Source organism: Pleurodeles waltl, chromosome 11 (assembly GCF_031143425.1).
Source record: "Pleurodeles waltl isolate 20211129_DDA chromosome 11, aPleWal1.hap1.20221129, whole genome shotgun sequence".
NCBI classification, from domain to species: domain Eukaryota; kingdom Metazoa; phylum Chordata; class Amphibia; order Caudata; family Salamandridae; genus Pleurodeles; species Pleurodeles waltl.
Genome location: NC_090450.1, coordinates 167,092,326 through 167,236,504, shown reverse-complemented (window position 1 = coordinate 167,236,504; position 144,179 = coordinate 167,092,326). Strand labels below are relative to the sequence as shown.

The window sequence follows — 144,179 nt, the reverse complement described above, 5'->3', positions numbered from 1 at the left end:
GCAACGTCCCAAAGTCCAAACAGTGCAGCTCTCACCCTTCCAAGTGGGACGATTTTGAGAGTTAACCAAGCTCTAATGGCCCAAATGTAAAACCGAAACTGGTCCCATTTATTTGTGGTTGAGGTATGGCCATAACCCCACCCTCTTATTTAAAAAAAAATCTTCCCTGGTCTCTGGTGGGCTTTCTGCCTCCGGGGCAGATTGGCCTTCCAAAAATAGGCTGATCTGCCCCCAATGGGGGGGGCAGATATGGCCAATAGTAATGTGCCCCCATGGAGAGCGACTCTTGCCCAAGGGGCTGCCCCCCCAAACAAACACACACAACACACATACACACACACCAATCCCTGGTGCCTGGTTTGTCCCCCCCCCCCCCCGGGCAGATCAGCCCAATACAAATAGGCCAATCTGGGGCAGAAATGGCCTAAAATAAATTTGCCCTCCGAGGAACGACACTTGCCTAAGGAGTTGCTTCCCTTGCGTGAAAATGAAGCAAAAAAATAAAAATCTAGTGGTTTCTGCCCCCAAGGGGGGCCGATTGGGATAATAAAAATAGGCTGATCTGCCCGCAAGGGGGGCAAAAGTGGCCTAAAGAGAATTTGCTCCCCAGGGGAGCGACCCTTGCCTAAGGGGTCGCTCCCCACATATAAAAAAATAAAATAAGCCAAAAAAATAAAAAAATCCTGGTGTCTAGGAGTTTCGGCCTAATTACAATAGGGCAGAAATGGCCTAAAACAAATTTGCTCCCACCAGGATTAGTGATCTTTGCCTAAGGGGTCGCTCCCCACATAATAAAAAAAACACACAAAAAAAGGTCCCTGGTGTCTAGGGGTTTCTGCCCCTCCTGGGGGGCAGATCGGCCTAATTATAATAAGCCACGCTGGCCCTGGTGGGGGGCAGAAAAGGCCTACAAATATTTTGCTCCCCTGGGGAGCGGCCCTTGCCCAAGGGGCCGCTCCTCTTAGGTATGAATATATATATTTTTTAAATCCCTGCTGTCTTGTGGCATTTCTGCTGCCTGATGATGCGCGATTAGGCAGCAGAAATGCTGAGAGAGACATGAAAGGAGAGGAAAGGTCTTTCCTCTCCTTCCATGCCTCTCTCGCCCCCTCCATGTGATCGGAGGAGAAATGCTTTTTCATTTCTCCTCCGATCGAGTAGGCCTCTGATGAAGTCAGCGCGCGATCGAGTGCTGACCTCATCAGATGCCATGGCGGTGTCAGACGGAGTCAGGGTGGAAGGGGAAGCGATTCCCCTTCCATCCCTGCCCAGGGGAGTGGGGGTGAGGCCCCCAGAGGAGCATTAGCTCTTCCTCCAAGAGCCCCTATCTGGACGTAATGGTTAAGTCCTGGGCACCTGAGCGGTGCTGGCCAGGATGTAACTGTTACGTCAAGGGCACCCGAGGGGTTAAGGAGAGTGGTGCTGCACCTAGTGCATCGCAACTATCCTTGCAACCCCTTAGTGCCCGCCTTTCCCCCACATGTGTGCACCGTATATAATATACGGCGCACCACGGAGCAGGTTAGTGGGCAATTGTGTCATTTTATTTGGACACACATGATGAACTCTGCAGGACTAGCACCAAAGTTTTGACGCAACTCCGATTGGAGTACCTAGAGGCCACATCATATTCAATGGTATGCCCCCTTTTAACATGGGCTCTGAGCAGGCGTTGAAAGTGCAGGAAAAATGGCTCAAGGATATATTAAAGGAATTCTCACCCCATTTATTCGCCCCCCTAACAGGGGTAGGCCCCTCTCGCATACATTATGCCCGGCGCAGCCATCATGTTGTGCAAGGCTTAACAAAGTGGTCCTACGCATGCATCGCACCACTTTGTTAATATGGTGCAGGGAAAATTATACTTCAGCACTTCCTTAGTGTCAACTATAAATTAATTTCACAATGGGAGCGCTAAGGTGGCTTTAAGGGCTCTTAAATCAGGCTCAAAACAACCTGTCCTGACCCTTGACAAAACATGCTATATAGTCAACCTTATGTCCGTCTGTCATGCACATGCAAATAAGGATGCTGCTAAGCAAATGGGGTACTTACCGACGGGTCCACCAATCTGAACCCCTAGGTGATCCAGTAGATCTTGCTCACGTGCTATGAGGTCTGCCCAACAATGTTTTAACTGGTTGTCAGTGCACACAACTCCGAATATTCTGCATAGGTGGTGGAGCACCTTGCCCCACCACAGCTACTGTGCCTTTGTGGGGTAGCCATGTATTACCCAGCCACCCAAAATTAGCATCATGGGGAGGTAATGCTGCACCAGCCAGATTAACCCTTCCTGTTCATCTGCCATCATCCTTGTTGCTCTCTCTTTCTCAGTCATTTCAAACTATGAGGACTGCAAATGAAAGGGCCCCAAAAAAATAAGATTTAACTACCCCACCTAATCCCAAATACCCCAACAAACTATGCCACCCCAAGACAAACACCCCACAATACAATGACAAATGCAGGACAAAAACACTACAAAAGACTGAAGAAAAACAAAAAGCACACAACAGCAACAGGATACAGCACAAAAACCTCCTAAAACACCACTCCTCCACCAGCACAAGCTCCCCACACCCTCACACAGTCATATACAAAAAGACTGAAGTGAAACTGAAAGTGAAATCACTGTACCATGCATGCAGCCAGGAAATCCTGTTTCATCACTTACTGGTGTGTGCATCACGTTTTCTGATATGTGTCTCTTTTTTGATGCATGACGGTTGTGCTTCAGTTTTATCCCACTGAGGCCGAAAAGGCCTCAAAACTTGTGATTGATGCACTGGGGCCAGGTGTCATTTTATGATTTGCAATGTACGGTGTATTGGCGTTTGCGTCATAAAATTTGAAGCATGATGGTAATGCGTGGTATTCCTTCCCAGGAAGGCTGGCAAAGCATGTGGGCTTCCGATTGAAGCGCAGGGGCCAGGTGTAATTTTTTGGCATTGCCGAGTATGGAAGGTTGACATTTGCGTAAAAATTTTGGACACATAACAGGAATGCATGGATTTTGTTGGAAAGGCTGACAGCGCACCCAGATTCATGGTATGGCTACCTGTGTGAATGTACGTTCATATTTTAACAGTAACATCGGTATGTGTTACCATTACGTTAATATGTGTATCTGATGCATGCGATGATTGTTACCATTTGCAAATGTGCATGTGTTGCTCAACTTTGTCCACATACGTTACCACATGTACTAGGAGTGTACATATGTGATAAAACACATATATGTGGGTCTACCACATTGTCATTTCTGATTTACAAATGTATTTTTAACAAAAACACAATAGATATGATGGGCTATGTCCAATACATTGTCATGCATGTGATACCTTTGAAAAATCAGACTCAGAGGATAAAGTGAACTATGGATGGTTTGATTTCATATTACCCCTGGCAACGTGAGTGCATGTGTGTCCACACTGTGGTGTGTTGTTAGGTTCAGGGTTCATGATGCTCTGCTACACGTGGAACATATGGTTCCCCATGCATCTATGACGCAGAAGATAGTGTACTCACATGTGTCAATGAAGGCTGGTATGTGCCATGTGTGCCGAAAGACATGTGTAGTGTCGTATGTGTAAAATTTGCTACAGTGGTGTGTTCATGGGATATGAAACCTCAAATATGTATCTTCCTGCATGACTCATGTTGGACATTGTTAAATGACTGTGGAGTCATATCAGTGCCACCTATGTTTCTGTACGTGGGAACACATCTGATGGTCATTTAAGTCTATCAATGATCATGTGATACAAATGCATTTTTGTTAGTGGAATGTTGACTTTTGTGCAGACTCCAATACACAATACCAGGTCTGTGCCATTTAAGTGGTACATGTGTGCAGAGAAATCAGGCATATGTGTGCATGCCACAAACTATGTACTTACAATTGACCATAACATGTTTGTTATGACTTTCATATACAATGGCACTCAACTGTGTAGCAGTCAGGCAATGATGGCAGCCTAGTCATCATTACTACTATGGGACTTTTTATACCCCATGGTTGCATGTTTTGGTGCAGGTTGACTCTGCTCCACTCTACTCAGTCCACTGTGCACATGCATCAGGCCCCTGATTGTGTCAAGAGTCAATGTAGCCTCAGCATTGGGATTAGGGGGTGTTGGGTGGGGATCTAGCCTCATCATGAGAGCTCTTCAGCAGAGCAATGAGCAGTTCCATGCAGACAGACACATGCACATATGTGATCACATGGCCTGGGATTTTCATTTTCCTTTGGGGTACTTGATGTCACGCTTGCCCTATCAAGTACAGAGGATTGGCAACTTGTATGTGTAGGACATGTCTCATCATTGGGCATGGTCTGACAGATATAGTAATACATCCTCAGGTTCCAGGGCTGTGTCAGGACTGGCTGGTGCTATGTGTTGGTAGCTGGGTGGCTCTTTTAGAGACCCTGCAAAGCTGTGTCCTCTCTGCGATTAGCGGTGTTGTCTGGAGGGAACCTAGGTTATCCTGGACAGTCTCTTCATTGATGGTCAGCAGCTGGTCATCCATGTCATCTGTAATTTCCATTTGCAGCTTGGATAGAGCTTGTATCTCTAGTGTAACTTGTACTTTTTGTATGACCGAGGGGACAGATGATGTCAACTGTCACTGCCTTCTGTCAGAATAGCATGCAATGGGCAACTACAACGTTGTTGTAGCAAACATGAGTAGGTCATGTACTGACCCAGGCATCCTCTATGAACATATGATCACATGGTTACATTGTTGTGTTCCACAGTCAGTACTGGTCTAAGTGTGTACCTTCTCCAACATTTATGGCATATCTTGTTTGGAATAGATTTGGTCCTACATTGCTGGCACTCTTTAGGCTGCTTACACTTTGTACACATCTTCATCTGCAACATTGTCCGGTCATACATGGACATGATGCTACATGTGACTTGTGTAATTTGAAGATGTATATATCTTCTACTACTGGCTATATGATAGTTTCTCTCCTATTTCTAGACATAGCAAGATTACATGACTTCCACACACACATGACAGAACACCAGGACCTGTGCAGTCTTCAAGTGACCTGCCCATGTTGTATCTCCAAGTGTCTGTGGGATTCTATCAGCTGTCCTTCCACAACCTTTTGTGTACATGGGTATGGACTCAAATCTGAATTCCACAACCTATGTCACTGTCACCACAAGTGTATCTTGTCAGTGTGTGAAATCATCTCAGCACTGGATTTTTTGATTTGCCACATGCAACACATGTGTCTCCTTCTTCACCCAGACAAGTTAGGATGGGTCTGTGACATGTTTGGGCATTGCTAGACATACTTGCACATCCCAAATCTGATTGGCATGTTGGAGACCTAGGCATTTTAGAGAACGTTGTCACAGTAGGTAACTTTCTCTTGGTCAGGCATGTGAGTGTCAATGAGAGGTGTGTTTTCATATGTGGTGTGTGATGGTATCGTACTGACACATGTCAACCATTGTAGGTAATTGCAACCCCTTTCCTACATAGGCCATACACCAGTACATCAGTCTTCACATGTATATCCTGATTATCTGCAGGCATATGTCAAAACAGCAGATTTGTGTGACAGGTGTGTTAGAATATACATAGGGAGTGCGACAGACTCTGCCTAAATTCCACCTTGACATTCATTTGGTGGTGCATTCACTCATTTTATTGTTAAATCCTGGCTATGGGCCCTATGTATGGAGAGTGGATCAGCACCCATTACTGCTTCACTTGTCTAGCAACCCTTAGTGCACTCCACAGCCAACATGTGTGTGCTATAATTGAGGTACAGCACACCATGTGGCAGGGTTGGACCCAACGGCAGTGCTGGTACGTAACACCATTGATATACGGTGCAGGGTTAGGTTCAAACTTTGGTTCCAAACCATGAACAGTCAATTAAGGTCTACCACTGGTGTCCCCCTGTGTCACACATGCTCAGTTCTGGCATAGCAGTTACCCGCCTAAAATGTGACACAGTTTTAGTTCAATTTTTTCTAATGTACAATTTGGAAACAGCCCTACCGTATGTACGGCCCCCTTGCATACATCTTGCAAGGCGAGGGGATGATGTAGGGAAATGTGTGGGATTTTGCACAATGCCTACTTAATGCAACATATTTTTTATGGTGCATGGATCTAGGCCTTCGAGAGACACATGGTCATGAGTTATGTGACACTGATGTGTGGCATGGAGGCACTAGGCCCTCTTACATCACAAACTATGTTCCAGTCATCTTTGTAACTGTTGCGTTACTTTCCTGCTCTCTGAGGTATGAGCAATATTCCAATGGTATATATAGTGGAAAATAAGTAGACCATGGACATTCTGGTGCAAAGTGATTTATTGGTGATATTTACAAAAGTGATATTGGTTGTACAGAGTCTAGATGTTGAAGTTCTGTACAATTTGTTGTCTCCTGTGAACTCCAGCGGCAGTGCACCATTGACAACCTCCTCCTCATTGGGGACAACTACCAGTTCATCCCAGGGGACATTAGTCCATATACATATGTAATGCAAGATAGCACATACAAATATCATCTTGCATACCACGGGTGGTGCGTACAACAAGCTTCCTCCTCTCAGCGCCAGGCACCTGAACCTTCACTTCAGGAACCCAAATGTCCTCTCCACCACATTTTGTGTTCTTATGTGCCCTTCATTGTATGCCCGCTCTTCCACCGTTGTCGGGTTGCCAAAAGGAGTCATCACCCATGGCTGAATGCCATAACCTTGGTCGGTTGCAAAGGAATGAGAGAACATGTGTCGGTAATGCATATTTGTGGTTTGTATGTTCCATGGCAGATGTTAGTTTTAGGTGGAGTAGTGACTCAGATTTGCTTCTGGTATTGTGTGTGTTCCTGTTTTGTGGAATGGTTCCATTGGTTTGAGTTGATGGACATTACTCTCATCGGTTGTGGCTCAGGGACCTGGTGATTGTCAAAATAAATCTGAACTGACAGTTCAACCATGCCAAATATGTGTTGTGTTGTCCATATCTGAGGCTGTATCCTATTGTTTATTGAACCTACTACCTCCTTGCACCACAATAGTGTCATTTGTATTGACACCATAGTAGTCCTACAAAGCCAAACTCAGGCTTCCATGTTACCATGTGGCCCTACGCCTGCAATGCAACACTTAGTGGACCACGGTGGCAGATTATGCCTGTGCCAGCTATCATGTGTACAAGGGTGTGATTCACACAATCGGAAGAGTAGCAAGGAGTTTGGTTATGGGTGGAATAAATGTTGGAGTTTTCACTCTTGCAATGATGTCTGGCACTATGTGGTGTAGCAGGCGTACAATTGACACCTGGTTCAGCTGGTAGGTTCTGATGACATCTTCTTCCCTGAGCCCAAGGACAGATGTGCGCTGTTGAAATATCCTCTCCCACCTTCTGCGATTCCTTTGTAGCTGCTGTGGTGGTGTTTGGGGCTGCTGTGGTGGTGCTGAACGGGACCTGTTGTTGTTGCTGTCATCTGCAGTGTGTGTCAAGCTGGAACATTAACAGTTCCATGTTGTCCAGGAGGTTGCCAATGCTCTTTCTGAGTGTTTTTCTTAAGTAGTAGTGTGCGGTCCTCATTTTAACGCCTGGTCTGACCATGCGTTAAAATTTTATGCAAATCGTGTTTTGCTTAATTTTGGGGGATTGGTTCCTATGTGCGTTGTTTTAACCTCAGGTGTAAATATGGCGCTGGAGGGCTAGTGTCATTTTTTGGAAGGGAACGCCCATCCTGCATATCATTGTTGCAAAACAACGCAAGGTGGGTTGGCGCTCCTAAAAATGACACTAACTCAGATATTTCGTCACTAGACAGGTTTAGCGACAAGACATAAATATGGTGGTAGGATAGCACTGCTTTTGAGTTGAAAAAAAATGATGCAAAGGCTGCTCAAACGTTTCTTAAATATGGGTCTAACCTTTGCATGGCCTATGCCCGTTGCAAACATTATTCTATCTAAAACAATGGAAGCAGTATTATGTATACTTTTTTGATTGCTAAACTGCTTTTGAATGTGCTGACTTGCACACAATATACACTAAGGGCCATATTTATACTTTTTGTTGCGCAAAAAAGGTATAAATATGGGCTTAAATTCCTTCTTTTATAAATGGACCTACAGTGTGGAAGCTATGGGAAAGGAGGTGATGACTGTATTCATGCCTGTTATTTATTCTTTCAGAAGTAGGCTAAGCATGTGAAACCGTACCGATCTTTCAAGTCATCTCTGAATAGGAACAGAACTATTGTTTTAGAAGTTTTAACATGAAAAGAATGCAATTACATTTATGATTAATTGTTAATGATTGTAGCTTTTATTTGATATAAAAGGTGTCCAAGGGAAAGAGTAGGGGGCACCCAATGCAGAGCAAGATAGGTATGAGAGGGTGCCTCTTGGGTTTATGGCATTTGGACATCTTATTTCATCTCATTCTAATCATTTCTTTTTAGCCGTATTTCTTCTCCATTAAGCATATACCTCACTATTGCTGGAGAGAAGAGGGGAGCTGGATAGACTGTTGCAGAATAAGGTGATAGTAAAGCTTATTGAGTTGACAGCTGTGAGAACTGTGTTAGAGATAGATTAAAGACATACTTTCTAGAAATTCTTAACTCTATTTTTTCAGGCTTCTTCAATGTGACTAAACCAAACTGCAACTGTATTCTGTATGAGCACAGGGGAGCTTTTGCCTAATAGACTGAGACAAATAGAACAGAGACAGATTGAGGACACTCTACATGCAATTGTTTCTGTGAACTATATTGACTAATAAAACCTATTACTCTATTTTTGAAGAAATACTTTAAACTATCTTGAACTCTCATTGTTGTCTTCTAAAGGGTTAACTTGTGATTAACAAAGTTTATGTTGCAGCTTATTTTACACCTAACAGCCACCCCAAAGACCCAAATGCCAATAGTTGGCCAGTAGTAGGGAGGTGCAATTAAATGAGTAGTGTTTAGCTGGGTATGCTGCCCAGGTAATGTGGCAATTAACTTCTTATATAGTCCTTTAGTAATAATTTTAGAGTACCAAATCTTTCAGATTTTCATGGTTCTTTAGGCAGCCCAGTATTAATTTATGAATTTGCCAATGTTTACATTCAATTCTTCTTGCTCACAGTAAACTTAATAAGTGCCATAGTCCCCAGAGATTCCAAAGATATTCCAAATATATTCTTTATATAAATTGATAAAGCTCAGGACACGAATGTGTCCCTGCTTTACACCTGTGGTTTACTATAGGCGATTCATGGCATTCTGGGAGCTGCAACTTCTCAATGTTGTATTCCGTATATTCTGCACTCATGCCAAATATAGGTAGAAGTATTATAGTTATGACTATGATTAACACATTGCTAGACTTAACAGAACTGGGGAAGGACCACAGATATCACCGCTCTCATAAGTTCGGATGCCTTTTTTGATTCACGCAAAAAATGGGCATCATTTCAGTAGTGTGGCCATACTACCAAATGGAAGAGTAGAGTAGGAGAGTTGTAAGGGCAAGATTGCCTGTGTACACAGGAGAGTTAGGTGGCATTTACCATGTTTATCAGGTCATTCTTCCCTACCCCAGTATCGTCCCACGTAACTGCAGTATCACAATACTGCAGTACCACATGTCTCACGTCTTATCGTCTTCTACATTTTCTTATTCAGCTGTGCAACTTCACAGTGCATGAATCTGTTTTTTCTAACCCAACCTTGCTTTACTTTTTCTGCATGCATAATAAATGGCCATGACAATACCAGGGACAGTCGTACAAGGTGAAAATAGCAGAAGGGGCACAGGTATGGCACGCTCAGCTCACATCCTTCTTTAGCCACACCAGACGCTGTTTTTGTGCCTGATGATAGCTTGCGCCACAGCAGCAACCTCAGCGAGGAGCTCACAAGGATCCATATTCAGCCACCAATTAGTGCCCTAATAATGGGGAAGGGAATTCAAAGCTAACAGCACGAGCAGGGTGGAGATAGTAGTGGTAGGGGCAAAGTGGCAGTAACAGCACAAACACAACAATGAAAAAGTGCACAAGAACATCCACCCTTGTCTGTCCCTTTGTAGCTCGTTAGGCCTGTGCACCACCTTTGAGCCGCCGCAGTGATTAGCCTCGGTTTATGGCATAGAAGACGAAGCCAGAGGTATTCCCCGGCTAGAGATTTAACTCCTATCTTTTTGGCTACTGATAACCACACAGCTGATGTCAAAACACTTTGAATTATGGCATTCATGCATGCAACTGGAGATTTATATCTGCTAAGAAGTGTGCTCACACATCTGCCCATGGTTCCACACAAAGTAAAATTGGTTACGTTATTGCAGATCTAGACCTCTGGCATTTGGCAGAGGACTTTGAAATCCTCACACGATCTGATAGCAACCATAATAGACTGAAGCTCATGTTGAGGGGACAATTTCTGACGAATCCTGTGGCCCTGGGGGATAAATCAGAAATAATTGTAACCCTAGATAATAACAGGGAATCAATTAAATGGTCCACATTGAGTGTGGACAGGGAAACCGTAGCTGACATCTATGTAGATATGAATAATAGCCCTCATTCTTTTAACTAATACCGCTGTGACATTTCCTTATTTCCAGAATACCACCTAGCCTTATTCACCTCCTTGAAACTGTGTTGCACTAAGGCTCAAAATGATTTTTTTTTAAATCTCTTGCAGTCCACTAAATGGAATAATAAGGAGTGTCAAAAGACAAAGGGTCAACTCATTAAGGCTGTCAAAAAAAAGTGTTCCCGAAGAAATCTGTGTTACTAGAACAAATTATAAGTGGATAACCTCAAATACCAAACAACGCTGGGTGGACTCCAACTGGCTAGTGCTTGTCGAGGCATCCAATAACAATGACCCCAAAACATTCTGGCATATTTTCACACATGGTTGCCCTAGATCTAATATCCCTGGACAACCATTTAACAAGTTAACAATTCAACCACAACAGTGGGTAGAAAACATTTCTGCAATCTGTGCCCATTCTAGCTTAGGCTGGGATGCTGTGGGAATACAAACTTTAGACCTAGAAACTGCCACTACAAGTAACCCACTTTTCTTCACTTTACAAGATACTCTCCGTGCTATCCAGACCATGCCCCCAGGTAAAACCTCAGGGCCAGATAGTATCCTTGGGGACCTGTTCCGTGTAGAACCTCCTCTATGGGGGCCTTATATAAATTTACTATCAAATGAGATACTGGCAGGAGGGGAAGTTTCGGGATCCTAGAAAAAATGCTGAAATTATCCTAGTCTATAGAAAGGGTGATAGAGGAAACCCTAATAAGTATCAGCCAATCAGATTTCATAAGGATTTCTGTCTCCAGATCTTAGAAAGATTACAGGACTTGATTGACAAAGCTTCAATCCTGTCTCCTTTACCAGTGGGGCTCCGGGCGAAGGTGAACAAAGTAGACTGAGGGGGTCATTCCGCCCGCCAGACTTCCCCCCTCCAAAATACCGCTCCGCGGTCGAAAGACCGCTGAGGGTATTTTGGCTTTTGCACTGGGCTGGCGGGGGACCGCCAAAAGGCCGCCCGCCAGCCCAGTGCAAAAGACCCTTCCCACAGCGGACACCGGCTCAGAATTGAGCCGGCGGAGTGGGAAGGTGCGACGGGTGCAGTGGCACCCGTCGCGTATTTCAGTGTCTGCAATGCAGACACTGAAATACAAAGTGGGGCCCTCTTACGGGGGCCCCTGCAGTGCCCATGCCATTGGCATGGGCACTGCAGGAGCCCCCAGGGGCCCCACGACAACCCATACTGCCATCCTGTTCCTGGCGGGAGAACCGCCAGGAACAGGATGGCGGTATGGGCTGTCAGAATCTCCCATGGGGGATTCCCAGGGCAGCGGAAAACCGTCGGGAGACCGCCGGTTTTCCACTTCTGACCGCGGCAAAACCGCCGCGGTCAGAATGCCCTGCGGGGCACCGCCAGCCTGTTGTCGGTGTTCCCGCCGACCCTGGCCCCGGCGGTAAGGAACCGCCGGGGTCAGAATCAGGCCCTGAATCTTTCGGTTTCATCTTATAGTGTCAAAATATCTTAGGCTGGCAAGGGATCATTTATATCCAGCTATTGTGGACATCCGGGCGGCCATTAATTTGGTCCCCAGGCAGCACCTGTGGTCATCCTTAGCTGCAGTGGGTATGGATTAATACTTGCTGGACATCCTCATAAGACTACTGTAGATTTTGGTTCAATCAATGCACACAAAAACAAGACACCTTTATACACAAATGATACATTTTCAGACACAAAGTAAGTCGCATCACCCATGTTGGATACCCCCATCATGAACTCCCAGTCAATCACAGCACCTAGGTACATGGTCAGGCAGGCTCTGTAACCCAGGCCTGAAGGTTAATGGCTGACAGGTCATTGGTGGGGTGACACTTGGTCCCCAAAGACCGGCCCCAATAAAGCACAAATGGACAGAGGGATGCCAGCATTCCCAAAACACCATAAAGTTAGATGCCACATGAAGTTAGGTACACTTAGCCATTCAGGACACAGGACACATAGCACACGCGGTGACCATGCATCCCTCAGGCCAGACATCTTGACACATACTTGCTGGCCCACATAGAGTCTATGCCAGGTCGAGGCCCACTTGCATTCCTTATCTGAAAATTGTATCTATGACTTCTTGTCGACTGTTCACACTTTTCACCAGGGAAAGAATGCATTATGACTTTAGTGCTTCCAGAGAAATGTCTAAAATGTGCTTCATTTCAAAGTATTACAGGAGACAGTCCTCAGACCTCAGTGCTGTAACTGCTCTCCCGGCCATAATGTTTAATTAAACAAGCCTTTTCTTGTTTTGCCAGACATCTGTTGTCTCTTGTTTTTTTAAGGTAAATCCTCATTCGAGCAACATTTTGGTGAGCCAGCCAGGAGCTGATTGGTTCTTTGAACTCAACTGTGACAAAAGGAAGGGGACCCCACCCGGACGGATTCACATTTGCGCAAACAAGAAAGGTGAGCAGATGCTGCAATTGATTAAAAGTTCTGATGAATCCACAGGGTGGCGGTCCATCCAGAAGCTGTCACCACAAGGCTAAGAGACTACATCAGAGCCTTAGTCCTATCATTTGGCATGTGGCAAACTAGGAAAAAGCATAATCCCCAGAAGTCACTGTTTTGATTTCCAGCATTGGGAAGGGTGATCGCTTGGACCCCTAGGCGTAACACAGATGGTACGCTTGACCCCTGGGTGTAATACAGGGCTTTTGGGTTGCTGGCTGCTTGGAATGCTGGGCGTGACACAGATGATATGCATAAGGCTCTGGGTGTGACATAGGGCCAGCTCTCTGTTTTAAGAGGTGCCTTTGCTTTGACCATTGGGTGTGATGCAGTCGGTACGCATAGGCTCTGTGTGTGATATAGGGCCCACATCTCGTTCTTATTAGGCTTTCCTGGTTTTCTCAGTGGTACAGTTTTCTTAACACTGGTGGTATTTGAAACTAGTGAGAGGTGTGCTATGCTTTGACCAATGGGCTTTACACAGATGGTATGCAGAACCCCTCAGTGTGACATAGGTGAAATTTGGATGTTAGGGTACTAGAGTTATTGGGTTCCCAGAGATTAGGCATTGCTGTATTTTGCCAAGAAGGATCTATGGTCATTGAAGTAATCTCTTTCTTTTTCCGCATAAATTATTGCAATCGTTTCCCTGAGCTGCTATCAACAATATTATCAGGCTTCCCTAGTCTCAAGCAGTGCAGAGGTTCCCTTGGTCACAGGTTAACATGTTTTAGGAGTAGTTAGGGCTAAGGCAATGCACATGGGCCATTCTCCTGATTTTTTTGGGCCTAGTTAGCATCTCCCCTGCCAGTTGAAATGATGTTGTTTTGATATTATGATGCTGGTAGACCAAAGTGAATGTGTTTGTCTTAAATGTTAAATGCTGTGTTTTTTTATAATGTCTAATGTATAAATGAAGATATTGTTGATTCGCAAAAAATGTTGCTTGATGCCAAAGTAAGGCCTGATATTTTGTTACCAGATTGCAGGCTGCTGTGGACTAAGAATTGCACTTTTCCTAGGATCGTGAATCTTCATGCATTTGTTTGTTGAATGTCTATTGTGATGCATCTGTGAATAATCATGCGTATGTGAATCATGTGTATATCCTCCCCAACCAGATTAGATTCGGTAAACCGCTTGTATTTATATATTTCCCCCTACAGGAGTTATCCAGTAGTTCCCTTGCACATACTTTCTGTTACCAGAGTAAACATGTAGACATCTATAAAAACACAAAAGTAACAACTAGAAAAAGAAAACCCTGTAAAAATAGGAAGGTAGAATGTATGCAACATAAAAATCCCGCAAAGGACATAAACCTAGCAGAGTTACTATCGCCTAAACAGACTACCTAAATACCACCTTAAGAGCACATGCAGAGCAAGTTCCTCATTCAGGCTAAAAAGCTTAGCAAGCTCTGCCACGCGCTACACGCACATACCAAGACACACACATTCACCTGGCCAAAAGAGGGATCCTTCGACACTAATATAATTTTACACACAAGGACGTATATACAAACAGAATATACAGGACAAGAAGGAAAAAAAGTAAACATTGCTAGAGCTCTGGACTATTTTTGAGGAAGTCCAGGTGATTACCTTGAACCACCATCAGCAAGCAAGATGTCTGCACCTCCCCAAGCATATGGAGGCACGATGGGGCTCTCCCCGATGCCTCCTATACCCACGTAGGATACACTAACCCATCAGTCGAGGAGCTCAAGGGGCCCTTACCAAGAAGCAGGCAGTTAGGTCTAGGCATGGAGGGCCAATAGCCCAACAGGCCCAACACCCCCTGCACCACTCCAGGCAAACACTGGAGCCCCCAGACGTTCGACCCCCCCGTCTGTCACGGTCGACGGACCGAACCTCCGCAGAACGGCAAACGTGCAACCTTGCTGGTTCGGGGAGTGAATGTGAGTGGAAGGGAGATTTCTAGTGGTCTTGAACAGCAAGACAGCTAGCGAGAGTGAGGGAAGAGGTCCTAGTCTTCTGAGATCTGTTAATGAGGAAGGGGGCCACAGGTACCCTCAGGTAGCCAAGGAAACCAAACTGAGCAAACATAAGAACTGGTCCCTACTTGGGACAGTGCATAGTTATGAGCAAGGGAGATGATCTGGATGGGAGTCAGAGGAAAGGTGCAAACTAAGGAGAGAGAGAGAGAGAGCTCACATACTAGAAGCCCAATAAGAGAACAGATTAACGTGCCCTCACACCTGAGGAAAGGGGGAGTAGGCAAAGAGTCCCAGTCACAGAGAAAACTGAGATAGTATCAGGAGGGATACATTTGAATGGGGTCTGGACATCACTTGGGAACCAGAGAAGGAGGGGGACTGACCAGGCAATTAGCGACCAAAGCAACCTGGTCCAGACTCAGCTTAGACATAGGAGGACCAAAATGGTACCACTGCGTGGGCACGAGGAGAGCAGCAATGAGGATGTCCGCTACTCCCCCTGAATGTGCAGGACTGGTAAACTGACCCCAAGAGACATAGGGGGTCATTCTAAGTCTGGCGGGCGGCGGAGGCCGCCCGCCAGACTTCCCCCTCCAAAATACCGCTCCGCGGTCGAGAGACCGCTGAGGGTATTTTGGGATTTGCCCTGGGCTGGCGGGCGACCGCCAAAAGGCCGCCCGCCAGCCCAGGGCAAATCATCCTTCCCACGAGGACGCCGGCTCAGAATTGAGCCGGCGGAGTGGGAAGGTGCGACGGGTGCAGTGGCACCCGTCGCGTATTTCAGTGTCTGCAAAGCAGACACTGAAATACAAAGTGGGGCCCTCTTACGGGGGCCCCTGCAGTGCCCATGCCATTGGCATGGGCACTGCAGGGGCCCCCAGGGGCCCCGCGGCACCCCATACCGCCATCCTGTTCCTGGCGGGAGACCCGCCAGGAACAGGATGGCGGTATGGGGTGTCTGAATCCCCATGGCGGCGGAGCGCGCTCCGCCGCCATGGAGGATTCACATGGGCAGTGGAAAACCGGCGGGAGACCGCCGGTTTTCCGCATCCGACCGCGGACAAACCACCGCGGTCAGAATGCCCTGCGGGGCACCGCCGGCCTGTCGGCGGTGCTCCCGCCGTCAGAATGACCCCCATAGTAGCTCAGGAGCACGGCAAAATCTTCTCTTGACCCTTTTGCCACCTGCTAGTTCACTGGACTGAGAAAAGACGATAGGCCGAAAGAGGAATCCTTCAAACAAGAGGAAATATTGATTGTAATGATTGAATCAGGCACGAAGGAGAGCCTAAGTGGAACTTCCCTTACTTTCAGGAGTGTCTGAGGAGATGGGAATGCTATGCAGAAGGAAAACTGGTGGAGATGTCCAAAACAAAAATATGCCCACGAATACAGAAAGGCACGTCAAGGACCATCTATGTGCCCTGGGCTCGATGGACAAAGAGGGGCTAAGAGGTAAGCTGCCAACATTATTGGATGGGGCCCGGAAATGGATCACATGCATCAAGTACAGTAACATGACGATCACCCCAGCAATAAGCCATGTCACGAATCTGCTAAATAACACTATTAGTCAGCAGATCAACACAGTGTTCTCCTGTGCCCGCATTCCAGTGGACTGACCAACTTGCAGAAGACCGGGGCCACATTAAATAATACAGGCACAGGAGAGGTAAGAACAGGCCTAGAGGGACAACGCTAAGTTGTTCCAACATAAGCTAAGGAAAACTGCCCTCAAAGGGACCATGTTGGCAACAAGTGGGAAAATGGTACCAGTTATGAAGGGAACACCACCGCAGGACCCACGGGGGGTTCCAAAATAGGTACAGTGATGGAAACCAGGGCCGTTGGCAGCAGCCAAACAACATACAATGCTACTATTGCCATAGAATGGACCACATGGCTGACAGGTGCTGACTAAAGGCACACCATGCACAGAGGTCAATGAACTGAGGCCAGGCCCTGCAGATCTTCCATCTGAAGGATCAGGCCCCTGGAAACCTATTCGCACCTTAGACTCTGCTGCATGGAAATTAGTCCCCTGCCGCACCACTTCAGCAGGGTCCAAGTAATTGGGCCAGCGCATGGCATCAGTAGATTATGAGCAGATCCTAAAAATTCACTGCAGTAGAATTCAAAATAAAAGACAAACGAGAATAACATTAGGGATTTTAACATTCACTCGTACTCGGGAACATGCAGGGTTGTTGCGTGGCTTTCGACCAGGTCTCCTCGCTAGAGTCTGCCATCCCGGGCTGCCGGTCAGGAATCCTCACCGAAGTTTGTGATTTAAGGTGCCCACCAGAGCCTGAGCCCCACACCTCTGCTAGTCCCCCAGAGTGGGGCTAGCCAGCCACACCCCAGAGGGAGAGCAGTCTGACTGAGTTGGGCAACTGCCGCTTAAGAGGCAGGCACCCCAGCTCCTCAAACTCACAACCAAATGGGACAGGTTTCAATTACCAAATTAAAAGGTCCCCATTCTCAGGACCCAGGCAGCATGGAAATGCCTTCAGCGCATAGCCCCAGTAATAATAGTGCCCTCAGTGGCCTCCTAGTCATAAAGGGGCCCCCATTTTTATTCCAAAATAAAGCTGTCCTCCAGTGTCGAGCCATGCTTCTCCATGTGCTTGGGGAACAGAGACCATAACGCTAACAGCTCACAAATGAGTTCCAACGAGTCACCACACGGCATTGAGTCAGTTGATAAGGGGTTCACCACGACATCCACTCACCCCAGTCCATTCCCATAATACCGGTAATACTCTGATGAGTTCCCGGCTTTGCCCCAGACTCTCCACACTGCAATATCTTTTACCTCCTCCTTACCCTTAGGGATCCCCAACAGTAGATGGGAAAAGTAGGCCCAAGAAGACATGAGCCAAGGGAGGGGGGAAAAGAAATGAGTCCAAAACATCCATCAGAGCTTCGAGCAGCTAACCCCCGACAACAGGTCTGTCAATCAGGCATCACAAAAGGCCTCACACACATCGCTTGAAGGGAGCAGCAATTCCAGCATTGAGCTCCACAAATCAAAGACTATACCAGAGCTATACTCCGACCCCTGCCAGTACACGACAATAAAATTCAGAGGTCTGGGGAAATGCCCAAGTGCCAAACAAATTAGCCCATAGGTAGTCCAAAGGAAGCCTAAAAAAACCAGCATAGTTAGGACACATAGGAGCCACTTGGGAGAATCACGGGCGCACCTTGTACTGAGACCAAATGGGTGCACACGTGACCTCAGGGTACGTTGTGTTTGCTGACAAATGTTCAGTGTGAGATGCCTCCTCTCTTTCATCCCCACACACAAGTGGGCTAGAAACACTGCCCCATGCCAATGACGCTGCCCGATACACACAGCAGGGTACCGAAGGGCCAGCAACACTAACAGAGTACCAACTGAGGGTCAAACACTACCTTTGTACATGAGAATCACTGCATAAAGCATACAACTCCAATGCACAGTGAGGGGGGAGACCCGACGATGTGTAAATATTAAATGTTTATAAAAATGACCTATTTCTTCCAGAACCAGGTATCCCGATTAGGGCCCACCCTCCGGTGCCACATCAAAATGAATGAAAACACAGAAACTCTAAGGAGTAATTGGCGACATATAAATATGTAGTGTTTTTCTTTTTAATAACCAAACTTAGCTTTTACCTAACAGGTCTGCAGTCGAGCCATTAAGTGCACTACTTCTACAGTCAACCATCACCTTCTCAGCAGCCACAATAGAATCCCCAGCAGTATCAAGAGCCACAGACTATTCCAAAGATCTCTCGCACCCAACAGGATCAATAGCCACAACACACCCTAAGGACTTTTTCACATCCTCACCCCCAACGGTTACTTGTACCACACCTTGTCCCAAAAACTTTCTCACCTGTTTTTCATGACCCAGAAACTCCTGTCACAGAGGAAATGGTTTACACCTCACTCTGAATCACCTCAATATCAGCAATGATGCCTAAGTTATGTGTTTTAATGCCTTCATACATTCTTTGGTTGCTAGGGATGCACTCATGTATTTCAAAGAAGAGTCTGATGTAATGCATTCCCTTTCGAAAACATCACCACAATTGTGTAGGGACCTCTCACACATGACCTTTAATTACACCACGCCCAACACAGGTATCCCACATGCATTACACATTGCTCTTTTACACAAAACGTGGTATCAGTTCATGACCACTATGGGCTCTAAGGCATCAGCCAGGTCATGTTATATCTGTTCACTGAAACCACACGCAGTAGGCGCAGATAGATTGTACTTATACCAAGAGGTAGTCCATGAGAAAGCAAAATGCCTCCTCCATCTGTACCTGTGTAGAATTAGGCCACATTACAATCTAACAAAGTGGAGCTCCATAGGGTAGTAGTAAATCTGACCCACTATGAGACAAATCCTACAGCACTGTATCTTCTTACTGGCCTAACGACATCCAAACTGAGGTAGACAGGATGTGCAGGAAGGGAGTTATAGGGGAAGGCACTGTTTTGCCCTGAAATTTTCATGAGAAGAGATTTTTGAAGGTAGTTAATCCACCTAATCAGTGTACAAACAGGTCTGATGTCACTTCCATCAGCGGTCCCAGGGTTGCCCTTAGCATGTCTGCAGCTGTGTTTGTTAACAACGAATGGGTCCAAGACATGGAGTTTCAGTGCAGTGTCATTCACCACGATGACATGAAGGGAAATGGGTCTTGCAGGGGAGGGTTAAACAACAACGTAGATCGCCTGTATCAGGACATCTGGGACACTGAGATAGACAGGTACACATGGATGGAGGGGGAAGGGCAATTCCTAACGGTATGGAAACTCATATTGTATTCCTTATTTTTCAGGGGCCAAGGAACTATTCCACTGGGCACGAATGGGAATTGTGGCACATTACTGCACATTCTGAGCATGCAACAGGGCACCATATACCTAGGGCCTGTAAACTAAATGCTACTAGTGGGTCTGCAGCACTGATTGTGCTACCCACTTAAAAAGCCCTGTAAACATGTCTTCGAGCTGCCACTGCAGAGTCTGACTTGACATTTTAAAACTCCTGCCAAGACTTAAATTCACCTTTTCATACATGTAAATCACCCGTGGTGGCCCCTAGGTAGCCCATAAGGCAGGGTGCCAGGTAAGTAAAAGGCAGGCTATACACTTTTACGTTTTACATGTCCTGATAATAGAATACTCCCAATGTCATTTTTCATTACTGTGAGACCTGCTCATCTCATAGACCAGCATTGAGAATTCCTCAGTATAGCTTTAAGCTGTTCTTGATCAGAAAGGAGTAGCTGTATCATGTTTGATATCAATGGAATGGTGAGGATAACTCCTCTTTATGGCAAAGTCCGATTTATTATTATTATTTTAGAAATGCCACTTTTATGAAGTAGGCATTTCTCAGCTCTCACTACCCTGTATGCCTACAACCTGTCTCCAATACATGCCTGACCTGGGTGACAGCTACATTTGTGTATTCCCTTCAGACACCCAACACACAGGATACTTACCTGCTTCTGTATTCATCTGCATATCAGTGGGTCTTCCAGGAGAGGAGGTTGGGGAGGGCTTACACTTACACCTGAAAGGGTAGTGGCCTGAGCCCACACTAAGGGATGATTACTCTCCACTGAAGTCATCCCCCACATCAAAGACATTTTGGGGCATAAGTACTGGGTCTCTGACTCCCTAAAATCCATATACTTCTGGACCAGGATGAACCTCCGCTGGAGTGAAGGCTGTTGTGCTGAAAGGATCACCCCGCCGCTGTGCCTGACTGCTTCTTGAAACTGCTGACCTGTTTTGTTGAGCTTCCCTGATGCCTGCTGACCTCTGCCCTGAAAAAAGGGGCTATACAGTGCACCCAGAGTGACTCCAAGGGCTTGTTGTCTTGCCCGCTGTTCTTCAACAGGTCTCAGGGACACTAAAGTCCTTATTCCCCGCATCTCTTTCATCTCCCCATTGCACTGATCGGTCCTGCAAAATAAGTTCTTAATTGCCAGAGCATTTTGGGCGGATTGATACTCTCATAGAGCGAGTGCGGTGTTTGCTCCTAACTCCGTGCCCCATCTAAATCAAAGGACAACTTCCCTGGTTGATTCCGACCCTTCGGTGTGGTGATTCACACCCGCCCCATAGCGCCATCCATCAAGGACCTGCCTTTCTCAGCCAAGTGCTCCTTGTGAGCTGGGAAACAGTGAGTTTCCCCCTTTCATTTCCCTGACAACCTCTGCACACAGGGCACGCTTGAGTACGGAACTAACAAAGGACTGACAACCACCCCCCACAGCAGCAACAAGTATCCCTGCAGGTACTTTCGGCCCAGGAACCCGATTACCCTTCAAGAAACTTACTCTTTTCCCAAGCCAGTGGTCCCCGCATCCTGTGCAGCAATACTCCCCACCTTGCTTTGGGATTCCACAAAACCACACTACCCGGCTGCTCTCCAGAGAGCAGTGTGGCCAAAAATATTACGGAAACTGTTCTACAAGGAGTGCACTAGTCCCGCCAGAATTCTATTATCCTATATACACTAAGGAAGCTTAAAGCACTGTTCTTCCTCTTATAGTTAATTTGCTAAAAGTGATAACTCAAGATTTATTGATTGGATTTTTATTGTTTTGGTCTTGTGCTATTCACATAGACAAACTATTTTTACTACATACATGTTGAGAATAAATACCTTACACATTGCCGCCTAAGTTAAACCTGACTGGTGTGAGCCATCTCACCAGAGGGTGAGCACAGGTTAATTTTAGAGTGTATATCTGACTTACCCTGACTAGGATTGTGGTCTCTACTTGGACTGGGTGCATACCTCTACCAACAAGAGACCCGATTTCTAACCTTTGTGAGACTGACCCAAATTTGACAGACCATTGTTACTGGACAAGTAGTGCAAATGGTTGCATATGCTAGGATCGGAAGATTATTTGCTGTTGTTAGAATTATTATTCTCGTATCACTATTTAGATTGCCTTATGAGAAAAACCTGGACATGGGTGGGGGAATATTCAGTGATGGCATAGGATTTGGTGCTGGAGCTGCCTGACTGGCTTTCTGCTCTCTTTTATCTAGATTATGTTCATTTTAGGCTCGGAACCACTGATAGATGGCAAATTGTTTTGGAAGATATTCTGCAGACATATGTTTTTTATAGGTTCCACTCGGATCCATAGAGTTTGATGAGGCACCTTTAAGGGCTTGAATTACATTACTGTCTCCCATGGAGGGTGGACAGATACCCTGGTGCTTTTTACAGTAGTGGCCTACCTATGTCATCCGTTAGAGTAATATTTGGTGCACTTCCAATGCGTCTGCTGGTGTGTGGTTCTCTTTAGACTTTTGGAACCTGTAAGTGTTAAACAGGTGATAGAAATAGATGTATTGACATGGGCTTCAGGAGCAGTATTAAAATAATAGTAATGCTTTACATCGCATTTGATTTTAAGTTAGCTTTTAACTTTTTGTCTATGTAAACTTTTAAATATTCAAGAGCTTATTTACAAGCCCTAAGCGCAGCCGGTGCTTCACTTTTTCCCATAGAACAAGTGATGCATAAGTGGCACAAGGGGCTTGTAAACAAGCTGCTCAGTTTGTAATTTATTTTTATTTTACAGTAGTTTTCTATAGTGGCAATTTAATTATGAAAAATAATTAAATATATGTTTAAATATAGTATATTTGTGCTTACGTAAGTAAGATTTCCATTTAGATTATTTTATTTTTTGTTAATATGGACAGATCAGCAGTCGACAGTCTCGAATGGCAGGTGTATAGTAACATTGACTGTTTTGGCAACTCATGTTAATACACTTTTTTTAATTATACTCTCCTATATGTTGACTGTTGCCATTGTGAATGTTATATGTTTAGTACTTTTTTAGGGGTTTCCAATTATTCATTACTTTGTAATCACTACTTCATATTTCATATACGTTTACGGTTTATTTTTTCAAATATAGATATAATGAGGGTGGGTTAAATAATAATACAAATATTGAAATGTTCAATGTTTCTCTTTGCTATTTACTGGATAATATTAATTTGGTCAACATTTATTCATTATTTATTCATCCATAGTTTTGCTTAAAATCGAATTACACTATGTTCAATATTTTTTGTAGTGAATAGTAAGATATGTTAAATGTTTTAAAATGAAATATTTTGTTGCCAATATTATTGTATTTCACATTGGCCATTGAAAAATATGATATTTTTGCAGTTGATGTTTCACAACAATATTTTTGTAGCACAAAATAGTTGCTGTTGATATTGTGACATACAATTTATGCAGTGAATTTTTCAAGACTACATTTTATGTACAGTGTCTTTTTTGGTGAAACACATAGACATATTTTGCAGCTTTCTGCTGTTTCTAGCAGGTGGGAGGCCATGGCATATTTTCATTTAACAATCAGTCTATTTGGTGAGACATGTGCTGCGTTGAGAACTAGTCCTCTAATTTATAGGAGGATAAACCAGTCTCCAAGTCAATATAGCCCTTGGAAAGATCTGGTAAAATTCCATTTTATATAATGCAATAGCGGTCCCAATTTCACACTTTCCCATTTTTCATTTCTTCTCCTTTATTTCTTAGTATAGATAGGCTACCAACTCTGGCAGATCACAGTCAGCACCTGCCTCCACATCCTTGAATCCTACCTTAACGTCCTAATTCTATATTCCATCTCATAGCCAAGTATTACATGTGTTACATGTAAGTCACCCCTAAGGTGTGCCCTATGTGCCCCAGGGCTGGGTGCCACGTAACTATAAGCAGGAACCTTAAAATATAGTTTTATAAGCCCTGATGAGGTAAAACAGCCAAATTTGTTTTCCCTCATTGCAGTGAATTGTAGCCTCCATAGGCTAGACTGGGGAGACTTTATTTTAATTTATAAAGTCCCCTTAAGTGTCAGATACATCACGTTTGGTATCAAATTAATTGTTATAATAAATCACACAACTTACAATTGTTGGATGTAATATAAATTGTTCAGGTAAAGAGTTTTAAACTCTCCCTAAAAAGTTGCCAACTTCAGCCCTGTAGTGCTTTGCTCTGCTTGGCCAGCCTCTGGCAGCCTGGCCAGGCTGCCTTGATGAGGTGTGAAGTAGCTTGGGCTGAACACAAAGAGATGTGCCTTGGAGAGGAGAACTTCGCCCAGCAGATGGAGAAGCAGGAATGGGTAGGGCTGCCAAACTGATCTTCAAGGGCAGGTAAGGACATTTGGAGAAACCCAGCACCTCCCTCAAATCCTGCAAACCCAGACAATTAGGGCCCCCTGATTAGGTTAGGAGAGGGCAGGAGAAGGGTGTGTTTAACATTTTTAGCCTCACCAGAGGGTGGGCTCAGCCAGATGTAACCTCCAAAAATCAGTTTCAGCCATGATGGATTTTTGAGGAATGTTGCTCCCTGGGATTGATTTTACCACACCTCCCACGAAGTGGTCATCATAGGGGGAAGGACCCTGCACCTGATTGGAGAACCAGGACCCCCCTGTTTTTCACCCAGGGGCAAGGATAAATATATCAGCGCTGCACCCACACCTCAGTTCCCTTCTAGATCTCAACAAGGAAGAGCCTCAGAAGAAGGACTGCCCTTTTGGACCCCTGACCTGCACCTGGACACTGCACTCTAAAGGACTGCACCAGCTGCACACTTGGGCTTCACCACTAAAATGACTTCGCCTGGCTTCAACAGGTTCAAGGAGGAACTCCCTATTTGCTACAGGTACAAAAGAGCTTCCCGGGGTCCCCTGCATCAAGTCTTGCAAGCATTGCCTAGCTGACCAGCGTACAGTGGCCATTTGAGGATTCAGACCAGGTGCATTCTGGGAATTGTAGTCCCTTACTCCTAAAGAGCAACTCAGAGCTTCTTGAACCTTGGATCAAGTTTTGGACAATTCAAGTACCCAAACAGGACCTCTGGAAAAAGATACAGAAGTTTGGAGCAACTTCATAAGCTGAAGAGGTGCATTGTGAGAGTTGTATTCCCAGACTCCAGGAGGCAAACCAGAGCCTCTAAACCCTTGGCTGGTGCTGTGGACCAATTTCCTGACCAAGAAACACTTCGGAAAGTAAGTGTGACAGTGTTACCTCGTGGGTAGCCTGAACTCTGGACTTTGTTCCTTTCCAGTGTGACCTTTTTTAACCCTTTGAGCGTTAGCTGCGTCTATGCACTAGAAAACATTAAGGGGCTCATTACAACATTGGCGGTAAAAGCCGCTTTACCGCCGTGCAGAAGACCACCAACACACCTCCCCGGCCGTGGAATTCCGCCACGGTCATTATGACCCACTGCTCGGAATCCACCAAAATTCAGACACCCAGACAAGTCCGCCACACCAAAGGTCAGTGATAAACTGGCGAAAACAAAACCGACACCGTCACGCCAACAGAAATACGCCCACGCTATCACAAGACATGAATCCACGTGCTGCGCTCAAAATACACACACATTAACAAAACACAGCCACATTGGACAATTTGAAATACACACACCTGATACACATACACACACCACTCCCACACACCCAATACAATATAAAACACACACCCACATCACCCACAAACCCCTACAACCAAAATTCATGACCGAAGGCCAGAGAGAGACACCACCATCAACAAACTAGCATCCACAGACACACAACCCCATCACCCACACAACTTCCACGCACCTCACACAACACACCACTACATATCACCACACTTATCACCACACACACCACCCCACACATCACCTACACCACCCCATGGCACGGCAAAGACAGCCCAGGTTCTCAGAGGAGGAGCTCAGGGTCATGGTGGAGGAAATCGTCTGGGTAGAGCCACAGCTATTTGGATCCTAGGTGCAGCACACCTCAATTGCAAGGAAGATGGAGCTATGGCGAAGAATAGTCGATAAGGTCAACGCAGTGGGACAACACCCAAGAAATCGGGAGGACATCAGGAAAAGGTGGAACGACCTACGGGGGAATGTGCGTTCCGTGGTCTCAAGACACCACCAGGCGGTTCAGCGGACTGGCGGCGGACCCCCACCTCCCCACCCACAACTAACAACATGGGAGGAGCAGGTCTTGGCGATTCTGCATCCTGTGGGCCTCGCAGAGTTGGTGGAGGAATGGACTCTGGTAAGTCAAATCTTAACTATTACATCCCACACCCTACCTGCATGCTATCACATAACCCCACCCTCGCCCTCACCCCTATCACTCCAACTCCTCACAAGTGTACCAATATCACAAACCACACATCCCAACACCAAGCCCTGCATGTAACAACAATGCATGGACACCCATCACTAAAGCATGCCCAGTGCACATACCCATACACCCCTCTAAACCATCATCACACAAGCTCACACACAGGAATGCCAGCACTGAGGTACACAGTCACCCACCCATTGCACACCATGCCACACACAGATGCAATAATCATGCTTTTCCACCCCTGCAGGACCACTACCCAACGTCACCAGACAGGAGGGTCCAGACAAGTCCACTCCACCCACAGAAGAGGCCCACAGTGATGACAAAACCTCTGTCCAACTGGATCTAGATGACCAGCCCGGTCCATCGTCGGCCTCGGACAGTCGGTTCCACTCACACAGGCACAGGCCACCACAGACCTTCTCCCGTCTGGAAACACCAGCACAGCACCCACCCAGCGGGCCCATACCTCCATCCCCAGGACACGTCAATCAGCTGTGTGTCAACCACTACAGGGAACCCAGGATAACCCACCACCCCAACAACAACAGGGACCTGGGGTCAGTGGCAGTGGGCACACGGTCCAGGGGACGGAGGTCCAGGAACATAGGGGAACTGGGAGGGCTGCTGTGGGACAGGGGGCGGACAGGCCAAAGGAACCCACTCTCCACGAGGCCCTCTCCTCCATCATGGGAGCATACCACCACTCCCAGGAGACGATGGCAACAGTCCTGGCCAAGTTTCAGGAGACCCAGCGGCTGCAGGAGGAACAGTATTTGGGCTTCAGGGAGGAACTCAGAACCATCAGCTCCACCCTTGGCACCATCGTAGGGGTGCTGAAGGAAGTACTCAACACCAGGAGGGACTCTGTGGCACTCCAAGGGGCCCCTGACACTAGCATGGACGATGAACTGCCCACCACCTCCGCCGGCGCTAGTTGACAGGACGCCCCGCCACAGGACCACCACACCAGCACCCCACTCCCTGCAGACGGAGAACCACCACGCAAACGGTCCCTGAGATCCAGGACAAAGACTGAGAACGATGCCAAGACCCCCGCCAAGAAATGAGACCACCCTGATTGTCATCCCACTGGCCCACTTTGTCACCCTGTCCATATTTAAACTGCCCCAGCTCCACTTCCTATGCCCATATGGGCAATGCACCTGTGAGACTAATAGACTGGACTTTTCCATGGACACTGCTCCGCCATCACCCCTCACCGTTTAACTTCCTCCTCCAATATTTTGCATTTAAATAAACACACCTAAAGCACAAAAAGATCTGGAGTCTTTCTGTGATTTTGAAATAGTGTATTTGCAATTACAGTGACAAAATGTTCATGAAATAGTAATGTCAACATACCTATGTCACACAGCTCGAGTCCATGAGGAATCTAAGCAGATGACACACATTGGGACCCACACCTGTGAAACCGTAAGGGAAAGTGACAACTCAGTGACCATACACTGGGTGAAAACGACTGACAGGATAGAGGTAGTAGTGTAAAAGTACATGCAGTAGGCAGGAATGTATTCTCACCTGTGTTTCACTGGAAATATTGCTGGATCACTGAGTCCCTGTTCTGCATGTCTTCTTCCTCTGCTGCATCCTCATCACTGTCCACAGGCGCCACAGCTGCCACAACACCGCCATCTGGACCATCCTCCTGCAGAAAAGGCACCTGGCATCGCAAAGCCAAGTTGTGAAGCATACAGCAGGCCACGATGATCTGGCACACCTTCTTTGGTGAGTAGAATAGGGATCCACCTGTCATATGCAGGCACCTGAATCTGGCCTTCAGGAGGCCGAAGGTCCGCTCGATCCCCCTCCTAGTTCGCCCATGGGCCTCATTGTAGCATTCCTCTGCCCTGGTCCTGGGATTCCTCACTGGGGTCAGTAGCCATGACAGGTTGGGGTACCCAGAGTCACCTGCACATGGCGAGGGACAACTGTGAGACATGCACTAACCTTTAGGGATAACCCCAGACAACCATTCCCACTGTCTTGCTTCCAGGGGCTCACCTAATAGCCACACACAGAGCCTCTGGAGTTGACCCATCAAATAATGTATACTGCTATTCCGCAGGATGTAGGCATCATGCACTGAGCCAGGGAACATGGCATTCACATGGGAGATGTACTGGTCTGCCAAACATACCATCTGTACATTTTTGGAATGATAACTCTTCCAGTTTCTGTACACCTGTTCACTCCTGTGGGGGGGGACCAAAGCCACATGGGTCCCATCAATGGCACCTATGATGTTGGGGATATATCCAAGGGCATAGAAGTCACCTTTCACTGTAGGCAAATCCTCCACATGAGGGAAAACGATGTAGCTCCACATGTGTTTCAGCAGGGAAGACAACACTCTGGACAATACGTTGGAAAACATAGGCTGGAACATCCCTGATGCCATGGCCACAGTTGTTTGAAATGACCCACTTGCAAGGAAATGGAGCACTGATAGCACCGGCACTTGAGGGGGGATTCCTGTGGGATGGTGGATTGCTGACATCAGGTCTGGCTCCAACTGGGTACACAGTTCCTGGATTGTGGCACGGTCTAACCTGTAGGTGATTATCAAATTTCTTTCCTCCATTGTCGACAGGTCCACCAGCGGTCGGTACACCGGAGGATTCCGCCATCTCCTCACATGTCCCAGCGGACGGTGCCTATGAAGGACAACAGCGACCAGAGTCAAACAACTCAGAGGTATGTACCCACAGTTTACACAGAACACCAATCATACACAAAATGTGGGCTGTATGTGTGTTGAGACTAGGCCTAGGTATGTGTGACGCAGTTGGAAATTAGGCCATGTGGGCCCCTGAAATGGCGGCGGCCTGACCTCTAAAGTGTGACAATGGGATGTGAGGTAACTGCGCTGGCGTTGTACACCATCGCGGTAGGCGGTTGGAGACCGCGGCGTAATGCTGCATTGGTTAACATTGGACACTATGGGTCCCAGGAGCCAAGGACAATGTACGCCGGCGGTGATGGTATGCACCGCTGCGGACGTGACCGCCGCGGACGTGACCGCCATTGTCTATCTCTTTAATCACTCGATACCTGATCTTCGACAGGAGAGGACCTACACTGCAAGTGCTGCTGTGACCTGGGTCTGGAAGAGACAATGGCTTGTGCGTCTGGGGAAAGGGCCCCTGCCTTCACATCGGAGGAGTTGGAGAAGCTCGTCGATGGGGTCCTCCCCCAGTACACGCTACTCTACGGTCCTCCAGACAAACAGGTAAGTACACAGGGAGCATGTTGTATGGGCTATGCCTGTGTGGAGAGGGCTGGTTGTAAGAAGGAAGGGGGCAGAGTTCTGCGTGCATGAAAGACGGTGGGTGCATGTGCCACATGGCAAAGGTAGGGATGGGGGCCACTCACTTTTACGGTGCAGTTGGTAATGACTTCTCTTCTTCCCCTGTACATTTCATGTAGGTCAGCGCCCAACAGAAGAAAGATATTTGGCATGCCATCGCCAAGGACGTCCGGACCCTTGGGGTCTACCACAGACGGAGCACCCACTGCCGGAAAAGATGGGAGGACATTCGCCGCTGGAGCAAGAAGACGGCAGAGGCTCAGCTGGGAATGGCCTCCCAACGTGGGAGGGGTGCCCGTTGAACTATGACCCCCCTGATGTTCAGGATCCTGGAGGTGGCCTACCCGGAGTTGGATGGACGCTTGAGGGCATCACAGCAGACACAAGGGGGTGAGTACACTCTCATTCAGCTGACTTTGCGCGCAGTGGAGTTGTCTGGGTGGGGGAGAAGGGCTATGGGTTTCCCTAGGCCAGGGCGAGTTCCGTAGGCAAGGCCCCTCCGTAAGGCATAGCCCTGTGGCCCCCCAGCCCACCTCTGTAGAGTGCCAAGTACAGCTATTCATACCCCTGTGTCATCTATGTGTGCAGATGTCGTCCATAGCCTTGTAGGCCATTTCCCAGGAATTGCACTGTAGAGCCCAAGAGCGCGGCGTAGTGCAGGGGGCTTCTGTGTCTGTCTTGTCCGCCAACGGTAGCGGTAATCCATGCACTCAACATGTCTTTCTTCTGTTCCCCCTCCCCCTTTTTGTAGTCTCCCTGTTCTTGTGTGCATTAGCATCATCAGGCAGAAGAGCAGTGGCACCGGAGCACGAGGGAGCTGCATCCCACATGGCCATGGAGGGCCCCACTACGGACTCAGAATTCACCAGTGGGACGGAGGGTGAGGGGAGCTCCACGGCGGGGACAGGATCTGACACCAGCGACACGGACTCGTCCTCTGATGGGAGCTCCCTTGTTGTGGCGGCAACATCTGTGCCCCCGCATCTACAGGTAAAGCCGACACCCCCCTACCAGCACTGCCCTCCCAGCAGCCCCTCAGCCTTCGCCCCGTGCCCGCTCACCAAGGAGGGTGGGCATCACCTTCGCCCCAGGCACCTCAGGTCCTGCCCCAGTCACCCCTGCTGCCCTCAGTGAGGAGGCCATTGACCTCCTCAGGTCACTCACTGTTGGGCAGTCTACAATTTTGAATGCCATCCAGGGTGTAGAAAGGCAGTTGCAACAAACAAATGCATTCCTGGAGGGCATTCATTCTGGTCAGGCGGCCCTTCACCGAGCCTTTCAAACTCTGGCCTCAGCACTGATGGCAACCATTGTCCCTGTGTCTAGCCTCCCCCCTCCAACTTCCTCCACCCAGACCCAATCCCCTGTACCTCTGCCTATCCCAAGCACACCATCAGACCAGCCTGCACCCACCTCACCACACAAGGGAAGCTCAGGCAAACATAAGCACCACACATCCCACAGGCACTCACGCAAGCATCACACACATGCAGACACACCAACATCCACTGCCTCCACTGTGTCCCTCTCCTCGTCTCCCTCCTCCCTCCCAGTCTCGTCTACGCACACACCTGCATGCACTACCTCTACAGCCACTACGTCCCTCACCAGCACACCCACCAGCACATCCTGCTCACATGCAGTCACCGCCCCCACTACCATTCACACGTCCCCTATGTCCTCTTCCAGTGTGTCTGAGACGCCCCCTCCGAAGATATACAAACGCAGCCAAACACCTACCCAACAGCCATCCACCTCACGACAGCCTCCAGCACATGCACCTTCACAACAAAACTCATCAAACCTACACCTCCTACTACCACCACCTCTTCCTCCACTCCCAAACCCCCTCCAGCTACCTGTCCCAGTGTGTCCCATAAACTTTTCCTGTCCAGCCTTGACCTATTTCCCACCCCCCGTCCATCTCATAGGTCCCAAACTAGCACCTCAGCCACAACATCTCTGGGACCAGTGGTGCCTGTAGTCACAGGTATGTGGAGTGCACCGGCCACCAGGACAGCCAGTGTGGCACTGAGCCACAGCACAGCCAGTCCCCCCCCTGTGAAGCACCAGAAGTTGGCCAGTGCCCGGTGGGAGAGGAGGAAGACTCCAGCCACCCAAGCCGCTCCCAGGGGTCCCGGTGGGAGTGTGGACTCAGCTGTGACACCTCCAAAGGTGGGGAAGGGCCACAAGAAACCCGCCAGCCCCTTCCTCGCTGCCCAGGAGGCCACCGCCAGCCCCATCCTTGCTGCCCAGGAGGCCACCGCCAGCCCCATCCTCGCTGCCCAGGAGGCCACCGCCAGCCCCATCCTCGCTGCCCAGGAGGGCCCCGCCAGCCCAGCTGCCCAGGAGGGCCCCGCCAGCCACAGCCCAGCTGCCCAGGAGGGCCTGCCAACCACAGCCCAGCTGCCCAGGAGGGCCCGCCAGACACAGCCCAGCTGCCCAATGAAGGACCGCCAGCCACAGCCCAGCTGGGCAATGAAGGACCGCCAACTCAAGCACCGCTGAACAGGGCAAGCACCGCTGAACTGGGCACCGCCAACTCAAGCACTGCTGAACAGGGCAAGCACCGCTGAACTGGGCACCGCCAACTCAAGCACCGCTGAACAGGGCACCACCAACTCAAGCACCGCTGAACAGGGCACCGCCAACTCAAGCCCCGCTGATCAGGGCACCGCCAAATCAATCACCGCTGAACAGGGCACCGCCAACTCAAGCACCGCTGAACAGGGCAAGCACCGCTGAACAGGGCACCGCCAACTCAAGCACCACTGAACAGGGCACCGCCAAATCAAGCACCGCTGAACAGGGCACCGCCAACTCAAACACCGCTGAAACAGGGCAAGCACCGCTGAACAGGGCACCGCCAAATCAAGCACCGCTAGCCCATGAGCGGCAGGGGCACTGACGCAGCTGGGACCGTCATGGTGTGAGTGATGCACTCTGGGCACCAGTCCCCCTCCAGAACCAGTGGAGACATGCACGCACTCTGGGCACCAGTCCCCCTCCAGAACCAGTGGAGACATGCATCCACTACCTCTGTCCTTCACAGGATGAAGCACTCTGGGCACCAGTCCCCCTCCAGGACCAGTGGAGACATGCATCCACTACCTCTGTCCTTCACAGGATGAAGCACTCTGGGCACCAGTCCCCCTCCAGAACCAGTGGAAACTGTTATCCACTTGAGAGATTGTGGCTTTGCACTCCCCAGGATAATGCAGTGGGCAAACCACCCACTGTATAGACTTGAGAGACTGTGGCTTTGCACTCCCAGGATAATGCAGTGGGCAAACCACCCACTGTATAGACTTGAGAGACTGTGGCTTTGCACTCCCCAGGATGCAGCAGTGGGTAAAGCACCCACTTTACAGACTTGAGAGACTGTGGCTTTGCACTCCCTAGGATACATCAATGGGCATGGAGCCCCCTCGTGGATCTGGCGTTGTGAACTCATCCGGCTGAGGTGCCCCCCCCTTTCCTTCCCCCTGAGGTGCCTGTTGTATTTCTATCTGATACCCCTGCAGTGTTCTCTCTGTTTTGATCTGGTATCGAGTGTGGGCCTCGCCCATGCATTTTGGGCCCAGTGGTCCACGGACTATAAATGGTGCGATCCCTGGACTACTATTCTTGGTGTATATTTTGTTAATAGTGTTTATATGTTTTTGGTGTACTGGATTTTAATATATTACAATGGTTACACTCATTTCCTTTTGTCTTTGCATTCTTCCGGGAGGGTTGGGGGGTGTACAATACACAATGAGGGTCCCCTCTTGTAGAACCATGCAAAAAATTAAAAAAATTAATACGAGAGATAGATCATATAGAGCATAATATCATAAAAGTCCATGTCTCATGAAGCAAGTTCTAGAGTCCACTGATAAATCCAAAATTTATTGCGAAAATTCAGAACATCAAAGGTAGATTGTATTTCCAGCCAAAATTTATTGCGAAAATTCAGAACATCAAAGGTAGATTGTATTTCCAGCCAACACGTGTTTCGTCTTGGGAAATATTTACATCCCTTACGACTTCTTCAGGGCTAGAAATCATAAAGATAACACACGAGTTAAGACCAATATGCTCAATCGCCCAATTCACATAAATTGTGACCAAAACCAAAGGGAGGAATAAATAATCCTACTATCACCTCATACAAGTGAGAGAAAAGAGATCAACAAAAACACTACTAAAATACACCTACTAAAACACCTGTGAATGATAAGAAAACACAAGCTTACAGCATGCTCAACTATAAGTGAAAGACCAGAGTCAGAAAACACCAAAGACAATCACGTGCAACCCATAGTGTGTTAAAGTATCCAAAGAGGAATTAATTATAATCAAATACCTTGTAAATCCACCACAATTCAGAAACAAATAGTCATCAAAACGTATCCAAATCAATATGTACTTCAAACGTAACTGCTATCCAATCAATACTTCCAATCTAATGTGAAGAAAAAGGGAGAGTACATACATTTCAACAAACTAATAATTCGTAAAGGCAAAGAATATTTTCCTTAATTATTCAAAATGTGCAATGACAGACATGATCCATATCCATGAGGTTAAATCAGAAATCCATAATTTAACAGCAGAAATACCCCATATATTGTAATAAAAGAGCACAAAAAATTTCCACAAAAGTCCCGATAATATCTCGACTTAGAAAATTAAACTAATGTCTAAATATATATGTGCCTTCCAAGATCATTGCGCCATTATTATTGACTTACCCAGAGCTGTTAAGTCAGCAAATAAGTATTAGGAAAAGCGGCGTCTCCAAATACGGACGCCTAGCGTGTGCGCTGAAAGCGCACACCCGAACCCGGAAGTTAAATACACTTCTGGGTTCGTCATTCAGATTACACGGGGCACCAACATCGAAAACGGCCAGCCAATGCGCCCAACATTGTAGTTCAACCATATTGAGTAATTTGCACTACGGATATTACACTCGATAGACAAAAAAAAGGAGGGGGGGAAAAGGAAAAGGGGTGGTTTATAACTAATAATAAAAAAATAAATACAAATTAAATAATAAAAAAAACAATGAAAAAGCACTTAACGATAAAATGATCAGCTACTATAAAATGACTAAACAACACAAATTAAATTAAATCCAAAATGTAAATCAAATATAGTAAATTGGCTACTACTGGCATTACTACTACAAGCCAGTACTTGATAAAAGGGAACATAATAAGTATACCACCAAATCAAATACACGAGTGAGGCACCCATAACACTAGAACACAGGAAAATAATAACCCTAATAGCAAAAATAATACTAATTAGCCATATCTAAGCTACTAATCACCTCCTACTCAAACAGTCAGTAAGCTGAAAAAGAATAATATCATAAGGGAAATAATTACATCCCCAATAATTGATTGCGAGCTATTGCGCGTTTGAGAACCTTGATTACTAACTCGTGTGTGCACAATTCACACTGTATATCTAAACAGTAGTAGACTAAAGACATATTCTTCCCACACAATATTTGTATGTACAGATAAATTATTACAAACAATAAGAACTAGTATATTATATAACACAGAAGGCAATAATTCAGTCCCCTAAGAAAAATTCCAGTTCTCTATCAGAATTCATTCCTGATTCCACGGCTCTAAGTCTCATAATCCACAGTGCTTCTTGTCTGCGTAGACGTAATTCTCTATTGCCCCCTCTAGGATCACGGGGGACATGCTCCAATCCAAAAAATTCAAAGTATTTTTTGGTTGGTTGTGCATTACAGGTTGTCATATGTGCTACTAAGGGATACCTCACATCCCCATTCTTAAGTACCCGAACGTGTTCTCCTATTCTGATTTTGAGTGATCTTATAGTGCTTCCAACATACATTTTAGTACATTTACAGCGAATTATATATACAACAAAATTAGAGTTGCAGTCCATAGTGGAACAAATTACAAATGTTTTACCATCATGAGAAAATTCTTGCATTTTGTGACAAGCCCAACGACAAACTCCACAAGAGCCACATTTGTAAAAGCCCACCCCTCTCTGGGATAACCATGTTATATTAGAGGAGATGGTGGTGAAGCTAGGACTCAATAAATTTCTCAAGGTTCTGCCTTTACGAAATGATGTGATGACTCCTCCAGCCACCACATCCTTCAATGCCTCTTCCTGCCGAAGTAAATTCCAGTGTTTGTTCATAAATCTCTTCAGGATCAAGTAAGCATCAATGAAATCCGTTATAAACCTCACCAAGTTAGATGTCTCCTTGGTCTCTTTCTGTACTTTAAATTTTAAAGTCTCATTTCTATCTATATGTCTAGCTTTCTGTCGTGCTTTCTTAATGATCTTATTAGAATAACCCCGTACTGAAAACCTCCTTTCCATGTCATTCATCTGGGTAACAAATTCCGCATCTATGCTACAGTTACGTCTTGCCCTCAAAAATTCTCCAAAGGGAATTTATGCCACCTGATGTCTGGGGTGTGCACTTTTAGCATGCAAAATAGAATTACAAGCAGTCGCCTTACGGAAAAGCCTACTCTGAATTCTGTCTTCAGTAATGAAAAGTTCTACATCCAAGAATTCAATCCTGGCAGCACTAAATTGATACGTAAATCTGACATTCATATTGTTGGAGTTTAAGAAACTACAGAATTCCATAAGTTTTACTTCACCGCCTGTCCAAATCATTATACAGTCGTCTATATAGCGACCCCAAAACAATATATGTGTTTGCCAAATAACAGAATCTGGGCCCCATATCCATATGTGTTCAAACCATCCCATGAACAGATTTGCATAGGATGGAGAGAACTTAGAACCCATCGCCACACCACATTTTTGTCGAAACCACATATTGTTGAATAAAAAGAAGTTATTAGTCGTAATCAAGTTAACCATGTCCAATAACATCGTTGTATGGTCCCACAAACTTGCTGATCTTTAGTTTAGGAATAATTTTAAGGCTTCTAAGCCATCATCATGATTAATACAGGTATAAAGAGACACCACGTCTAAAGTCACCAATAACATGTTGCTATCCCACTCCACGTCACTCAAAGTGCTAAGAATATGCGTGGTGTCTCTAATGAGGGGTGTAACTATAATGTATAGATATGTATTAGTGTGTGTGTTGTTGTGGTTGAGGGTGGGGGTGTTGCGTGTGTGTGTCCCTGTTTTTTGCCTCCCCTGTGTCATAGGTGCAGTACTCACCGTGGTCTTCGCCGCCGGCGTTGGTGCTCCTGGTACAGGAGCAGGAAGACTATTGCAGGTAGGATTTGGAGTTCCGGGTCCATGGTGTCCTCCTTCCTCATGGAGTGTGTAGAGGTGAGCGTTTTCCCTTTGAAATTCCTGTTTCCGCCATGTTTTTATCCGCGGTGAATCCGCCCCGGAAAAGGTGGCGGATTGGCCTGTCATAATAGTGTGGGTGGTACATTGTCCTCCGCCTGTCTGTTAGCGGTGACCGCCGCGCTGTTTGTTTGTACCGCCGTGGCGGTCGGAGTGTTGAAGTGGCTGTCTTTGTTGGCGGTTTCCGCCACGGTCGTAATTCCAAATTTTTTACCGCCGGCCTGTTGGCAGTCTTACCGCCGCTTTAACACCGTCCGCCAGGGTTGTAATGACCACCTAATTCTTTAAAAATTCATATCTCAGGTTCCCCTCATCCGATTTTAATCGTTTTGGTGTCATTTTAAAGATATAGGCCCTCATTACGACCCTGGCGGTTTGTAACCGCCAGGGCCGCGGGACGCGGTGGCACCGCCGACAGGCCGGCGGTGCCCGCAGGGCATTCTGACCGCGGCGGCTTAGCCGCGGTCAGAGAAGGGAAACCGGTGGTCTCCCGCCGGTTTCCCGCTGCCCCCAAGGAATCCTCCAAGCCTTGGGGATTCCGACTCCCCCTCCCGCCATCCAGTTCCTGGCGGTTCTCCCGCCGGGAACCGGATGGCGGGAGGGGGAGTCACGGGGCCCCTGTAAGAGGGCCCCAAAATGTATTTCACTGTCTGCCTTGCAGACAGTGAAATACGCGACGGGTGCAACAGCACCCGTCGCACCTTCCCACTCCGCCGGCTCTATTACGAGCCGGCATCCTCGTGGGAAGGGAGTTTTTCCCTGGGCTGGCGGGCGGTCTTTTGGAGACCGCCCGCCAGCCCAGGGAAAAACTCATAATACCCTCCGCGGTCTTCTGACCGCGGAGCGGTATGATGGAGGGCGGAATCGTAATGAGGGCCATAGTCTATTCTTATAAATTTGTGTTGGATATGTATTGTGGTTTGTATTTTACTTATTTACTGTTTTGTGATTTTTAAATGCTTTACACATTTGTCTCGTAAGTTAAGCCTTGTTGCTCGTTGCCAAGCTACCAAGGGTTGAGCTGGGTTTAATTTATTGAGACCTAACTAGACCTAAGTGGAGGTTAGTGGCCTATTGCTAAGTCTAGGTACTCACCTGCCCTTACCAATGACCCATTTTTCAACAATAGGTTACTTTTGTTTAACATGCATTCAAATTAACCTATTACTATTTCTAACATCAGTACATTATCATTTATGAAATACAACAAAACTGTCATCATTGTTAAGATGTTGTAGCACTATTAACTTTTCAACATTATTGTCATGTTGGGACAGTCTGATACTATCCTTTTAAAGAACATTAAGCCTTGCTCAAGGTACATCTGCTATCTCACTCAAATCATTGTAGTCCTGATGGGAAGAACTGATGAGGATCCATTTGAAGTTTAAAAGTAGTGACCAGTCCTGGCATTCACTTTTTGACAGTCCTGTTAAGAGGTGCTAAAATTAATTCATGAGCCTTAGCAGTCATTTTGGCCCTCATTCTGACCCTGGCGGTTTGTAACCGCCAGGGCAGAGGAAGCACCGCCAACAGGCTGGCGGTGCTTCCTGGCCAATTCTGACCGCGGCGGTAAAGCTGCGGTCAGAAAAGGGAAACCGGCGGTTTCCCGACGGTTTTCCCCTAGCCAAAGGAATCCTCTATGGCGGCGCTGCAAGCAGCGCCGCCATGGGGATTCCGACCCCCTTCCCGCCAGGAAAAGGCTGGCGGGAACGGGTGTCGTGGGGCCCCTGCACTGCCCATGCCACTGGCATGGGCAGTGCAGGGGCCCCCTAACAGGGCCCAATTAAGATTTTCAGTGTCTGCTTGGCAGACACTGAAAATCGCGACGGGTGCAACTGCACCCGTCGCACCCCAGCAAATCCGCCGGCTCCATTCGGAGCCGGCTTCATCTTTGCTGGGGCTTTCCCGCTGGGCCGGCGGGCGATCTTTTGAAGATCGCCTGCCGGCCCAGCGGGAAAGTTAGAATGCTCCCCGTGGTCATTTGACCGCGGGGCGGTGTTTGGGCGGTTTCCGCCCAGCGGGCGGCACCCACCGCCTGCCGGGGTCGGAATGACCCCCTTTGTGTATATGGTCAGTTCCATATGATGGAAGCGACTGTAGCCTAATCGTTTTTGTTTTGAAAATCTGTGTCACTATATTGGGGGAAGGATCAAAGGATTGCATAAAAACTATGTGCTACTGGCAGCCAGGTTACTGGGAAGCTCTATCATGGGTGCTGCTATCAAGAACAATGGGCCTCAGTTCTGCTCAGTAAAAGGTGCAGTCACAATGGCCAGAGTCCATGCTGCTCTGTATTCTGGTGCACCAAGTCCACTGGCTTCAGTGCTTGGAGTAGTTTCTGGGTGCAAAATCTCGGCTTGTAGCTAAGAGCTGCGTAGGAGTAGAGAATATAAGGCCTTATTATGTGTCTGGCGGTCTTAAGACAGCCAGACTCATGGTGGCAGTCAGACCGCTGTGCTCCTAGCGGTCCGTCCACCATATTATGACCCTGGTAGTTGGACAGCTAGGGGACCGCCGGCACTGCCAGGAGCATGGTTCCCGACAGGATGGCAGCGGTCAGAGTCGTGGTCAGCCACAGTGGTGCTAGGTTCAGCACCTCAGTGCTGATAACAAGTCCTCTTTCTGTCAGCCTTTTCATGGCTGGGTCCCCGCTATGAAATGGCTGGTCGAAAGGCAGTGCTGAGGGCATGGGCAGTGCAGGGGCACCCCTGCCCAGCACCCTTGGAATGCACACTGTCTGCTACAGCAGACAGTGCACATTTTGATAGGGCTGGAGGCCCTCTCTGTGGGAAGGCATTGGCCTTTGCCCAATTTGGAGCAGAGGCCAATGCTGCAGCACTGGTTCCACTAGGCTGACCAGCGAAACCTCCAAATATGGAGTTTCCACTGGTTAGCCCAGTGGAAACATCATAATAGGTTCAGGGAAACTGCGGTCTCCTCCCTATGGGGCTGGCAGCATGTTGGTCGGCCCGCCAGCCTCGTAATGAGGAACATAGTTTGGGGTGCTGTTTCTCTCTCATGCCCTCAGGTGCAGATGTTAAGTTTACATGATTATCATGGGGATAAGGTTTTGGTTATGATGACGAGGTTTAGTATGTACTGGACAATGTGGTGGGGGTCTCTATTTATGAAAAAAAAAAAATTGACTGGACCCAAAGCCACACTTTGTTGTTGCCTCTGAGACATATTCAGCACAGATCAATGTGATCAGGGATTTCTACTGAAAATTGCAGCATTTTTGAGCAATTTGTTTAAAAATTGTTTTGCACCTTATACTAATAGATTTATTGAGGAACCACCCAAATAGCGGGGAGATGAAACATAAATTTTGCAAAGTTTACATTTTCCCTTTTTTGAAAAAATTCAAACTTTTGCAAACTTCACAAAACATTTTGCTCTGCAAATATCCTGGAAAAGTTGTTTTGGGGTATAATTTTAATGTAAACACTTCAGCGGGGGTCCAGGCAGGACTACAAGCCCCATGGGTCACTTAGGCCAGCACCCTGTACACAATTACACCGCGCCTGGAAGCGCTTACATTAATTGGTTACCGGGCTCCCACTGCGTGGGTGAGTCAAACTGCACCGGGGCTTCAGGCAGGACTACAAGCCCCAGGGGTCACCTGGGTGGGCTCTCCATGTAGAGTTACACAGCACCTGGAGGCGCTTCCATATATTGGTGATTAGGCTCCTGCAGTGTGGGTGATTCACACTGCAGCAGGGCTCCAGGCAGACTACAAGCCCCAGGGAGTACTTGGGCCAGCTCCCTGTACAGCTGTTACACCGCACCTGGAGGCACTTCCATAAATTGTTGACCGGGCTCCCATTTCATGGACATGTGCTGGTCACGCCCGGGTTGAGACCTGGCCCGTCTTTGACCATAATCGACTGGCAGAGGCTGGGCCTACCCTTCTGCATCAGGACTCGGCGTACAACTTTTCAAATGAACATCAAGTAAGTTAGCAAATATCGAAGTTGTCTGATTGTTGGCATGCTCTGAGATAACTATGGGGAAGGACAAAGCGGGGGAGGCTGAGACACCAGAGGGCAGTTCTAAGAAATCAAGTACGCCTACGCAGCCTGGAGTAAATGAGCCAATATTGAGTGACAATACAAGTAAATTTCCTGACATTGACAATCTTATTGAGGAGGTAGAATAATTTTTAAATGGCAAGTCAACTAAAGGGGCAAAGAATGGGGGACTAATTAAAATCTCTGATATTTTCATGAAATCAAGAAATGTATCTATGCACCCCAATTGGGCACTGAAGATTTGCCATCTACTAGTGCCCTACAACCTTGTCAAGAGGAGAAATTAGTTGGACCTCTTATTGACAATGTCGCCCCGACCAGGCAACCTCTTTCACCAACAGCAAATATTAACAGGAATGTACTGTGTACAAACAGGTTTGACCCTTTAGCAACAAAAAAAAATATTGCTCTACCTACTTATGCCTTGGCTGAACCCTGCAGCAAGTCAAGCTAACCGATGGAATATTACCAAGGGAGTGTGCCTCTGATACTGAAGTTATTTACTTTAAACTGGATGAATATAAAGCATTAATTATCGCTTTGGGCACTAAAATGGATTATCTTGTAGCGAAGCTTGAGGAACATAGATGTTTGTTTTCGGGAAGTTGCAAGGGGGATAATAATAAAGTACTAATATCGAAGGGAAGTTTAACCAATTCTGAGATGTCTCAAATGGACACCAGGGCAACAAGAATTGGGGACTTCTAACAAAGGTGTTTCTCATGCAGCTGGGATGGGCTTTGTGGCGATTAATGATCCACCTGTATCAAAGCAATTAATTTGCCCTGATGAGAGGGCTGGACCTGGTTCTAGAATTATTGGCAACCTCCCTGCTTTTAAGGGTCCTAATAGTCATCAAGGGAATTTTAATTTGTGGGACCCTCGAAGCATAGAACCAAACCTCTCCTATCCTTTCCCTCACCAGAATATATTAAGCTTGAGACATCGCATTTTAAGAGATGATTGAGCCCCACAGGAGAGGTTTTACCCATAGCTCAAGAGCGGCACCCCAGATTGTAAGAAGCTGATTTATTTAACGCAGGTTCCCAAACTGAAGGAGGGTTCTCACGAAGACACAGAAGCATTGAATAATAAGGTTAGCGTTTGGCTCAGCATGAAAAATAACTGCCTGTCTGTAGTTAGGTTCGATATCATTCATGCAAAAAGATACTCATCTAATTTATCAGCAAACTATTACATTTCAGTACAGATGAGTTCCAGTATATTGGTTGACAATCGTATAAAATTTGAACTATATACTTGTCACTACAGCGAGGGCCAATCGACTGCAATGAGACCAAAATTATCCGCCCAGGAATTGGTTCAAGTGAAAGATGCACTGGGGTGCCCTGGTGACTATACAGCAGAAGCCATTAAATTACGGGCCAAATGTACACCTGCATGAGCAATCTAATCTTGAAAAAGTGGATTGACTGATTTATGAGGACAACATTGATGCTAACAATTGCTTGCCTAGGATAAAGCAGTTGGACAGTAATTGTGAAGATATGGCTGTGACCATGGCTGATACTGATATACATTTTCTTGATTTCATAGGTATTAATAATGGTGTTACACTTGTAGTGCAGGGGAACTCATTGTGACAAGTAAATGATAATGGCATTGAGGATTGTGTAGGTTTATCACTCACACTACAGGGAGTGGCCCCTTGTAGTGCCACTGTTTTTCCTCCCAGTTTGGGAGGGTTGGCAGTCACTATCCCCAGAGTATGTCGAAAAATGTTGCAGTGGCATGGGTGAGAGAGATAAAGAGAATTCTAATGGCCATCTCATGCTGATGTCATGGAATCTGGCTGGAATCGAGCAAAAATTGTTGGATGCTGAATGGTTGACATATTGGGGAGTGTGATATCTACATGTTTCAAGAAAAATAGGCCACAGAGAAAATGTTTTTAAAAGGTTACACCTCATATAGCATAGAGGCTAAGCCACCAGAGAAACTTGGCAGGGTTAGTGAGGGTTTGTTAACCTTATAGAGGAATGACTTACCTAGCCTCCGTAAGGTCGTGCAAAGAGATTTGCCTGATGTTTTGGGTATCAATATAACATTCCCCTTTAGAGTCCGCATTGCTTTTATTAATATATACGTACAACAGGTTGCTGCAAGTAAAGATTCCCCAACATTATTTTCCTTGGAAGAGGCACTAGAAACTGTTCACTCTGATGTAAACATCATCATAGCAGATGATTTTAATACTTCATTTGAACCCTCCTCATTTTTCAGCAAGGTCACTAATTTAGAGGACGAGCTTTGGAATATTCCTCCTTTAGAGCGAAAAACCATACTACCATTATACAGCTTCTGCCCTTAAAATTGTGTCACAGATGGTTAGTAGAGACTTAGGAGCTTGCAATAGCTGCACAGCATCCAATCCTGAGAGGGCTATCACCTTTAAGAGGGGTAGTCACTCTAGAGTTATTGATAATATCTTATTAGAAGTGAGATTGTTGGTTCTCCTATGTGATATGAAAGTTTAGAACTGCTTGTTTAGCGACCATAATCCCATGATTTTACTCTTATCTGGGGAAGCACTGAGGATGGAGAATAGCACCTATGTGACGCTGGTCCTTGAACCTCTTGTGTCCAATAATGGCCATTAGCTTTCATGGCTGGCAGTGATGTCTAACCAAAATCTGTATTCTAAGATTTACTGCCTTATTTGTCCAGGTATGTTGGTTATTCGCTCACTCATATCCCCATCTTAGATGTGCATAATCAGTTACTTAAAGGCTTGCAGGAACTGTTTCATAAAGAAAATCAAGGTAAGTTGGGAAGGAGTAAAAAAATCAGATGGTATGATGCGGGCTGCAAAGCAGCCAAAGCTCACCTGACAAAGGCCTTTAAGGAGGGTAATAGAGAGGGAATAGTGATAGCTGGGTGGAATTATAACAGAGTTCTCAGAAGTGCAAAAAAGAGTGGGAGGACTTGATATGGAGGGATATGCTAGTGGCAGCTGGTAGGAGAGACACCCAGTTATTCTGGAAGTTGGTGGCCACAGCAAGGTCTGGAAGTGGGAGCTCCCATAGCTATCATATCAATCCCGACTATTGAGTCTCCCACTTTACCAGTCTGTACCTACAAGTTCGTATGTACTGAAGATGAGGTACCTACTAAGGCTTTTGTATCTGATCATGGTGGAGGGGACATGGGAGGTCCAGTTTCTTTTAGTCCTGATGATACCGCCAGGGCAACTGAAGCCCTGAAATGTGCTTAAGCACCCGTACTAGATAGAATCCCAGGAGAATTGTATAAATCGGAGCCATTAGTCTGGAATAGCTACATAAATCTCCTCTCTAATGCTATCTCAAAGTAAGGAGATATTCCCGAGACATGGGGGGGTGAGATAATTCCAATCTATAAAAAAGGTGATGCTCCTGCGCCTTCCAATTACAAGCCTATATGTCTTATTGACAACCTCAAGAGCATTTTTGCTAGGTAAATTCTAGATAAACTGTTACTGTGGGTAGAAGAAGAGAAAATGTTGTCCCCCTTGCAGGCAGGCTTCCGTCTGAAGACCAGTACTTATGACAAGGTTAGTCAGTCTATATTGGAAATATATTCTACTAGCAAAACAAAGGCTTTATGTAGCCTTTGTAGATCTCAAAGCTGCATTTGATCTCATCCCACGTAACATCTTGTGGCATGTGCTAGTGAACATGATGGTTCCCTCAAACTTGCTTGGGTTGATTGTTAAGCTTTATTCGAAGAACTATGCCCAGGTGCATTGGAGCAGTCAGGGAGAATTAATTGATAGGATTGCTATTAGACATAGAGTGCATCAAGGGTGTGTGTTTGCTTCTACATTATTCACACTTTATATGAATGATGTGGTAAAGGAACCCCTTGATTGCAAAAATGATTCTCCAACTGTCAATAATGTAAAAATCCCTATTTTAGTGTTTGCAGATGATTCATTACTCATATTCAAAACACCAATTGGGCTGAAGGCCCTTTTCGATAGATTTCTGAATTTATGTAGGTCTAGAGAACTGGGACTGACTGTTTGGGTGGGCCGCAAAATATTAGAAAGGGTTAATTGTTTTGATGATCTAGGAGTCAAACTAACTAGCGACCTTAAATTTCTGCATCCACTAACTAAGTCTTCTCTAACCATAGAGCATAGATCTAAAGCCATTATTAGGGTATATAAGAACACCAATTGCCGCTCTGTCTCTCCAGCCCTATCAGTCTATCGAGCCAAGGCACAAAACACTGCTTTATTTGACGCAGAGATCTTGAGCCACTGTAACCAGAGCTGCTTAGCTGCTGCAGAAACTAAATTTGTAAGGAAGTTGCTATTATTACCTGCAAGTACCCCACTAACCCCACTTTATTTAGACCTTGACGTGTGGAGAATTGTTGATCTGGCTGCTTTAAAGCCTTCGGTTTATTGGGTCCGCCTGTGGTCTACTAATGAACTGAGCCATCATAGGTATTCCCTAAGAGATCTGATAACTATGGAACATGCTGGACGTATACCCTGGGCAAAAATCAGTGTATGACTGGCTATGTAGGCTGGGCCTAGGGTGGTTTTGGGATGAGCCAGACTTGCTTCGTAAAGCTGATCTCAATGTGCTTAAGAATCATTACTGGGAATACATTAATAAGCAGCATACTTTGGCTTATGATTATGACTCTCTGACGTACAAATCCTGGAAATGAAGTTTCTCCCAAACTTTGAACCGTATTATGATAAGATTAATCCGGCTCTTGCCAAAAGTCTGTATATCGGCTTTAGGCTTGGCTCATTACCCCTAAGATCCTTTACTATAAATGGTGTAGGGATACAGGATCGAGTGTATGTCCCTCATGTGAGTCAGCGAATGAAACCGAAGCCCATGTTCTGTTTTCTGTCCCGAGTACAGCGTGCCACCTAGAAAATTGATACATCCAATATGCCAGCAATTATAGACATCTCGATGCCTACAAGCCCTAAGGATTCTGAAAGGTGATACAGCGGAACCCATTGTTTTTGCAGTGAGCAGATTTTTACTGAACATTTGGTATAAGGATGTAAGTTCTTATCAATACTTGACTCCTAATGATTCTTATGTCTTTTATAGTATTTATATATTTTATCCTGTTATATAGTTATATTATTTGAGTCCATCTGTAATGATTTATTTCGACTGCCGCAGAAATCTAAATATTCTTGATTTACTGATTGTTAGAGGCTCCAGGACATTTTAAAACAAGATTTTAAAATGACTGTTATGATTTTTTATAGTAGTAGTATCTTTTTATTCTATTTGAATATTATGAAATATTGTTTTTACTCTGATGTTTGTTGATAACCGGATAAAGTATTTCTACTACTTCTACTGTAAACATCTTATCCTGTAAAGTAATTGGTTTAGGAAAAACCTCACCTCTTCTGAGACCTTTACTCACAGATGTTCGTTGTAGGTCTATTTGTTTTCCTTTCAGAGTCAACGCTACCCTCTGCCAGATCTCAGACCGTAGTTTTGGTAACCTAAACTAATATTTTGTTCGCCTATGAACTAGAACACCTACAACCCTCAGCATTCTACCCAGTGTGCCCCTTCTCGGTCCCGTAAAAACATTGAGGAAGCTTTACTTGAACCTGCGGAAAATTAAGAAATATTTATGAATCAGATTTTTGGCACGTTATCAAAATGTTTCCTTCCCTGACTGGAATTTTATATTATATCATATATAATGCATTTCATATATTATTACCAACTTATTGGGAAACATGTCCTTGCCTACGTCCCTCCTCCTCACATCCCTTGCCATATTTCTTCTTCATCATTTATTCCTTGTGGGTCTCATTTCCAGACTCATTGACTTGAGTTTTTTTTTTTTTCAAATACACCTCTTACTTGCACAGCATGAGTACATTTTAGGTAATATAAATATATTTATAAACCCCTGCCAGGGAAAGCTTTCATAGTACACGGAGTGAGATATATTTCAAAATGTGCAAAATGATTGTTTCTTGGAAAACCCAACGCATGATCAAAATTGTTGATTTAGTATGTTTTCATCATTAGTATTTTACAGCACATTTCACTGGTTTCTCTGCACGCAAAACCGAGCTGGACGTAGTCATGCTGTGAGAAAAAGCTAAATGCAGCCCTTGCATGCCAAAATCATAGAGCGTTGTTGTTTAGCGAGGCAATTAATTTTTCAGCATTTTAATCTTTCATTCATTGTTGTCTGTCCAAACGTCTATATCTCTGGAGAATCTTACAGTACCATATGTAAGAGGTTTAATAAAACAAAAATGGCCTGCTGTCATGGGCCGATGGTTAGATAAACCAAACGGAGGTTGTAATATATTACAAGGGCTTGAACTGCTCCACATTGCATAGCACAACATTTATACTCCCATTAGTCTCTCAGCACATGGTAAACAGAGTCTCTGAAGGATTTTAACCAGAAATTCGGTCGATGCTTTGTGTCTTTCCGTTCACTGTGATGAGTGTTTTACCTTTGGCAAATGTATTAAAATCTACAGGAGACCCAATAATATTAGTGCTGTTTTGGCTTCATCGTATTGCATTGTATGACAACTTAAAATCGTTTCAAAATGTCTCCTCAAATTTATTTTATTTACTTTATTCGTGGACTTGCAGTTTTAATAACAGGCATGACCCACTGGTTAACACAGCGCTTTATGTTAGATTTGTTACTACCTACATAGAAACAGTTTACAGAAGAACGTATTCATTGGTTATACGCAGTTTATATCAGAGAAGATTCACAAATTACACAAAAACAAATCATTAAGCAGTATTTAGATGATGTGTTTTGATAAGTTCAATTTGAAGGTCATAGAATGTCTATTATTAGTTCTTTTGGCATCCATAATGAGAACATGGAATGGGGCTGTGAGAAATAAATCGGATTAATAAGTAATGCAGTCTTAATGTCATAAATGTTGTGCACTAAAACAAAACCCCTGCACTTTACAAAGTCAAGTTTTCTTAACATTGTCCAAACAAGGTCTAACCTAGACCTAACTCTATCTTGTATTTCGGCCTCTCCATGTTTTAATTTTACCTCTCATCGCACATAGCTAAATGTGCACTAATGTAATGCTTTGTGTTGACATGCTGTCCTTGAACGCAGTCAAACCTCGAAGGATGCTTTCATTCCATATTTAACTGTTCAAAGGCTTTCAACAGGTCTATTCATGATATCAGTTGGCCATTGTGTTGTGTGTACCTAGATTTGTATTGTCACATCTGATGATATTAGGTCAAGAGGGAACTAATAATTATTTATTTTTAGGGGTGTTTGTATTGTTGCACTTACGTATGTAGGGCCTGATTCACAAAGGTAAACTTACACTTCAGTGTAAGTTTATAAATTTTTGCAATTCAAAAACTAATTTTACAAATAGTATCTTTACCACTGCAGAGTCTTTGCACTTGTGGCTGAGACCCCACACATAAAATGATAGTAAAGATACTACTTCCTTTAAGAATTGCAAAGAATAATAAACATATCCAAAAGTGTAAGGTTACCTTCATGAAGCAGACTCTTATTGTTATTGGCTGGGCCTTTCAACATTTTAATCACTCAGGGGGTACTTACGAGTTTGACAGACAGTTTACACTGTCTGCGAACTTCCAGCAGGGAGGTTGCTGCCACACCGGCTACCTCCCCGCAGGCCCCATTGAGTGTTTCCCACTTGGCTGGTGGACAGAAACCTCGGTTACCACCCGCCACCCTAGTGGGAAACAGGCTTGAGCATAGTCTCTGGCTCATAATCGAGCAGGTGGTACTGCTGTAACCCACAGGGTACACCAGCACCCTCGCAATGTTCACTGTCTGCAAAGCAGACAGCAAACATTGTGGCGGTGCTGGCCAGGGGGAACCCTGCACTGCCCATGCCAAGTGCATGGGAAGTGCAGGGGCTCCCTGTGGCCCCCTGCAACTGGTGTCCACCAGCCTTTTCATGGCAGTGTTACCGCCATGAAAAAGCTGGCAGTGTGATGCCACAGACTACTGTGGTGTCCCTTTTGTGGTCCGCGGTTAGGCCAGCAGTCCACTTTTCAGGACTTTCAGGACACCGCAGCGCATTTGTTGATGATTGCCTGGGGTTGTGTGCCACGATGCAGCCCAGGAGTCGCATTTTGGGCTCCAGGTCACGCTGTGGCCCCTGGCAACCGCCCTGAATTTCCCTTCCCATTTACCTTTATTTGGGTCCTTTTTCATTTCTTCTTGTTTCTTCTTAGTTCATGTCTTCTTTCTTCTTGGGGGTCGATATTGTCTTCTTCTGTTGTGGTTGTCTTCCCAGCATGCATTTTTTCTTTGCTTTGTGACTTGGCTTTTCTTCCCAGTCATTTCTATGTGCCTTTTCCCAATCCAGGATGGTGTTGTGTGTTCTTCCTGTTTTTGTCACTTCCTTTCTGATGGTATATAAGCACTGCAGTTCCCTCTTTCCTTGCGTTGCAAACACTTCCTTGGCGGTGATCCTCGCTCCTGTCTCCAGTTTTTTTCTACTCGCTTCATCTTATTTTCCCCTGCAAATTTGACTTCTATTTTTTGTCTTTTTTCATTGTTTTTCCTCGTTTTCAGCAGTTACTGTGATAGAGTTTTTTTCCCATTACTTGGGTTTTTCCTCTGGGACTCTTTCTGGTGGGTACGGTTTGCCTTGGCGTTTTTCAAGTCAGCTGCACCCTGGCTACTAGAAGCGGTTGCCTTTCTCTGGGCCAATCCAGAACCAGTAACAATCAGGCATCCTTCCAAGTACTGCAGCCTACAGCGGTAGGAGACGCACAGACAGTGCAGGCTGAGAATGAGGTCATAATCCCCAGGGCAGGCTGCTTGCAGCACTGCAGTGGCGGATTAGGATCTCTGCCACCTCCAGACCACCGGGATCCAAGATACTGGTGGAGCTGGTGGTTTCCCTTGTGGTCCGATCGCCAGGGTTTTAATGTGGCGGTCCAGGCCACCACCACACTTGTAATGAGAGCCTCAACGACTATGATTTTCACTGTGTATTTTCCTATAAAAAGAGCTTATTTTGGAGGTGAGCTAAGAATCATCTATTGATTCTTAGAGAGCAGACCTTAGTCAGTCTGTCTCATGATTAGGGCTTAAAATTATTTTAATATTCTTGCTGAGGCATGACTTTATGTCAGCTCTCCTGTGACATTTGACTGATTCCCTATATTTGATATATTATGTGCATTGACTGATTTTGAGACTAATCATATTTTGCCTTCTGTAATGCACTTTAATGGTTTCTCATTGATACCTTGTCTCAAGAAGCCTTATTTAATTGATTGAGATGCCTATTTATTTGGCAGTTTTGACTTTGTAAGGGGCACATTACCACATACATTGTTGAGGCTAACACTGCCCCGATCCTGTGAAGGTGCTTTATCTCAAATCTTATTTGATTTTCAAAGTTAGTGTCAACAGGACCACACCTTATGGCTGCCTGGTCTTGTGCTGGTTCATGAGAGGACAAAGACTCATACAATAGAAGAGAGCAGTATAAATTTCAGGATACTAACAATTAAAATATGTCTGTCTTCTACAGGTTGCTCATTTGTGATTTAAGACCTTTTGCATGATTATGCCTAATCTTTTTCAGCACACCAGAGTGGAGATGCTTTCTCAGTGTGGTATTTGATGTTGGTGTCATCCAGACACATACCCTGCACAATTTGTTGGGTATCTTATACCCAATGCTAGGTCTTTCCACTCAGTCTTCTTAGCTCATCCACAGCACGTTTAGGGTACGCATGTCATCTTTTATATTTGCTGCTTTTCACTTTGTTTTACTTGTAAACTTTACAAACATATGTGATTTCTTTACATTTAAATAGCTATAAATGGTCACCTGTTTTGTACTTTAAATAATACTGGGCATCTGCTAGTGCTAGCCGAAATGTTACCTGGCCAAGATGAGGACAAGTAGGAGAGGAGTTTACAAATGACCATATTAAACCGACGTAAATTAATGAACTCCATAAAATATATATCATTTATGGAATTAAGGAAATACATATACGTATCTTATAGTGTGGGCCAATGATGTAGAGACACTTTTAGCATTTCATGTCATCTTCCAGACTTTCAGGGTGGCTTAGAGCATGGATTTAATAGGATAATTCCAAAAGAATTCTGGATTGTTTCTTTGCACCTTCAGTGGTTTCATCAGTGTTACATAAAGGAAGAAGCTGCTGAGCAAAACTAACGTTGAAGTCAGGAAAAGCAAGTAGACCTCCAAGAGGGCACAGAACAGCTGTTGAAGTTTTTCCAGTCAAGGTCAGATTTGGAAGCCTCTGCAGCGCCGGGCAACTTGTTACAGTGAGAAGTGAGATAGTCTGGGTGAGAACTATATCTAAGTATGATATCTATGTAGTACATACATTCCCCAACAACCAACAATCTTCTCTTTAGTATATTTTTATCCATTCATCAGTGTAAAAACATATATGTATATATATAATTATATAGATACTAAAAAGTGATCCTTAAATTCAAGGAAAACCCGGACACCTCCAAATGCACTGTCAATTCATATGATGTATTGGAAAATCAAATCTCCCCACCGACATATTTCGGCCGTAGCCTTGTTCACGCATGAAGTGGGTTTAAAATAGAATTTTTTTAATGGATTCTAACATAGTAAATGGACAAAAGTACATATGTAGATAGTACGGCATCTATAGTGGCGGCTATTTTTAAACATAGTATCTTAAATGCATAGCAGTAGTCTCTCAAGCATCTGTGACTATATCATCCAATATAAATGCTCCATACATTTGATAATACTGCAAAATCATATATTAAATATTAGAGTTCTAAAAGGGGCCCATATTACATCCACCTACACAAAATTTCTATTTATAAATCCCCAAAAAGTGTCCAGAATGCGGAAGTCGACACACAGCGGTGCAGGCCGGGTTTCCGGGAAGCCCCCATAATATACCAAAAAGTGATCCTTAAATTCAAGGAAAACCCGGATACCCCAAAATGGGCTGTCAATTCCTGTGATTTATTGGAAAATCAAATCTCCCCACTGACGCGTTTCAACCGTAGCCTTGTTCACTCATGGAGTGGGTTTAAAATAGACAACTTTAAATAGATACTAACATGGAAAACAGACAAAAGTACATATGTCGATATTACGGGATCTATAGTGGCGGCCATCCTTAAACATAGTACCTTAAATACATAGCATTAGACCATGACCAAGACTTGTAATAAGTTGTAACACATTGGTGGTTGCTGTAATATTAAATAAAGCAGGATTTTTGCAAACCTCCTGGAGTACGGTGAATATCCTTTGAATCGAGGGTGGTCTCGTCTGTCATCAGCACCGGCTGTTGAGTGCGCCACCCGAAAATCTCTTTCAGACCATTTGAATAAAATATATACATGTGTGTGTGTGTGTATGTGTATATATATATATATATATATATATATATATACATACATATAGTTACATATCTTTGGATGGCATTACACAGGGCTTAGCTTAGATGAAATGCATATATTGTCACATAGATACACTGATGACATAATCATTATTGTAATATAGAGAAAATGGTAAACTAGTATTCAATGCTTACTACTTCCTGTGGCAGTATGGTATCAGCTGGTGGTTGTAATATGGGCAACACACAGAATATTAAGGGCCTGATTCTAACTTTGGAGGACGGTGTTAAACCGTCCCAAAAGTGGCGGATATACCACCTACCGTATTACGAGTTCCATAGGATATAATGGACTCGTAATACGGTAGGTGGTATATCCGCCACTTTTGGGACGGTTTAACACCGTCCTCCAAAGTTAGAATCAGGCCCTAAGTGTCTAACAGATATTATTTGCACTATGCAATGCATATTTGTGCAGTGTAACTTAGTCTCCTTGTCCCAGGGCACTTTCTGTAAGTGTCAGTAATTTAAAGGCACATTGTTCTGTCATCTACTTCTCCTCCTGGTCCACAGTCATCTTGTTCAGGGGCGAATTCATGGACCTGCCCTGCGTTGTCCTATTCAGTCTTTTTCTGCAGGTGCAGGCCATCACCTCTCAGTTGGTGCCATCTTCCCTTTCACACTTGATGATGGGCCCTCAGTGTGGCCCTTAGGAATGTTCTGGTCTGTCCTCCCCTTGCCTGATTTGTTGCACAACTCCTCTTGTGACAGATGTTTATCAATTTCTGGTACCTCTGTCTCAGGTGGTGGTGCAGGTCCGCATCTTGTTCCATGAATCCATTGAAGTTGTCCTTCGACCGCAGTCCACTTCTCTAGGAGCACGATGTGCTCCAGCCCACCTAGAAGTAAAATAAACATCTTTTATTTTTCTCACCATGAACATGTCTCTAGTTTTAAAAAGGGTGTGTGACGTCTGAGGACGGATGGGGCAAAGCTTCTTTCTCCCAGAGGCAGTGATGCCTCAAGACTGCTGGCAACTTTACAGCATAGTCAGAAATGTTAGTGCTGCTTGGAACAGTGTGAGAGGCAACTCCACCCCCACTGACATAGGCAGGCCCATTAGTAACTCATGGGGGGCAAAATAGTTGTTCTAGATGGTGTCACCCTTATGGCGTGCAACAGTATAGGCATAGTATTAGGCCATTCCAGGCCTGTTGCCTGAGTTGCATTTGCTTATCAATTTTTCTTATTTTGCAGTTCATCCTCTCCACCTGGTATTAACTTTGGGGTGGTATGGGGCATGTACTTTCCACTCTATTTCCAAGCATTCACACATCTTTTGCACAAATGAAGGCACAAAATCACCCCATCTATTGCTTTTTACGACCTGGGGGGCCACAACCTGTGTATGAAGTCTTTCATCAAGCATTGTGCAACTGTTGCAGCATCAGTCTTCCTTGTTGGAAACACCATCATCCATTCTGAAACCGATCCATCCACACCAGCAAATATTTCAATCCATTCACTGGAAGTAAACATGTATCTGGAGGTTGATAAAGGGACCCTGCAGTGCAAGCAACTTAGTATGGGTACCAACCTTTAGAATGTTGGGCACTGACAAGATATTGGGAGCAGAATCGTGCAATGAAAGCTGTTGGCCCTAGTGCAAACCCACTCCTGTCTGTTTAATTAGCGCATCAATTCCCCCTTGTTCCATATGTGTGGTTCCATGCACAAGCCTTATAATGGTATGGAACATACTGCATTGGGCCACAGGCATTCCATAATTGTCGCTCCATAATCCCTCCTAATTTTGCTGACATACAGCATCAATTCCCACTCTTTTCTCATCTTGTGTTGCAGACTATTGTGCTTCCTTCATATCAGCTAGTCACAATTGACTCTGAATAAACTGAATTTTCGGAATACGTTTGGCCATTGAAGGCACCATCTGCACTGGCTGTCGCACACGCTCTCTTGCTGCTGTGTCAGCCATGGCATTACCTCTGGCTATCTTAGTATTAGCTCGTGTGTGGACTTCACATTTTATTACCACTCTCCTCAGGGTTAGTAGTAATGCTTTTAACACGTTCTTTTACTAAAAAGGACTATATTGGAAAGGGTGCCCTGCTGCTGTTATGAAACCAGTACATTGCACCAGCTGGCCAAAATCATAGACAACTCCAAAGGCATAGCGTGAGCCAGTGTAAATGCTAATAGTTTTCCCCTTAGCTAGGATGCATGCTCTTGTTGCAGAATATAGCTCAGCTTGGTGGGCAGACGTGCCAGGTGTAGGAAAGTACCATCTTCCCTGGCATGTTACCCCCATTTTTCACATGTATGTCAGTATGTTTTTGCCTGTTTCTCTGGGATCCTGCTCGTCGGACCCCAGTGCTCATAGTTTGTGGCCTTATGTGTATGCCTGTGTAGTGCCTAACTGTGTCACTGAGGCTCTGCTAACCAGAACCTCAGTGCTTATGCTCTTTCTGCTTTTAAATTTGTCACTGTAGGCCAGTGACTTCATTTACCAATTTCAATTGGCATACTGGACCCCCCTTATAAGTCCCTAGTATAATATACCCAGGGCATTGGGGTTCCAGAGATCAACATGGGCTGCAGCATTTCTTTTGTCACCCATAGGGAGCTCAGACAAACCCTTACACAGGACTGTCACTGCAGCCTGCGTGAAATAGTGCACACACTATTTCACAGACATTTTCACTGCGCTTAAGTAACTTGTAAGTCACCTCTATGTCTAACCTTCACTTGCTGAAGGTTGGGTGCAAAGTTACTAAGTGCAAAGGTGCCCCCACATAGTTTGGGCCATTTCCCCAGACTTTGTGAGTGCGGGGACGCCATTACACGTGTGCACTACATATATGTCAATACCTGTATGTAGCTTCACAATGGTAACTCTGAATATGGCCATGTAACATGTCTAAGATCATGGAATTGTCCCCCCATTCCAAATCTGGTATTGGGGAGCCAATTCCATGCATCCTGGGGGCTCCACCATGGACCCCCAGTACTGCCAAACCAGCTCTCTAAGGCTTGAACTGCCGCTACAGCTGCTGCCAACTCACAGTCAGGGTTCTTCCTTCCTGGAATCTGGGCAGCCCAGTCCCAGGAAGGCAGAACAAAGCATTTCCTCAGAGAGCAGGGTGTTACACCCTCTCCCTTTGGAAATAGGTATTACAGGCTGGGGAGGGGTAACCTCCCACAGCCTCTGGAAGTGCTTTGAAGTGCACAGATGGTGCCCTCCTTGCATAAACCAGTCTACACCAGTCCAGGGACCCTTTCTCCCCTGCTCTGGTGGGAAACTGGACAAAGAAAAGGGGAGTGCCCACTCCCCTGTCCATCACCACCCAAGGGGTGATGCCCAGAGCTCCTCCAGTGTGTCCCAGACTTCAGCCATCTTGCTTTGCAAGGTGTGGGGGCACTCTGGAGGGCTCTGAGTGGCCAGTGCCAGCAGGTGACGTCAGAGCCCCTCCTGATAGGTCCATACCTGATAAGGTAGCCAATCCCCCTCTCAGGGCTATTTAGGGTCTCTCCTGTGGGTTCTCTTCAGAGTTTGCTTGCGAGTTTCCTTCAGGAATCCTCTACAACAACTTCAGCATCCTCTGACCTCAGATCGACCGCAGCCTGCTCCAAACAACGCTGTAACTGCAACAAAGTGTCTACAAGAGACACTTTTCTTTAGCAACCTCAGCTCCAGGTCAGCAACTGCAACAGTTTCCATGGTGTGCATGCTCTGGGGACTTCCTGTCTTCATCCTGCACCAGAAGGACTGATGAAATCTCCTGTGGAGTGACGGACGACTGGTACCCTGGAACTCGTCTCAGGGCAATGAGCATGCTCCTAAGGACGCAGAGGGTGGACATCATCAATATAGACTGTCCTGAGGTCCTGCTGACAAAATTTAAAGGAGGTAAGACCTTGCCTTCCCCGAGAACCATAGTACCCCTGTGTTTTGTGTCTTCTTAGCCTCCTGATGTCCTCTGTGCACTCTTTGCAAAATTTCTTCATGCACAGCCTGGCCCAGGTCTCCAGCACTCCACCCTGTGACTCTTAACTCGCTGAGTTGTTCTCCGGCGGCGTGGGAACTTCGTTTGTTGTGTTGCATCAACTGCATTTTGAACCTACTTTGAACCTGGATCCTGTGTCTTCTGGGGGTGCTGGCTGGCTTTCTGAGGGATCTCTAAAGAGCTGAGGGCACCATCTTCCTCCTCACACAGAGTTGAGTCCCCCAGGTCCCTCCTGTTGCTGCCTTCCAACACAAAATCTCATCTGCAACGATTGTCACGCCGTGGGACATCTTTTGCATTAGGCAGGAACCCGCTGGCATCTTCCTAGGGTGCATTTCCGTGGTCTTCAACTAACCAGGGACTCTTCTGTTGCACCCTTTTCTGGGTTGGCAGGGGCTCCTGTCCTTCCTGGAACTTCTCTCGACTTCTGGACTTGGTCCCCTTCCTTTGCCGGTCTTCAGTATCAATAATCCAGCAGTTGTTCTTTGTAGACTTGGTTGGCTTCTGCAAATCCCAAAAACGATGTGTAGTGTGTCCTAAGGAAACTTGCAGTACATCACTCCTGCTTTTCTGGGCTCTGGGGTGGAGAAATTTACTTACTTTTAATGTATTCTTACTCTCACAGTCATTCTGCACACACTACACTTGTCTAGGGGGGAATTCGTGATTCACTTTCCACTTTTTTAGTATATAGTTTGTGTTGCCCGTAGACCTATTTTCTCCCATTGCATTCTATAGGATTTCCTACTGTTTTAATTGTTCTCTGACTATTTACTTGGCTAATTTTGGTGTCTAGTGTATATATTGTGTATAATACTTAACTCCAGAAGGATTATTGTCTCTAAGATATTTTTGAAACTGTGTCACCCAAATAAATACCTTTATTTTTGGTAACACTGGGTATTGTCTTTAATTGTTTATAAGTACTGGTTAACTATAAGTGGTATTGCATGAGCTTTGCATGTCTCCTAGTTCAGCCTAAGCTGCTCTGCTATAGCTACCTCTTTCAGCCTAAGCTGCTAGAACATTACTACATTTACCAACAAGGGATAACTGGACCTGGTCTAGGTGTAAGTACCCAAGGTACCCACTACAAACCAGGCCAGCCTCCTACACCAGGTGGCAGAGCTGCACCTTAAACTATGGTGTCATAGTAGCAGAACCTGTTCTGTAATTCGTGTCTGCTGGACGAACCATCAGTATACAACTCATAGTCTGCCTTTTCTAATGGTGTCTGTGGAAATCTGGTCTTGGTGTGGTGCAGTGTTCTACATTGTTATCATAGTAGTGCTTAGGGATCTCATCATAATAACCTATCACAAGTAATACTATTGCCAAATTAACAGATGGGCATCTTTTAACTAGACAACAAGATGACCTCATAACCTGTGCCTGGCATCCGAAAACTTTTGTGTCGCTGCAGATGACAACAACAACGGTACCAAATGTGACACCTAAACAATACAAGTATAGTCTAACACAATGGGAGACATCCTTTCTAACATCACAGCTGCCGATGCCCAGTCAATGATGAAGGCAAAGTCACACAGTAGTATGCTACAGGTCTTTTCCAGCTGTGTCAGTGCACCTTTTGCAACAGGGCATCATTTGCAATGCCATTTTGCTCTGACACATGGAGATGGAGGGGCAGTTTGTAGCCAGGCAGCCCCTATGCTGACATAATATAACAATGTTGCTTTCAGGTCTTAAAATAGTCTGAATGTTTATTAGTCCATACAATATTGTTTGGTGCATCTTTTGGCGTACATGGTCTCAAGATGGCACCATAGGATCAGTACTCAGGGATTCTCCGGTAGCAGTAGTTCATCATCCCCAGGAAGTACCTCATTCCTTTCTTGGTAGACAGGGGCTGCATGTACTGATTTAATTTTATACTGTCAGGTGATATGCTGTATGTGACTTTGGATACAAATAACCCAGGTAAGTCCCCTCTTTTTTTGGCAGCACTGCTGTGTTGACAATGAGTCTTTTGTGTCCTCTCTCCTGGAGGTGTCTCGGGAGAGCTACAGTGTTTTTTTTACAGGCCTCAAGTGGTGGAGATACCACAAGAAGGTCATCAACGTACTGCAAGATGATGCTACCACCTTCTAGGTGTAGGCTGTTGAAGTTTCTGTTTACTGCTTGCGCATGAACCATGAGACTCTCCGTAAAAGAAGTGTATTGGTTACCTTTTAGGGTGAAGGCAAAAAGGACCTCACTCTGTAGATGGACTTCTAATGCTGAAAAACACTAAGGAGAGAAGAATACTCTGCCTGTTCAGGCATAGAAGATATTGGTGTCAGACACAGCACATCGATAAAGGAACCCTGTGTTTATCTGGCTTAAATCTTGTACACCCTATTTTGCCTTTTGGGGAGTATAATAATAGGAGAAAACAGATTTTTTTAGGATATCCTGCTGTAAGAGACTAAATCAACTGTTTTTCCCTCCTCTGCCTGAGGTGACAGTTCCTGATGTGCATAAGGCAATTCCACCAATCCGTTCTTTTTTTTTACTTTATGGGGAGGGCATTTTTTCCAACAATCCTGCCTCATTTTTTCTCTAACCCGTTCAGTTACCTAGCTGTAGAACCTTGTTTTCAGTCATCTTTAAGGCCACATTCTCTTCAAGTTTCTAAAACTGCAGTCCAACATCATCATTCATCATCTCGCAACACAGACACAAGTCCCAATGTAAATGTGATATTTTTTGTTATTTTTTAGTCCTGAAGGTGTTTGACTATGGGAACCAAATCTTTAGGTTAAAAACCTGGTGTTATAGCTATAGACACATGTTGTTCTGAAGCTATCCCTAAAAGAATCTCTCTTCCCGTGGTTTTAGTTCAGTGCTCACTGCTGCAGTTATCACTCTGTTAGCTAATTCTAACCTGCGCTCAGGTACTTGCAAGCAAATAACATTTATTGAAACATATATTGTGGCAAAAAATTTGCAGAGGAGATATCTTACCAGCAAAGTGGTGGGGTGCATCCATACGAAAATTAAGAAATCAATCAATTTATCTCCTACCTTAGTTAGAAACATGGTATTCTCCTCGGGCGTTGTATGACACCTTCATCTTAAACACTGGGCTGGGTGACCCGTAAAAAGTTTTATTGTCTCTCTCCCTCTCTCAACGTTATCCTATGCTCATTCTTGTTTTCTCTGCAAAGCATTCCTCATGTAGTGCTGTTTCTCCTGTAAGTCTCTTGGCATGAGCAAAAATAACACTGATCCCTACTTTTGTCTCCTCGCTGGTATCCTTGTCCTCAATCTTATCTATGCTACCCCCCTTGGTAATGCTATTCAGTGATGTAAATCTTACCTTGCATTTCTCCTACAAATATACTATTCCTCATCATCCCCAGGAAGTACCTAATTCCTTTCTAGGTGGACAGGGGCTTCATGCCCTGAATCAGCTTTATACTGTCAGGTGATATCTGGTATGTGACTCTGGATGCCAGATATCCCAAGTAAGTCACCTCTTTTTTCACAGCACTGTAATGTTGACAATGAGTATATTGTGTCCTCTCTCTTGGCAGTTGTTCGGGAGAGCTACAGTGTCTTTTTCACAGGCCTCAAGTGATGGAGATGCAACAGGAAGGTCATCAAAGTACTGCAAGATGATGCTTCCACCTTCAAGGTGTAGGCTGTTGAAGTCTCTGTTTACTTCTTGTGCATTGACCATGGGACTCTCAGTAAAGGAAGTGTACTCGGTATCTTTTAGGGTGGAGACAAAAAGGACCTCACTCTGTGCATGGGCATTTAATGCTGAAAAATACTGAGGAGAGAAGAATACTGTGCCTCTTCAGGTATAGAAGATATTGGTGACAGGCACAACAGGTACTAAAGAACCCTATGTTTGTGTATCTGGCTTAAAACTTGTAGGTCCTGTATTGCCTTTTGGGGAGTAGAATAGTAGGAGAATACAGATTTTTTTTTAATGATACCCTGGTGTGAGAGACTAAATCAATTGTTTAATTCCCTCCTCTGTCTGAGGTGACAGTTCCAAAGTAGGTATCTCCCCAGCAAAGTGAAGGGGTGCATCCATATTAAAATTAAGAAATCAATAAATGTATCCCCTACCTTAGTTGGAAACATGGTATTCTCCTCTGGCATGTATGATACATTCATCTTAAACACTGGGCTGGGTGTCCTGTAAGTAGGTTGATCGTCTCTCTCTCTCCACGTCGTCCTATATTCTTCCTTGTTATCTCTGGAAAGTAGTCCTCATATAGCGCTGTTTCTACTGTAAGTCTCTTGATATGGGCTAAAATAACACTATTCCCTATTCTTGTCTCCTCGCTGGTATAGTTGTCCTCCATCTTATCAATGCTGTACTCCTTGGTAATGTTATTCAGCAATGTAAGCCTTACCTTGCACATCTCCTACAAAGGTCTTATTCCTCAAGAAGACAGCGAAGTCCGCCCTGCCCCTAACAGAATTTACAAATCTTCCTATATCCATTCTGTTAGTTGCATAATAACAGTCCCTGAAGCAAGTTACAATACAGTGAGACACCACCTCCTTCTTTTAGTTATGTTTTTATTAACAATGCAAGATGCACAATAAAGGAGTCAATCATTTTCTTTCTAGGACCTAGAAATGACCTGTAGTGTCTAATCCAGTTCCAGGAGGGCTTAATCAAAGCTAGAATTTTATTGCGACCACTATGTATATTCTTTCACTTATTAAATGTATTTAAATTACTAATGATGATATCCTAAAAAAGTACATGTATTCACCATCAATTTGAGTCACTTTTTACTAAGCACATGAAAGCCCCAAGACATTATCAGAGCCAAGTTTTATTTGACATTTTCACATATTAGCACTTTTGAACTACTATGTTCTTGTTTGTATGTTACTTGTAGTGTGTTCACCTACCATGGAATATTTAGGAACTCTAATACAAAGGAACTAAGGCGGTCATTCTGACCGTGGCGGTCACCGCCGAATGACCGCACCGCGGTCAAAAGACCGCGGCGGCCATTCTGGCTTTCCCCCTGGGCCGGCGGGCGACCGCCAGAAGGCCGCCCGCCAGCCCAGCGGGAAACCCCCCTCAACAATGAAGCCGGCTCCGAATTCGGAGCCGGCGGCGTTGTAGGGGTGCGACGGGTGCAGTGGCACCCGTCGCGATTTTCAGTGTCTGCGAAATCATTATGGGGCCCTGTTAGGGGGCCCCTGCACTGCCCATGCCAGTGGCCAGTGGCATGGGCAGTGCAGGGGCCCCCAGGGGCCCCACGACACCCGTTCCCACCATCCTGTTCCTGGAGGTAAAAACCGCCAGGAACAGGATGGCGGGAAGGGGTCGGAATCCCCAAGGCGGCGCTGCAAGCAGCGCCGCCATGGAGGATTCCATGGGCCAGGGGTAAACCGGCGGGAAACCGCTGGTTGCCCTTTTCTGACCGCGGCTTTACCGCCGCGGTCAGAATGGCCCAGGAAGCACCGCCAGGGTCGGAATGACCCCCTAAGTTATTGTTAAACTACTCTTCAAAATTACAAGTATACTCTTTGGTCCATAGTGCCTATTTAGAACATGTTGCACTTCAGTGTGCATTTTCTTAACTTTTAGTAAATTATCTTCATTCAGTATGGTGAGAGCCAACACAACACTACACTGTTTGCATCTGTGCAGAAGAGAGAGCTGTCTCAAACAAGGACACAGCTGCAAGCTTCCCTACGCGAAGCATCTATTGCAGACGATAAAAAATAGAAGCAAAACTGCTGAAAAGAAACATCCTCCCGTTCAAACCAGCTCACCTCTTTTCTTCTCTTTAGTATTATTTCAAGTGGTGTATGTTAAGGGGCATATTTAAGAGCGCCTTGCACCTCCTTGTGCCACATTGGCGTCATTTTTTTTACATTAATGTAGCCCAATGAGGCAAAAATCGCTGCACCAAATTTACAAAGTGCAGCCATGCATGCATGGTGTCACTTTGTAACCCTTTGTGCTTGCTACATTATACCTGTGCCAGGCATAATGTATGCAAGGGGGTGATCCCCCATTGGGGGGGGGCTGAATAAATGGCACAAAGAAATATAAGAGATTTCTTCATGTCATTTTTTCCGGCACTTTTAATACCTGCTCTGAGCAGGCATTAAAAGGAGGCACACCATTGTTTCTCTTTGCTCTACATTATGCCTGCCCCACAGGGCACAGGGTCAAAGAGTCAGCAAACTTCAGAACTTTGATGTGAGAAGATGAATGCCCCCAGACCTCCAAAGTAATAGTTTCTCACACTAATGAGAGTTGTGTGGTAGAGAGGCAATCTCCAAGTATTGCAACAAGGAGTCAACTCAGAGAATTTACACAGCCCCCCATGCCTGCAGATTCTGGGAAGCTAAAGGTTTTCTTCTGGAACTTGGAGGTACTAACACCAAGGTCAATTGTGAGGACAGGAGGAACTTTATCGATGGTTTTGGTGTATGCCTTTCAAGAGACCTGGGCCGGAAATGAGGTCCACTAATTTTAGCACAGGCACGCCTACTTCACCAATGGGATGACCAGTTGGGGGTCTTATGATTTGGGTCAACATCAACTTACATTGCACCATAAAAAGACTAGAGACTTATTAGTTGTTAAACTAGTAAGTACCAAGGGGAAGAAATCTGCACTTGCAGGTAATATTTATAATAGATTTCCCATGAAGCATCAAGATTCCCCTACTGTACCAGTTCTGGATGACTTTCTAGATAGGGTAGAAGGTCACCATTTGTTCTGCTGGCAAAAGAATTAAATACAACATTTGAATCCTCAGAGCTGTTGGAAAATGTTATAGAGGATGTGGTTTGGGGAATTCCTGGTTTGTGCCATGCGAGTCCATATAGAAATACAAAAGTTGCTCATTGTTAGAAATGGGGTCTTTGGTTGGCAGTCAGGTTACCCCCTGTCCAAGCAAGGACCCTCACTATAGTCAGCGTAAAGGAGAATCACCCTCAGCTAACACCCGCTCACCCCCTTGGTAGCTTAGCACGAGCAGGCAAGCCTAACTTCAGAGTCTAGGTGTAAAGAATTTATCCCAACATACACAGCAACTCAGTGAAAACACCACAAAATGACTCAACACAGGTTTAGAAAAATAGGTAATATTTATCTAAACAAAACAAGACCAAAACGACAAAAAACCAGCATACACAAGTCAAGTTATTAATTTTAAAAGCAAAAGAGTCTTAAATCATTTAGTAAACAGTAAAAACACTGTTAGCATTGAAAATTACCTGGGTAGCATCAAAATAACACGCACGGGCGTTGAAAAAGGTTATCGATGCGTCGATTTCTGACCCGAAATGAGACTATTTGTCGTTTCTCCTTCTCCGGTCGACTCGGCGTGCGTCAGTTTTCCTCTCCACAGGAGGCAGCACTCGGGTCTGGGCAGGTGTTGCGTCGTTTTTCCGCTCCTAGGAAGGTTTCCATCAAAAATCTTGCTGCACGGTATTAGCAAAACAGTGCTGTGTGGTTTGCGATGTTACCACCCTCCGTTGGTGGTGTTGGGTGTCGTTTCTCCAACCGCGTGCATCGATCTTCCAGCCCCCGCTGCAGGTGGAGCGTCGATTTCAGCCACAAAGCTGGTGGCGCGTCGTTTCTTCAGTCGCGTCTCAGAGGTTTTGTCGGAAATTTCCCCGCACTGCGGTCTATGCGTAGATTTTCAATCTTGGTCTGCCAGCTTTACCTGTCAAGGCCCCAGGAACTGGATAGAGCACCACTTGGCAAGGCAGAAGTCCCAGCAGAGAGTCCAGGTGCTGGCAGGGAAAGTCTTTGATGACCCTGAGACTTCAACAACAGGAGGACAAGCCCATGGAGATTTCTTCACAAGCAGGAACAAAGTCCAGTCTTTGCTCCTTTCACCAGACAGAAGCAGCAACTGCAGGATAGCTCCAAAAAGCACAGTCACAGGCAGGGCAGCACTTCTCCTTAGCTCTTTTCCAGGCAGAGGTTCCTCTTGATTTAAAGAAGTGACCTAAAGTCTGTGGTTTTGGGTGCTCTTCTTATACCCACTTTGGCCTTTGAAGTAGGCTTACTTCAAAGGAAAGTCTCTCTTGTTTGTGAAATCCTGCCTTGCCCAGGCCAGGCCCCAGACACACACCAGGGGGTTGGAGACTGCATTGTGTGAGGGCAGGCACAGCCCTTTCAGGCATGAGTGACCACTCCTCCCCTCCCTCCCAGCACAGATGGCTCATCAGCATATTAAGGCTACACCCCAGCTCCCTTTGTGTCACTGTCTAGAGAGAGGTGCAAACAGCCCAACTGTAAAACTGACCCAGACAGGGAATCCACAAACAGGCAGAGCAACACAATGGTTTAAGCATTAAAATGCTCACTTTCTAAAAGTGGCATTTTCAAACACACAATCTTAAAATCAACTTTACCGAAAGATGTATTTTGAAATTGTGAGCGTACAGAACCCAAACTCCAAATGTCTATCCGCTCCCAAAGGGAATCTACGCTTTAATCATATTTAAAGGGAGCCCCCATGTTAACCTATGGGAGGGATAGGCCTTGCAACAGTCAAAACCGAATTTGGCAGTATTTCACTGTTAGGACATATGAAACACATTAGTATATGTCCTACCTTATACATATTCTGCACCCTGCCCATGGGGCTACATAGGGCCTACCATAGGGGTGTCTTGCATGTAAGAAAAGGGAAAGATTAGGCCTGGCAAGTGGGTACACTTGCCAAGTTGAATTGGCAGTTTAAAACTGCACACACAGACACTGCAGTGGCAGGTCTGAGACATGATTACAGAGCTGCTAATGTGGGTGGCACAACCAGTACTGCAGGCCCACTAGTAGCATTTGATTTACAGGCCCTGGGCACCTCAAGTGCACTGTACTAGGGACCTCCCAGTACATCAAATATGCCAATCATGGAGATCCAATTACATACATATTTTATATAGGTTAGCAGTGGTAAAGTGCCCAGAGTAACAAAAATAGCAAAAACAGAGTCCAGCACACATCAACAACCTGGGAAACAGAGGCAACACGTTAGGGGAGACCACAACAACGATGCCAAGTCTAACACTCATTTATACTCAAGCACAGCTTATGCACTTGTAATTGGACAGCACATTTTTTACCACGACAAATAGATTTCAGGAACTTGGTACAGGAACCTCAGGCTCACCCAGCGTCCAAAAAAAATGACCGAGACCTTATGGAAATGAGTTATAAACGTGTTTTCTGTTTTTAATAAATGTACTCAGATCATATATCAACATGAATCTGTTGTTTTTATACTGGATTTGTTGTACAAAAGAAATCAAAAGACTTAACAGATACAGCTGGACGCCCATTAACTCCCCAGTGCACTGAAAAGTCGGTATGATGGGTGGGTAAAGTTAAGAATGTAGTTGTGAAATTTTAAAACCTTTTTGGGACATTATGTGCATTTTTGTGAAATGTATTTGATGATTGAAAAGAGAATTTTGCATTTAAATGACGTGCAAAGCACAAACAATTGCCTGTGTTCAAGAAAAACATGTCTCTGAACATGATTTCACTGTTTCCAAGGATATTTTCTGCTTGAATTAGTAGCCTGCAGGAGTTAAAATGTGTAATCTTGCACCTGCGGTGAGTGGGACACAGGAGTAGATTTTCTTTGAGTGTGCCAGTATTTGGTAGGTTATCCTATGAAAATCATTCATTTCCCAAATGAGGGGGTGTAATGGCCACGGCCCAAAAAAACAGCTAGACTTCAGTTTGAGGTAGGTTATTCTCATGAAACTGTAGTATTTGAAGCCCAAGGATCTATTGGCACTGGAATAATGTCCCAAGGACAGGAACCTATTACTGCGCAGACACAGAGGAATAGGATGAGACTTGATTCTGAGATGCACATCAGGTGAGTGCTGCCAAAAGACAAAGGAATAGAGGTAAAGCAGCAGTAGCAACAGAATGACTAGAGTGCAGGTCTCTAGCACTAAGAAAGGTTTCTTAATTAGTACAAGCCTTGAGGAAATGGGACAGTCACAGGTGCTTTGTCCAGAAATGATCAAAGCATAAATCATGCAGGTTTGGTCAAAATGTAACTCTTAAAGGAACTGCTGGAAAGCTAAGCCTTATATTTACTGTTAAGAGCAAGTGGTGTACAAGATGATTCCAAAAGGTATTTCCAAAATATTAAAATTGAAAACTGTTCTGGGAAGTAGATGATGGTGCTGAGCAGTAGAGGTTAGTCCTGCTCCCAGTGGACATTGCAAGGCCTGAAGGCCGCATGGCACCACTCAAGGAGAGCTGTTCTGATGGGAAGCTGTGTATAATCTGCCAAATCCTGTTGAAAAGCAGGGTCAACCTTTACACAAAGTGATGTTGTGATCATCCACCAGAGGCTATAAAAGGGTTTCGTAGTGATAGACATATTTACAATTCTGCACACAATCAATCGATAAATCAAAAAAAAAAACTTTTATTCAAAATGTCAAAGACATTCATAAAAAATACACACATACATTTTGTAAAACATGATAAAACACAAAACACCAGTAGAATACATAGCTTAAAAACCATGACTTCCACTGTTAAAAATGCATGATTAAAAATTGAAGGGCTGATTTAAGAACCCATAGCGCCAGCCTAATGACACATTTGTCTAATGCTAATGTGGCGTTAGATGGCCAAAAATGCTGCGCCATATTTGCACAGTGGCATAATGCATGCATTGCGCTACTTTGTAACCCTTTGCACTACATTATGCCTGCGCCAAGCATAATGTATGCAAGGGTGGGGCGTTCCCCCATTAGGAGGCTTGAAAAATGATTTAAAAAGATTTCACTATGCCATCTTATTTGTCATTTTTAATGGCTGCTCAGAGCAGTCATTAAAATGATGCACCCATTTAAATCAATGGGCCTCCTTACGCTTTGCTACACTAGCATCAACATTTTTGACGCTAGTGTAGCAAAGTGCCACAATAGGGTAAAAAATGTAGACGCTACCATGGTGTTCTAACTACCACCATGGTGTGCCGTATCTTAAATATGGCGCACAGATGGTGGCGTTGGGGGGGTGAAGGGGGGTGCAAGAAAAGTGGCACTGCATCAGATGCAACACCACTTTACTTAAATTTGGCCCATGATGTTTTAGCCAGGTGTTTCATGAGTCATCTTGTCAGAGTGGTCAGTTCTGTAAAGGAACCTGCACTAGCACTGCATGATTATATGATAGCTAATACTTTATTCCTACCGACTAAGGCAAGTTCCGTCCATAAGGAGAGGTCCCTATGTCCACTGTAGAGGTAATAATTTAGGACGACTATTTATGACTCCCTGTAGTATGGTCTCGTATTCAGCATTCACAGATCCCCATCCCAAATTGAGGGCATACATTTATCCAGCACAATTCATGGGGAGCAGTTAGTCCACAAGAAGGATCGTGCAGTAGCTCACAAATCATTGAACAGTTTTTGAGGGATTGGAAGAGGGCAAATGTAAAAAAGACTGGGCAGAACTCCCATTTTGTAGAGGATCACTTTACCCATTACATTTAAAAGGAGATGCAACCATCAATTTGTCTTTTTTGTACCCAAGTCAGCACCGGGTTGTGGTTAACATCCTAGGTGAGCTTCAGATCAAAGACAATGTGAACACCCACACATTTGAATCTCTATATGCAAACACTGAGTTGGGACTGCCAACCTGGATCTCTGAAACCAGCTATAAGTGGCGGAGAGGTGTACTTTGACCAATTAACTTTTAACCCAGATGCCCCAGCATAAAGGCTCACAATCTGAATGAGGTGGGGCAAGCATCCTGCGGATGGCAGGATATAGCAAAATGTGGTCCTTCCTGCAGGTTCCCATTGAAATCCGTGCACCTGGGCATAACATCTCATCAAGGTCACCAGTTGTTCCATCTCTAAGATGAATAGCAGAGGGGAGAGTGGGCACCCCTGTCTGGTGCTGTGACTGCAGGAAGGGACAGGGTAACAATTCCATTCATCCTAACTTGCTCATGAGGTTTGTATTTAGGACTCGTACATACGTCAAGGAATTTGCATCAAACACCATGCATGTTAGTACTCCAAATAGAAAGGACCAATCCAGAGTGTCAAATGTCTTTTCAAAATTAATCAGTAGGAGAGTGGTGTGGTCTCCAATGGTCCAGGTCTGCATGAGAGCAATTTGTACTCTGCAGACACAGTGTTTCATGCTTCACATTATAGTGAATACACACTTGTCAAGGAGGATGAAGGAGCTTAGATTAATATTTAGGGGAAGCCTTCAGGTGCTAAGCGGGCTGCCTGATTTCATGCTACTAACATCCCCACCAGCTTCAAGCATATCTCTGTTAACTTTTAAATTAACAACTGGCCTCTGGTAAAAATTGTCAATGATTGTCATCTCTTTCATGGTTTCACCTTAATATCGACTCTAGAATATCGTTGGATAGAAGTATCATTTCTAAAATGTCTTGGTGTCCAGAACATCCTGGGGCATCATTTTAAATATAAAAACATTTAACTTTGTAAAAGAGATAGTTGTTTATAATATGAATTACTTTAATCTGATAATAAATAATGTTTTTCATATATGCAAGTTTAACATAATATTTCTTTAATTGTCTTAAGCGTTTCATTTATTGTAAGGATTTTTTTTAATTAGTTAGAATTTTCTATTACATTTTTGTTAGGTTTTTAATCAATATTATAATTTCATAGAACGTTAAATATATTTAATCATTGTTATTGTAATTTTTGTCTTATTACTGGTTATTGTATTGTAGCAGAATGTTTTAAAATATAAATTAGCTATATGTATGTTATCAGATTAAACGCAACATTTTAAACTAAAATAAGCTAAAATTCACTAGTTAAAGTTATTTTAAATAATTGTCACTCTGCTAATGACCTCATATATATTACAGTAATCATGACATGTTCTATGACATCATTGGTAACATCACTAATGACAAAGGAAATTACATTATTGGTAAAAAAAATGTGAACTGCAAGAGGTGAGTATATATACTTGAAATAAATATATATCTATATATCTTATAAATGGTCAGCACCTTGACTTCTTGAGGGGAAGAGCAACAAGACAAATTGGAGTATGTGTATATATAACTTGTCTCTCCTCCCACAAGAAGTCCAGATGCAGAACACTTATCTTCACCAACATTTATTGTTGCATACAAACCACCATGATAAGTTTTGACCACAACACTGGCCTTTCTTACTTAACATGCGGTGCCATTTCTCAGGCTTTCTATCCCCCATGTGATTATCAACATGATTAAAACAGTCCAAACCCTTACTGGTTCATGTAACACTGGCACAGAGTTTCCATTAATGAATTTTCTGTATCAGACATCATACATGCATCTTATTTCATTATTTACCATCTCGCACTGAATAGTCTTTAGCAAACAAAATCATCACATAATTGAAAATTTGAGATCCTTCGTATCATCATGATTTCATTGTAATACAAATATCATTACAGATCTATTGGCAGGGCTCATTTCAGTGCATGAGCAGCATCTCCCCAATGAAGTTTAAAATAGCCTGATGTTAAAGTATATAATTATAAGCGGCCTATACTTTTTATCTTTATTCTTTTAGAATTGTAGGGGGGGTCTGTAGCTGTATTGTGTACTGTTGAAGGTTTTTTTTAAATTGGAATGTATTTTATGAATTTATGTCTATATGCTATTTTGGATTTTATCTTTATTTATTATTATCATCTTTGTATATTTGCTTTGATGATCGACTGATCGAATAAAGCACGTGTTAAATCAAAGTATATTATTCATTATTTTACCTGATGGTGGACCAGCTTAGATCTGACTCTATTGTCATTGCTATCCCCTGTGCGCAGCACATCATTAACTCCCACGTCATAGTTATTGTATTATGAATAAAGTATATATGTAAAACAGTCATGTCCCAGTGGGATAACACACTTAACCATCTCCTAGTTTTGCCTGACAGAAATAGCTGTTGGCGTGGTGTGAAAACGTATAATCTGTGTCTGTTCCATCCACAGAACCTGCACCTTATTGAGTATGAAGTCCCAATTTGATTTCATGCAGGGGCTAACCAGAAACACAAGGAACTGAAATCAACTAAAACTTAAAAAGGTTTGCAATGATTTATGTACCCCACAGCATTTCTGCAATGTTACTTCCCTCTCAACTTCCTATCATTCAACTTTCATCATGCTGTTTGTAGATAATGGACATCATCCACTCTGCGTTCCCCAGATTACATCAGCCTGCTTGCTAAATCTATCATGTTTTAATACCTGGCACCATCATCTGGAAGTTGCCCATAATCTACTGTTGTGCAGTCATAGTTACTTCAAGCAATGCCCCACTCCACATTGTTAGTATGTATCACTCCTGATCACTTTATTTATATATTTATGTAACTTGGTGCTGCCCACATAATGGAGGCCACAGTCATACTATAATAGGTACGCCACAAATTACATTTTGCAATGATATGGTCCACAAATTGGGCTTGGTTTTCCCGGGAAGCATCATATAACCTCCTCCACATCAAACCGGTAAATATAGGCTTTGTATCTGTGGCACCTGTAGAAGCCCTTTGTCCGTATCCAACTTGTATTGACCTTTGTCCCAGTACCATTCCCTATAACAAATACGTCATCAATGAATCTGAGCCAGCACACAAACCCTCTCTCCAAACAGTATGCTATTGTCGCCAGTGAGCACCTGCTCCACCCACCAGCCCATATGCAAACAAGCATTGCTGAGGGTGAAGCAGGTACCTATCGTTATCCCACACTCCTGTCTGAACACTTCCTTTTCAAAGAGAAAGACGTTGTTGGTGAGGCACTATTTGATCATTTTAAGTATCATCATAGTGTGTTTGTAAAGAGTCAGAGATCGACTCTTAAGAAAATGTACCACAGCCCTTAGTCCAACTTCATGGCGGATGCTAGTATACAAAGATGTGGTATCAAGGGTCATCAGGATGTATTCTTCTCTCCACAGTAAGTCACAAATCTTCTTCAGGAATTCACCAGTGTCCTTTACAAATGAAGGCAGGTTTCATACATGGGCTTGAAAAAAATGATTCACATATTTGGATGTGTTCTCAAGGAATACATCAATTGCAAACATAAACAGTTTCCTCGGTGGTTGCCTCAAGTTTTTGTGGATTTGGGGTATTAGATATAATACTGGAATTCTTGGATGGTCCTTCCTTGGGAAGAGATACTCATCTTAGCTTGAGTCCATTATTCCCCCATTCAGTTAATTTTGCATAGTATTCGATTCTAACTTTGGCCCACATAGCTCGATCACTACGGGTATAACAACTAGAGTCTTTCAATTGTATGTCATCTTTGGTAGTAAACATGGTGAGTGGCCACAGCACTATGTTGCGACCCTTGTCCAAGTTGCTTTATTACAACTTCCTTCCTCAAATGTGTAGGAAAGTACCCTCTTTTTGGCTTTTTACCCCCAATTTCTCCCTCATGTCAGTGTGTTTGACTGTGTCACCGGGATCCTGCTAACCAGGACCCCAGTGCTTATGCTCTCACCCCTCTAACTTTTGTCACTGCATACTGGTAACCCAGTATTTCACCCAAAATTGGCATACTGATCACCCCTTATAGGTCCTTAGTATATGGTACATAGGTACCCAGTGCATTGGAGTTCCAGGAGATCCCTATGGGCTGCAGCATTTCTTTTGCCACCCATGGGGAGCCCATGCAAAGGCTTCTACAGGACTACCATTGCAGCCTATGTGAAATGGTGCATGCACCCTTTCATTGCCATTTACACTGCACCAGGTCACTTATAAGTCACCCATATGTCAGGCCATCCAACCCTGAAGGCTGAGTGCAGAGTACCTGGGTGTGAGGCCACCCCTGCACTAGCAGAGGTGCCCCCACATCATCCAGGACCATTTTCCCGGACTACATGAGTGCGGGGATGCCGTTTTACGTGTGCACTGTACATAAGTCACTCCCTATGTACAGCTTCACAATGGTAACTCCAAATATGGCCATGTTTGATATCAAACATGTTGGAATCATACCCAAAGGCTTTTGTAAGCATTGGTTGTATGATTCCATGCACTCTGGGAGCTCCTTAGAGGACCCCTAGTACTGCCTTTTCAGCCTTCTGAGTTCTTCCAGTCAGCATCAGCTGCTGCCACCTCACCGACAGGTTTCTGCCCTTCTGTTGCTTGAGCAGTTCAAGCCCAGGAAGACAGAAAAAAAGATTTACTTTGGGAGAGGGATGTTACACCCACTCCCTTGGAAATAGGTGTTACAGGCATGGGAGTGGTAGCCTCCCAGAGGCTCTGGAAGTGCTTTAAAGGGCACAGATGGTGCCCTCCTTGCATAATCCAATCTACAGTGGTTCAGGGACCCCCAGTCCCTGCTCTGGCATGAAACTGGACAAAGGAAAGGGGAGTGGGCACTCCCCTTTCCATCACCACCCCAGGGGTGGTGCTCAGAGCTCCTCCAGAGTGTCCCTGGGTTTTGCCATCTTAGATTCCAAGTTGGCAGGGCACTCTGGGAGCACGGGAGTGGCCAGTGCCAGCAGGTGACGTCAGAGCCCTCCCCAGATAGGTGCTTTACTGTTTAGCTGACCAATACCCCATTCAGGGCTATTTAGTGTCTCTCTCTTGGGTGGTTCTTCAGATTCGGATTGCAAGACTCCAGCAGGAATCCTCTGAATCCTTTACTTTACCTTCTTACTGAAGGAACTGCATCTGGACCCTCCAGGAACTCTACAAACTGCAACAAAGAAGCAAACATGACTTGTATCTTCAGATCCTGTCAGCAACTGCAACTGTTTGCAGGTCATGCATCCTGCGAGGACAGCCTGTCTTCACCCTGCACAAGAAGAACGAATTAATCTCTCTTGAAGTGAAGGAGTCACTTTCCTGCTTCAGCAGGCAACCCTCTACAGCGACGACCATTGGCTTGGGTCTCTCCTGAAGAAGTGCCTGGATCCAGCAACATGGGTTGTGGCCTGAAGAGGTCCCGGCGGTCCAGACGCACAACTGTCCAACTTTGGTGGAGGCAAGAGCTTGCCTCCCCACGACAGACAGTACCCCCATGCACTGCATGTTTTGCAGTTGCCAAGGCTTGTTGCCATCATTTTACAAAGTTCTTCATGCTCTATGCAGCTCCATCCCCCAGCACTCCTTCCTACAATGCAGTGAGGCCCTCAGGATGCATGATTGCCAAGACTTGCTCCTCCCATGCTGTCAACTGTGGGGGAGTAGTGGGAGTCCCGCACCAGTCTTCGTGATGGCAATTTAGTTCCTGGAGGCCACTGCATGCTCCTTCCAACGTAGGTCGCTACAACTCTTGCGAATGTCATCCCTTGTGCGTGGATATGTTAATACGGATTTCACCATGTCCACGATCCTCCACCATATCTCCATCCTCCCAGCAATAGTTATCTGCTGCACCTGTGCACTGAACAACTGTGGCTCTACCCTGACGATTTCCACCACAATCACCCGCAACTCCTCATCTGTGAAACAGGGGTTCTTCTGTTGGGACATACCTATGATCGGTGTTGGGGTATGGTGTGTGGTGTTTGATGCATGAAAGGTGAATAGGTGGCTGTGGTTTGTGTGTGCAGTTCTTGTATTGTATTGTCTTCTGCTGGCAAGGTGTTTTTTGTGTTTGCAAAGGATTGTGGGTTGTGTGGTGGTATGTTATATAATGCTGTTGGTAGGTGTGTACGGTGTGTATATGTGTCAGGTGTGGGTTTTTTGATTTGGCCAATATTGGCTTCTGTTTGTGTTGGGTGCCCAATTCTACCGCAGCGGTCTGCACTGCCAATGGATGACTGTCGTTGAGTGTCTGCTGTGGTGATTTGTGGTCCATTATTTTAGGGCGTGTGTTGCTGGCATAGCTGGGAGGGTGGTGGGTCTGACAGTTTTTTGCCTCCATTGGGTGGTGGAATTGTTGTTGTCGTTAGTTTCTGTCGGTTTTGAGTTTGTGTGTCATTATCTGGTGGTCTCTTGGCGGCCGTCACCACGGCGGTCTTTGGAAAAGACTGCCAATGTCATAATGAGGGCCTAAATGTTTTCTAGCGATTAGAGAGCAAAAGTGCCATTTGGGACATCGGGTCACTCGCGACTGGGGCAAAGTCAAAATTTGAGGCTGACTGCAATGGAGCCCTCTTCGGCTACACTGAACGCGAGGACTCAGGTAAAGTTTTACGTGCATGCCCAAAAAAATTCTTGAAGATTTGTATCCGACTGAGACAAAGTCACAATTTAACCTTGCTGGAGCCCTCTTCAGGTACAAGGCACAAGAGGCTTCAGTTAAGTTTTTACTTTCGGACGTAGTCACTTTTTCGGAGAGATTTCCTCCGACCGGGACAAAGGTGCAAGGTGAGGCTGACCACAATGGAGCCCTCCTCAGATACACTGCGCGGGAGGCCTCGATCAAACTTTTACCTTCGGACTTATAAACTTTTCTGGAGCTTTTCTTCCGCGATGTTGGACTGTCGATTTCGATGCAACAGCGTCGGATTGCCTTTCTGCGAGCCACCGGTCAAATCCTGGAAGTCTGGAGCTCTGGTGCTTTTCAGTGAGATGAACCTATGAGTCAGGCCGGGTCGCAGTCGACGTTGGCTGGCTTGACTCTTGACGTCAGGTTGGTCCATTTATGGAGCTTTTTTCCAAAGTTACTCCAAACTTCTGTATCTACTTTGAAGGTCCTTTAAGTGTCCTTTAAGTGTCCACAACTCAACCAAAGGTTCCAGAAGCTCTGAGTTTTTCCTTGGGGATTAGGGGCCAGATGTAGAAAGATTCCAAATTGCGATTTGCAATTTGCGAGTCCCTGCGACTCGCAAATTGCAAGTCGCAATTTGGAATGCAGAAAGGTGTCTCAGACACCTTCTGCAACTCGCTATGGGGTCGCAAAGACCCACCTCATAAATAGCGAGTCTAGGCACTCACGGGGATGGTGGCCTGCTGGAGACAGCAGACCACCATCTCCGTGACTGCTTTTAAATAAAGCAGTTTTTTTTTTCTCTTTGCAGCCCGTTTTCCTTAAAGGAAAACGAGCTGCAAATAGAAAAAAATACCGAAACCTTTTGTTTATATATATATATAATAATGCATGTTGTCTTTTAAAGTAATGTTATTTTTTGTTTTCTTCTGTAATTAAGAGATTTGGCTGTTTTCTAACATTCAAAAAGTAATATGTGTTTAAATTTGGATTCTATAGCATTATAATATATGTTTTAAAATGTTTAAGCATTTTTTATTTTTTTAAGTTTTCGTTATTTAGTTTCACTTTTTTCAGATTGATAAAACACATTATAATGTTATTTCATTATGTAAGAGTCTTTTGTGTATTGTTTGTTAGATTGCTTATTGTATTTTTGGAGAGTTTGGTTGGATGCTCTAGAGTGTAACAGTTGCGCTACATCTTTTATTTGGCATACTTCTTGAGAACTGTGTTTGTGGTCTTTTTTGACATTTTTATGAAGTGGTACAGGGTATGCATTTTTAGAGAGAAAAATGACCCAGGTCAACGCAAAAATGTATTGTCTAAAACAAAACATCATGTAAAACCAGTGGTGACAATGATGTGCTTGTGAAAGTGATAAGATACACAAGAAATACTTGACAGACAATAGCTTGCTAACAAATATATACAAAATTAATGTATATAGGCAAATAGTCAACTAAATATTATGCCCTTTTGTAATTATGAAATCAAGCTTTTAGTTCATGTAGGCATCAACATTTTTACCCGTTGAGAGGTAATTTAAAACTAGGTCTTCATCAGGACAGCAAAAGTGATACACCCTTTAGTAATTATTATAGAGGCAAGGTGCCTATACCTGCTAAGTCAAAAAGCATCCTTCGTTAAGATATGGCCCAAAAATTGTATCCAATGCTAATCTAGTATTTGGGTCAAAGGACCTCGCCGATGAATCTGCACCCCATCATTCAAATGTGAGGACCTGCAAACTTTTGAATGTTGGCGTGCAGGACAACCGTGGCAGTCCATTGACCCGGATACTAATGTAACGGTGGTTATCAAGTACAGACAACTTGTCTCTCACATAATTTCTAAATGGTGTGTCTCTTTATTTTCTAAACTACAAATGGGATAAACTTTGAATAGACTGTTTGGCAGTATACATTTAGTTTTGCATATATTTTTGTAAGTTGTTTTGTATTTGTCATCTTCATTTGTGTAACTTGTTACTTTCACTAGCACAGCGTCATCATCACTCACCTTGTGAACACCCAGATGTCATTTACATAATGAAGATAGATAGATAGATAGATCTTTTTATTGCACAATCAATTAAAATCATTACAATCACAGCCCCCAGAGCAGAGGAAGGAACACACAGTTAAATAGGGAATAAAAAAAACATTTAAAAACTGGTATATAAAAGCAAAGTAAAAAAGAATAGCAAATTAAAACCGAATACTTAAAAAGGTATAAATAATGAGCGGTCCGTTCCTCTGCAAACTAAGGGGTCCCCTTTATCCCCCTTCAGCCACTGTTCGTAACCCAACAGAGGGGAGGATTAGTTGACCAGCCATCACAACCCTGCCAAATTAGTCATTATAAATGTATGCAATTCAGCATGGAGGTGGATCAGGGGCCTGGGAAGAGTCAAGGAAAGTGGCTACAGATTTAATACATTTCACAAAATGGGCAGCATCTGTGTTGTGTTACATAATGTGTTTTACATACACTTCATTTTTCTGGTTGTAAATTGGTGTGTACTTATTCCCCTTCTCTAAACCGTGTGTGAAGAAGACCATTTTTAGCCTCATGGGAGATATCAAATCACTACTTACTAATCTAATACCAAAATAATAACTACAACCCAGAGTCTGAGGATTAGCATGTTCACTAAGTATGTTATTCATAAACTATAGAGTAATAGTGCAGTGCCAGAAGGACTGGTCTGTGAGGTCAGTGCGTAGGCTATTTTTCAGCTGTTTTTTGTCCAGTCTTATGGTCTCTTGAGACCTTTTTTTATTGTTGATTTGTCTGATATTACCACAAACATTGTCTGCAGCAAGCACAAATACATGCAATCTCCAATACTGTATAACACATCTAAACACCATGCTTTTACAAGTTCAAAACTTCCCCGATTTGCAAATGTGGGCCACTTTTTTTGTTGCTATCTTTTCACTTTCATATTGGTGCTTAGGCCTATTTACTGTCCCAGCCAGAGCCTGCACAGGGGTCACATTTAAATGTAGTTTTTAAACAAAAATGCATCTACATGTGCATACTGCTGGACTTGCCTGCATTAAGCCACCTTACATTTTTTTACCAGTGTGACTGCACTGGTGCTATCAGGAGGAAATTTCCACAGAAGCGCATGAGGTTTGTGGTAAATATACAAATCTCAATCCTCAGTGAAAATGCAAAAAACAAGTTGTACAACCAAATAAGTGGTTTCATAGTAGGCACTTGTAATCCCTTGAACCTCTTAAACCCCTCTCTTGTTTTGAAAATCAGTCATCTCAGCATCCTTTGAAACTGAGCACACACATTATTCGATTATAAACACAGAGCTGGGGTAATTAATCCCAATATTTGAAAAAGGTCCGGTTTAGCCAAAGGGAATCCCGAATGGTCATGACATTGCCTGCCTCCGACTCTTGATAAAGTCTGAAACTGTAAAGATTAACTACCCAGTTGGTTTACAACATTATTGAATAATCCTTTAGCCCATCTTGTGGCTCCACTTATACTAAGGTAGAAATCTATATGAGCTGGAGACAAGAGCAGCATCTGGGGGAAGATTTACTATGATTTTGCATCAAGGTTGCATACTTTTATGTGGCGCAGCCCCAACATAAAATCAATTTTTGAATTTACTAAGCCACACAAAGCCACTTTGTATGGCTTTGGGTTCTGTAGTAAATACAAAGTAACGCAACACAGTCCATATCGCTACCTTGTGTTACTTTGTGTTAGGTAGGCCTTACATGGGTGAAGATTGGGCAGAATTTCCTTGCATTCACTCATGTTTTTTGGCGTAAACCTAGATTTACATAACCCTGTAAAATTGGGTTTGTGCCAAATTGGTGCACCTATCTGTCAGAGCAGTAACAAGGAGAGATATCTTTATTTATCCTCGTTACCTCTTCTTTCCATGTGTGACGCATTGTGCAGCACACATAAAAAGAGGAATACGTCGCTAAGGCTTTTTTTGTTTTTGTGCTGAAAGGTATGACTTTCAGCACGCAGGAAGGTATCCCTCCCAGCACAAAAACAATCATACCCATAACAGGGATACCCTGGCACCATGGTGCAAGGGTCCCTGCGCTGGTGCTAGGCAACCTCAAAAGTGCCAGTGCAGGGACAGAACTGAAGAATATCAGATTTAGTATTAGTAGATATGGTGCTTTTCACCTCTCTTCCATTCATGCAATGCAGTATCCGTGTATTTATTAATCAAACCATGGTTCCAGTAAGCAAATTGCAATATGAGATTGTTGAATCATAGTAAGGACAATACTTATAATATCTAAGTGAAGCATCAATCACTCTCCCCCTGAATCAATAGCAATCACTGAACCTTATTTTAGGTTGCACTTACAGTCTTCAGTAGCTCATGTCATCTTATAACCCACACATACAGAAATAGAAAATAACGTTTGCAGATGTTGACTAAAAAAGTAGTTAACACATTGTCATTAATGCTTTGATTTTCTTTCATTTTTCTAACATTTTTTAATGGTGAGAGCCCATGCAATCACTTCTTCCTTAACCTCCCTGCAATGCCCCTAGAGATGCTCCTCCCCTGCCCCTCCTGATTTTTTTTTTCCTTTTTATTCAAGGTACTGACAGCTGTGACGTTCTACCAAAATTCTCAAGTCATGTTTAAGTGCCGAACACGCTTTATTTTTGGTTTAAAGTTCAGACATAGCCACCAGCACCGTTTTGAAAAATAAAAGCCAAAATTGTTGCCGGCGCCTGACAACATACTCATTAATATGCATGGCAAAGCATGTGCACACGTATGTGGTGTCCATGTTGGAGGGCTTAACCTCCTGCCAGCGACAAAACAAATAAGCATTAGCAAAACCAGTAAGTAATTTCGCCCCTGCTAAAGACGAGTCCTAATAGCTTCTAGATGATTCTTTTTCAATTGCAGGAAAACAGAAAACATGACAAATAAAACAAGGGCCCTGCAGGTCCAAACTAACAAATCAAATCATTACACTGACAGAACTTTTAATAGCTAAATACATATAAATATTCTAAATGATCCATTTAAATCTACGCAAAAGCATTTCAATTATAAATGAAAAAAACAAAACTTGCAACCTCTGTGCTTTCTCCATCATTTACATTTTCGCTAATCCAAAGCATTAGCATCTACTCAGAAGTCATGGGTATTTGCAAAAAGAACAAAATTAAATGTATTTACAAGTCTCTGGGACAACAGTGTGATGGAGTAATGAGCTCTACCTATAAATCTGGAGTCCGATTAATATTTTCTTCTCCCATCCAAGGGAACAGGAGAACCTGCATCAGCTTCATTCAAAGCAATTACAGTGTAACTCAGAGAGCCACTTATTAAGGGCCTCATTACGAGGCAGGCAGTCCAAGGACTGCCAGCCTTGCGGTGACAGTCGTGGTGACAGTCCGACTGTGGCAACTGTGGACCACCACATTATAACCCTGGTGGGCTGCTGTCCAGAAACACATCCAGGAACACGACGTGTGACGGCGGTCGGACTTGTACTCAGCCAGGGTGGTGCTGAACTCAGCACCCCATGGCTGATTACAACTCAGCTTTCCGCCAGCTTTCCATGGTGGGGACCCCGTCATGGAAAGGCTGGCAGAAAGCCAGTGCAGAGGGCCACAGGGGCTCCCCTGCCCACTACAGAGAGTGTTCATTACGATGGTGCTCGTGTGCTATGGTATTGGCCTCAGCTCCCTTAAAGGAGCTGAAGCCAATTTCGTAGCACTGTTCCCGCCGGTCAGCCCAGTGGTAATGCATTGCACAGTGTCCCTGCCGGTCAGCAAGCAGGAACATTGTAACCGATATGACAATGGCACCTTTATCACGGGTTTGACAGTTGGCTCATCCAGATGCCAAACTCATATTGAGGCCCTCAGTCTCAGAGTCTATCTCAAAGATTCAAAGGGCTTTATTACAGACTCAAAGTCAAACTTACATAAATGAGTCTCAAAACCATAGTATATACACACTCACCAGGGAGAGTTAAGGCGTTGTACTATATTAAATTTCACAAACATATAAAAGACAAGTATCTCAATAGCATACTGCAGAAAATCAGAAACAAAGACTGATGCTTAAATTCTGAAATCAAGTTCTCCTGCTTGACCATTTAATCTAAGTTTAAGTATTCTAACACTAATGATTTCTGAATAGAGTCAGTAAACAGAATCTTCAGTAGAAGTTTCTGTTAAGAGAGGTGCAGTGGCATGAAGCCAAAGAGAATCTTAAGGGCTTATTTACAAGCCCTTTGCGTCACAATTACATCCTTTTCCTTGACCCAGCGTTGGAACAAAGCTGCCCCCTACAGTGCACCACATTTACAAACTGCCACAATAGGACCATTGCACCAGTTTGTAAAGCCTTGCACCACATTATACCTTTGCAAGGTATAATGTATTCAAGGTAGGCGTTCCCCCTTTAAAAGCCATGCAGAACTGGTGCAGTGAAATTTACAAGATTTCACTGAGTCATTCTGCGCCTTCACTGCGTCAAAAATGTAATGCCTGCTCAAAGCAGGCATTAAACTGGTGCAGGGCTTTTGTCCATCGGGCCTCGCATTGCTGGAGAAGCCTAATTTTGTTACGCTAGTCCAGCAATTCATGACTTTAGAGCCACAGGTATGTCAGAATTTCTGATGCATCTGTAGAAACATGTGTCACGGAGATCTGTGTTGTAAATACAGTGCATTCATGGCGACATTATGTGGGCGCAGGGCAGCACAGCGAGTCAGATTCATCAGGTTCTTGTCAACGAGGCCCAAGTGTAAAAAAATCTCAGTAAGGTCCGTTCTCTGCTAAGGACAAGGGGAATCTGAATCTTTCACTGAATAGACCACTCTTTTAAGTCCCCCTTTCTTCAGAGCTTTCATCATTTCAAAAGCATCTTCACTGAAAAACAGATTGTCAAATTATTTTTAATTGTTAGGTTGACAGAAACTCTCCACTTTGACCTTGCACCACCTCACATTACAAGGAGCTTCATTTTGGCACTACTCCTGCAGAGAACATCAATAGCGTCATGAAAAATTATGCTATTGCCCCCTACCTGTGCCATGATGGGCCGTATTTTAAATATGGCATACACATGGTGGCGGTAGGGGGTGCTAAGGGGTGCAGGAAAAGTGGCACTGCACTCTGTGCAGCGCCACTTTCCATAAATCTGCCCCTTAATTGGTTCTTTTTTCTCATTGGCTGGTTCCATGCAGTATAAGTCTGGAGGACAGGCGAAGGTCAGTGGTCCGGTGGAAGCTTTGTGTGACTGGAGTTTGAGGATACCCATGAAAAAGCAAAATAGTGGTGGTGTATGAACCTCTGATTCAGTACTAAAACTGTTACCTTTATCTTTAGGCTCACAAGTTGCAGTTCTGTGGGTAGAAAGAGTACACTTTAGCACCAGCCAAGAGACCAGGACCTAGGGGAACCTCCTGGGGGTATGACTTGATCTCAAGGGCTACACAAGCAGAGTCCAGGAAATGTCCAGCAGAACTGGTTAATTTTGAACTTTGCAGGTGCAGGGCTGCTGTAGCTTTGTGTCCCTGAAGCTTGACATCACGCTAGCCAACTAGGTCTTGGAGTCTACACTCTGGTCCTGTATATATGTGGGAACAAGTCCAGCACTTGGGGTCTCTCGCCACAAATACAACAGCATGAGCAGCCCTATCTGATGTCCTCTCTTGGTTCAGCAGGTCCAATCCTTCTTGGTGCAGTCTTTCTTTGTGCATTACACAGGTTCAGCAGCTGCAGTCATTCTTCAGCAGCTGCAGTCATTCTTCTGTTCTTCCCGAGTCCAGTAGTGTTTTGAGGCTGGAAGCCAGGTGTGCAACCTTTATGCCAAATTCAAGTTTATGAGTGGGAGTAAAATTTCCATGGGGCAAACCTGCTACATCACTTCCTGGGGTATTGATGCTAAACAACGGCACAGGGTATTTCTTTGCCATAATACAAGATGTCACAACCTAGCTTTCCTGGGACAGAGCTATGGGCACACCACTGAAGTGTGTCCAGTATAATGAGCAACTCCTGCTGAAAAACTTGTTCTGAAACAGGTTTTTCCTTGCTGGGGGAAGATACCAGCTCTCTACCCTGACAAAGGAAATGGCAGGCTAAAGTGTGAATCACATTTGCCTATGGAAAGTGTCTTCCCCTTTGAAGCTGGAGCTACGGTGGTCACAGCCCTCTAGCCGTCATATCAGGAAGAGGTCACACCTCCTCCCACCAACACGCCTTCTGTTCCCTATTCCTGGAGACACTTGGGCCCGTATTTAAACTTTTTGACGCTAAACTGCGCTAACGCAGTTTAGCGTCAAAAAGTTTAGCGCCGGCTAACGCCATTCTGAAGCGCCATGCGGGCGCCGTATTTATTGAATGCCGTTAGCCGGCGCTAGCAGACCGGCGCTGCCTGGTGTGCGTGGAAAAAAACCACGTACACCAGGCAGTGCCGGCATTGGGGAAAATGGCGTTAGGGCGTCTTAAAATGGGGCAATTCAGGTTGAGGCAAAAAAATCGCCTCAACCCGATTTGCGCCATTTTTAACGACGCCCAGACGCCATTTACATGACTCCTGTCTTAGTAAAGACAGGAGTCATGCCCCCTTGCCCAATGGCCATGCCCAGGGGACTTATGTCCCCTGGGCATGGTCATTGGGCATTGTGGCATGTAGGGGGGCACAAATCAGGCCCCCCTATGCCAAAAAAAAATATAAAAAAAATAAATAAATACTTACCTGAACTTACCTGAATGTCCCTGGGATGGGTCCCTCCATCCTTGGGTGTCCTCCTGGGGTGGGCAAGGGTGGCAGGGGGAGTCCCTGGGGGCATGGGAGGGCAGCTGTGGGCTCATTTTGAGCCCACAGGTCCCTTAACGCCTGCCCTGACCCAGGCGTTAAAAAGAGGCGCAAATGCGGGGGTTTTTGCCCCGCCCACTCCCGGGCGTGATTTTTGCCCGGGAGTATAAATACGACGCATTTACGTCGCAGTCATTTTTCTAGACGGGAACGCCTACCTTGCATCTCATTAACGCAAGGAAGGCGTTCACGCAAAAAAATTACGCTCATTCCTCATACTTTGGTGCTAGACGCGTCTAACGCCAAAGTATAAATATGGCATTAGTTTTGCGCCGAATTTGCGTCGAAAAAAACGACGCAAATTCGGCGCAAACGGAGTATAAATATGCCCCTTAACCTCTCCTGGCAGGACGGCAGGAGGCTGTCTCTGGTGACAATGCTTAAGTTTATCAGAAACTGATACTAGAGCTTTGGGGCAAGAAAGTGGCGGTTTTCCAAAGTCAAGTTTATATCACAAGTTATTTTAAATCCGACTTCAGTAATAGGTTGGGTTTAATGTAGCAATTAAGTTGATACCTTGAAGTACTTTGTCTGGTTGTCCTAAATCGAATTTAGCAGTTAGCGGTTACGTAAACCCATGTTAACCAACGGGACTACTAGCCTTGCTACAGTGAAAATTACAATGGCAGTTTTCACTGTCAGTACACGTAAAACATAAAGGGTACATGTCCTTCTTTTTAATATTTAACAGCCTGCATTTTGGGCTACCAAGGCATTCCCTGTTGGGAATTATAAATATTAAAGAAAGAAACTTTGGTCTTGGCAAAAGGGTTTAGTTTGCAATGTTGGGTTACCAGTTTAAAAGCTACCCAAATACGCTGCTGTGGGATGCCTAGAGCTGAATGTTTCACTTTACAACTGCGGTGGTGGCACAATTCAGTACTGCAGTCCAGTAGTGGCATTTACCTTACTAGCCCTGGGTAGACTCAGTACCATATACTAGGGACACATAGCTAGGGTAAATATACCAATCAGGTATTAGTCAATTGCACATACACTTTAAGGGGTCATAGTACATGCACTGGGACCTGGTCAGCAGGGCCCAGTGCACTTCAGAGATGACAAAATAGCATAATTCGCCTAAAGTTTGGTGGTGGAGGGTGATCATACAAAAAGGGTCCTTTCCTTTCACAGAATAATGGATTTGAGAGGATGCTAAAGAAAAAACTAAATTATCTACTGTGGTATGATTAAAGTTTTTACCAGATAAAGATATTCAAAAGCAAATTTTGCATAAAATACTATACTATACTAAATATTTAAAATATTGAGGACATAATTCACTAGTAGCAGACCATTCAGGTATAAGAAAGGTATCTTAGAAAGTATGTTGATAATCATGTTAGGCACAGTATAGTATGTGTGCAAGCCAAAGCTAAAGAAGGAATCAAGTGGGACTTCCACAGCCACTCTCCACACCTCAACAACCTTGTTCCCAGATACCAATGCATTTTATCACAGATCTGTCACCCTCACAAGGAAAGATAGTACTTTTAGTTGTAATCAGCTACTTTACCAAAAGTGCTCTTTTCATTCATCTTTAAATGTTGCCCATTTCCCCTTTCTTTTCCATTGCCGTTATACGAGAGCTGGTGAGATTATATGGACTAACTAATGCTATTGTCACTGATCGAGGATTCCAGACTGTTATAGGTGGCTTTGCTCCAAAACATAGGAGTGATACAGGGCATGTCTGACTGTCACCATCCCCATACAGATCGACAGAGAGACTGAATCAGGTTTCTGGGCAATACCTCAGATGTTGTCTAATGAATCATGCAGAACAATTGTCACAAAGGGTATCAATGGCGGAATATCAATACTCTGCACACTCCATAGTGCAAGAGTGCCTGTGTTTACGCCAGGCAGTTGATTTAGCGCTAGCACAGAGAAAAACACAGGGATGCCACATGGTGAAATATGGGAAACATGGTGCATCCCTGTGTTTTAGAAATGGCGCAGCTCAGTGCAGCAGAATTTGCTTGCTGCACCACGCTTTGCCATTTCCTCACAAAGGAGGCCCCCAGTGTCTCATTCTTCATCCATTTACTCACTGATTTAGCCAGCTGTTGACACTGTCACGTGTATAATAGGCAGACCTTTTGGCCTTGCAATACTTGTTGACATGTGTCCCCTTTAGGACAACTTTCAGGTGCCTCCCTCTTTCCCTTCTCCAGGACCTGAACATGATTTTTGCTAAAGTTCATGTCACTAAAATGGCCTCCATTTTCAGTCACATAAATGTAAACAAAATTACCAGACAATTGAATAAACAGTGATTCAGAATATGAATGGTCAATGCATTATCTTGAGTAGGAAAATTGGTGAAATTACATGCAAACAGAACTTAGATTGCAAAAACCACCACAGTCTGCTCCTCAGGACATCTGGACTAGAAAATGGTTGGGTTCCATGTTCAGACACAGAAATATGCCTCTGTCTGGGGTTTGTGCACCCAACTGGACCATAAAAACCTTGTGCAGAAAAGCATGGGTTAACATCTGAAAATGTGGTGGCTGCTAGGGGAAACAGCCTTTACAATACGGTAATTAAAACACAGTGCCTTTACCACACAACTTTTACTATGCATGCATTTACCATGCATGCATTTTTTGGGTCTTTTAATGCATATACCATTACCACATATGGTAAGTTTAGTTAAGGTGAGTATCTATCTATCTATCTATTTGTCTATCTATCTATTAGCTACTGGTGATCGCCAGTATGTAGTAGTTTCCATAGGGAAAGTTTTTTTTTGCTAATAACGTTGGCATTGTTTGACAAATCTTCATGAAATTTTCAAAAGAAGTGTGCCAGTCATTTTAACAGTTGTCTGTTATGATTTGGGGGGTTTCCGTCAAGAAGGGGCTGAGTAAAAAAGGGGTCCCAAAATTTGTTTGACCAATGTAATTTCCATAGTGATTTCATACACAACTACAGCCTAGACCAGGGAATGGAATTACTTAAAAATTGGCAGAAAGCTAGATCTTGGTCGAAAAATATTGTTTTTTGTAATTTGGTGTAGATCTGTTCATCAGTTTTGGAGTTAATAAAATAGAAATATTTATGAATATCTAGAGACGTAGATGCACGGCTCCTCTGCATATCTGGTGGACTCGTGGATATACACACTAACAGCAATGCTGTCATTGGCTGGCCACAACCTGAGACAAAAGTTGAGGCTACCATTTTGTTGAGAGGGACTCAGTTCCAGGTAGAGGTACTACATTTTAAAAGTGATGGAAGGGGTCAGAGTAGAGGTACCCTCACCCCATGGTACTGATGGAGGTCTTTCTGAGGGACCCATCAATGCAAAAAATTGTCCACAAAAATGTTGGGGCTTGCTTGGATCCACAGATCCACCCACATCTTCCTGGATCCTCACAGATTCACACACCCATACAGGCACTCACACACCCACTCACATACGTACCTACAGACCCAGAAAACCACTCATGCACACCTACTCACATACGCACACAGTCACTCCCACACCCACTCACAGAGCCACACTGCCAGTCACACATGCACTCACACCCATCACACACACACACCCACATACACACCGACACGATCGCTCATACACCTAATCAAGTTACAGGGACTATAGTTAGGAAATAGCATTAAGAAACTATAGAAATCCACTGGAAAAAACAAAGGTTATAGGGATGTTATAGTTAGGTTCAGATTATATGCACACAAAACCACAGAAATTCAGCAGGTATTGTTTCTCTAGAAACTATAACTCATGCCCTAGAGTAACTATAACTCTCACTCTAGCCATACACTGCTAATTACCCCATATATTACATCAGTCATGACATCTTCTAGTGCATTATTGATAAGATGACAGCAACATTTTCAAAAAAAGTTATTGATGAGAAAACTGTGCATGGCGGGGTGTGAGTTATAGTTACCCTAGAGAATGCATTACACTTTCTTGAGATATCTCTGGGTTAGGGTGGATATGTGTATTGGGTTTCAAAAGTGTTTTTAAGGTTTAGGGGTATGTAAGGGCATAGGGTGGTAAGGGTATTTTTAGGGTTTAGGGGTGGCAGAGGTATAGGGTGGTACTAGTATGTAATATTTATTAAAGAGGGCATTTGGGGGTGTTGCCCTCAATAAAATTAATTTATTTTAATAAAATAGGGGTTTGCCAGGTCTCCCCCTAGGAAAGATGAAAATAATTTTAAAACAAAATTATATAAATATATATATCCTAATGGGGATTACCAGTAGGTAGTTATATTTAGGACCTAGTTACCTTAGAAAAAGTGTTTTTCGACCTGCCTACATCTTGGGCACTGTTTGAAGAATCTCCTCAAAGTTTTCCAAAAAAGAGTGTGCCCAAAAATCCTGTTGTGCATAGGAAGTTTTGGGGTGATCTGTCAAGTGGGGGCAGAGAAAAAGGAAGGGTTAATAAAAGTGCATTTCCCATGTTCATTTCCAATAGAGTTTTGAACACGACTACAGCCCGTACTGCTGGATGGAATTACACCACATTTGGCGGAAAGGAGCTATGGGTACGCAGATTATGCTTTTTGTTATTTGGTGTAAATCTGTTTAGTAGTTTAAAAGATATTAACAAATTTGTGTATCTAGAGGCGTGAAGGCTTCACAAACCCTTTTGATTTTGTGCAGAGATCTGATCGGCTGCCAACACTTCAACCATGAAGTGTTAGCAGCCATTTTGAGGCTCGGCTTCAGTGGGGTCTAAATTAAAACAACAAAAACGACATTAGGGCAGGCTATGTTTACCCTAACGCCTAGCCTTGATGCAGGGATACCCCTGGTACCACCAAGGACAAAAAATGATTTTTTTTTCAATTTATGGTGATATTCACAAATATTCACAAATTTTGCTGTGCATTTTTTAAAAAGGCATGCACGGTCTTGCATGTGCTTGCTTTTAATTGCGCCTGCAGGTGGGCCAGGTCCAGGGGACTTTGCGGGCAAAATAGGAGGGGGCTACAAGGGGCCCTCTTCTATGGCTTATAGAAACCCTGGGGACCACCACCTTCCCTGAGCTATACACTATAAGAATGTGGGGGGGGGCTGCGCGGTCCCTCATGCCTTCAAGACCACCAACTCCCCTTAGCTCAGGTAATATTAATATAATGGGAGGTCTTACCAACTCCCCCCCCCAGGCACCATAGACCATCACCTTTCTGGGGCTATGTTTGTAAATTATGCAGGGGGGCGTGAAGCCCCTCGTACCCCAGGGACCCCCACCTCCCTGGGGCAACATGTACATTTATAAGGGGGATCCAGAGGATCCCCCTTCCCCAGCAACCACTTCCTCCCTATACTATAATTTAGAAATGTGCGGGGGCCATGCAGCCCCCAGGAACCACCACCTCCCAGGGGCAACATACAAAAATAATTATTATAGAGGACCTGTGGAACCACCTGGGCCCCAGTGACCGCAACCTCCCTGGGACTACAAATACATATAAGAAGGGGGGCTAAGGGGGGCGTGGGCTGGCCGCGATCCATGATGGCCACCTAGGAGCTGAGCTCTGCGAGCTGGTGGGCCGCGGGATGAGGGCGGCGGCGCTGGGGGCGCACCAGAGGGCCCCCGAACACTGCCGGCACCCATGCGGAGGTCGGGGACGGCGGGAGACCGGCACTCATGGCACGGGGGCTCGCCCTCCCCAGAAACACCATGTGGAGCGAAGAGGGCGAGACCGAGGCCCGCAGCAGGATCCCAAGCAGCGGCCTTGAGTGGAGAAGAAACCGGACGTGGAGAGGCACGTCCCCCAGAGGGGACCGCGGGTGAGAGATGCGCCCCTCTGTTTATGTTTATGTCTCCGCTGATTATATCGCCACGGTCGCCAGGGCCGACGAGCACCCAGAGCCCCGCCCACCCATCCTCGCTGACCTGGGCCGGAGGGAGGGAGAAAAATTAACGCTGCGGCCTAGAAGGAGAGGAGGCCCGGCATTGGTGACACGCCTCTCCTTCTCTCCCTGGACCCCCCTCCCTTGGGTGAGACAAAACGTGAGGAGCTCTCCTACTCCCTTCTCCTACCCAGCTGGAGACTGGGGGCCCCACCTCCAGAGCCCCTGCGACGGCTGCCCCCACCCCCTGCCTCCACACTCAATAAAGGAGGCTCACGAGAGAGGGAGAAGCCCCACAGAGGGCAGAGGCACAGGGGCAACGGGGACAGTGCTGGTAGGGACAGGGAAGAAGGGGAAGAGAAGGAACAGGAAGGAAAAAGAGAAGAAAAGGGAAACAGCAGACAAGGGGGAAAAGAAGGAGAGAAGGAAATAAATGAACAGTGAAGGAGGGAAAACGGGGGGGAGACGACCAAAAGAGGGGAAAAAAAATGAACCAAAATAAAAACGAAAGGACAATACTAATTACAACAAAGTAAGAACCAACAAGGTACAGAGTGCAAGGAGACCCAAGAGCCGCAACGGACCCAGTTAACAACACAAAAAAGGTGGGGAGTAACTAACGACAATAGTAACGACACAGGAACAATGCAAATAAAGCACAAGAGGGAGGAGGGAGAGATAGACAGAGGGGGAGCATGAAAGAAGAGAAGACGGTTGGAGATATCCACACAAGTGCCTTCAAGCAGCCAGCAGGCCAGTCCAGGTGGGCGCACCCTATCCTCTCCCCCCTTACCCTTCCTCTCTCTTCGTGGACCCCCAGGCCAACATGGAGGCTAGAGAGTAGCAGGGAGCCTCACCCTCACATGGTCCTGACACGGCACAGTGAGACACTATCTGACATAGCGTCAGTACCCGGATTTACATCCTGCTCAAACATCTGGTCACCTGCTCTCTGAGGTCGCTCTACGAGATCAATCGGTACCCACCCGAATCTACTGACTAACCAGAGCCCTTCTCTCTCTCCTCCCCACCCCCCCTCCGCTACCCTTACGTCTACACTCGCCGCTCTACCTGAGACACGGACAGGCATCCGCCAGACCTTTATCAGCACAGGGAAATCTGCAATGCCCAGGGGCAAGATGGCGGGTAAAGCATCGGGTAAACCAGCCCGCCAACTACTCTTCTCCAAAGCCCTGCGTCAACAGAAATACTCCCCTGACACGGACCCTCTACCTCCCCCGCATGCCAACATGACAGAAGACGTACATGGAGCGTCAATGGAACGCATACTACAGGAGATATCGGCGGTGGGTCGCAAACTGGAAGGTGTGGTGTTGGAAAATGGGTTATTGGTAGGGCAGGTAGGTACCTACACCTAGCAACAAGCCACTAACCTCCACATAGGTACAGTTAGGTCTCAGTAAATTAATCCCAGCTCAACCCTTGGTAGCTTGGCAACAAGCGTCAAGGCTTAACTTAGGAGACAAAGTGTAAAGCATTCAAATATCACAAAACAGTAATTAAATAAAACACAGGAAACAGTTTAAAAATCCAAAACCAATTTATAAAAATAGTTTATATTTTTATGTTTAAAATGACACAAAAACGATTAAAATCGGTTCAGGGGAACCGGAGATATGAATTTTTAAAGAATTATTACTTTTCTAGCGCTTAGAAACAAAAAGCGCCAATCGGGTCATCTGGTTGCACCTCAACCGGGGCAAAGTCAAACTTTCAGGCCGACCGCGATGGAGCCCTGCTCGGCTACAGGTCGCGGGAGGCCTCGGTTAAAAAGTTACCTTCTGACTTAGTCTTTATTTTGAAGTTTTTCTTCACCGGGACGAACCTGCCAGTTGAATCCGACCTCCTGGAGCCCTTGTCCGGATACGCGATGTGGGTTTCCTCGGTGGAGACTTTTACCTTCGGACTTAGTCATTTTTTCGAGATGAAAATCCTTCGACCGGGGTAAACCTGGATCTTGATCCGACGTCCATGGAGCCCTTCTCGGATACGATGGCTGGGAGGTCCCGGTCAACTTTTTACCTTCGGACTTAGTCTCTTTTTTGGATGGTTTTCTTTACCGGGACGAACCACGAAGTCAGGCCGGGTCGCGGTTGAGGCAAGCCGGCTAGAATTTCCACGGCGGGTCGGTCCCTCTCTAGAGCTTTTTTCCAAAAATTCTCAAATCTTTTCCAAACTTCTGGGGCTTCACCCAGATGTTCTTTTAAGGTTCTTTTGGGGTCCACAGCTCACCCCAAGGGTCCAGAAGTTCTGTGATGGTCCTTGGGGGGTGCGGACTTCAACTCCCAGAATGCACCTGGCGCAAACTCCTTTTTGGCCACTGGACAGTGGTCAGCTGGTCGCTTTCTTCAGGAGTTGGTGCAAGGGACTCTGGTTAGCAATTTTTCACCTGTAGCAAACAGGGAGTCCCTCCTTGAACCAGTTGAAGCCAGGCAAAGTCCTTCTTGTGGTGAAGCCCAAGTGTGCAGCTGGTGCAGTCCTTCTGAGTGCAGGTTCCAGGTGCAGGCCAGGGGTCCAGCAGGGCAGTCCTTCTTCTTCTTTAGTTCCTTTCTTGTTGAATTCTGGAGGGGATCTGAGGCGTGGGTGCAGGTCTGCCAGTTTTATCCTTGCTCCTGGGTGAAAAGCAGGGGGGCCCTGGTTCTCCAATCAGGTACAGGGTCGTCCCCCTGTGATGACCACTTCCTGGGAAGTGTGGCAAAAATCCATCCAAAAAGGCAACTGTCTCCAAAAATCCAACATGGCTGAATCTGATTTTTGGAGGTTACATCTGGCTGAGCCCACCCACTGGTGTGGCTAAAAATCATAAACACACCCCTCTCCTGCCCTCTCCTAATCTAATCAAGGGGGCACCTAGTTGGCTGGGGTTGCAGGATGTGGGGGTGTTGCTGGGTGCTCCATATGTCCTTCTCTGCCTTTGAAGACCAGTTTGGCAGCCCTCCCCCTTCCTGCCTCACCATCTGCTGAGGGGAGATTCTCTCCCCCAAGCACATTCCTTTGTGTGAAGCCAGGCCACTTCACACCTAATCAAGGTAGCCTGGCAGAAGCTGCTGCAGGCTGGCCAATCAGAGCACAGCAGCAAAAACAATGCAGAGCTGAAATTGGCAACTTTTTAGGTAAAGTCTAAACTTTTTACCTGAACAAGTTATATTAAATCCAACAACTGGAAGTTGTGGGATTTATTACAACAATTAATTTGATACCAAATTCTTGGTATGTAACATTTAAGGAGACTTTAAAATTTAAAATAAAGTCTGCCCATTCTAGCCTATGAAGGCCATTTACTTCAATGAGGGAAAAACAAATTTGGCTGTTTTTACCTCACCAGGGCTTATAAATCTATTTTTATAAAGTCCCTGCTTATAGTTACATGGCACCCAGCCCTAGGGGCACATAGGGCACACCTTAGGGGTGACTTATATGTAAAAATAAGGTAGTTTAAGACTTTGGAAGTACCTTTAATTCCAAAGTCGAAATTGCATATAACTTTAATTTAAAGGCAGCCAGCAAGGCAGGCCTGCCTTTAAAATGACACTGGGCACCTCAGCAGTGCACCTAGGTGTGCACCACCTATGCTGTGGTCCCTAAACCTACATGCCCTACCATATACTAGGGACTTATAGGTAGGTTGACTTAGCCAATTATAATTAGCCTAACTTGCATATCCATTTTACACAGAGCACAGGCCCTGGGACTGGTTAGCAGTACCCAGGGCACCATCAGAGTCAGGAAAACACCAGCATAAAGTGGAAAATGGGGGCAAAAAGTTAGGGGGCCTCTGCAATCAGCCCTGTTTTCCCACACAACCCCCCCCCCAGCCCACACGCCCAGGAGACTCAGCCCAACCCTGGGAGAGTCTTCCTGGCTTGTTAGGCGAGGAAGACAGTGAAGAAAACTGGCTGTCCCTTTGCAGGGCCTACTCTGCCATACATCCTCCTGTCAGGGTCACTCCCTCTGGGTAGTGAAGCCATCCCAACAGTAAAAGGACCCAATTCAAACTGAAACTTCCCTCTAGGGGGGTCTTCCTCCTCTCTCTCTGCCAACTTGGGTAGTGAGGTGCCCACCTCCCCTACTCCAAACTTTGCTAGGGCAACACCTAGCTTACCCAAAGAGGTCACCCAACACTTGAGCAACCCCACCATGACCAATAGGGTCAGGGGGCCTACTTTGCTATTGGCCCTGGGGTCTGCCTCCCAGGCCAAGTACAGTGCTGCCAGGAAGGCTAGCACCCAGCAGAGGCTACTGACAGCTGTCAGTACCCAGAACCACACCCTAAGCTCTCCACTGAGAGGTGGCTGAGTTGCTTTAGGGGCAATTGTGAGGTCCTGGCACCCCTCTTGCTGTCTAGAGTGGGGGGCTACCACTTCCTGTGGCAGACACCCTCCTTCCACTCTCCCTTCTGTCAGTGCAGGGGCAACACTTGCATCTGGACAGCTGCCTGACTACTCAGGACTTCCTTGGGGTCAGGTGAGGCCTCACCAGTGCCAACTCTGGGCTCCCCCCTTAATGGGGCAGAAGGCCCTTGGCTCCCTGGAACTCTCTTTAAGAGTGGCCTACCCTTCCTTTTCTTCTTTCCTTTTCTTGGGGACCCCTGTCTCCTAACTGTAGGGACTGACTCCCCAGGACTTTGGGTTGGGGGGCGTACTGGGCGACCACCCCATCTGTGACCAGACTCACCTCTGGGAGGTCATTGCCCAGGATACAATCTAGGGGAAGGTCAGCACTGACTACCACCCTAATCCAGTCAAGGATACCCTCCCTCTCTAGGGGCACTATGGCTACAGGTTTGGAGGTGACCTCCCCTGTGGCTATCCTGACTTTCTTTGTCTTTCCTGGGACATACATGTCTGGGGTCACTAACCGGTCACTCACTATGGTGTGACTGGCACAGGTGTCTCTCAGGCCAGTGGTAGGGATCCCATTCACTTGAATGTGGTGGAAGTGCCTACTCCCACCCTCAGGGATCACCAGCTTACCATCTGGTCCTGTCTCCCAGCACAATGCTAGGAGGACTTCATCATCTGAGGAATCCTCCTCTATGGCTACACTGGACAGCCCAGTGCTAACCACCTTCCTTGGACAGGCTGCATCTCCTCTGAAGTGACCTGTCTGCTGACAGTCAAAGCAAGCCCTACTGTCCAAGAGCTTTTTTAACCCTGGGTCTAACTGTCTCTGCTGGTCAGAGTGGGATTTACTCTCCTCCTTCTTAGGGTTCTGGGGTACAGAGGGAGTCTCTGTGGTGGGCTTACCACCTCCCTCCTTAGGTTTTTGGGGACCTGTCCCCCCCTTCTTGGAGTCTCCCCCCTGGGACTTGACAACCACCCTGGTTCTCAACCACTCATCAGCTGCCTCCCCTAGCTCTCTAGGGTTGGTCTGCTTAGAGTCCACTAGATGCTGGCGTAACCTTTCTTGGATACAATTGGTCAAGATGTGCTCTCTCATGATCAGATTGTATAACCCCTCATAAGTATCTACTTTGTTACCAATACTCCAGCCCTCTAGTGCCTTTAGTGAAATGTCCACAAAGTCAACCCAAGACTGGGTACTGACCTTCTGGGTGTCCCTGAACTTCATTCTATATTGCTCTGGGGTCAGAACAAACTTCTTGGCTAAGTACCTCTTCATACTAGGGAATGAATCTGCCTCCTCCCCCCTTAAGGTCAGAAGCCTATCCCTCCCTGAGTTGGGGACCAACTCCCACAAAAGGGAACCCCAGTATTGAGGCCTAACCCTTCTCATTTGGAGTGCCCTCTCAAAGGCCCCCAGCCACTTATCTATGTCATCCCCCTCTACATAGGCAGGAACTACCCCCTTGGGTAATCTGGGGCAAACTCCCCCACCCATGGACACCTCAGCTTCTTTATCGCTGCTTCCATCTCTTTTTTCTTTGTATGCCCACTTTTGCTTTTCTAGGGCCAGCTTCTCTGCTTCCAAAGCTATGTATGCTAGCTGGGCCTCCAGCTCTCTTTCTCTGATGGATGGGTTCTCTCCTCCTGAAAGGACCCCCTTCCCACCACTAGCTTTGGATCTGCCCCTAGTGACTGTGTTTACTGAGGACCGTTCTTCCTCATCCTCACTTGGGCTCAGATGCCTTCCCTCCCCTGAGTGGTTAGAGCTTGCATCCTCCCTTCTTTCTCCCTCCTCTGGAGCTTCTTCTGACTCTACCTCTTGGGCCTCAGCCCATGCTGTCAGGGATGTGATCAGGATTTGCTTCCTGAGATCAGTGGTTGCAGGCAACCCTCTTTCAATACACAACCCCCTAAGCTGGACTACTGTCAGTGTGGGTAGGCTAGCCAGATCAAGCTCCATGGTTCCCTAGTTTTGTGTCAACAAAAACTTTTTGCAAAAATTGGAAACAAGAATTTAGAAAAATTACAAAAATTCAATAATTGAAATTAATCCAAATAAAAAAAAAAACAATTTTTGCACTAGGACAATTTAAAGGATTTTTAATTTGTTTTACTCAAAACTAACGTGATATTGAACACAAGTACAGGATCCCATCGCTGCTTCCAATTATGCTGGAAAATGGGTTATTGGTAGGGCAGGTAGGTACCTACACCTAGCAACAAGCCACTAACCTCCACATAGGTACAGTTAGGTCTCAGTAAATTAATCCCAGCTCAACCCTTGGTAGCTTGGCAACGAGCGTCAAGGCTTAACTTAGGAGACAAAGTGTAAAGCATTCAAATATCACAAAACAGTAATTAAATAAAACACAGGAAACAGTTTAAAAATCCAAAACCAATTTATAAAAATAGTTTATATTTTTATCTTTAAAATGACACAAAAACGATTAAAATCGGTTCAGGGGAACCGGAGATATGAATTTTTAAAGAATTATTACTTTTCTAGCGCTTAGAAACAAAAAGCGCCAATCGGGTCATCTGGTTGCACCTCGACCGGGGCAAAGTCAAACTTTCAGGCCGACCACGATGGAACCCTGCTCGGCTACAGGTCGCGGGAGGCCTCGGTTAAAAAGTTACCTTCTGACTTAGTCTTTATTTTGAAGTTTTTCTTCACCGGGACGAACCTGCCAGTTGAATCCGACCTCCTGGAGCCCTTGTCCGGATACGCGATGTGGGTTTCCTCGGTGGAGACTTTTACCTTCGGACTTAGTCGTTTTTTCGAGATGAAAATCCTTCGACCGGGGTAAACCTGGATCTTGATCCGACGTCCATGGAGCCCTTCTCGGATACGATGGCTGGGAGGTCCCGGTCAACTTTTTACCTTCGGACTTAGTCTCTTTTTTGGATGGTTTTCTTTACCGGGACGAACCACGAAGTCAGGCCGGGTCGCGGTTGAGGCAAGCCGGCTAGAATTTCCACGGCGGGTCGGTCCCTCTCTGGAGCTTTTTTCCAAAAATTCTCAAATCTTTTCCAAACTTCTGGGGCTTCACCCAGATGTTCTTTTAAGGTTCTTTTGGGGTCCACAGCTCACCCCAAGGGTCCAGAAGTTCTGTGATGGTCCTTGGGGGGTGCGGACTTCAACTCCCAGAATGCACCTGGCGCAAACTCCTTTTTGGCCACTGGACAGTGGTCAGCTGGTCGCTTTCTTCAGGACTTGGTGCAGGGGACTCTGGTTAGCAATTTTTCACCTGTAGCAAACAGGGAGTCCCTCCTTGAACCAGTTGAAGCCAGGCAAAGTCCTTCTTGTGGTGAAGCCCAAGTGTGCAGCTGGTGCAGTCCTTCTGAGTGCAGGTTCCAGGTGCAGGCCAGGGGTCCAGCAGGGCAGTCCTTCTTCTTCTTTAGTTCCTTTCTTGTTGAATTCTGGAGGGGATCTGAGGCGTTGGTGCAGGTCTGCCAGTTTTATCCTGGCTCCTGGGTGAAAAGCAGGGGGGCCCTGGTTCTCCAATCAGGTACAGGGTCGTCCCCCTGTGATGACCACTTCCTGGGAAGTGTGGCAAAAATCCATCCCAAAAGGCAACAGTCTCCAAAAATCCAACATGGCTGAATCTGATTTTTGGAGGTTACATCTGGCTGAGCCCACCCACTGGTGTGGCTAAAAATCATAAACACACCCCTCTCCTGCCCTCTCCTAATCTAATCAAGGGGGCACCTAGTTGTCTGGGGTTGTAGGATGTGGGGGTGTTGCTGGGTGCTCCAGATGTCCTTCTCTGCCTTTGAAGACCAGTTTGGCAGCCCTCCCCCTTCCTGCCTCACCATCTGCTGAGGGGAGATTCTCTCCCCCAAGCACATTCCTTTGTGTGAAGCCAGGCCACTTCACACCTAATCAAGGTAGCCTGGCAGAAGCTGCTGCAGGCTGGCCAATCAGAGCACAGCAGCAAAAACAATGCAGAGCTGAAATTGGCAACTTTTTAGGTAAAGTCTAAACTTTTTACCTGAACAAGTTATATTAAATCCAACAACTGGAAGTTGTGGGATTTATTACAACAATTAATTTGATACCAAATTCTTGGTATGTAACATTTAAGGAGACTTTAAAATTTAAAATAAAGTCTGCCCATTCTAGCCTATGAAGGCCATTTACTTAAATGAGGGAAAAACAAATTTGGCTGTTTTTACCTCACCAGGGCTTATAAATCTATTCCCTGCTTATAGTTACATGGCACCCAGCCCTAGGGGCACATAGGGCACACCTTAGGGGTGACTTATATGTAAAAATAAGGTAGTTTAAGACTTTGGAAGTACCTTTAATTCCAAAGTCGAATTTGCATATAACTTTAATTTAAAGGCAGCCAGCAAGGCAGGCCTGCATTTAAAATGACACTGGGCACCTCAGCAGTGCACCTAGGTGTGCACCACCTATGCTGTGGTCCCTAAACCTACATGCCCTACCATATACTAGGGACTTATAGGTAGGTTGACTTAGCCAATTATAATTAGCCTAATTTGCATATCCATTTTACACAGAGCACAGGCCCTGGGACTGGTTAGCAGTACCCAGGGCACCCTCAGAGTCAGGAAAACACCAGCATAAAGTGGAAAATGGGGGCAAAAAGTTAGGGGGCCTCTGCAATCAGCCCTGTTTTCCCACATGTGGACAATGCGATGGTGGCGCTAACAGCGGAGACAAGATCTATGCGCCTGGAGATAGCGGGCTTCCAGTCGCAAATCTCCGGACTGGACCATTGAGTGGCGGCAGTGGAAAACCAAGTGGCATTACAGACTGACAGATCAGGAACTCCTCCACCTCCGCAACTAGCTAACCGATCTAGAGGACAGAAGTCGCAGAAACAACATTCGCTTCCTCGGATTTCCGGAAGGCATTGAGGGCGCAGACATTCTTTCTTACCTGCGGGACACACTTCCCAAACTAGCTGACACAACATTTGATCCTCCACTGGAATTCCAAAGGGCGCATAGGCTTGGCCTCAAGAGACAAAACGGAAAAAACCGCCCCCACCCAATCATAGCCTGCTTCCTGCGACATGGGCAGGCCCGCCAACTGCTACAGACAACCCAAACGCAAGGTCCACTCCGGTTGGGCTCCCTCGAAATTCGCCTCTCGGCTGATTTCTCCAAAGAAACAGCAGACCGAAGGAGAGCTTTTCTTTCCCTTTGCACTCGCCTTCGCCACCTGGATGTGAAATTTGGCCTATTCGAGCAAGCCAGGATGTGGATCACTGAGAATGGGGAGTCACGGACCTTCTACGACCCAGAGGACCTGAAAATATTCCTAGAGGGCCTACATGACCCGACACAACCCATGGAAGCAGCAGCCCAATTCCCCCAAGACACACAGGGCCAAGCCCGGGGAGCGGGCCAGCCAGAAACCGTACTGGACACTAATGGAAGATCAACCACAGACCCCCAAGCCAGGGGTAGAGACCTGGAGAGACTAGCAAATATCTTTGATGACAGGGCCAAGTATTACAGGCGGTGGCGATGCACACACAGCTGTCGGACAGAGATAAATCCTGATCCCCTCTGAAACCCTCGGTGTCCTCCACCTGAAACCAAAACGGGCACTGCATCCCTATGGATCTTCAATGTCGTGAACCATGGACTGTTGCGGAGGCGTTGCAGGAACCCCACGCGGAGGAGACCAGACGGAGAGATGAGTACCCGTTCTTATCTGCACCCCTAAGACATTATAAAGTCGAGAGTCATTGCCTCTAGTACAGTGGTTCCCAACCTGTGGGCCGGAGACCCCTGGGGGTCCACTAAGCCTCATCAGGGGGTCCGCAGCAGCTTAAAAAATGTAATATTAGGTCCCAGCTAACAGTATTGACTCAGTGGGGGTCCCCCCAGTTCCAATAATGATTCAGTGGGGGTCCCCGGGCTCCAGTATTGATAAAATGGGGGTCCACAGAAGTGAAAAGGTTGGGAACCACTGCTCTAGTAGGTTTCGACTGCCTTAGACTGTTTGGGCTGTTTGGTTGTTCTTGATTGCTCCCGACCGTTCTCGCTCGTCTTCCCCCCTCTCCTCTTTTCTAGTAACACCAATCCCATCCCATATCATTCACCCTATCTGGAAATACGGCCTAGTGTACACTCTAGGAAATGCAGGAATTACCACAATATTCCTACACACAACTAGCCTATCCTAGTCGGGTGGGGCCCTAGGTTCTTGGACTGGGTTTGGGCTCTGAGTTCTGGCTTCTCAGTGGACGCTGCAGAGGGCCCACCGTGGGCGATGGTGTAGAGCAGAGTAGATCACAGGTGCTACGGATCAGGGTAAAGTTACACCACAACCCCTCAGATCAACCCATGGCGCGAGATCCTTGTGGTAGAAGCACTCTCCCCCTACCCCCCACCCCCCAGACACGACTAAGGCACGGCCCCTGCTTGTCTCTCTCTTTCTCCCCAAAATGTTTTACAAAACCTGCGCTGACATTTGCCATGCGTGGCCCACCCTCCCCCGCCTATCCTCCCCCCTCTCGGGCCACGTACCTCCCTCAGACACGACTGGTGATGTTTGCGTGGGGGGCCTGGCTCCCTGGCATGGGGCCTGCTGGCCGGGGTTCGATGCTCAATTGGCCTAGGTTTTAGACCCGCCGGTTAAAGTTTGCGCATACCGGGACCCTAGTCCCGTTCTCCCTCCTCTATCTCCTAACCTAACTTCTTTTTTTTTCAGTCTCGCCTACTGGCTATCACTCTCCACTGACTTGCTGTTTCCTCTTTTATTCTTCTTATTATTCTACACACATATTGCTTCTTTCCTCTCCTTTCAACCTCCTCCCCAGTTTACAGAGTCTATCCCACCCCCTCGTGCCCATACCCCCGGGTGGTCTGGTACAAGAAGTAGGGATGCCCAACTCGACTGGAGCATTGGTAGTACCCCTATGGGTCATCTCATGGAACGTAAATGGCCTCACCCATTTCATCAAGCGGAAAAAAGTCCTATCCTACCTTAATTCCAAGCAGACGGACAGCGCCCTACTACAAGAGACACACCTAGATAGTCTCCAATCTGATGAACTACGACGTGACTGGGTGGGTACCATCCTGTTTAGCTGCAACCCACCCTTATCCAGCACGGAGAATATCCCAAGAAAATGTGGGGTGGCGATCCTACTATGTAAAACCCTCCCTTTCACGGTCGTCAGATCGTGGACTGACCCCGAGGGCCGCTACGCATTTGCCATACTGAAGATCGGAGACTCAACACTGTGTGTGGGCTCCGTCTATGCACCAACAGGTCCCAAACGCCTCTTTTTCCTAAGCTTAATCGACTCTTGACCGAGATAGGGGCATCCCGTTACACTATAGGAGGAGATTGGAATTTAACCAGGGACGCGGCACTGGACAGAACGAAACCCCTGGACATAAGTAACAATGCAGACAGAGCCCTACAGACTGACATACTTGCGGACAATGGCCTAGTTGACCATTGGAGGCTGACTTACCCGGCAGACAGGGAATTTACCTTTCTCCCGCCAGTGCATGGTACCCAATCCCGGATTGATTATTTTCTCCTATCCCACAATCTTGTAGCCCACACCCTTGAGGACAGCATACTGGAGGGAGGCCTCACAGACCACTCTCCAGTCACTGTAGCCATCCAGTTGTGCCTAGTATCTCAGGGCCGCAAACCCTGGAGACTTGCAGTCCATCGCTACCGATCCCCCCCCAAGGTAAGTTGCAGTTACAAGACCATGCAACCACTTTTGTCCAAGATAATCTAGGCACTGTTGATTCAAGTCGAATCATGTGGGCCGCGCCCAAGGCCTCAATAGAGGGACAGCTCATGCGGGACGCTGTGCTAGCGAATAAAGAAAGAAAAGAGCAACAGGCAGCTCTGGAACTCAATATTCGCCGATTTACCAGGCAACACACGGCACACCCCTCCCTTCTAGGTCGCCAAAACCTAGAATGCGCCCAAATGGCCCTTAATGAGCTGTACACCACTCAGGCCGAATACGCGCTACAGAGGCTACAAGGGAGACACTACGAACAAGGCGAGAAGGCAGGATGACTGCTGGCAGCCCAACTTTGCCAAAGAACACCTGCTTTGGCGATCCCGGCTATTCACTCCCCCTCTGGTGAAACAATGACGCACCCGCAGGCTATTGCAACCGAATTCGCATTGTTCTACAGGCGCCTCTACACGCCAGAAACAACAATCAGCCCGGCGCAGACTGCCACCTTCTTAGAGGGGCTCGACCTCCCCTCCCTAACAGACAAAGGTCGTAGCCTCCTAGAAGGGGAAATAAGCAGGCGGGAGATAGATAAAGTCATCTTCGACCTCCCTTATCACAAATCACCTGGGGAGGATGGATACCCGGCGCAATTTTATAAATGGGTAGGGAAAGAGGCGATTGATATCCTACGTGAAGCACTAAACGAAGCCTGCGAAACACAGACATTAGGGGACATATCCAATAATGCTACGATGGCCATCATACCGAAACCTGGGAGAGACCCCCTACTGTGTGGCAGCTACCGACCCATCTCTCTCCTAAACAGTGATATCAAAATCCTAGCAAGTGTTCTGGCAAACAGACTACACAAAGTAATCCCGGCCTTAATGCACCATACGCAGGTGGGGTTTGTGCCGGGCCGTACCTCTAGGAACCATTTGCGTATTCTATGTCACACCATATGGACTACCTAGGACTCAACGGAGACGGCGTTGGCCCTGTCCTTAGACGCCGAAAAGGCGTTTGATCGCATAGAATGGCCCTACCTGTTTGCGGCCCTAGAGAGATTTGGTTTGGGAGGCAAATTTATCTCTATGGTGCGGCTGCTCTATGACCAGCCCGCGGCCAGAGTCAATTGTGGGGGTTTCCTCTCGGATCCTTTTCCTATCCGGAGGGGTACGCAACAGGGTTGCCCCCTCTCGCCTCTCCTGTTCCTGCTGGCCATGGAGCCCTTGGCTGCAGCTATTTGATCCTCCCCCTCCATAACGGGCCTTCCATTACCTGAAGGTATCTCCAAAATATACTTATCTGCCGATGACGTCCTCTTAACACTCATGGACTTAGAATGATCCATACCGGCCTTGCTAGAGGTAATTGAGGACTTTGCAGCCCTTTCCAGGTACCGCATTAATTGGGACAAAAGCGAGGCACTCCCACTTTCACGAGTAACCACAAAGGCAGCACTCCTAGGTTACCCATTCCGCTGGACGCCGAAACGTCGCAAATACCTGGGAGTGCTAGTCAATCCAGGCCTGACACACATGATGGCGGACAATATTGACCCCTTCATTACACGGGCGAAACTAGATTTTGCAAAATGGACCCAGCTGGGCCTCCTCATGTGGGGCCGAGTGCAAGCGGTTAGGATGGTGACGGTGCCCTGTTTCACCTACATCCTGGGTCTTCTCCCCTACAAGTGCCCCTCTCCATATTACGAGGCATTGATGCGCTAATTAGATCATTCGTGTGGGGCACCATGCTATCGCCAGCTAAACTTCTAGCCCGTCGCTCCCATGGGGGCATGGGACTCCCATCGGTGGAGCACTATTCTTTAGCTTTACAACTGTCCCAACTGTCCAACACACTGTCAAAAATACCAGACCCTCCCTTGTGGATAGCAGTGGAAAGACAACTTCTGTCTGCAAACGATGGGCTCGGGGGACCCTACCGTGAAGACCTTCCATCCACCAATTCGGTGAACCCTATTTTGATGGCGACCAGGGCAGCCTGGCGAAGGGCCCACCGACTATTTGGGGTCCATCCCCTCATCCACGCCCAAGCGCCTTTATGGCGCAACAGTGGACCCCGGATAGGTGGTGAGGTACTCAACTAGCCCCACTGGAGGAGGTCAGGTATCCTTACCCTTTCTCAGGTTCTAGAAAATGACTTGCTCAAATCCTTTCCCAGGCTACGGGAGGAGTTCGGCCTCCAACCAAATCAGGAATGGAGATACTTACAACTCAAGCATTGCATCTCTCAGGGGAATGCAACTACCCGACGGGGGTCCCAGCCCTCACCTATAGTGGCTTACTTGCAGCAATGGGGGCAACATAAGGGAGTAATGGCAGGTCTTTACGATTTAATCATCTGACAACTCTACTCTCAGCCTCTCTCGGACAAACTGCGCCTACAGTGGCAAACCCGACTGCAACAGGACCTAGATCCAGATGACTGGGAAGCCATCCTAGAGGCACTGGACAGAGGCACCGGGGAGACACGTTTGAAATTCTGCCTCTTTAAGGTCCTACACGACTGGCATTGGTCCCCAGCAAAATTACACAGGACAGGGCTCCTCCCACACGCGTACTGCTGGCGGTGCCCAGAGACATCCTGCAACTTAAAAGATATCCTGACAGACTATCCAACAGTTTGACCACTCTGGGATGTTGTGAGTTCCACCCTGGCCGAATCAATGCCACTCCAGTCACCACTCCCCCCGCCCTCATACTCTTACAAGACATGACTACCCTACCAGATCTCTCCAGACCACACAAAAGACTGTTGCACACTGCACTAGCCACTGCAAAAATCTGCATACTCCGTCACTGGCGGTCGGAGATCCCCCCCAACTCCGGAGGAATGGATTATAGCCATGACCCATACGGCCACACACGAAAGAATCATCTATAACCTACAAGATCAAGTTCAAATATTCACGCAGGTATGGTCTCCCTTCCTTACAGTGGGACGATAGCAAACCATCCGGAACCACCGCCCCCTCCCCCTTCCCCTATCCCCCACCCTTCCCCTCTCTCCCTCCCCTCCCCTTATCCTTGCATTTTTCTCTTCCTCTACTCTTTTTCTTCTTTCTCTTTTTTCTTTTCCTTTTCTTTCCTTTTTCTCTTTCTTTTTCTTTTTTCTTTCTCTTTCTTTTTCTTTTTCTTCTTTCTTAAATCCACTTGAGACTACACACTGCTCTTCATCACCATTCCAAGCAGACCTTCGCCACAGACCTCTCTCTCCGTGTCATGAAAAGGACACCTAGTATCAGTTTGAACTGGCCATAGTGAAGACAGAAGTTGCAAGCCCCACTACTCACACCGCATAATCCCCTTGGTAAACCGCAATCTTAGAATACACCAATGTCTTGTCACCGCTTTCTCCCCAAGGTAAAAAACTCTGGCCGAAAGCCTCGCTAGGCAACCGCTCTCTGACCTGATCCCAATTCAGACACTGACGCAGCGAGAATCTTACTTCGTATCCTTAGGGAATCAGGTGATCCCATACCCCAAATCCTCGCTGCTCGACTAGCTAGCTCATCTGTTTCCCTTTCCTATTCTCTCTAACCTATTACTTGGGCGATCAATGACGCGATATCCTCCCTACTCATTTGATCAGTTACCATCTACCCTCTATCCTTCTCTATATCTCCTTTAATCCCCTTCTCCTATCATATGTTGGAATCGAACAGTACCTCAGGTTTTTCGAAGTACAAACGATAATATCTTATTTTTTTATACGTTTTTCTTATTCTCTATTATTCTTGATGTATAACTGTTTATAAACAATTGGCCTTGTATCATACTGCATTATCTACAATAAAAAAAAGAAAACAAAGAAAGGGGGCTAGCACCTACCCCCAGCCCTGGAGTCCACACCTCCCTAGGGCAAAATTTAAAAGGTGGAGTGGGACCGCACAGCCCCAATCTTGGAGCCAAAAATGTCCCTGGGGGCCACCACTCCCCAAGGCCAGCTCCTGCTTCCTCCTGAGGTGCCCACCCTAGGGAGGCAGCTGTTTGCTTTTGCTTGGCAGGAGCTGACAGCTCCCACAAAGCAAAAGCAAACATACCTCCACTTTCAGCAAGCGGGAGCTGTCAAACAGCTCCCACTTGTTCAAAGCAGGGTTTCCATCTCTTTCCGAGCATGCTAACACACATGCAGGAAAAGAGGTGTAAACATTGCTCACGCCGGCAGGGTGCTGCCATTTAAAGCAGCTCCCTGCTTGCAGGAGCAATGCCAGGTCCTGCATGAGATGAGAGATGGTTGGGACGGTGGTGGCCTTAAGGCCCCCCTGTGGTCTCCAAGGTTAAAAATAAATATTATTAATAAATATATTTTCACTGTGGAACTGCAGATCTGCAGTTTCACCTTGAAGTGTTATCAGATGAAGACGCTCAAGGAACAATGACTTTGGTAAAGTTACACACACACGGTCACTGGAGACATTACCACAGTGTCTTTAAGCAGACGTATTACAGGAGATGCACAACAGATACCCAAAGAAATAGCACTTACAAATTACCCAGTAGAAAGTCTGCCAGTTTAGCACACATTCTGCACAAAACGGTGCAATCTTCTTGGATAAATACATAGGGCAGAATTCCTTCTGGCCTGATGCTCATTTAACAGAATTCAAACCTCAACGAGAAGCCCCCACAGATATAAACAAAGCAGGTGCCCAAGTTCAAGGTTCACTTCCTAATTTCTTCCGCATGGTCAAGGTAAAGCAAGTGTTTTTTCTTTTCATTTTTGCCTTGAAAAGTTATCTGTAAACTTTGCTGCTGTGAGTCGAACCCTGCCACGCACAGCCTTTGGCCATGCGTGATACAGGTTTGGGTTTTAGAGGGGTCCATTGCAGGCCCTGCGGCCAACCCCCACTGCACACAGCCTAAGGCTGTGCGTGGTGCAGGATTGGTTGGTTGTAAGGGGATGGCTGCCAACTGCTGCTGTGCACGCCTGAAGGCTGTGTGTGGCTCAGGGTTTGATGGTTATAAGGGTTGGCCTCAAGGCCTGGCCACAGGGGAGGCCCTGCAACCAACCCATGCCACCACCCGCCAAATGCTGTGCGTGGCACCGGGTTGGGCGTTTATAAGGATTGGCCGCAGAGCCATCAGTGGCAGTGGTTGTATTAATATTAGTAATTCAAATTATTTGACTTTAAAAACAAATCATAAAAATGAAGAAAATAATGGTTACATGGATATTTCAAATAGGAAATAGAATTTTTTAAAAACATTGAAATTCACTTAAGAACCAGAAGGTTACAGGGACATTACAGTTAGGCTCACATTTTAACCATACAAAACCATAGAAATTCATAAGGGCCTAAGGTAACTATAACTTGCGCCATCACCATACACTGGTAATTACTCCACATATTGCAGCACTCATGACATCTTTGATAACATCATTGAAAATATCAATGTAATATTCGTAGTAAAATTTTAAGGAAAAAACTGTGAATGGTCAGGGCGAGAGTTATAGAGTCACCTTAGGCCACGAGACATAGCTACTTGAAATAACTGTAACTGCTGCATTTCTAAGGATTTGTACGTTTAAAATGTGAACCTAAGTCTATAACGCCCCTGCAACCTTTGTTTTTTTAAGCGAATATATTAATATATATATATATATATATATATATATATATATATATATATATATATATAATATGTGAAAGACAGGTGTGTGGTAAATGTATGTGATGTAAAAAATGCATGGTAAGAACATGCACGGTAAAAGAGCATGCGCTGTAACGTTGTGACGTGGTACAACCGACTGAGCAAATGTCATAACACAACTACATATTTTGATTTGGTAAAAAGATGTCTGAAAGACCATCATTCCAACCAATCAGAATAGGACCCGGTTTTAGGCTTATTCTTATTGGCCGTTTGCAGTCTGACTGGGTGTAATAGCTCTTGTACAAACAGCCCCGGCTTCCATAATGGTCATTCATTTCTTACAGGATTGTCACAGAGTGTTGCTGTTTTTATTCCATGGCAACTCACCCTCCGAAAAGCTGGGCATTTGACTCGGGAATCTCGCCTGCTTGTAGTGGAATAATAAAGAAAAGCACAGCCCTGTTTAATAATAAGACGTCCACTTATTTGCGGTTGATCTTCCACTGTAAGAAGAACAAAAAAAAACATTTATTTTGTTCATTCTAATCTTTCTCCGAAACTTATAGGGAGACAACATTTGGTAGGGAGGAGAAATTGCTGCAGCAACTGCCACACAGCAAGTCTCACCGCCACAGCATCAGCAATTCTACTCCCAGTTCTTGTTTTATCAAAGGAGAGGTTACTCTCAGGACACATTTGCCCGAATCTTTCCAGCAAAGATGCCCTCTGGTAGGTAACCTGAAGTACTTCTCCAGTCTCTTTGAAATGTGAACTTCGAATTAAAAACTGTAAAATGTTAGACGCCCTATGCTTCAGATGTTAAGACAACTGACATTTATTAAGATGAATGGAAGTTCCTTTCATTAACGGGCCCGATATGAGTGGCTATGCCATTGTACTGAAGTAACTTTCACAAGTTTCCCAAGCATCTGTTTTGGTCTTTGCATACTTTCATAGGTTTTCCCCGTTATATGTTCACCATATTTCACAAACTTTATGTGACAGTCAGCTCCACTTTATTACAATTCTGATTCGCCCTGTTTTACTTAGTTTTGAATAATAAAGAACATTGTATTTTACCATTGGCCCTAACTGGGATCTTGCAGAAAGTGGAGAACCCTTGACCCTAAAAGCAGATTTGTGTTCAAAGAATATTTGGAACAGGAAAGAACATCAGATACACTTTTTCTGAAAAAAGAAAAAAACATCTGTTCAGGGGAAAATGATGAAGTGTAATGAAATCAAAGCCTTATTTCACATGGTGTGCTTGTATTCCTTGGAATATGCGTACTGTAGCATATTTTGTTTTATCATGTGTTATAACTTTGGAAACCAAAAGATCTGAATGTACAAAACCGACAGAAAAACATCTTATCGAGAAAACAGTTAATGTTCCTACACATGGCAATCATATAGATTGATGTATGTTCTCTCCAAAATGTAGACTTTCCACTTTCAGCGCTGCGTTGGGAATTAATCAATTTGCTTTACTATATCTAAATATGTTTTTGTGAGAAAGTTGGTGCCTCTTTTGGGAAATAAAATACAAAAATGTGTTTTCATTCTGACAGAGTTCACGCTAAGTTTATTTAAGCAGTAGTCATTCTGTGGAGTGACTTTCTGATTGAGGAGTAAACTATGTGTCTTCTTGTGAATGAGTGGCAATTTCTTTTGTTTTCATATGTGCCTTTAAAACTGACCCTTACAATATTTTGCACACTTTCAAATGTTCAAGGTAATTTAGGATATATTTTTAGCCTGTTAGTTATAATAGCCGCTGCTTCAGAACATGCTCTGCTGGCAGAGCTTTGTGTAGGCTGGGCATGGGATCAACAGCATAAGGGAGAGCTAGGAAACAGGTAGAGGTCATGACTGCTAACTGGTACACTTCCATGTGTTAGTTACGGTACCTTGACCCAATGATCCCCCATCAGCGCCGGACTGGAGGACCAAAGCAGCCCCAACAAAAACACTCAAACTAGCCCCACTCCGTTCATATCATCGCACAATCTCTCTCTCTATCCATTCATCTATTCTCCTTTCTCCTTCTCTCCTCTTTCTCTTATCACTATCTGATTGGTTTCTCTCTAGCTCGCTCCCCCTCTCTTTCTCTCTCTTGAACCCTCCTCATGCCAGCTGCAATTAACCTCAGCGAGTAGGGGGAAGTGTCAGTCACAATGAGTGACTCTCTTCCGTAAAAGCTGCCATACAGAGGCTCTAGACCACCAGGAAAATACCTAGTAAAATAAATGGCCTGTCCTGTTCCACATCATAATAATCCTTTACAAGGCAACCAGGTCTGGCTTTCTGAATTTATGAAAATGTAAAGGGGCTTATTTGAATGATAAGAGCGTGCATGCATGTGTTTATAGTATATGTTTGCATGGGTGTGACTGTGAAGGTTGGAGACCTGTTGAAGAAAGGAGTAAGAAAAGTCTGAAAGTGAACACTGCACTCCGTAGCAGAAGGTGTAAAATTGGAACAGAGCAACACATATAATTGGCCCTCTGGAGCTAGACTCACTTAGGGTTAGGGCTTGTCAACCAGAACTCTGCCAACAATCTACCAAAGTGCTGGAGCAAGCAGAGGGGTGCACCGTGGGATCGTTAGCAGTAGGGCACACTGGAACTGCTTGCTGCAAAAGTGGGTAGGGTAACCCCCGAGAACTTTAGCCTCATTGTTTATGAATGAGCCAGGAGTAGCACCCACCTTCAACCAGGTGCCTGGCATAAATGTGGCATTTCTAATACCCTCCTCAGAACACTACTGTACCTAAGGAAGTTCAGAAGATGACTGAGTCTGCTGTCTGAAACCTGAAAGGAACCTGGAAGGACTCAACCTGCTCCGTCTTGTACCCAGGACAAAGGTGTGGACTCCAAGTGTTGTAAGGCTAACCTTCTGTTTACACTACAGGGACACAGCAAGCTACAAGAAGCCTTTCCTAAAGAGTCCCACCTGACCAGTTCCAGCTGACCAGTTCCAACTGGACCAGGCCTTGATCCTGTTGTTGGCCTCTGAAAGAGTGAGCCCTGACCCTCTAGTGCTGACACCACAGTGTTCCTGAGGTCCTGGAACCTTTGGGTGTGTCTTACTGGACTCCTCCTAGCACCCTTAAAAACCTGGGACTTAAAACACTTTTTGGCTGCAAAGCCCGCCCTAGGATGGGACAAACCTGCAGAGATGATCCAACCAACTTGCATTGTCTCTGGCCTAAAGATTTAGATTTCCAGGGAACAGGATGAACTACTAAAGCCACTAAATTAACTTGAGCTCAGTCCCCTAATAGCTATGGCACACAGCAGAGAGGCTTAACTTGTAGGCAATGTGCAAAATATTTGTGCAGTATCAAAAGAGTAATAATGTAAAAACAAAACACAAGAAAGAACCCAATCCAATTTAAAAAATAGTGTAAAATGTAATAAATACAATAACACAAAATTAACAAAAATCCAACAGGGGAAACTGGAGTTATAAATTTAAAAAAACTTTAAAGTGAAAATAGCACCAAAAAATGTAAAGCACCATCCTCGGTCATCTGACTGTACTTCATTGGTACATATGCACAAGTTAAGGTCAGCCACAATGGAGTATGGGTTGGATACATAAACCAGGTTCAACTTGATGGGAAGTTTTACATAGGGACTTTGAGCAGGAAAGCTCAGAGTGGGAGAATTTTGAATTTTGTGCCCAGAGAATGTCCCTTGCTGGCCACATACTTTTCCCACCTTCGCCCAGTAAAGATTTCTACTTATTTTTTTGGAGCTCAGATCTTCTAGTAGGGCAAGGCTCCATGCTGTAGACTAACAAACCCAGGTACCTTCTGCACGATATCCAGCTGGACTGGATTTGCCACTGCAGAAAAGGTCTGAGTGGGAGCTACCTGAATCTTCGATGTAGCAGCAACACACCATCATTGGATTGGCTTGGCAAGTTGGCCCTGGTTCTCCTGAGGTCTTTGAAGCTGAAAGTTTCTAAGTCCCAGGTTTCAGGAAAGTTAAGAAGAGTAGACTGTGAAACTAGCTAAGCATCCAGGACCTGGGTAAGAGCAGTTGGGGTGAAAACTTTCTCCGGGAGAGGTCAGCTGCAAATTCTTGAGCAGGTTCATTTGGGATTGGACAGCAGGGAAGTTGTAGAAACGGTCTCTCATAGCTTGTTGTATCTCTGTAGCTTGAACAGAAGCTCATTGTTCTAACCCTTGGAATCCATTTCTTTGTCTTAGTTCAAAAGGGAGAGCATGGACAGTCTTCAGGACTCTTCTCAGGTCACAGACCGCAGGTCCAGTCATCTGGTGTTCTTCCACAGGTCCAGATACCATTCTCAGGAGGGTACTACGGGTGCTACATTTATGCCTGACATCAGCCTGTGAGGAGGCAACCCTGGCCAGTCTCTAGCCAATGAGGTAAAAGTTGTTAGGATAACTCTACCCACTTTTACAGCATTTCTTATATGCCCTATTGAAAAGAATCTCACAGTGCCCGTCTCTGCCTACAACCAAGATGGCAAAATCTTTCGTCCCTTAAGTAGAGTTAGTTTATGTGAGTAAAGTAGAGGTTTGGTCAGGAAATGAAAAACCTTTCCTATGCACTCACTCAAAACCTGTTCTGAGGGCATCTCAGCTCCTGCAGGACTTGGTGTCTGGTTGACAAATGGGACAAAGGAGGTGGCAGGGACAGGTGCTAGTTACATTTGCCTGTGACATTGTAGGCCTCTTTGAAGGTAATTATGTTCCTGGACACAGCAGAGATAGACAGCCTGCTAGGGGGACAAAACAGCTCACCACACCCCAGGCCTTTGTCTCAGGGCTGGGATCAAGTTCACATCTCATTAAGGGAGCTAGTCAGCTCCTTGGTGACAGTTGTAATTCATGCAAATGGGCCAATAGAGGCTTTAGGCCAGGTAAAAGTATTTTGCCAAAATACCTGTTACAAGTCTGACTTAACCAGTGAATTGGGCCAGTAAAAATTATTTCAAAAAGTACAAAATGAACTGTGTAGCTGCTTCCAGGATGGAGCTAGCAATAATATGTTTAATACTGTATTCCAAAGCCTTCCCATGGGGGGGTCTAACCCAGCTATAGTGAAAATAGCTTTCAGCACCTTTTTATTGCAAGGACAAGTTTACATGAAACATTTACATGTGATACTTTTAAATACCATGCACCCTGCCTTATGGGAAATAAAGCCTACTTAGCGTGGACTTATTCATATTGAAAAGGCATTTTTAAGCCTGTCAAAAGGGGTTATTTTGACAGTTTGAATTTGCTGTTAAACCTGAAAGGTTGTGCTATAATGGCAGGCCTAGATCCATGTTCCAATGGACAGTGTAGTGGGTGACACAATAGGTGCTGCAGCCCAGTGCGAACAGCTAACTTACAGGCCCAACCACACTTTGTATCATATAGTAGGGACTAGTAGGTAAGCAAAAATTCCAATTAGGAGTATGCTAATTTGATAATGTTGAAAGAAGGAGCACAGGCACTTTACCACTGATTAGCAGTAGGAGTGGGGGAAAAACTTTGTTCAGTCGACAGAGTTCACAGAGTTTTGCCCAGTCCACATTCCGCCTGGAGAGCAGAGTTTAAGCAAAACCCTGCCAACTGCTGCGTGGTGGAGTTTTTTGTTGTGCTTGGCTCACCAGAATTAAGTTGGCCAGTACAAGCGATAATGCACATTATCTATCATGATTTTCAGGTGCTAGAATGCCTCATGATGGGATTTCTCAATGCAGACAGTCATAGAAGGTTGTGATGATTTGCGTTAAGAAAGCTGCCGCTTAAGTAGAAAATCTATTTGAGAGAATGAAAGAAACAGCACTCTCTGGCATGCCTTGTGGTGCAGTTCACGTTGATTTTACAGCACAGAAGAAACTCCTGCCACTAAAAATCAGCACAAGCAGCACAACATGAATGATTCTGCCCGCTTGTGGAACTCCCTGAATCTCTTGGAGTTTTTATGTAACTTTGCGGAATTCCAGAGAGTAAAACACAGTGAGTTCTGCTCATCCCTAATCAGCGAGGGGTAAAGTGCACAAAGTTCTACAGCCATCCAAAACAATCAAGGAATACAATTTGGTAGTACATTTCCAACAGTAACCCACACAGTCTCATGACCCCACTCATAGGACTTACAGGAGCTGAAAACCATCGGTAGTAGGTTAAAGAGCTGCTATGTGTACTTTTACTTTTTCTAAAATAAAAAAAGAACTACTTAATTCCATCACATTTAAAAGAAGCATTGGCAAAGCCCAAGGTCTACCCAGGGGCAGTATGCTATAGTAGGCAGAAGAAAATGTGAATGACATTTGAAAAGATCGATGGATAAAAATGGCTGACTAAAAGCCCCATGTAACTCAATATCTGTCCATGTATTTACATGAAGCTTGTGAGACAGCTAAAGATGCCTCTGGGCTCATATAAAATGAAAGAGACCCATTCACTCTCCACCTGAACATTTCAGATGCACACTCTGACTAGCTGTACACACACACTTACACACCCACACACACACACACACATGCAAGGAGATTAAATTGTCACTTTTGATGAAGGTCCTCTTCCTTTATCACTTCAGGGGAGGAGGAAGAAGGGAGAGTTCAAAGAAAAAAAGAAACCTCTCTACATTATAATTTAGCCGAAATGGGAATTACTTCCCTATATCAATAATGTACTTCTATATATTAAAAAAGGTGCACCACAAGTTGAAAAATAATTTATGGGACAAAAACAAAGGAGGTCTGGTGCAGTATATGTTGTGGGGTCTGTGATCGAAGAGTATTTAGATGTGTGGTGTGTGTTTGCGGTAATGCTTGTGAGGAGGAATGCTTTGTGCATGTTGTCTGACTTTTAGCTGGAGAGGGGCTAGCAGAGCAGTCCAATGGAGAAGAGTACTTGCTGGAGAGAGATGTGAGGAGTGTGATTTGAACACATTTCATTACCCATCCAAGTTATCAACTTCAGTTTGATGTCAAGCAGTTCATTTTTGGGAGTAGATAATATATATTTTGCTGGGTCAGTAAATAGTGACTGTAGTTAAGTATGGTGCAGTTAATCACACACATATGTCATGTCATGGGTGATCAGTCCAGTTTTTATATGGCTGTTTTCATCTAGATTGGAAGGATAAGGATGTTGAGTGAAAGAGGAAGGCTGTATTGAGGAACAGTGGTGCCAATGTAGAGGACCGTGGGATTGGTGTGTGGCAGTATTTCAGTCGGTGTCAATAAATAGTAGCTTTTGATTTAGGTTTGCATTTTGCTGTCAATGAGAGATGAGGGTGTGGAGGATGGTAAGCTGGTGGTGCTGTAATCTGCAGAGAGGATAGATATGGTATCAGTGGTAACATTCTTAAAGATGGTAGAATCTTTTTGTGCTTTCAAGATATCAGTAATGTAGATATGATAAGGAAGTTGGCATGCAAAGACTGGGTCATGACCTTCTCATTTTCATACGGCGTGAAGTGGTGCTTACATTCATGTCATGGTAACTGGAGATGATTTAAACTTTTGTGATAAGGGAATTTTCTTTTCCTTAGGCTATGGGGAAAAAAACAGAGTTTAACAGTCTTTAAAGGTATGGCCTTACCAAAAAAAGATGAGGTCAGTTTTGAGAGAGTACTGCATGAAAAAGTAATATTTGTCACTGTTTGATGTGTCTTAGTTGGATGCCAGGGCTTAGTATTTTTTTTTAGTTTGAGGGTGCTTTTATATAGGCTAAAAGGCTTAGGATTTCTGCTGTGATATCATATGAAGGTTTTGCATTGTATGTTTGGAGGCAATAATAAGATCACATGAAAAATAAGTATACTGATGCTCTTTAGAAGCAGATTCAGTAAGAGGCAGCTGCACTATGCTGTTATGGTGAGTTATTATATGTAAAAAACAGTACGCATTTATATATTTTCACATTTGACTAACAACACATTGAGTTGCAAAATCATTCTTCGTTCAACAGCTTGAGTGGAAAACATTTAGGAACACAAATTGCATCTATGAATAAAAGCACATTTAGATTCAAATGACATTGACATAAAACTCACCATAGGTGCATGTAGGAAGTTGGCTCTGTATATACTATCTCAAAGTGAGAGATAGTGTGCACAGAGTCCAAGGGTTCCCCTTAGAGGTTAATAGTGGCAAAATTAGATAATACTAATGCTCTATTTTGTGGAAGTGTGGTCGATGAGTAGGCGTATCAGAGGGTAGTGTTAAGCATTTGTTGTACACACACAGGCAATAAATGAGGAACAGACACTCAAAGACTTAACTCCAGGCCCAAGGGTTTTTATATTGAAAAATATATTTTCTTAATTTATTTTTAGAACCACAAGATTCAAATTTGAGGTAAGTACATAACATGCAAGGTACTTCACACAGGTAAGTATGGAACTTTGATTTAAAACAGTAGTACACACAGTTTTGGTTAAAATGGCAAATAGCTATTTCAAAAGTGGACACATTGCAAACAATTCAACAGTTCCTGGGGAAGGTAAGTTTTGGTTAGTTTCTCAGGTAAGTAAAACACTTACAATCAGTCTCCTGGGCATAGGCAGCCCACCGTTGGGGGTTCAAAGCAACCCCAAAACCACAACACCAGCAACACTGGGCCAGTCAGGGTTAGAGGTAAAGGAGGGCCCAAATAACATAGGCACCTATCGAGAACAGGGGTGCTCGGTTCCAGTCTGCTAGCAGGTAAGTACCTGCATCCTCGGGGAGCAGACCAGGAGGGTTTTGTAGAGCACTGGGGGGGGGAACCACACAAGCACACACAAAACACCCTCAGCTGCACAGGGGCGGCCTGGTGCAGTGTGCAATGCAGATGTCGGGTTTGCTGTAGAAATCAATGGAGGGACCTTTAGGTGCAGGTCAGTCCTCTGAGTCCTCAGAGGTCACTGCTCCCGCTGGATGTGTCACTGTGCAGGTTCTTTGAGTCTGGAGACAGGCCGGTAGGGCTGGGGCAAGTCAGTTGTCATCTCCATTGTCTCTGCGGGGCTTTCAGGTCAGCAGTCCTTCTTCTTGTTTTAGGTTGCAGGAATCTCATTTCCTGGGTTCAGGGTCACCCTTAAATATTGAATTTAGGGGTGTGTTTAGGTCTGGGGGGCAGTAGCCAATGGCTACTGCCCTTGAGGGTAGCTACACCCTCCTTGTGCCTCCTATTGGGGGAATCCTCTGAAACCAAGATGGAGGATTTCTAAAGGAAGGGGTCACCTTAGCTCAGGGCAGCTTAGGGGCTGTCCTGACTGGTAGGTGACTCCTCCTTGTGTTTCTCATTATCTCCTCCAGACTTGCTGCCAAAAGTTGGGATGCCCTGGGGTGCTGTAACAACAGGCTTGCCAGGTGTTACAGTTCCTGCAGGGGGAGGTAAGAAGCACCTCCACCAAGTGCAGACTTTGCTCCTTTCCACAGAGTGACAAAGGCACTCACCATGTGGCCAGAAACTCATCTGGCTGTGGCAGGCTGGCAGGAACTGGTCAGCCTAACACTAGGAGTCAGACTGGCATACAGAGGACATCTCTAAGATGACCTCTCTGTGCAATTTTCAATAATTCCCAAACTGGCATCAGTGTGGATTTATTGTGCTGAGAAGTTGGTGCCAAACTTCCAAGATTTCAGTGTAGCCACTATGGAACTGTGGAGTTCGTGTTTGACAAACTCCCAGACCATAACTTTATGGCTACCCTGCTCTTACAATGTCTAAGGTTTGGCTTAGACACTGTCGGGGCATAATGCTCATGCAACTATGCCCTCAGCTGTGGTATAGTGCACCCTGCCTTACAGCTGTAAGGCATGCTAGAGGGGTGACTTACCTATGCCACAGGCAGTGGGATGTGGGCATGGCACTTTGAGGGGAGTGCCATGTCGACTTAGTCATTTTCTCCCCACCAGCACACACAAGCTATGAGGCAGTGTGCATGTGCTGAGTGAGGGATCCCCGGGGTGGTATAATACATGCTGCAGCCCTTAGTAACCTTCCCTGGCCACAGGGCCCTTGGAACCAGGGGTACCAGTTACAAGGGACTTATCTGTGTGCCAGGGCTGTGCCAATTGTGGGAACAAAAGTACAGTTTAGGGAAAGAACACTGGTGCTGGGGTCTGGTTAGCAGGATCCCAGCACACTTTCAATCATAACTAGCAACAACAAAAGGCAAAAAGTTATGGGGAAACCATGCCAAGGGAGGCAAGTGTGGAAATAATTTTAGAAACATGTATCACATATAGCTAAGCACAAATATTTAGGTGTGAAGTTCATGGTATTGTACCCTCAACTGTAGTGTAACAACACTTCTAGGATAAAAATCACAACTAGAAGCAAAACAATTTTATAGCCAAAGTGAACTTTAGATGGAAACATCACGCTTAGTAGCAGAAACACACTTAGGTGCAAAAACACCCATGAGTTTGATATCACATGTAGTTGCAAAATCACTCCCTACAGAGAGACATATTTGGTTGTCACATTGAGTGTATGCATCACTATGACATCAGCATGAATGTGAACACCTTTCAGGAGCAAGCATTGCATTTAGGGTTCACAAGACTTCTAGATCCGCACCATCTTTTAGGTGAAAAATTGTCCTTTAGTGCAATGTAACACAATGCAGCTCCTCTCCCCAATCCTTATTAGACCATAGGACCCCATCTCCTGTTTTTGACTTGCATTGTTAAGGGGAAGGGGGTGTACAACCCCCCTACCGAGGCTTCTTTTGCCCAGAGTACCCCATCCCTGGAGCCAAAGGTGGATGTCCCTGGGCCCAGCCGGGAAACCCACAAACCACTAGATGGGTCCACAGGGGGGCAGGTCCCCTGAAGCCCCATTAGGCTACCCTCATTTTACCTGGAGGGAGCAGCTTTTTATGCTTCCTCCCTCTGAGCCAGAGCAATGTCTGTTTCCCTGCTTGCTGGAGTGCAGACAGGGAAACAGAAGTCTGTTCCCACTTGATGGGAACATTTGTAAATCTCCCACCAGCTGGGAGCAGACCTGCCTTCCCTGTCCATGCTGCTGCAGACAGGGAAGCCATGTTCTGATGTTGGCAGAGAAACTACTTGTGCTGGGGGATGTCTCCCCTGGACAGAGTAATTGAGAGGGATGGATTCACCAAGGCCTTTTAAGGCTCTGGGATCGGGGACGCCAAGGCCCCTTCCCTTTTTTTTCTGTAGTTCATCCCGGGAGATGGGGTCACTGGTGCCTCTGGAGACTCAGGGAGGTGGGGTGCACTCCCCTTCATTACAATTTGTCCCCAGGGAATGGGTTGCACGCCCCCACCTGAAATGGAGAACCTGTCACTGGGGGATGGGTCCCAGGGCCTTTAAATGCTTGGGTGGGGGATGGGGGGCGCTTGCACCTCCCTATTTGTAAAGTTGGCCCCAGAGCCCAAATCTGCTCAGGGAGGAAGGTCCTACTCATGCCCCTCACCCACATATTTTAAAAAATGTCACAGCACCAATTTCTTTCCTTTTTTTTTTTGCTGTGATCCCACCAGAATTCTGTGGGATTGTGCCAAATATGACCACTTTTAAAAAAAACATTTTGCCTCAGGGGTCCACCTGGGTCCCCATCTTCTAGGTCTAGGGGTAGGGCATCCTTACCCTGGCCCCTTATAATATTTATAGTGACATTTCAGGACATACAACTGCATCCTCATGTCCTGTAATGGCTGTCAGCAACATTTTTCTGCATGTTGCTAGCAGCCAACCAGAGTGCTTGCTTCTGCAGGAGTCTGATTCCAATGGGAGTGGGATGATCCAAGGGACAAAACTCCCTGGGCCAATAAGAACGCTTTTTTAAAATATTCGGTTTGAGCGACTCTTGCAAGAATCACTCAATCCCAACCGTTCAGATACGCAACCGTTTTTGGAGTTGAATTTCTCCAAAGCCACTGAACAGATTTACATAAAATCACAAAAAGTACACTTTCTGGACCAATATCTAACTTCCTGCCAAATTTGGTGTAATTCCATTCAGCAGTTTTGGAGGACTTGGTGCCCGTGTCCTGAAACCTGAAAAAAAACATGTAAGGGCTCAGGGTATGGGTACCCAACCACCTGGACCTTGTGAGAGGGTCCCAGAGGATGTTAGTTTAGTTTCTGCAATCTTGTGGGAGTCTTGTGAGAACCAGCACAGTCCCATGGACTCCTGCAGGAATCCCACAGAAGCACAGGGGCTAGACCCTATGGCAAATGCTCTGCCACACATTACCAAGATCATGAGCAGATGGGGGAGTTTGCTGCAGGGCTTTGGGCATAGGGGCTGGCCACAGGCCAGGCTCTGCTGCCAACCCTTCACCATGCACAGCTTTTGGTTGTGTGCAGTGGGTGTTGGTAGCCAACAGTGAATTGTGTGCCAGCCATGAGGCCAACCCCCCACCACACATGGCCAAAGGGGTTGGCCTTGTGTATGGTATTATTTTACTTTCAATAAACCCTAGAAAGTCACAAAAAATAGGTTCAAGTGATGTTACATTTAGGTATGGTAATAATGTCTTTCTTTGCATTAAAAACATACTTCAGAAACTCACTAAAAAAACAAAAACAAAGGTTTTAGTTAGGTATTTCATTTTAAACATAACATTTTAAACTAACAAAACAGAAATGTATTGGTTATACTTATTTCAAGTAACTATAACTCACACCCTTGCCATGCACTGCTTATAACCCCACATATTACAACACTCATGGAATGTTTTGTGACATCCTTGATAACATTACTGATGATAATATATATTTTTTTTGTGGGGATACACCACTTCAAACCCCACATGTTTTTAATGTACTCTTAACCCCCCTTTTCCATTACCCATCCAAAAACCCTAACATTACCCTTACCTCCGCTGACAACCACCCATAAATTCTAAAATTCTAAAATTCTAAAATTATTATTAGCTCCCTTTACTTCTACCCACCTCAATCCTAAAATTACCTTTAGCTTCCTTTACTTTTACCCACCCCTTAACCCCAAAATTACCCTCACTTCCCTTTAACACTGCACACCCCTAATTTACCATTACCTCCCCTTACCAGTACCCACCCCTAAACACTAATATTATAGTTACCTCTCTGTCCTTCTACCCACCCCTAAATTCTAAAATTACCCTTACTTCTCTTTATTAGTGCTCACCCCTAAATGCTAAAATTAGCATTACCTCCCTTTACTCCATCCCCAAATCCTAAATTTATCCTAATCTTCCTTTACCACTGCCCAAAGCTAAATCCCAAAATGTCACTTACCTCATTTTGCCTCTACCCACCCCAAACCCTAAACAATACCCTTACTTCCCTTTACCACAGCCTTCCCTGTATCTCTAAAATAACCATTATCTCCTCTTTTCTCTACCTACCCCTAAATCATAAAACTGCTCTTACCTCCCTTTACCACTGTCCTCCTCTAAACCCTGACTATACCCTTACATCCCCTTACAAATGTCTTCCCTTAGATCCTAAAATTACCCTTACCTCCATTTACCACTGCCCACACCTAAACTGTAAAATGACCACTACCTCCCTTTTCTATTACCCACCCTAAACACTAAACTAACCATTACTTTCCTTTACTACTATCTGCACTTAAACTCCATTTTAAAATAACAGAATAATTCTATTTAAAAAAATATTCTGTGTGGTAAAGGTAAAAACACTTATCTGTCTGGTAACGGCTGCATGGTAAAGGCACTGCATGGTAAAGACTGTGCTGTGATGGCTGCCCCCCTTGCCTAACTAACTCTTGAACTAACTCTTGAATGTTTTCCAAACCATGACAAGAGGGGGATTACAAGGGGATTACAACTGACAGAGCGAGCCATTTCCAAATCCCCTTTCTGTGCATGTCTTTGGTGTTGTTGACATTGGCTCTAGCAGACAGTTAATGCTGTCATTCGCCAGACCTATTGAACCTCTCGGCAATGCGCAAATCATGCAAACATGAGATAAAGGAAAGAGCATGTCAGTAAATTATTGATGAAGAAGGAACTCCAGTCCACGCCCAACTGTTGTCTGTACACTTTAAAACCTGGATGGTTTGAAGTATAAAACAGTTGTTACATTTGGAAACACTATGCTATGAAAAGTGACAGTTTCAATATGTGAAAATCCAAAGTGGAATGTATGATATTGCAAATCACAAGTAAAGGTGATCTTCACCCAGGTGATTTGCTGGAACCTGAGCAAGACTTTCTGACCACTAAAGTAATCAGAATGTAATAAAAGGCTACTCAATCGCCTGCTTCTCAGTTACCATTCATGTGCACATTGGACGCTGTCCATAAAAAAAAGCTTAATCTGTGTGAATGGCAGCTATTATAACCGGGGAATCCTCAAGAAAAATGTGAATTTGCTGCCATTGCAAACCCTATTGCTAATTCAAAAGAGGGAGCAATAACAACAGGAATAGAGGTCTGCTGTTCTCTGCAGGCATCCATTTCTAATTTCAGATCTGGATGCAAAAATCCTATGAATTACTTCTATATGTATGTGTGTGGCATTTCTATAGTGCAAACCCAGCTAAAGGCCCCAGGGCTATGTAAAAGGTCAATAATTAACAAGAGATAGAGCTGGTGTGTGCATGGTTAACACATGGTGATGTAGATCTCCTTAAATAGGTGCAGCTTCAGCTCTTTCCTAAATTGGATGCTGTTCTAGATGTAAAAGGACTGCTGACTTTTTTTTCTTCTTTTTCTTGTCTTAGTTTGCAGTCTGATGTTGTACTGCCAGCACGTTTTTCCAAGACCCACCAGACGTGTTGAGTTTGCCTGCATAATAAGCACCTTGATGTCTGCAATGACTTTGTAAAGGATGTATCTGGGTTTGAACATGGTGTGGGCTAGAATGGGAGCCAGTACAGTTCCATCAGGATGATCATATTTCATCAGGTCCTGGATGATGTGCTGCGGAAAGCAGGATTGTCGCATTGGCTTTCATTGTACTAATGAGTCTATTGGATTTGGGCATCAACATCAGCTGAATTGTGAGGAGCTTTGTAAAATCCCACACCATGTGATAACTGTTGGCCTAATCCGTTTCCGGCCAGCTAGCAGTGCCTCATCTTTGCCCAAGAGCAGGGATGATTTGTGGGAACCAGGTACATGACATTATGACTTCTAAGGGAAATTGTGGTGGATCAGAGCCTTTTTTTTCAGTTGCATTAGTCTCACACAGGCAAAGACAAACAAAGGCAGGAAATTGTTCAATAAGACTTATTGAATCAGCTGCATCTTAGATAAAATAACATGAAATGAAATAATTAGAATGATGAAACATACTAGAAACAAAATGGTGACAAGAAAAGTGAAACACAGGAAAAGTCCCTCCATACTGTCACTTTGTACAATATATATACTTCCTACATCAACTATGTTAGAGCACAGCAGGATAAGCAGTAATCCACCCCTAAATATCCCCCTCTGGAAGACATCATCCCCCATACCTGTATAGGACAGTAGTGAAGAATCCTGTTATCTATAGAGGCAGCACCCTCATGTAGTCCAGAGAACCGGTGGTCTCAGTGAGCAGCTGTAACAAAGTATGCAGTTGTTGTCATCTGGCTGGAGCCTCTCTATGACGTGCATGGGACATGGAAATGTTTTTATAATAAAACATCTGATGTTCTGAGAAAGTGTCCCCATGTAAAAATACATGTGCTTCTGTAAATGTTAGAGATGCGGTGTTCCACTTGTGCCGAGAATCCCATCTTGCTGCAGCCTTGAAGAAAGCACAGAGTGAAAGAATGTTGTGCTATGAAATATAGGGGGTCATTACAACATTGGCGGTAAAAGGCGCTTACCGCCGTGCAGAAGACCGCCAATAAACCCTTGCGGCTGCGGAATTCCGCCACAGCTATTATGATCCACAGCAGGGAATCCGCCGAAATGCAGAAACCCACACAAGTCCGCCACACCAAAGGTCAGTGATAAACTGGCGAAAACAAAACCTCCACCGTCACGCCAACAGAAACACGCCCATGCTATCACGAACCACGAATCCACGCGGCGGTCTTTCAACCGCGGTATTCCATTGGCGGTACACACCGCCGCGCTCAAAATACACACACATCTCCAAAACACCACCACATTGGACAATTCGAATTACACACACATGATACACATACAAACAACACTCCCACACACCCAACACAATATAAAACACACACCCACATCACCCACAAACCCCTACGACCAAAAACTGAAGACGAAGGCGACAGACAGAGACTACAGCAATAGACAACCCCACCACACAGAGGCACACAACACCATCACCCATACAACATCCACGCTCAAAACACCCCACACCACCACACATCACCACACTCATCAACACATACACCACGCCACACATCACCTACACCACCCCATGTCATGCCAAAGACACCCCAGGTTTTCCGAGGAGGAGCTCAGGGTCATGGTGGAGGAAATCCTACGGGTAGAGCCACAGCTATTTGGAGGACAGGTGCAGCACACCTCCATAGCCAGGAAGATGGAGCTATGGCGAAGAATCGTCGACAGGGTCAACGCTGTGGGACAGCATCCAAGCAATCGGGAGGACATCAGGAAGAGGTGGAATGACCTACGGGGGAAGGTGCGTTCAGTGGTCTCCAGGCACAACATCGCGATTCAGCGGACTGGCAGCGGACCCCGACCTCCTCCCCAACAACTAACAACATGGGAGGAGCAGGTCTTGACCATCATGCATCCAGAGGGCCTCGGAGGAGTCGGTGGAGGAATGGACACTGGTAAGTCAAATCTTAACTATCATATCCCCCACCCTACCTGCATGCGATCACAGACCCCCACCCTCGCCCCCATCCCTATCACTACAACTCCTCACTAATGTACTAATAACACAAACCACACATCCCAACACCAAGCCATGCATGACACAACTAAGCATGGACACCCAGCAGCTAAAGCATGCTCACTGCACATACCCATAACAACCCCCCAACCATCATCATACAAGCCCCCACACAGGAATGCTTGCACTGGGGTACACGCACACCCACCCATGGCACACCATGACACACACACATGCAATAATCATGCTCTTATACCCCTGCAGGACCACTACGTAATGTCACCACACAGGAGGGTCCAGACATCTCCACTCCACCCACAGAAGAGGCCCACAGTGACAACAGCAGCTCTGGCCAACTGGATCCAGATGACCAGCCCGGACCATCGTGGGCCTCAGGACAGTCTGTTCCCCTTGCACAGGCACAGCCCAACACTGACCTTTCACCCTCTGGTAACACCAGCATAGCACCCACCCAGCGGGCCCATACCTCCATACCCAGGACACGTCAATCAGCGGTGTGTCCACCACTACAGGGAACCCAGGGTAACCCACCACCCCAACAACAACAGGGACCTGGGGGCAGTGGTAGTGGGCACACGGTCCAGGGGACGGAGGCCCAGGAACACAGGGGAACTGGGAGGGCTGCTGTGCTACAGGGGGCGGACAGGCCAAGGGAACCCACCCTCCACGAGGCCCTCTCCTCCATCATGGGAGCATACCACCACTCCCAGGAGACGATGGCTACGGTCCTGGCCAAGTTTCAGGAGACCCAGTGCCTGCAGGACGAACAGTATTTGGGCTTCAGGGAGGAGCTCAGAACCATCAGCTCCGCCCTGGGCACCATCGTAGGGGTGCTGAAGGACATACAAAAGACCATGAGGGACACCGTGGCACTCCAAGGGGCCCCTGACACTAGCATGGACGATGAACTGCCCACCACCTCCGCCGGCGCTAGTGGACAGGATGCCCCGCCACAGGAACACCACACCAGCACCCCACCCCCTGCAGACGGACAACCACCCCGCAAGCGGTCCCTGAGATCGAGGAACAGGACAGAGCAAGATGGCAAGACCCCGCCAGGAAATGAGACCACCCTGATTGTCCTCCCACTGTCTCACGTTGTTACCCTGTCCAGATTGGAACTGCCCCAGCTCCACTTCCTACGCCCATATGGGCAGTGCACCTGTGTGACTAATAGACTGGACTCTGCCATGGACATTCCTCCACCATCACCCATCACAATTTTACCACCCCCTCCAATAATTAGCACTTCAATAAACACCCTTGAACCACAAAACGATCTGGAGTCAGTCTGTGATTTTGAAAATGTGTATTAGCAATGATAGTGACAAAATGCGTTAACAAATGTAATGCCAACATACCTATGTCACACATCACAAGTCCATGAAGGATGCAAGCAGATGACACACGTTGGTAACCACACCTGCGAAACCGTAATGGAAATGTACAACTCAGTTACCAAATACTGCTTCTAATTGACAGACAGGATAGAGGTAGAAGTGTGAAAGTGAATGTAATAGTAAAAAAAGTGTTCTCACCTGTGTGTCACTGGAAATATTGCTGTATGACTGACTCCCTGTTGTCTATGTCTTCTTCCTCAGCTTCCTCCTCATCACTGTCCACAGGCTCCACAGCTCACACAACACCGTCATCTGGACCATCCTCCTGCAGAAAAAGGCACCTGGCGTCGCAAAGCAAGATTGAGAAGCATGGAGCAGGCGATGATGATCTGGCACACCTAGAATAGGGAACCACCTGTCATATGGAGGCACCTGAACCTGGCCTTCAGGAGGCCGAAGGTCCTTTCTATCACTCTCCTAGTCCACCCATGGGCCTCATTGTAGCGTTCCTCTGCCCTGGTCCAGGGATTCCTCACTGGGGTCAATAGCCATGACAGGTTGGGGTAACCAGAGTCCCCTAATAGCCACACCTGGTGCCTCTGGAGTTGACCCATCACATACGGGATGCTGCTATTCCGCAGGATGTAGGCGTCATGCACTGAGCCAGGGAACATAGCATTTACCTGGGAGATGTACTGGTCTGCCAAACATACCATCTGTACATTCTTTGAATGATAACTCTTCTGGTTCCTGTACACCTGTTCACTCCTGCGTAGGGGGACCAGAGCTACATGGGTCTTCATGACCTACATATCATGTAGGTCAGCGCCCACCAGAAGAAGGACATTTGGCGTGCCATCACCAAGGACGTTCCGTCCCTAGGGGTCCACCAAAGACGGGGCACCCACTGCCGGAAAAGATGGGAGGACATTCGCCGCTGGAGCAAGAAGACGGCGGAGGATCAGCTGGGGATGGCCTCCCAACGTGGGAGGGGTGTCCGTTGCACCATGACCCCCCTGATGTTCTAGATCCTGACGGAGGCCTACCCGGAGTTGGATGGGCGCTTGAGGGCATCACAGCAGACACAAGGGGGTGAGTACACTCTCATTCAGCGGACTTGTGTGCAGTGGAGGGGTGTGGGTGGGGGAGGAGGGCTCTGGGTTTTCCTAGGCCAGGACGAGTTACGTAGGCTAGGCCCCTTCGCAAGGCATGGCCCTGTGGCCCTCCACCCCACCTCTGTAGAGTGCCAAGTACAGGTATACATGCCCCTGTGTCACCTATGTGGACAGATGACACTCATAGCCTTGTAGGCCAGATCCCAGGAATTGCATCTGTAGAGGCCAAGAGGAGGGGGCTGCTGTGTCTGTATTGTTCGCCAACGGTAGCGGTAAACCATGCACTCAACTTGTCTTTCTTCTGTCGTCTCCCCCCCTTTTTGTGCTCTCCCTGTTCTTTTCTGCATCAGCATCATCAGGCGGAGGTACAGTGGCACCGGAGCACGAGGGAGCTGCATCCCACATGGCCATGGAGGACCACACCACAGACTCTGAATACACCAGTGGGACAGAGGGCGAGGGGAGCTTCACGTCGGTCACCGGATCACCAAACAGCGAAACGGACTTGTCCGCCTATGGGAGCTCCCTTGTGGTGGTGGCACCATCTGTGCCCCCCACTTCTACAGGTACAGCCGCCACCCCCCCTACCAGCACCGCCCTCCCAGCAGCCCCTCAGCCTTTGCTCCGTTCCCGCTCACCCAGGAGGGTGGGCATCATCTTCGTCCCAGGCACCTCATCCCCTGCCCCTGTCACCCCTGCTGCCCTCAGTGAGGAGGCCATTGACCTCCTCAGGTCACTCACTGTTGGGCAGTCTACCATTGTGAATGCCATCCAAGGTGTAGAAAGGGAGTTGCAACACGGTAATGCATTCCTGGAGGGCATTCATTCTGGTCAGGCTGCCCTTCATTGAACCCTGCAATCTCTGGCCTCAGCACTGATGGCAGCCATTGTCCCTGTGTCTAGCCTCCCCCCTCCAACTTCCTCCACCCAGACCCAGTCCCCTGTACCCCAGCCTATCCCAAGCACACCATCAGACAAGCATGCACACACCTCAAAACACAAAAGTAGCTCAGGCAAACATAAGCACCACACAACCCACAGGCACTCACACAAGCATCACCCACATACAGACACAGCAACATCCACTGCCTCCACTGTGTCCCCCTCCTCCTCGTCTCCCTCCTCCCTCCCAGTGTCGTCTACACTCTCACCTGCATGCACTACATCAACAGGCACTAGGACTCGCACCAGAACACCCAGCACCACACCCCGCTCACCTGCACTCACCACCCCACTACCATTTACACGTCCCCCGTGTCCACTCCCATTGTGTCTGTGACGCCCCCTCCCAAAGTACACAAACGCGGGAACCCACACACCCAACATCCATCCACCTCACGACAGCCTCCAGTACCTGCACCTGCACCCAAATCATCTGAAGTTACACCTCCTACAACCACCTCCTCTTCCTCCACTCCCAGACACCCTCCAGCTGCCCATCCCAGTGTTCGTCAGAAACTCTTCCTCAGCAACGTTGACCTCTTTCCCACCACCCCCACCCCTCCAATTCATAGGTCCTGTAGTAGCACCTCAGCCAAAAAAAGTCCGGTACCAGTGGTGCGTGTTAAAGGTGTGTGGAGTGCACCGGCCACCAGGGCAGCCAGTGTGACACGGAGCCAAAGCACTGCCAGTCCACCCCCTGTAAAGCACATTAAGTTGGAAAGTGGCCGACGGGAGAGGGTGAAGTCTCCTACCGGCAAAACAGCTCACAAGGGTCCCGGGGGGAGTGCCGAGTCAGCTGTGACTGCTCCCAAGGTGGGGAAGGGGCAGAAGAAGTCTCCAAAGTCTGGTAAGAGCAGCACGGCGGAGAAGGGCACCATCCTCCCCGCTGGCCGGGACTCCACCACCAGCACTGTCGTCACTGGTCCGGAGACCACCGCCAGAGTCAGTGCCCTGGAGGGCAGCAGTATTGTAACTGGTCAGGAGACCACCGCCAGAGTCAGTCCCCTGGAGGGCAGCAGTATCGTCACTGGTCAGGAGACCACCGCCAGAGTCAGTGCCCTGGAGGGCAGCAGTATCGTCACAGGTCCGGAGACCACCACCAGAGTCAGTGCCCTGGAGGGCAGCAGTATTGTCACTGGTCAGGAGACCACCACCAGAGTCAGTGCCCTGGAGGGCAGCAGTATCGTCACTGGTCAGGAGACCACCGCCAGAGTCAGTGCCCTGGAGGGCAGCAGTATTGTCACAGGTCCGGAGACCACCGCCAGAGTCAGTACCCTGGAGGGCCCCGGCAGCCACAGCCCCGCTGGGCACTGAGGGACCGTAATGCCACACACTGCTGCACAGGTCAGAGACAGCAAATGCAAGCACCGCTGAACAGGCCATAGACCGCCATGGTGAAGACCGCTGAACAGGGCAAAGCACCGCTGAACAGGGCAAAGACCGCCATGGCAAAGCACCGCTGAACAGGGCAAAGACCGCCATGGCAAAGCACCACTGAACAGGTCAGAGACAGCCAAGGCAAGCACCGCTGAACAGGCCAAAGACCACCATGGTGAAGACCGCTGAACAGGGCAAAGCACCGCTGAACAGTGCCAAGACCGCCATGGCAAAGCACCGCTGAACAGGGCAAAGACCGCCATGGCAAAGCACCACTGAACAGGTCAGAGACAGCAAAGGCAAGCACCGCTGAACAGGCCAAAGACCGCCATGGTGAAGACCGCTGAACAGGGCAAAGCGCCGCTGAACAGGGCAAAGACCGCCATGGCAAAGCACCACTGAACAGGGCAAAGACCGCCATGGCAAAGCACCGCTGAACAGGTCAAAGACCGCCAAATCAAGCATCGTTAGCCCATGTGCAGCTGGGACAGTGACGGAACTGGGACCGTCACGGGGAGCGTGATGCACTCTGGGCACCAGTGCCCCTTCAGAACCAGTGGAGACCTGCATCCACTCTGTCTCGCGTTCACAGGATGAAGCACTCAGGGCACCAGTCCCCCTCCAGAACCAGTAGAGACCTGCATCCACTCTGTCTATCCTTCACAGGATGAAGCACTATAGGCACCAGTGCCCCTCCAGAACCAGTGGAGACCTGCATCCACTTGAGAGTCTGTGGCTTTGCACTCCCCAGGATAAAGCAGTGGGCAAACCACCCACTGTAGAGACTTGAGAGACTGTGGATTTGCACTCTCCAGGATGGTGCAGTGGGCAACCCACCCACTGGAGAGACTTGAGAGACTGTGGCTTTGCACTCCCCAGGATAAAGCAGTGGGCAAACCACCCACTGTAGAGACTTGAGAGACTATGGCTTTGCACTCCCCAGGATACATCAATGGGCATGGAGCCCCGTCGTGGATCTGGCGTGGTGCTGTAATCCGGCTGAGGTGCCCCCCCTTCCGTTCCCCCTGAGCTGCCTGTTGTATTTCTATCTGATGCCCCTGCAGTGTTCTCTCCGTTTGTGGACAGGCATCTAGTGTGGGCCTCGCCCATGCATTTTGGGCCCAGTGGTCCACGGACATTGATATGTGCATACCTGCAGTACTACTCGTAATGTATGATTTTCAACTGTTTATATATATATGTATATATTTGGTTACTGTATTTTGATACATTACAATGTTTGAACTGATTTCCTTTTGTCTTTGCATTCTTCCTGGGGGGTTGTGGGTTGTTACTGTGCTGTTTGGAAATGCATTGGTGTGTGTGTTGTAGTGTGCGAGGGTCGGGTTGGGGGTGGGGGTGTCACGAGTGTGTCCCCCTGACTTTTGCCTCCCCCCTCCCCTATGTCGTAGGTGCAGTACTCATCGTTGTCTTCGGCGCCTACGTTGCTGGTGATTGTAGAGGAGCAGGAACACAATCGCAGGGAGTATTTGGAGTTCGGGCTCCATGTTGGCCTCCTTCCTCGTGGAGTGTGTTAAGGTGAGCGTTTTCCCATTGCAAAAGCTGTTTCCGCCGTGTTTTTATCCACGGTGAATCCGCCCCGGAAAAGGTGGCGGATTGGCGGGTTGTGATACTGTGGGCGGTACATTGTCTCCCGCCTGTCTGTTGGCGGTGACCACCGCGCTGCTTGTCTGTACCGCTGTGGCGGTCGGAGTGTTAAAGTGGCTGTCTATGTTGGCAGTTTCCGCCATGGTCATAATTCCTTTTTTTTTTTTGCCGGCCTGTTTGCGGTATTACCGCAGCTTTAACATCGTCCGCCACGGTTGTAATGACCCCCACAATGCTTTCCTAGGTGAAACGACAAGAAGATAAAGAAAATAAAACACCACCACAAATGTGGCTGATTCAAAAAGAATACACTGAAATAGAATACAATGTTACTAGGCTAAAGGGCACAGATGGAGGCCTAGTTGCTATAAGTGCCCACAGGCATCAATAAAATGGCTATAAAAGAGGATGCCCTTAAAGGGTGTCAATGTGGAGTATGGAAGGAGAAAGCTTTATTTATCTGGTGTGCTATGTTATGTTATAAGCATTTATAGTTTGCATGTACACTGAGCGGTTTCTTGATGCTAGAAAAACAAAAAGATAACACACTGCATACAGTTTCAGTCGTTGGCCTGTTTGAAAAGTCAAGGGGCATATTTATGCTTACTTTGCCTCACATTTACATCATTTTGTTTTACACAAAAGCGATGCAAACTTAGCTTCATATTTATATTTTGGTGCTAGACCTGTATAGCATAAAAATATAAGAGTTAGCATATTTTTTTGGATGCACCAAACCACCTTGTGTCATTTTGCGACAATGGTATGCAAGGTAGGTGTTCCCTTCCAAAAAATAAAACTAAGCCTGTGTCCCAATTTTATCTTCTGATGCAAAAATGATGCACACCTTGGAAGCGGACCCCAAAAATGGCGCAAAACCAGATTAGCGTGAAATTTTAATGCCTGGATCAGACCAGGCGTTGAAATGAAGCCCACACATCACTACTTAAGGAAAACTCACAGAAGGAACATTTGCAACCTCCAGGACAACATGGAAGTCGTACTGCTCCAGCTTGGCACGCACCGCAGATGTCAGTGACGACAGCAGCTCCCTCCACCACCACAGCAGCAACCACAAACACCACCACAGCACCCACAAAAAAGAAGCACAGAAGGCGGGAGAGGATCATCAGACAGCACACAACCCTACTTGGCCTCAGGGAACAAGACATCATAAGGATTTACCACCTCAACCAGGAGTCCATTGTACGCCTGCTGCACCACATAGCTAGGCTGCAAACTCAAACAAATATACCACCCATCACAAAGCTCCTAATTGTTCCGCATATGTATCCTTTCAGACAACGGGGGCACTAGTCGCTGGGGTCTCCCAGCCATCATTCTCAGTCTTCCTACCGAAGGTCCTAGATGCCATCATCCGCCTCACCCCCCCCCCCACATCTACTTCCCAAACACCCAGCAACTGCAGCAGGAGACGTAGCAAAGTTTTTATCAAACTGCTGGGTTTCTGCATGTAGTGGGTGCAATGGACTGCACCCAAGTCCATCTGGTGCCACCTGCTGCTACAGAAAACCTATAAAGAAACCACAAGCACACCCATTCCATAAATGTGCAGGCCATTGTGGACCACGTGGTCTCTTCACTAACATCTTGGCCAAGTATCCCGGTAGCGTCCATGATGCATTCATATTCCGGCACTCCACCATCAACAAGCGGTTTCAGGATGGCCAATATGGAAATGGCCTACTTGTTGGTAAGTCAACAAACTGATCAAAACACACACAACACACTAACCCTGTAGTACAAACAAGACATACGCCACAGCGAATATACATGGGCATGGCTACACAGATGTACAGGCAACAACACATATGCATCATGCTTTATTATACGGCAGTCATTGGACATCACAAAGGCCTACACCCACCTGTACCAAACACAGCCACAACCTGACAGTCACACTATGTAAAGGACAGATGGAGCTATGTCTCCTTTGCATGCAGAAGAAGCCCACAAACCATTATAAATGTCCACTGATTGACTACTAAATACACTTCACACACATTACACCAAACTAAGAATAGCTCTGCTATGTCATTTGCATATGCCATGGCTATGTAAAGAAAGTCACACATAGGTGCAGCCCACCTACAGCATGGTGTGCAAGCCTCTGGCACAAATCTATTTCAAATGCCACCCAAGTGGTGCCAAAATCAACTACATCTCATCTACACATACCTGACAGACCTGCAGTGTGCACATACATCTGTCTGATGCAATGTGTCGGAGGGAGAAAACCATAAGGGGGTTTCCTGGCTGGATGAGCGTAGCTCGTGCAGGGAAAGCTACTATAGAGAATATCTAAATAACGAGCTACTACAATTCACCTGTAGGTAGGATAATCTTCAGGTATAATATCACTATGGATAATGATCATCAGAGTGTTGTATGTCAAGGGCCAGCAAGGACATAATGAAGACAATACGGCTGGACATAGAAAAAAAGGATAAACGTATTCTATCCATACAAAGTAGTTTTATTTAATGGATTTACACAAAGTTAAAAAACATGGAAGCCAATAACTAAAAAGAACAATCAACAATGTACCTAAGGCAGACATACCGCTACCATACCGGGCTAAAAATAGCCTAGAAATTAAAACATACAAGATTACAAAAACAGAGGAATCAAAAAGGTGTTAATATGACAAGGGTAGTGCAATGACAATGATAAACAAAAAAGGCAATCAATTACCTATCAATGGAAGGAAGAACAGAAATACAAATCCAGCAAAGTTAGGATAGCGGTCTATGCTCTGATACTAGCTTGATCTATAAGAACAAAAGAACAAATAATAGTGATAGGATTGTTCAATCAGTGAAATACTGTTGGAACAGAAGGACTACGCGCGTTTCGGTGTTCCTCTAATATTGAGGTCACCTTCCTCAGGGCCGTCCCAAATTTTACAATTTAATGTTAGTATAATCCTTGCAGCTGAACGTCCTGGTAATCGCTTGTCTCCGATTCTTGATAAATATAGGACATATAGATGTAATATCTAATGGAAGGAAATATACACATATATAATGTTTGTGCGCCAGGAATCTTCAATACTAGTTTTTATCTAGCTAACAAATAAGGAAAAGATTTATTTATCTAGATAATATGAATGGACTCATATTTGGTCCTTACTTAGTCATGCGATACACTAATTGTGAACAAATCATGTGAAAGTGAGTTAATTCTCCCATAAAGATAATATTGTGAGAGTAATTGTTAGCAAACAACCATTGAGATGTTAGGAGAATATAAAGTAAGAGAAGAAAAGAAAAGAAAAATTAACCTAATGTATAAATGAGAGATCTAATTGTTCCCAAAATGGAAGTAAATGCAACCAAGTGAATGGTGAAATTAGTTGCAGTAGGATCGTACTTGTCATTATTTTTTGTATGTAATACCTGTGGTATCAGCTTGGAGTTATGACTGTTCCATTTTCCAAGGAAATGCGTCAATGTAAACTTTGTTATCAATAGGGGTAAAGAACGTTTCCTAATGGAAGGAAAAACTTTACTCAATATTGGCAATCCAAAGAGTAAGATGACAATACAAATGTATAAAGCTCAGGATAAAGATGAATTAGACACTAGCCAGCATGGGAAAGATTTTCTCTATACATATGGACTGCAAGTCACCTGTAAAACAGCTGCGCAGGATAGACTAATAAGTTTCAATTTAGGTTGTTTGGGAAGTCTCCGTATTAGTATTGAGCCCAATGAAAATTCCAAGGCGTATACTTCAATAAGGCGGCTAATTGAGATAAAAGAAGATAAAACAAACAGTACAGACGACACAGCTCATTCTATTAAAAGGAAATTCAGTTGCTATGAAAAGTTGTAAAATGAGTAATTAAGTACCACTAATATATTTAGTGCGCATACCTAGAAGTCGGATGGCTTGATGAGAGATAATTAGTGGGAGCGCCCGACAGCAGCTCTCGGTTATATACTCAATTTAGTTCGTTGACTTCCGGGAAGAGCTGGAACGGGCGTAATGAAAATAAGATGAAAGTCCAAAACGGCCGACATGTTGGACTGGTTACGATTGAAGAATTTTGCCTGAACAAAAGGGTGGGAAACAGCAAGTACAGAAATTGCCGTAAAAACCTAATTTGGGTCGACAATACAACATTAGAAGCATGGAGGCTAAATTTGACGTCCTGAGGTTGAAATAATAAATCTAATGTTTACAGTTTAGATATCTTCAGGCATAGAGTGACGAGGGGGCAATGAAAAAGAAGCACCTAGTGGTCGCCATATTGGGTGAAATGGGTTTCCATACTGCGATCTTGTATAGAGAGATTTTTACCCATAGCAGGAGCTGTAACAGCAATGTAGAGTCGCTATCTGTCCAATTTCATTTTATAGCTCTACATTGAGAGAAAATCTCTGAAAGTTTTGATAAGAGACTCAAAGGAGGAACATCTGTACTGGCTGTTACTCGAAAGTCTTCATAGTCTAAGAGCATGAGAGGAAGGAACAGCCCAAGATAATGATACAAAAGGAGGGAGATATTATTTGAAATATTCATCATTTTTAGAGACAATGAGATAAGAAATATGAGGCCAATTATGTAATGGCATTTTCCCAAGGGATGTATTTGTTCAACCCTTTTTCGCAACTGTCCAAGACAAAAATCCAGTACACTTCTCGTTTTTTCCTGATTTTATTGTCCTCCGTGGGTCCTGATTTCTTGATTTTTTCTAAAATAGTCCATGTGAGATCTTCAACTTTGTGTCCATGCTGTTTCCAATGTTGGACTAGTGGGGCACCCTCTTTATCATTACGTATGTTGGACATATGTTCAAGAATTCTTACTTTGACTTCTCTCCCTGTTTCACCCACATATAGTAGAGGACAAGGGCAACTGATCAAATAGACACAATTAGCTGTTCTGCAATTAGTCATGTCGGTAGGTTTATAGTTTCTATGTTTCCATTTGAAGGAATCGCTTACTATCGCTCTGGGGCATGCCTTGCAGTTGCCTTATTTGTGGTTACCCTTGATAGGTTGGTTTCCACAGATGGACCTCTGGCAAAAATCTTCAATTTTCGGTAGAGAAGCTCTAACTAATTTATTAGAGATATTTAGGTTTTTCCTAAAGGCCAGACGCGGGCGATCCAATGGTACCTGTTTGGGATTACTGTTAAGGATACTCCAGTTAGAAAGAATAATCTTTCTAATTTTTTCATTTAGATTGGAATGTTGGACTACACAGACCATCTGAGACTTAGGGTTTTTATTCTGTTTTTTCAAACATGCTGGTCCTGTTATAGTACTTGGCTCTTTTATAGGAATCTCTAATAAGCCTTCTCGGATACCCTTGCAAAGTGAGTTATTGTTGCAAGATTGTCCGCATGATATTCAAAATCCTGCAGATTGGAACAATTTCTACGAATACGTAGAAACTGACTGAAGGGTATCCCTTGTTTCTGGCTAGTAGGATGGAAGCTGTCAAAATGAAGTATGGTATTTTTGGCTGTGGGTTTAGTAAACAGAGACATCTCGAGATGGAGATTGTTATGGCCAATCCAGATGTCTAAAAACTCCACCTTTTCTCGGTTGGTATGGATGGTAAATTTTAAATTAGGGTCACAGACATTAATCCACTGACTAAATTCATTTAGGTGATCTTCTTGGCCTGACCAGATGAAAAAAATATCATCTATATAGCGTGACCAAAAGTGGATATTTCTTTTTAAAAAGGCGCCATCTCATTGTATATGTGCATTTCTTCAAAGGATCCCACATAGATATTAGCTACACTGGGGGCACAAGCTGCCCCCATACTGACTCCTTTCTTTTGTTGGTACAATTGTCCATCAAATTCAAAGAAGTTCTCTCGAAGGACAATGGCTAAGCACTGTAGGATGAAGGCGGAATGTTCTGTCATGCCTTCCTTTTCGAATAGGCGGGCAACCGAAAGCCAAGCTTCTCTCTGTGGAAGAATTCGTATATAAGGCTTCATTGTCCATCGTGACTAGGATCTGAGTAGCCGGATTAAATGGGGTACCTTCAAGTTTGGTAATGATGTGGCCTGTGCCTCGGATATATGCAAGAAGATTTGCCACTCTGGGATTTAAAAATGTCTCTACATATTTGGACAGGGGCTCTGTCAATGACCCTACGGTGGAAACTATGAGTCGCAATGGAGGATCTACTTTGTTTTTATGTATTTTGGGTATTCCATAGAAGACCGGGGTCCTAATTTTTTGTGGATTCAAATATTGGAACTCTTGTTGGCAAATGAGTCCCTTACTTAGGGCTTCATTGCTTATTTGTGTTATCTATTTTTTCACTTGTTCTTGCCAGCTACGCTTAGCTTTTTGGTAGTAGTCAGGTTCATTAAGCATAGTCTGGATTTTCACTTTGTATATTTCTGTGTCTAACAACACTATACCACCTCCTTTATCACAATCACAGGGTTTTACTGTTGTATGTTTGTCTTTTTGTAGCTTTTGAAGGGCCTGCTTTTCGCATTTGCTTAAATTGTAATGGGGTTAAGGAGTAAATTTCAATAAGGTTTTGGTCTTTTCTAGTACGACATTTTCAAAGATTTTAATTTCAGGACCTACCATGTCTAGATGGGGTGTAAAGGTGGAGAATGGTTTTAGGCCTGATAGATTGATTTCTCTACTGTCAGTTTTGTCTTCAAAGAATCTTTTGAGTCTAATCCTCTGGAAGAAAGCATGGAGGTCAGTTAAGAGATCAAATCGGTTGATAACAGTACTAGGAACGAATGACAGTCCTTTCTTAAGGAGGGATTCAGTGTCTATATCAATGGGAGTGGATCTAAGGTTGAAGGTTGAAGACTGGTACTGCTTTTAGTCCCTCCCATACTGTTGTCTCTGTGTTTGTAGGGTATGCGGAGGATTGTCTACATTCTGAAATCTCCCTCTGTGGTAATCCCTGAATCTCGCTCTGGGTCTGCCTCCCCTGGCTAAAAAATGGTGGGAGCGTCTGGGGCCTTCGTTGGGGCCTGACCTACCACCATATTGGTCGAACTGATTGGAGTTGCCCTCTCCTTCAGATTCAGAGGTGTCTGAAAAGGTAACGATCTTTTTATTAGTCCAGAACTGTCTATCTTGTTCTGGTACATTCTGCTGCTGGTTTTGATAGTATTTTTCGGATAGATAAGGATAGGCTCGTTCTCTGGAGAACCACCTGATATCTTTCCTTAGTTTATCTGTCTTTCTCTTGACTAGGTATAAATTGAAAGATTCAAGTTCTAGATTGATGGCCTCTATTTGTTTTTTTGCTTCCTGAAATTAATCTTGTATTTTCAATTCATCCTCTAGGGTTTGAATTTCTTTCATAAGTACCTCCATCAGTTCTCTCGCAGTCTCTACTATAAGAATCATCCAGTCTAATCTCTACGAAAAGTCCTGGTATGTTTCTTACTCTTAGGCCTGTTGGGATGATACCTGCTATAAGGTAGTCTAAGATAAAGTCGGCATGAAGTTCTGTACGTTTCGTTTTTTTCTTTAGTTCTAGTAGTTTATACCATACTTCTTTAGGTTGGTTCACAGAGATTGATGTCCCAGTTCCTGATCTAGGCTGGTCTAGAAGCTTGGCTAAGTCATCTTCACTAAACCCAAATGTTTTGATAGTATCCATATTAGTTCCTAACAGGCGGCAGGGATATCGCCGCAACAGCCCAATAAGGGGAAATATGAATATGAATCCTGTATTGACAACAAACACCTGGGTGCTATCGCCGTAGGTCTCTCACGTGTGTACTGTATATCTGTGATTCGTGCAAATAGTGTACTCCAAAATTCTGATTTGCTGGTATATGTGGAGCACAAACAAAGACTGAGGGTAGGAAAGGTACAAAAACTGGGGACATACAACCGGTGATAATGATCAAAGGCATATCGATGCATAAACAAGGAGAAGAAGAATAAAAAACAAACAAACCCCAACGACAATGTGTCGTAACCGGAGGAAGAAAACCAAAAGGGGGTTCCCTGGCTGGATGAGCGTAGCTCGTGCAGGGAAAGCTACTATAAAGAATATCTAAATAACGAGCTACTACAATTCACCTGTAGGTAGTATAATCTTCAGGTATAATATCACTATGGATAATGATCATCAGAGTGTTGTATGTCAAGGGCCATCAAGGATATAAGGAAGACAATACGGCTGGACATAGAAAAAAAGGATAAACATATTCTATCCGTACAAAATAGTTTTATTTAATGGATTTATACAAAGTTAAAAAACATGTGTCGCACACATAGGAATACTAATTTAAATGGCATGAAATAACATCTGGCAGAATCATGAGAAACTGTGCCACTCCCACTCTTCTGCCACCTCACATGTGCCACTTAGCTCCCCCTAACACCATCATGTTTGCTCAGTAAAGTTAAAATGTGCACCATGGTTCAGAGTCAGTTCAAAACTTTAATTATCAGGAATGCCATAGTAGACCCCAGTAGGAGTTTAGAGAACATGACTCACCATACATGAACTGTACTTAGTGACACTTCAGACAAATAGCTGTACCCCTTCCCAAAGTCTGCACTGTGCATGTGTTGAAAGTATGACAGAAAATCCTATGACAAAAAATCCATTTGTTGAAGCTAGGAGATACACCTGTACCAACTGTGATCAACATACTAATATGTGATACACACCCCTGTACACTTGATGGCTGCCACAACCATCATCTGCCACTATGGACCACTAAGTGTTGCACTGCATGTGTAGTGCCACATGGTAACGTGGACGGGATACTCTGGCTATGTAGGGCTATTATGGTGACTCCACATCTGACACCATTGTGCTGCAAGAAGGCGCTAGCTTCCATCTAACAATAGGACACTGCCACAATTATGGACTACACAAATGACGTAACATACATGATAAGCATGAATGTTGAAATCATCATGATAATCTACAGATCCTTGAGTCAATACCCAAGATTTTCATGTACATTAACACAGTCAAATTAAACCATTTCACAAGAGCAAACACATATGCTATACCACAAGCTTGTCGGAATCACCACTCAAACTACAACTGACTACTGCCATTGTAGATACCTAATCCATCTCAAGCTTTCACTACAATTGTACCTTCTTACCTTTGCAGCTGATCAGGTTTACGGCATACAGCCGTGGGTCATGACACCATTTGGAAATCCAACAACTGTGGAAAAGTGTGCCTATAATAAAGGACACCGGAGAACACACAATGTGGTGGAGAGGACATTGGGCTTCTTAAATACAGGTTCCGGTGCCTGGCCTTAACAGGAGGAAGCCTCTTGTATGCCCCACCTCTTGTATGCAAGACAATACTGGCATGTGCAACCCTACACAATATCTGTGTTTGGACAAATGACCCCTGGGATGACCAAGTTGATGTACCCAATGAGGAGGAGGGGGAGGATGATGGAGTAGATAACTTGGAGGAGGAACAACTAAACACAGTTGCAGGAGTACTCAGGAGACTCAACATTGTAGAGAACATTTATACATAGGAAATAACAACGTCACTTTGTAAATAGCACCAAAAAAGTACCTTTAAACTGATTCTCCTTGGTCTACTTATTATCCACTACATATACAAGTGGAATGTGACACAAAACTTAGGGAGCTTAAAACACAAATATTACAAGTATGGTAGCAACATTCGTTATGATGTAAGGGTCTCTACTGACTCTATCTCACATATCTGTGACACGCTAATCACTGACATGTGACTTTAGAAGGCCTAGATCCATGCACCATTACATATATTGTGTCATCAGGTTGGCAAGGTGCCAATTCTTACCCAATCACCACAACAATACCATGCCTAACAGGATGTATCCAAGGGTTCACACATATGGTAGGGGCTGTCAAGAAATGGAGGTTAAGTTATGTTTTAACTGAACTCTGTCACTACTCTGTTTGACTGTATATTTGCCTGCACGGTACATGTGTGACAAGGGGAGGACATCATAGGTAACTATGCTCCTTCAGTTATTGCCCAGGGATTGTAATCAATGTTTGAAGCTGAGCCTGCACAGTGGATCCATGGGATTATATTCAGGCACTGCCATTGGGCACAACCCTGACACATGGTCAACTGTACCTCACGTATGGCACACACACATTGGCTGGGGAATGCACAATGGGTTGCCAGACAAATTGAGCTGCTATGGGTGTAGAATTCCTATGCAAACACATATCAGATTTACATGATCTATGAATTTAATGGGACAATGCATCAGCCAAATGATAGCCTAGGTGGAATGTAGGCATAGTGTATAACACACCCTATGTACATAAAATGCACACTTGTCACACACATCTGCTGTCCACACACATGTCTACTGCCAATACTGATAAATGTATGAAGACACATGTATGGGTGTCTGTCCCAAGTAGCAAAGGGCATGCAATTATCCACAATGCAAGACCTGTGTCTTCCTGTTTACCTAGTATGCTCTGTCGCACAACATCACACATCACATAGCAATACACAGCACTCATTGTCACTTGCATGATAAATCAATTGCATGGTACTAACTGTAACCAATTAGCCCACCCATGTTTTGGGCTCCAACATCACAATCATGTGCGTCATGTGGTAATCTGTCCAGAATTGTTCAATACTGTCAGAGACCCAACACCACACTGAGTGGGAGTACACTTAGCCATACAGGTAGCATTTGGCAAAATATAAATACAGCACTGAGATGGCTTCACACCTCAACATCATTCAGTCATGGTAAGAGTTCGCTAGGTTGTGGCATGAAGGAAGAATTGCATACCCATGTTCAATGTGAGATGTGGATGGACAACTCAGGGATACCCACAGATAGTTGCAAATAGAACATGCCATATCACATGGAGACTACATAAGTGCTGTGGCATCTGTAATTATATGTGTAAATGGTACTCATTACATCTCACTAATGCCTCCAATGGTACGTTAACTACCAAGTTGCCAGTAGTAGGAGAAGAGTATATCTCCACATTCCACAAGTCACATGTTAGATCCTGTCCCTATATGACCACACAATGCTGCTGTAGAAGATGCGTACAAAGTGCTAGCAGCCAAAAGTCAAGGAGTAATGGAGGACACAATGCATATCTTAACAGCAATGGCTGAAATAAGAGGATAATGAACAGACATACTCCAAAACAGACAGTGCAACACATCAATATCTACATGTCTAACTTTCACAAATGTACATAGAGGAAGACCAGGTACATAAATGACCCAGACATGTTTGGCAATAGCATACCATGGTATTTGGCCTTCACATGGGGCCATGACAGGTGACGGCCGCATACAACACCATCTGTACCATGCCATTTGTCCAACAGTGAAATCACACAGTTATACATCCCCTAAACAAGCTGCACATGGAAACGGCTAAGGACTTCAAATAATGAGACATGTCCTACATGTGCAAGCATCCGCCCTCTGTACCTTAGAGGGGAAGGCTGACATCAAGTACCACCGAGCAAATCATTATATCCTGATCAGTATGTCCACATTTGTGCATGTCTCTATCTACTGGGGAGTGTGTATAGGCTACTGAATAGCAATCATTAATGGACGAGATCCCAGCTCTATAAACTCACACTCCACTGCTCTGACTCCATCAACTTATGACATTGTCAGTTGCCTCATGCATCTGCAAAGGGGGCAGAACAAATTGGAGAACCATCAACCTGCCCCATCACATGCAACCATGGGTTTGTGTTGATGAGTGGACTTGCTATCTATGCCACACTGCAGCACTGCTACACAGTATGTGACAGTCATGACAGACCTGAAGTTGACAAATATGAGTGCCCATTTGGAGGCACGCACACATATACCACATATCTCTGCACACATGTACCACCATAATGGCCCAGGCGTGGAAATGTGTATGGATTCAGTACAAAGAAAAGAACCTAGCGCAACAATCATGGCACAGGTAGCGCAAAACCTGTGACAGTAAACATTTATCATCACATGTGTTCTGAAATGCAGGAACATAGGTGCCAGTGATGTGACTATGGAAGCAATAGTAAAATGCCAACTTCTGTCTATGCAGGAAGATTGTTATGTGAGCTTGCACATCCCTGTAACACACCAATTTCGTCATGTGTCACCGAAATTACACAATGCATATACTATAATTCACTAGCACAGGTGTTCATGGCCTCACCAGCAACTAAGATGCATGGGGAACCACATGGCACACATGTAGCTGAGCAACAAGAAGCAAAATCCTACAGCAAACCAGATTCGACACACATGCACACGTAACTTGCCAGGGGACATGTGATGTCAATGCAATCCAAGTCCACTGCATACCCTGAGTCCAAAAGGTAATGGGTGACACGTGTCTTAGCATGTGTTGGAAACAGGCCATCACTTATATTCTGTTGTAGGTATGTGTAAATATATTGTCTCAGACATAACTATGTAGACCACCTACTCATTTAGAGTCATACACATATGTACACACAGAGCACACATGTGCCAACATTTATGTGGACAAAGTGTAGGTACACATTCACACATGAACAAGGTATGTGTGATTGCATGCAGCAGACTCAGAAACACACTTATTTGTAGAACAAACCAATGTTACTGTAATGCCATTGCTGCATAGAGTTGCACATGTAGCCATACCCCATATCACATTATAGCACAGCCCATGTAATATGTTAAGTGAATCAGGGTGCAGTCAAGGCCTACAATGCAAAAAGTGATGCAATTCTGACAAGCATAAAAAATGACGCAAACGCATCAAGACCACACTATGATGTTAAAAAAATGGTGCCTGGGCCAATTTAACGTTCACATTACTCTTAATGCACCATGGTGAAAATTTGACGCATGACGGTCATGCGTCAATAAAAACGACGCATAACTGTCATGCATCATTAAACACGACACATTAACCCAATGTGTCAAAAAAAAGACGCATGATTGAAAAACATGAAGCACTCGCCCAGGAAGTGATGTACCAGGACAACCTGTCACAAGCATGGTACAGTGAGTGTAGGTTCACTTTCACTTTACAGTCTGTTCCCCCGTGACTCTGTGTGGTTGTTTTGCTGAGGGGCTGGTGGGTTTGAGGTGTGTTTGGAGTATTTTGTAGTGTCCATTGTGCTGTGTCCTGTGTATTTTGTATAGACTTTTGTATAATTACTTGTATTTTGTGTAGTAAGTGTACTGGTTTAGTCACTGTATTGTGGGGTATTTGTCTGGGATAGTTAAGTTGTTGGGGTAGTTTTGGTTAGTTTGAAGGGTTAAGTTTCCTTTCTTTTTCTTTTTTTGGTGAACTCCATTCACCAGGGGAATGTCTGGAAAAGGGAGCATGGGCAGGATGTCTGCAGATGAGCTGGGGGGGTCATCTGGCTTGTGGCACACTACCTCCCCATGATGCTGCAACTAAGTGGCTGGCTACCCCACGGAGGCAAGGCTCCATCACCTGATGTGGATTTTCAACACCAGAAGGAATAACCACCAGATCGAGCATCACAGGGCAGATCTGGTGTCAAGGGAGCAGGATCTGCTGGACCATTTGGGGATTGAAACTGGTGGAACTGTTGCTAAATCTGCCATTGGCAACAATCTAAATTTTTAATGCTTGTGCATGACAGTTGCAGATTAGTTTGAGTGCTGCATGCAATGGCTGTGAAAATGTTGCATGCAGCCTGTATGAAGAGTTTCTGTGCCACTTTAGGCCTGCTGTACAAATGTACAACAAAGGAGATAATGAAGGACAGATGTATCATTTTCCCTGCACAACCATCACAAAGTGTTGTGATGCATGTATAGCGCGCCATACAATAGGCATGAAAGGGTGTCCCCAACAATTTTGGGAGCCCAAAGTATAATCCTCTAAGTCAAAAGATAATTCTGTATGTATATTTTCCAATCACTCTGTACGGCTGCTAAGACAAGGTGTGATATGTGAGCATATAAGTGTATGAGACGGGCCTCCATGTACTCAGCAGAAGTTGTGATGATCGGCTGCATCTCCTGCTGAGTGCATCATTGACCTTCACATGAAGAGATGATGTTGGACCATACCGGCATCATGCTGTGACTCATATCCGACTACACACACACATGGCGTTGA

General features: G+C 45.4%; 1 long non-coding RNA gene across 1 annotated transcript; it reads right to left on the bottom strand.

The window, feature by feature from the left end:
- Nucleotides 1–52,740: 52,740 nt before the first annotated feature.
- LOC138266591 (uncharacterized) lies at nucleotides 52,741–134,050 on the bottom strand. Its single transcript, XR_011199564.1, has 3 exons — nucleotides 133,973–134,050; nucleotides 107,285–107,400; nucleotides 52,741–53,209 (listed from the first exon to the last, which is right to left on the bottom strand). It is a non-coding gene; the product is annotated as an uncharacterized lncRNA (long non-coding RNA).
- Nucleotides 134,051–144,179: the final 10,129 nt, after the last annotated feature.